Source organism: Anomaloglossus baeobatrachus, chromosome 3 (genome assembly GCF_048569485.1).
Source record: "Anomaloglossus baeobatrachus isolate aAnoBae1 chromosome 3, aAnoBae1.hap1, whole genome shotgun sequence".
NCBI classification, from domain to species: Eukaryota; Metazoa; Chordata; class Amphibia; order Anura; family Aromobatidae; genus Anomaloglossus; species Anomaloglossus baeobatrachus.
The window spans coordinates 433,648,130-433,792,308 of record NC_134355.1 but is presented as its reverse complement, the minus strand read 5'-3'; the positions used below and the strand labels follow the sequence as shown (position 1 = coordinate 433,792,308).

Here is a 144,179-nt window from a genome sequence, read left to right as displayed (position 1 = left end):
TTATGCTTGATTATAAGACATTCGTATACCATTTTATTTGCTCATTGGGATATCTCTCTGTACTCCTCTCTCTCCCCCCCCCCCCCCTAAGCATGCCCTCCACTCCTTTTTGATTCCCTAAGAGTGGGATGGAGTGGGAGCATGCATCTCAATATGAGATTTTGCTGACTCTGTTATAATCTATATGATATTATCCCTACGGGACCTGACAATTCATACTGACAGAGGTGGATAGGACTCCTTGTCAAGTGGTGGACATTGATATTCTTTTTTGAGTGCTTCATATACTCCACTCTTATCCCCACTTGCTTACAGAGACTTCCTCTCTACCTCTCTCCCCGTAATTTGTTATTTGTACATCACAACCTGCTCCTGACTATGTTGGACTGATTAGGAGCCTACATGTTTATATGGGATCTGTTTTTCCCCCCTCTCCTGGTCCGTCTTCTATCTAAATAGTGTGTACAATTCTATGTTAGTTGGGAAGGCCCTCTCCTTCTGTTAACTGCCCTAACCTATCAGCTGATACACAGTGGGTTTAGTGCATTATACACCCCTTGTATATCGGGTGAGAGACAGCTTATATGGCAACAGTCTCACACACACAGGCAAGAAATAATGTATAGTATAACCTTGAGCCTCACTGAGTCCATACTTGTCTGTACATTTCTATTTTTATAACTATCGAAATTTGTATTTATGTACATCTATATAATCCTATTTTGGTATTTTTGGATATATTTGTACTCATCTCTAACACAACCGAACTTTGTCTCTAGCCTGGTTGCAATTGATTCTATATGTCTATGGAAGTGCTAGTTGCTTGTATACGTAATATAAATCCCACTGAGGGTACATAATAATTTTCAAGGGCCATACATAACTTTATGTTAATTGAGAGTTGCTATTCCCTTCCCGTTTTTCCAAAGTCCTTTATAGGACTATGTTCATACTATTCTACCGAATCAGGAAACAAACCAATAAGAGGTTAATATACTGCGTTAGTGGCAACTCAGGGACATACTACATAATGTTTTGTATTTAAACGCATGCGCATTGCACTTTGCAGTCCGTTCCTGTAGAAAATGCACTAAGTATGAGTAGTACTCTTCTGCGCATGCGTCGCATAAGAGTGAGGGATTTTATCCGTAATAAACATCATACTATCTTAAAATACAACCGCTATGATCCTGGCTGCATATGCGCTGTGATAGGGACATTATACGCTGAATAAATCTGTACTTTGAAAAGTGTCTAGCGCTGCGCTCCCTTGCGCATGCGTTGTGCAATTAGTGGGAGAGGTCTGCCTGAATCATGTGATTCAGTCAAGATGGCGGCCGCCATCAGTATCACTGCACTTCATAACACTGTATCTCTTTGAGCTGCATACTGGTAAGCAATTACTCAATCAAACGTCTGATTGAAATAGAGCACACATTGAGCCTTGCACTGTCCGTCTTCTCCCCTGAGGAAGCCACCTTCATAATGGCGATACGCGTGGTGTAACCACGCCAGAACCCATCCTCTCCATACCATAGCTATACGTTGATTCACTCTGTCTGGTAGTGAGTATGGGCTTGACAAGCCTTCACCGTATACCCTATGGGTTATTTGGGCCTTTTATTGCCTGTTTGATCTAAGACCTGTGTAGCTACTTCTGCTTTATTACAGCAATATATGCACAGACATTAGTCCTTTTATTGGCTGTATGATTTAAGATCTGTGTAGCTACTTCTGTACTATCATAGCAATGTATGCCTGACTATGGTACTCTAGCTTATCAAGCTGTATTATAGGTGAACTTTCTAGTATATTGTGAAAACTGTGTTTACTTTTTAGCAATTCTGTGGGATACATATTATGTTTGGTCTCATGATGCATAGCAACCAGTGTAATTTAAGTAGTCATGTGTGACCTTTCTAACTGCTATGTTCAGTTCATAAAACCTATCACTATATTCCCACATGCTTTATTCTGAAAAACCTTGTCTATTCTATTCTAATTTTGTGGGCCCGCACATTGTGTTTGGTTGTTTGCCTGTCCATACAACCTACTACCACACTTTAACATACTTGATAAGGCTATAAGATTTACATATTAATAGGAGTATTTAACCCATACTGTCCACCAGACCAGCCTAAGGGGTGCTTCACACACAGCGAGCTCGCTGCCGAGATCGCTGCTGAGTCACGCTTTTTGTGACGCAACAGTGACCTCATTAGCGATCTCGCTGTGTGTGACACTGAGCAGCGATCTGGCCCCTGCTGCGAGATCGCTGCTCGTTACACACAGCCCTGGTTCGTTTTCTTCAAAGGCGCTCTCCCGCTGTGACACACAGATCGCTGTGTGTGACAGCGAGAGAGCGACAAATGAAGCGAGCAGGGAGCAGGAGCCGGCGTCTGACAGCTGCGGTAAGCTTGTAACCAAGATAAACATCGGGTAACCAAGGTGGTTACCCGATATTTACCTTAGTTACCAGCCTCTGCAGCTCTCACGCTGCCTGTGCTGCCGGCTCCGGCTCTCTGCACATGTAGCTGCTGTACACATCGGGTTAATTAACCCGATGTGTACAGCAGCTAGGAGATCAAGGAGCCAGCGCTCAGTGTGCGCGGCTCCCTGCTCCCTGCGCTGGTAACTAATGTAAACATCGGGTAACCATACCCGATGTTTACCTTAGTTACCAGTCTCTGCAGCTTCCAGACGGCGGCTCCGTGCAAGCGCAGCGTCGCTTGCACGTCGCTGCTGGCTGGGGGCTGTTCACTGGTCGCTGGTGAGATCTGCCTGTTTGACAGCTCACCAGCGACCATGTAGCGATGCAGCAGCGATCCTGACCAGGTCAGATCGCTGGTCGGATCGCTGCTGCATCGCTAAGTGTGAAGGTACCCTAAGGCTACGTTCCCACGATCAGGATCAGATGAGATTTTCACGCTACACAATTTCTCCACCATTTCCGCATTTTAGTTTACTTTCATTTTTTCATTGTGTTTTTGTGTGCATTTGGATTGTGTTTTTGACGTTGTGTTTTTTGTCTCTGTTTAGTGTGTCATCCCTTAAATAAAGCTGTTTTATTGTGAAACTTCCTTATATTGACATCATTATGGGTTGAATACACGCTTTTCTGCTTTGTAAAAGCACCAAAAACGACGTGTGTCTTTTACCGGTAGATTTTCCACACCTAATGCAAGTCTAGTGGGAAAATCAGCACAGAAAACTGAGTGTTCCCGCAAGTGTTGACATGCTGCCGATTGGAAACGCACCACAGGCAAGTTCACGCAGTGCAAAAAAGCACAGTGTACATGAGCTATGTATTAATCTCAACCACTTTGCTTGTACTGTAAAACACAGCAATATGCTACGTCCAGAACGCGAGAAACACTGATAGTAGAAACGTACCCTAATGGCACCAGGTGGAGCTGAGCTTCGACTTCTGCTGTTAATCTCTTAAATGCTGCTGTGAATCTCTGACAGAGTTATTTAATTAGTGTTAACTGAGGGGGTGAGCCATTCCATGCGCTCATCAGTTCCCCATTATGTGATTGCGGGGTGCCAAAGAGTGCCAGTGTGGGCAGTTTCTGAAGACCCCAGTACTTGTCATGATGGTACTCCTGTGAAGACTAGTCTTTAGCTGTCCCTCATAAGAGACGATGATTTTTTATTAAATACAGCGATACTGTGATATTGCAGTATATAGTATAAGCAATTGGATTATCGAAAAATGAAGACTCCTAAGGGGAGTAAAAAAAATATATATGTAGGATAGATGCATCTGTAAGGCCCCTTTCACATTGCGTTTTACCTTCCGCTTACAGGTCCCGTCGGAGCATCCGTCCGAACCGCCCCTCCCCCACTCTGCAAAGCATGCTCCGGACGCATGTGCCCGACAGGGCCATTCACTGCTATGGAGCGCACTGCGTTAGTGTGTGCTCTGTTTTGTGCCATTTTTGGCACATATACGTTTCTGCAGACGTACACCTGAACATAGTCCACCTACGTTCGGGTGTCCGTCTGCATAAACGTATATGTGCCAAAAATGGCACAAAACAGAGCACATGCTAACGCAGTGCGCTCCATAGCAATGAATGGCCCTGTCGGGCGCATGCGTCCGGAGCACGCTTTGCAGAGTGGGGGAGGGGCGGTCCAGACGGATGCCCCGACGGGACCTGTGGACGTAGACAAAAACGCAATGTGAAAGGAGCCTAATTATCCAATCTATTAAAATATTAAATTAGCATACGGAATTGGCAAACTTCATATACTTGAAGGATGAATGGACAAATGTAAAGAGACATTCTTGATAAAAATCTGCTGCCATCTACCAGGATGATGAAGATGAAACGAGGGTGGACATTTCAGCAAGACAATTGTCCCAAACACAAAGCCAAAGAAACATTCAATTGGTTTAAAAAAAAGAAAATAAACTTCCTATAATTGCTCAGCCAATCACCTGACCTGAATCCGATAGAAAATTTATGGAACTAACTAAAGCTCAGAGTTCGTAGAAGGAGCCCACGGGACTTTCAAGATTGGAAGAGTGTTTTTGTGGAAGACTGGGCCCAAACCATACCTGAGCAATACATATGACTAGTTTTTCTATACATGAGGCGTCATGAAGCTGTTATCACCCACAAAGGTTTTTGTAGAAAGTATTAATTAAATTTCAGTACCGTGTTCAATACTTTATCCCTGTGTCATTTCTCATTATGGCAAATAACTTAATTTTGGACATCTATAGTTTGATTTTTTTTTGCCTATATAGATTGGATGGGCTGTTACCGATATCTAGTGAGAAATTCATGTCAATACCACTTTTAGAAATATATTTACTTAGAAAATTGGTGACATGTTCAATACTTATTTCCCTCCCTGTATTTTTATACGTTAAAATTGTTTTAGTAAATATGTGTCATGACCTATCGCTTTTTGCCAATCTCTGTGTGTAGTGTTGTGTGTTATGGTCAAGAGACCGCAAAAGATCTTGCAAAAAAACCCATAAAAATTATGGAAAATAATGCACAAGAATAGTTGGAAACTTAGCTGGCTGCAATCCACGAACCGCACAAACATATCTATAAGTAGCAGTGGAGCGTTCCTATCCAACCTAGACGTCTCAACACTCCCGGAGAACTAACTAATCTCAAAGATGAAATGAGGAATCCTGACTTGCCTCAGAATAGCTCCAAAGGAAAGAGACAAGCCCTCAACATATAACGAAGGTGATATAAGAAAAAACAACACACAGATGGAAAGTATAGGGTTAAGCAATGTGAGGCCCTGCTAGCTAGATGCAAAATGATAGGATAGATTTGCTGGTTGCAACCAGTAAAAACCCTAAAAAACAACAACAATTGATAATCAAAAATTCCTTTAAAAGATCACACGATCTTCCTCTCACTATATCAGGAACTCTTGTGCAAATATATGAAATACAAAAAATACAAACTCTAGATCAGACAGTGATCAAACTCCCTTTCTTTCTGGAAATAAATTGTCCTCCAAACAAAGTGCAAGGAGAGCTCTTCATATGCAAGAAACAAAAAGGTGCATGAGAACTAATTAAATCTCAGAAGGAAAAAACAAAAATACGTATCAGGCATAGCTGCAGACCAGGATGACATGGAAACAAAACGAATGCAAAGGAACAAAAAAATGCTGCAGAAATCATTCCTGTAGAATCCAAAAAGGAACAGAAAAAATGCAAAAACAGAACTTACAGGCAAAGGCAAAAGCCTCAAAGCTGGAGGACAAAATTCAGGACATTTTCTCATGGAGCAGAAACAATTATCACCGGCAAAGGCTAGACAGAAACTGCCTTCCTTTATTCCCCCAGGCTGGACTCCATAGGCTTCCTGGAATAGCAATCATCTCCTGCACCTGTCTGAGCGACAGTTGCAGAATCAGACTCGCTACCAGCACTAGCCACCAGAGGGAGCCCAGAAACACTCTTGGGAACAGCACCATGTCTGATGATATTCACAACAGTACCCCCCCATGAGGAGGGGTCACTGAACCCTCACCAGAACCACCAGGCCTCTCAGGATGGGCATGCTGGAAGGCACAAATCAATCTGTCAGCATGAATATCTGAAGCGAATACTCATGAATTGTCCTCCTGACTGTAACCTTTCTACTTAACAAGGTACTGAAGCGTCTGTCTATTAAGACGGGAATCCAACATTTTCTACACTTCATACTCTAGATTCCCCTCTACTAACACAGGATCAAGATGTGCAGTAATAGGAACTGCAGGTTCAACATGTCTCTTCAACAGAGACTTGTGAAAAACGTTATGAATCCTAAAAGACTCGGGAAGAGCCAAACAAAATGATACAGGATTATCGATTTCCAAAATTTTGTAAGAACCAATAACTCTTGGCTTGAACTTAGGAGAAGAAACTTTCATAGGAATATTTTTAGAAGAAAGCCAAACCATGTCCCCCACTTTAAACCGGGGACCAATAGTCCTACGCTGCTTGGCAAACCTTTGAGCATTCTCCTGGGATAAAAACAATTTATCCATTACTGGATCCCAAATCTGTTTCATTCTGTGGATCACAGTGTCAACTACTGGACAGGATGGACTCTATAGGCTTCCTGGAACAGCAATTATCTTCTGCACCTGTCTGAGCGACAGATGCAGAATCAGACTCACTACCAGCACTAGCCACCAGAGGAAGCCCAGAGGAAGCAACACTCTTGGGAACAGTACCATCTCTGATGATATTAACAACAGTTGTGATTAACAGGAATGTATTTATTATATGCTATCTCTGTTTAATTAATAGGTGTTTCCATTTACTTATTTGTTAAGTAACCTTTCGGGTGCAGCTATAAATTCCTTCCCCCTGCTGGTATTTCCTGCTGGTGATATTTTCATTTGGATGTTCAGCCATACTGTCATTGTTTTATTCCAGACAGGGAAAGACCAGCGAGTGGCTTTTCTCTCTGCTGTTTATGCTTCTTCTGCATCTATTATCTGTTTCTTAGTAGGATGTAGGTGCCACACCCTTTTGCAGTATTTACCTTATCCTTTCTTTTAGACTTCATGGTTTATTGTTACTCACTTTGAGAACCTTTTCTATCTCAGCACTTCTTCCTTTCTGTATGCATATTGCAAACTGCTCTGCCCTCTGTTTCCTTAGGAGGTCCATGAAACTCTCAATGGCCGTTCCTGCAGCATAGTCCCGAGTTGCCACTGAATAAACTGGGGTTGGAGCCAGTGGCGTAACTAGAGTTGGATGGACCCCAGTGCAAAGTTTAGACCTGCCCCCCCCCTCCACATTCACCGACACTTGGGGTACAGGATAATGACGCTGACACTTGCTCTCACCCACAGCACCCTGAAATCCATCTATCAGCACCCAGCTTTCCTATGTTTTGATATTTATCTTGTCCTCAGCACCCAGCTTTCCCATATCAGAGCATGAGAAAGCTGGGTGCTGAGAGATGTATATCAGAACATGGGAAAGCTGGGTGCTGAGAGATGTATAGCAGAGCATGGGAAAGCTGGCTGCTGGGGGAAAGAGCCTTTTTCCCTCAGCACAAAACATTCCCATCCCCTGCTTGTATCTTTGGCCTCCTTGTATAAAGTTCTCAAAATACTATAATGGCCCCCACATAGCCTTCCAAATAGTATAAAGGGTCCCACATAACCCTTCATATTAGAATGCAGCCCTATAGTCCTCCATCTATATATATAATTGCCTTATTCTGTCTGTCTGTCTGTCTGTCTGTCTGTCTATCTGTCTGTCTGTCTGTCATGCTCCAAAATTGTGTCCTTACGGTGACACAAAGCTGATTGGCCGCTGGGCTCGCCATGGCCCCGCCCCCCCACACGGATTGGCCGCTCGCCCAGGCTGCGCCCCCACACGGATTGGCCAGCCGCTCGCCCAGGCTCCGCCCCCCCCACAGATTGGCCTCTCGCCCCGGCACCCTGCAGGCATTGGCAATTCGGCCACGCCACGCCCCGCCCCCCTCACGCAATGCACGTTAGCTCTGGCCCCACCCCCTCCCTCTTCCCGCGCATTTCTCGAACTGACACGGCTGTCACGGAGGTGAGTACGGTACTCCCTGCCCACCCCCCCCCCCTCCCCCCCCGCCCCCGCCCCCGCTCGCACAGGACTGGTGTGGATACGTTGCTAACCATGCTCGCATGGTTACAAGCGCTGTCACGGAGGTGAGTACTGTACTCCCTCCCCCTCCCCCGGCCCCCGCTCGCACGGCAGTGGTGGGAGTGGTGTGGATACGTTGGTATCAAGCCCATCAAGGTCCTGCTGCGCCAGAAGATCCACACGCACACACACAAACATACACACACATCAGATCACACTCACACTCACTCTTACACACACCTCACACACACCTCACACACACCTCACATCGCATCCACATACTCACGACATCCTGGGATATCGCTTGCTTCTCGGCGGCGAAAATGTGCTGTTGTGATCTTCCAGGACCTGACGGAGGATCACATGGCCAGAAGCATGTGATATCCCCGGATGTTGTGAGTATGAGCGCGTAAGTGCGATATCGTCAGTGTCTGTGTGTGTGAGTGGATGCGATCGGGTGTGTGTGAGTGGATGCGATCGGGTGTGTGTGAGTGGATGCGATCGGGTGTGTGTGAGTGGATGCGATCGGGTGTGTGTGAGTGTATGCGATCGGGTGTGTGTGAGTGGATGCGATCGGGTGTGTGTGAGTGGATGCGATCGGGTGTGTGTGTGAGTTGATGCGATCGGGTGTGTGTGTGAGTGGATGCGATCGGGTGTGTGTGTGAGTGGATGCGATCGGGTGTGTGAGTGTCGGCAGAGGACCAGGCCGTGCTGGAGGAGGCTGGGAGCAGAGAGGCTGATCATGGGGAAGAGGGGAATGCTGATGCTGAAGGAGGCTGGGATGGGAAGGCTGGGAAGAAGGAGGCTGGGACGAGAGAGGCTGATCCTCAGGAAGGCTGAGGAGGGGAGGCTGATGCTGAGGGAGGCTGGAAGGAGAGAGGCTGAGCAAACGTGCTCCATCCGCCATACTGCGCACTCCCCATCGTGCTGCATCCCCCATGCTGCGCACTCCCAAACGTGGTCCATCCGCCATGCTGCGCACTCCCAAACGTGGTCCATCCGCCATGCTGCGCACTCCCAAACGTGCTCCATCCGCCATGCTGCGCACTCCCAAACGTGCTCCATCCGCCATACTGCGCACTGGAGCACGTTTCGGAGTGCGCAGCATGGCGGATGGAGCACGTTTGAGAATGCGCAGCATGGCGGATGGAGCACGTTTGGGAGTGCGCAGCATGGCGGATGGAGCACGTTTGGGAGTGCGCAGCATGCCGGATGGTGCACGATCGGGAGTGCGCAGTATGGCGGATGGAGCACGTTTGGGAGTGCGCAGCATGGCGGATGGAGCACGTTTAGAAGTGCGCAGCATGGCGGATGGACCACGTTTGGGAGTGCGCAGCATGGCGGATAGAGCACGTTTAGGAGTGCGCAGCATGGCGGATGGAGCACGTTTGCAAGTGCGCAGCATGGCGGGTGGAGCACGATGGGAGGTGCACACCTCCCCCCAACACACACACACACGCGCACTGCACAACACACACACACTAGGAATCACAAACAACGCCCTACACAGACACCCACACAGACAACGCTGCACACACAAATATACGCACATACTGCACAACACACACATTGCTCAAAACATACCTCCCCCCAAAACACACCACACCCACACAAACCGCACAACACACACACACACACACAACGCTACAGACACACAGCGCTCCACAAACAACGCAACACACGCAACACACATACAACACCGCTCTCACCCCCCGCGACACTCAGAACATGTACAGCGCCCTACACAAACACTTGGTAACTACACACAACAACATCTATATATATATATAACAAAAATCATACATGAACTACACAATACGTAAATTCTAGAATACCCGATGCGTAGAATCGGGCCACCTTCTAGTATATTATAATGCAGTTCCCATAGTTCTCCATGTATTATAATTCACCCCATAGTACTCCATATATTATACTGCACCACATAGTCCTCCATATATTATACTGAACCACATAGTCCTCCATATATTATAATGCACCCCCATAATCCTCCATGTATAAAGTAGCCCTTCAATTATAATGCATTTCCCATAGTTCTCCATGTATTAAAATTCACCCCATAGTACTTCATATATTATACTGCACCACATATTCCTCCATGTTTTATAATGCACCCCCATAGTCCATGTATAAGGTAGGCTCCATAATCCTCCATATATTATAATATAGCCCCCATAGTCCTATATGTATTATAACACAACCCCATAAAACTTCAGATGGTATTATGCAGCCCCATACTCCTCCATGTATAATGCACCCCTATATTCCATGTATAAGGTGTTCTTCATTTTGTATTATACAGCCCCCCCAGACCTCCATTTATAATGCAGCCCTATAGAACTCCAGTATAATGCAGCCTCATAGACCTCTATGTATAATACACCCCTATATTCCATGTATAATGTGTCCTTCATGTTTATTATGCAGCCTCTCCAGGCCTCCATATATAATAATGCAGCCAACCTCCCCAAGCCTCCATGTATAATATACTAGCTAGCCTCCCCAGGCCTCCATGTATAATATAGCAGCCAGCCTCTCCAGACCTCCATGTATAATATAGCAGCCAGCCTCTCCAGACCTCCATGTATAATATAGTAGCCAGCCTCTCCAGGCCTCCATGAATAATATAGCAGCCAGCCTCTCCAGGCCTCCATGTATAATATAGCAGCCAGCCTCTCCAGACCTCCATGTATAATATAGCAGCCAGCATCTCCAGACCTCCATGTATAATATAGCAGCCAGCCTCTCCAGGCCTCCATGTATAATATAGCAGCCAGCCTCTCCAGGCCTCCATGTATAATATAGCAGCCAGCCTCCCCAGTCCTCCATGTATAATATAGCAGCCAGCCTCTCCAGGCCTACATGTATAATATAGCAGCCAGCCTCTCCAGGCCTCCATGTATACTAATGCAGCCAGTCTCTCCAGGCCTTCATGTATACTAATGCAGCCAGCCTCTCCAGGCCTACATGTTTAATATAGCAGCCAGCCTCTCCAGGCCTCCATGTATACTAATGCATCCAGCCTCTCCAGGCCTCCATGTATACTAATGCAGCCAGCCTCTCCAGGCCTCCATGTATACTAATGCAGCCAGCCTCTCCAGGCCTCCATGTATACTAATGCAGACAGCCTCTCCAGGCCTCCATGTATACTAATGCCGACAGCCTCTTCAGGCCTCCATGTATACTAATGCAGACAGCCTCTCCAGGCCTCCATGTATAATAATGCAGCCAGCCTCTCCAGGCCTTCATGTATAATATAGCAGCCAGCCTCTCCAGGCCTCCATGTATAATATAGCAGCCAGCCTCTCCAGGCCTTCATGTATACTAATGCAGCCAGCCTCTCCAGGCCTCCATATATAATGAGCCTCCCCAGGCCTCTGGCCACCGTGTTTTCACTAATTTATATATGTATATATATAAAAAAACAAAAAAAAAAAAACAACAAGTACTCACCCTCTCTCTTCCTGCTCTGTCTTCACATCTCCTCATTCCACTGCTGCTGTCCTCACTGCTCCCCTCATTCCCCAGCTGCTGCTCGTCCTCACTGCTCCCCTCATTCCCCAGCCACTACTCGTCCTCACTACTCCCCTCATTCCCCAGCCGCTGCTCGTCCTCACTGCTCCCCTCATTTCCCAGCCGCTGCTCATCCTCACTGCTCCCCTCATTCCCCATCCGCTGCTCGTCCTCACTGCTCTCCTCATTCCCCAGCCGCTGCTCGTCCTCACTTCTCCCCTCATTCCCCAGCCACTGCTCGTCCTCACTGCTCCCCTCATTCCCCAGCCGCTGCTCGTCCTCACCGCTCTCCTCTTCCACCGCTGCTCGCCCTCCCACCTTCTCCCGGTGCTACGGTCGGCGTCCTCCTGTCCTGCGCTCTGTGCACCCTGAGCACAGCAGTCGCACAGGAGTGACGTCACCGCGCAGGCACGGAGGGGGGGGAGAGAGGAATGATGATGCATAGAGTGCCGCCGGCAGCCCTATGCTTCAACATTACTGTGCGTGGTGATGGGGGAGGGGGCCCGCTGACGCCAGGCAGGGGGGCCCGGTGTCGGAGGCAGCAGTGGGTCATATAGCCGCCGCGTGGTTTGTGACAGATCAGCGCAGCTCCTCCCTCACTGACAGGAGCTGGCTGCTGAAATGCCGGGCGGCCGCCGGGCTCCTAAGCTCCCGGGCCCGGTCGCAATGGCGACTGCTGCGACCGCGGTAGTTACACCCCTGGTTGGAGCCATTCCAGTCGACACAGGAACCCCTAGGGACTGTAAGTACGGATCTCTAGAATGTACAGGAACTGACTTTGTTTGTTGCAGCATTTGATGTGTTTTACCAATGTAGTCCTTGTGAGTTTACTACACAATCATAACATTTACGTATTTATAGTGATGACCATTGTCAGTTACCTATGGACAAGACCAATCCCAAACATGCAAGTTTGAGATTGAAGTACGGGATCTTTGCGGGCCAGTCAAGTTACATCACAGCAAACTCACCCAACCATTGACCTTGCTTTGTGCACTGGGTCACAATTATTCTGGAAACAGAAATGGGCCTTTCCCAAACTACTACAGCTGGAAGCATACCATTCTTTAAAATACCTCTGTATGCTGTAGCATCAAGGTCTCATTATGCTGAAACTAATGAGGTTTCACCAACCCCTGCAAAACAACCCCTTAACATTAGTCTTCACATTACACTGTGTGCAAAATTATGAGGCAAATGAGTATTTTGATCACATGATAATTTTTATACATGTTGTCCTACTCCAAGCTGTATAGGCTTGAGAGTCAACTACCAATTAAGTAAATCAGGTGATGTGCATCTCTGTAATGAGGAGGGGTGTGGTGTAATGACATAAACACCCTATATAACGTATGCTTAATTATTAGGCAACTTCCTTTCCTTTGCAAAATGGGTCAGAAGAAAGATTTGACGGGCTCTGAAAAGTCCAAAATTGTGAGATGTCTTGCAGAGAGAGGCAGCAGTCTTGAAATTGCCAAACTTTTAAAGCATGATCACCGAACAATCAAGCGTTTCATGGCAAATAGCCAACAGGGTCGCAAGAAGCATGTTGGGCAAAAAAGGCGCAAAATAACTGCCCATGAATTGAGGAAAATCAAGCGTGAAGCTGCCAAGATGCCATTTGCCACCAGTTTGGCCATATTTCAGAGCTGCAACGTTAGTGGAGTGTCAAAAAGCACAAGGTGTGCCATACTCAGGGACATGGCCAAGGTAAGGAAGGCTGAAAAACAACCACCTTTGAACAAGAAACATAAGATAAAATGTCAAGACTGGGCCAAGAAATATCTTAAGACTGATTTTTCAAAGGTTTTATAGACTGATGAAATGAGAGTGACTCTTGATGGGCCAGATGGATGGGCCATAGGCTGGATCAGTAAAGGGCAGTGAGCTCCACTCCGACTCAGACGCCAGCAAGGTGGAGATGGGGTACTGCTATGGGCTGTGGGCTGGTATCATCAAAGATGAACTTGTGGGACCTTTTCGGGTTGAGGATGGAGTGAAGCTCAACTCCCAGACTTACTGCCAGTTTCTGGAAGACAACTTCTTCAAGCAGTGGTACAGGAAGAAGTCCGTATCGTTCAAGTAAAAATTGATCTTCATGCAGGACAGTGCTCCATCACATGCATCCAACTACTCCACAGCGTGGCTGGCCAGTAAAAAGGTCTAAAAGATGAAAAATTAATGACATGGCCCCCTTGTTCACCTGATCTGAACCCCATAGAGAACCTGTGGTCCCTCAAAAAATGTGAGATCTACAGGGAGGGAAAACAGTACACCTCTCAGAACAGTGTCTGGGAGGCTGTGGTGGCTGCTGCACGCAATGTTGATCGTAAACAGATCAAGCAACTGACAGAATCTATGGATGGTAGGCTGTTGAGTATCATCATTAAGAAAGGTGGCTATATTGGTCACTAATTTTTTGGGGTTTTGTTTTTGCATGTCAGAAATGTCTATTTCTAAATTTTGTGCAGTTATATTGGTTTACCTGGTGAAAATAAACAAGTGAGATGGGAATATATTTGGTTTTTATTAAGTTGCCTAGTAATTCTACACATTAATAGTTACCTGCACAAACAAATATGCTCTTAAGATCTCTCCAAATCTAAAGAAAACCCCACTTCAACTTCCAAAAATATTAGGCTTTGATATTTATGAGTCTTTTGGGTTGATTGAGAACATAGTTGTTGATCAATAATAAAAAATCCTCTAAAATACAACTTGTCTAATAATTCTGCACACGGTGTAATCTTCCATCACAAATCGTCAGACAGGCAAGTAATGTTTCTCTGCCATTCTGACAAAAGATACTTGCCAAAAAGAGAAGCATCACTAAAACAACACATTTCCTCTGCTCCAGTGTTTAGTGAGGGTATGTTAAACCCCTTAAGGACCAAGCCACATTGTACGTTAATGACTAAAGGGTGCTTTACACGCTGCAACATCACTACCGATATATCGTCGGGGTCATGTCGTTAGTGACGCACACCCGGCGCCGTTAGCGACATCGCAGCGTGTGACACCAAGGAGCGACGATCAACGATCGCAAAATCGTTCAAAAACGGTGATCGTTGACACGTTGCTCCTTTCCTTAATATCGCTGCAGCCACAGGTACGATGTTGTTCGTCGCTCCTGCGGCATCACACATCGCTATGTGTGACACCGCAGGAACGACGAACATCTCCTTACCTGCGTCCACCGGCAATGAGAAAGGAAGGAGGGGGCGGGATGTTATGCCCCGCTCATCTCCACCCCTCCGCTTCTATTGGCCGGCCGCTTAGTGACGCCACAGTGATGTCGCTATGACGCTAAACGCACCTCCCACTTGAGGGAGGGATTGTTTAGCGGTCACAGCGACATCGCTGACAAGGTATGTTCGTGTGACGCTGCTGTAGCGATAATGTTCGGCACGGCAGCGAGCACCAAATGCCACACAAACAACGGGGGCGGTTGCTATCGCACTTGACATCGCTAGCAATCGCTAGCGATGTTGCAGCGTGTAAAGCACCCTTAAGTCTCATTTCTTAAATCTGACCATGGTCACTCTATGTTAGTATCATTAAATACTTAAGTTCTTCAACATTCTAAGGTCTCTTTCACACGTCAGTGATTCTGGTACGTTTGTGCTTTTTTTTAAACGTACCAGAATCACTGACATACGCAGACCCATTATAATGAATGGGTCTGCTCACACGTCAGTGATTTTTCACTGCACGTGTCTCCATGCAGCGTACCCGCGTGTGCGTGATTGCCGCACGGAGACATGTCCATTTTTTTCTGGCATCACTGATGTCCCACAGACAACGCAGTGGTGTGGTCCGTGAAACACGTGCCAGAAAAAAACGTGCTTTTAAAATAAAAAACATTTTAACTCACCCGGCGTCCAGCGATGTCCTCTGCAGCCCGTGCAGCTTGCTGCTTCTGAGCCGGCTCATTATTGTCGCGCATATTCATGATGCGCGACACAGCCGACCCGGAAGCAGCTGCTGCGGGGGTCAGCGCCGGCCGGATGCTGCACCGCGGGAGCGATCAGCACCATGGAGAGCGGGAGTGGACGCAGGTGAGTTGATTACTAAGTGCAATCACGGGCCACGTAGAACGGAGCCCGGATTGCACTTAGACAACCCACGTGTGCCTGATTCATGGCACACGCAGGGACACGTGTGTGTTTTACACGCCAGTGAAAAACGTCTGTGTTTTTCACTGACGTGTGAAACGGGCCTAAGGCCTGTTTCACAAGTCAGTGAAAAACACAGACGATTTTTACTGACGTGTTAAAACACATATGTCCCTCCATGTGCTGTGATTCACAGCACACTTGGGTTGTTCATGTACGCTCCATGATATGTGCTCTGTTATCCGTGATTGCACATGGAGATAAACTCACCTGTCCCCCCTCCTGCTGTCCATGGTGCTGAACTCTTCGGCTCTGCTGTGTTTCCTGACGCCGCTGACCCCAGCTGCAGCTACTTCCGGGTCGGCTGTGGCTGCATACATGAATATGTATGCCAGTAATTAGCTGACTCTGAAGCAGCAGCCAGCAGAGCCAAGAGAGAGCTTCGCTGGAGAAGGTGAGTTAAAAATGCTTTTTATTTTCAATGTCCATATTTTTCTGATACGTGTTTCACGGATCACACCATAGTGACCCGCCCCAGGGCCGTGGGGTACTCGGTTCCGAGCGTTGGATAATGGGATTATGTCACAGGGGCCTGTGCCCAGTCCCGTGGTCCTGGTGGTCGCTGAAAGTCAGTACATAATAAAAAAAAAAATAAAATAAAATAAAAAAAAAAAAATTAAATAAACAAATAAATAAATAATAATAAAAAAAAATAGTAAAAAAAAAAATAAAAATTTTGTGACGCCACCTACGGTTCCAGTATGGTTACTGGGGCTGCAGGTCAGACCTCTGGGATAATGGTTAGGCAGCCAGAAGTTTACACTTCCTGTAGGTGAAGTGGGATCCCCAGGGCAGTTTTTGTAGCCTTACACAGATATGGCAGTTTGTCTTCACAGCCTTTTCAACTGTCACTTTAGTGCAGCAGCCTATGGCTCCTCAGATGAAAGAAATAAAGTATGTCACACCAATTCATTAACTCTGATCAGGTTTTACTTGCAGGTGTTAAAAAGGGGTTCAGTTTCTGATGTTACAGTTTTTGGGTGATCTGGGAACAGTTCAGGATCTCTGCACCAGGTCAGTTGTGTGGCCTCCCTGCTGCGCTATGTTTCTCCTTGGTACTAGGCTGCCTGTAGCTATACCTTGTCCCTCTCTCACTGTCTTCACCTGTATGGCAGGCGGCGGGAGCTTCTCTAAGGGGCACTGCTGTAGTCACTGCGGTCCCTAAGCTCTGTGTAGCGGCTTTGCCTTCAGGTGCTGCTGTGGCCAGGAGATCTGCAGTCTCCCTGGCCTCCGGTCTTAATTGCTGGACAGATTAGATCCCTCACAATCTCGGACGCCGGTGTCCGGTAATCAGCGCTGTTCCTCGGGGATGAACCGATCTGGCTCCACCTCCCCAGTCACTCCTCTTTTGCCTCACTTCTGGATCCCTCAGTCTGTCACACAGCTACTCGTGCGGTCTAAGCACAGTCCTCTCCATTTTGATGTTCCTCTCCTCGCTCGAGCTTAACTCCAACTGTCAACTGTCTGACTCTGCCTCCAAACCTGGATTTAAAGGGGACTTCACCTGAACTCGGCTTGTAGAGCTCCCCCTACAGGCTTGGAGTGGAAGTGTTGTTTGTGGGAATACCTGATGTGGAGATCCTTCCCTGCCCCAGGTAGAGGTATATTTGTGGCAACTGAACCCTGGGGTGCCACAATAGTGTGGTCCATGGCACATCAGTGACACCAGAAAAAAACGAACATGTCTCCATGCGGCAATCACAGACACTCGTGTATGCCGCATGGAGACATGGTCAGTGAAAAATCACTGATGTGTGCACAGACCGATTGATTATAATGGGTCTATGTATGTCAGTGATTCTGGTACGTATAAAAACTAGCACATACGTACCAGAATCACTGACGTGTGAAAGAGGCCTAAGACTGTATTTCATGACATGTTGTACATATTAGTGCTACATTTTAGTTGGTATTATTTGCATTTATTTATTAAAATATCAAAAAATTGGCTACAATTTGAAAATGTCCTAATTTTCAAACTTGTAATTGTTATGCCTTTAAACCAGATACTGTAGCTATACTAAAAAAAATAGTTAAATAATATTTACCATATGTTTCCTTTACACCAGCCCAATATATGAAACATAATTTGTTTTTATTAAGAAGCTAAAAAGGTTAAATGTTTATCAGCATTTTGTCCTTTTTAGACCAAAATTTACAAAACCATTTTTTTTCAGTGACCACATCACATTTGAAGTGACTTTGAAAGCCTTACGTGACAAAAAATGCCAAAATTAACAACATTCTAAAAATTGCACCCCTCAAATTATTCAAAATATATCCAAAAAGATTATTAATCCTTCAGGTGCTTCACAGGAACTAAGCAATAAGGAATGAAAAAATTGAAAATGTTACTTTTTCCCACAAAAATGTTACTTTACCTCAAATTTTGCATTTTCAAAAGGATAACAGGAAAAAAATGCACTATACCATTTGTTGTACAATTTTGACTGGCTTTGACGACTCTCCATTTGTGGTGGAAAAGTACTGTTGGGCGCATGGCAGGGCTCAGAAGGGAAGGAGCACCATTTGACTTATAGAATACAAAATTGTCTGGAATCGATAGCCCCTGATGTGCCTATAAAGTGGAAACGCCCCACAATTGACCCTATTTTGGAAACTAGACTCCTCAAGGAGTTTATCTAGATTTGTGTTGAGCACCCTTAAACCCACAGGTGCTTCACAGAATTTTATAATGTTGAGTAAATAAAAAAAAATCACAATTTTCTCACAAAAATGTTGTTTTAGCATTTTCACAAAGGTAACAGGGGAAAATGCACTGTATAATTTGTTGTACAATTTCTACTGAATACACCTATATCCCCTACGTCAGGGGTCTCAAACTCGGCTGGGTGAATGGGCCGCACACAGGAAAAAAATAATTTGAGGGGCCGCATTCCTTTCAGGACAAAGTGACATTGGTAGTGGTACCATTTTTTCTTTCTATACACCCTTGAACCACTGTTTTTGAACATTTTTCATTTGTCCATTAAAACAAATGTGTAGTGTATCCATACATACATACATACATACATACACACTTTTTTTTACATTTTTTCCAATTTTTGTAAGTAATACAGTTTTACAATAACCACCGCATAGTAATTTTGGCCAACATCTTGTAGTAATGTGCCCCATCTTGTTTCCCATTCTGTAAAAATGTGTGCATCCTTGTCCCCTTGTAGCAGTGTGCCCCAGCCTCAGCTAACACACACACACACACACACACCCTGTGCAGCCTCAGCACACACACACCCCCCCACCCTGTGCAGCCTCAGCTAACACACACACACACACACACACACACCCCACCCTGTGCAGCCTCAGCTAACACACACACACACCCCCACCCTGTGCAGCCTCAGCTAACACACACCCCCCCACCCTGTGCAGCCTCAGCTAAAACACACACACCCCCACCCTGTGCAGCCTCAGCTAAAACACACACACACCCCCCACCCTGTGCAGCCTCAGCTAACACACACACACCCCCACCCTGTGCAGCCTCAGCTAACACACACCCCCACCCCCCACCCTGTGCAGCCTCAGCTAAAACACACACACACACCCCCACCCTGTGCAGCCTCAGCTAAAACACACACCCCCCCCACCCTGTGCAGCCTCAGCTAACACACACACACACCCCCCACCCTGTGCAGCCTCAGCTAACACACACACACCCCCCACCCTGTGCAGCCTCAGCTAACACACACACACACACCCACCCTGTGCAGCCTCAGCTAACACACACACACACCCCCACCCTGTGCAGCCTCAGCTAACACACATCCCCCCCACCCTGTGCAGCCTCAGCTAACACACATCCCCCCCACCCTGTGCAGCCTCAGCTAATACACATCCCCCCACCCTGTGCAGCCTCAGCTAATACACATACCCCCACCCTGTGCAGCCTCAGCTAATACACATACCCCCACCCTGTGCAGCCTCAGCTAATACACATACCCCCACCCTGTGCAGCCTCAGCTAGTACACATCCCCCCACCCTGTGCAGCCTCAGCTAATACACATCCCCCCACCCTGTGCAGCCTCAGCTAATACACATCCCCCCACCCTGTGCAGCCTCAGCTAATACACATCCCCCCACCCTGTGCAGCCTCAGCTAATACACATCCCCCCACCCTGTGCAGCCTCAGCTAATACACATCCCCCCACCCTGTGCAGCCGCAGCTAATACACATCCCCCCACCCTGTGCAGCCTCAGCTAATACACATCCCCCACCCTGTGCAGCCTAAGCTAATACACATCCCCCCACCCTGTGCAGCCTCAGCTAATACACATCCCCCCACCCTGTGCAGCCTCAGCTAATACACATCCCTCCACCCTGTGCAGCCTCAGCTAATACACATCCCCCCACCCTGTGCAGCCTCAGCTAATACACATCCCCCCACCCTGTGCAGCCTCAGCTAATACAAATCCCCCCACCCCGTGCAGCCTCAGCTAATACACATCCCCCACCCTGTGCAGCCTCAGCTAATACACATCCCCCCACCCTGTGCAGCCTCAGCTAATACACATACCCCCACCCTGTGCAGCCTCAGCTAATACACATCGCTAATACACATCCCCCCACCCTGTGCAGCCTCAGCTAATACACATCCCCCCACCCTGTGCAGCCTCAGCTAATACACATCCCCCACCCTGTGCAGCCTCAGCTAATACACATCCCCCCACCCTGTGCAGCCTCAGCTAATACACATACCCCCACCCTGTGCAGCCTCAGCTAATACACATCGCTAATACACATCCCCCCACCCTGTGCAGCCTCAGCTAATACACATCCCCCCACCCTGTGCAGCCTCAGCTAATACACATCCCCCCACCCTGTGCAGCCTCAGCTAATACACATCCCCCCTCCCTGTGCAGCCTCAGCTAATACACATCCCCCCACCCTCTGCAGCGTCAGCTAACACACATCCCCCCACCCTCTGCAGCGTCAGCTAACACACACACACACACACACACACACACACACACACACACACACACGAAAACATTCTTCTCACCTGCTGTCAGCGGCATGCAGGCACGTGGACTCGGTGAAGCCTCAGCTACCACACCACACACACACACACACACACACACACACACACACACACACACACACACACACACAGTGCAGCCTCAGCCTCAGCCAGCAACAGAACCACACACACACACACACACACACACACACACAGTGCAGCCTCAGCCAGCAACAGAACCACACACACACACACGGCATGACACACACACACACACACACAGTGCAGCCTCAGCCAGCAACACAGAACCCCACACACACGAAAACATTCTTCTCACCTGCTGTCAGCGGCACGCAGGCACGTGGACCCGGTAATGATCACAGCTGCTGTCATCGCTGAACTTTCGGCCGGCACGTGCAGAGCAGTTCTCACTGCACAACAGCCACTGGCCAATCACAGGCAATCATCTGAGGTCATATGCAGCAGGTGCTTGCCTCTGATTGGCAGGCGGCTGTTATTGCATTCTGCAGCGAGAACTTCACTGTGCGCGGCAAAGACAAAACTGTAGGCTGAAATAAATAACTGGCAGCTGCGGCCCCTGCACCGGTCGCCATCTTTACCAGGTCCACGGGCCTGCGGGCTGCAAGAAGCCACCTGAAGGGCCGCATGCGGCCCGCGGGCCGCGTGTTTGAGACCCCTGCCCTACGTGGTGGAAAACTACTGTTTGGGTGCATGGCAGGGCTCAGATGAGAAGGAGCACCTTTGTTTTATGGAAAGCAAAATTGGCTGATATTGACAGCGGTGACCATGTCATGTTTGCAGAGCCCCTGATGTGCATTAAGGCTATGTGCGCACGTTGCGTACTAGCCCTGCAGATATTTCTGCAGCGATCTGAAGAGCACATGTGCGCTTTAGATCGCTGCAGAAATGTCCGTAGTGAGCGCCGATTCCATGCGCTCTGCCTGCAGCTCCTGCCATAGACAGAGCAGGAGCTGCCGGCAAAGCGCAGGAAAGAAGTGACATGTCACTTCTTTTTACGCAGCGCTTCGGCAGTAGCCGAAGCGCTGCGCTCTTAAACGCCACGTGCGCACGGCCCCTGCACAATCTCCATAGACTGTGCAGGGGACGCAGGACGCATGCAGTTACGCTGCGCTACAAAGCGCAGCGTAACTGCATGTTTTTACGCAATGTGCGCACATAGCCTAACAGTGGAAACCCCCATTTTGAAAACTATACCCCTCAAGGAATTTATCTAGATGTGTGGTGAGCACCTTAAACGCTCAGGTGCTTCACAGAATGTCATAACCTTTAGTTGAGAAAATAAAAAATTATATTTTTCCCACACAAATGTTGTTTTAGACCCAAATTCTTCCTTTTCACAAGTGTAACAGGAGAAAGTGCACCATAGAATTTGTTGTACAATTTCTCCTGAGTACGCCAATATCCAATACGTGGTGCAAAATAACTGTTTGGCCGCTCGGAAGGGAAGGAGCACCATTTGACTTATGGAATGTAAGCTTGGCTGGAATTGATAGTGAAAGCCATGTTGCTTTTGCAGAGCCCCTGGTGTACCTAATTAATGGAAACCCCCCACAAGTGATGCCATTTTAGAAACTAGACTTCTCAAGGAATGTATCTAGATATGTGGAGAGCACTTTAAACCACCAATTGCTTCATAGAATTTTAGAATGTTGAGCAAAGAAAATAAAAAAGATTTTTTCCACAAAAATATTGTTTTGCTCACAAATTTTGCAGTTTCACAAGGGTAACAAGAGAAATGCACTGTACATTTTGTTGTGCAATTTTTTCTGAGTACACCAATACCCCATGTGGTGGAAAACTACTGCTTGGGCACATGGTAGTACTCAGAAGAGAAGTAGCACCATTTGATTTATAGAACGCAAAATTGGCTACAATCGATAGAGAACGTCATGTCTCGTTTACAGAGCCCCTAATGTGCCTAAACAGTGGAAACCCCCATAAGTGACCTCATTTTGGACATTAGACCCCTCATGGAAATAATCTAAATGTGTGGTGAGTAACTGGCTTCACAGAATTTTATCATCTTGAGCCTAAAACATTAAAAAAAATCATATTTTTCCCCAAAAAATGTTGTTTTAGCCCCAAATTATTCATTTTCACAATTGTAGCAAGAGAAAATGTACCATACAATTTGTTGTACATAACCCATATGTGGTGGATCCTACTGTTTGTGTGCCTGGCAGGGCTTGGAAGAGAAGAAGCACCATTTGACTTATGGTATGCAAAATTGTGTGGAATTGACAGCAGACGCAATGTTGAATTTGCGAAGACCCTGATGTTCCTAAACATTGCAAATCCACTACAAGTGGCCCCATTTTGGAAATTACACGCCTGAAGGAATTTATCTAGGGGGGTGGTGAGCATCTTGAACACATTAATGCTTCATGAAATTTTATAACATTGGGCGTGAAAATGAAATATATTTTTTCAACGAAAATTATGCTGAAGGCTCAAATTTTTATTTTCACAAGGGTATCAGGAGAAAAGAGACCCCAAAATTTGTTACACAATTTCTCCTGAGTACAGCAATACCCCATATGTGGTTGGAAGATACTTTTCATGCAAAGTGCAAAGCTCAGAAAGAAAAAACGCCCCATCGGAGTGCATATTTGGCTGGAATGCCTTGCAGTGCCATGTCACATTGGCAGAGCTTCTGAAGTACCAGGACAGCAGAACCCCCATAAGTGACCCCATTTTACAAACTATATCTCTTAATGAAATCATCTAGCAATGTAGTGAGCATATTAACACCACATATTTCACAAAATGTTTTACCATTGGACGGAAAAGGACAAAATTGCATTTTTACCACTGAAATGTTGTTTTAGCCACAGATTTTATATTCTCACAAGGAAAATAGGTGAAAATGACCATATGATTGTTGCACAACTTCTGGTGAATGTGATAATAACCCATATGTGACTGTGCAGTACCATTTAGCGACACAGCGATACTCGGGAGGAAAGGAGTGCTATTTGACTTTTGGAGAGCAGCATTTCCTAGAATAGTTTTTAGACTCCATATCCAGAGCCCCTAAGTGCCAGGAAAACAGAAACCTACCTTAAGTGACCCCAATTTGTAAATTACAACTCTCTGGGAATTCATCTGCGGGTGTAGTGATGATTTTGACTCCATTGGTGTTTTCCAGAAACAAGCAGCAATGGATGTTGCAGCATAAAAATGGAACTCTGCTTTTACATTGTGCCCAATTTGAGCTGCTGGAGACCTGCACCCTGTGAATTAAGTGGGCTCTCTTCACCACAGTAATGCCAAATGTGTGGATGCTAGCTATGGTTTAGGAGCATTGTGGGGCTCAGAAGGGAGAGGGTATTTTGATGCGCAGCTTTTTCTGGATTTTTCTTTTGGGAAGGAGCCATAGCACTTTTCCAGAGCTTTTGTGCTACCAATAACGTGGTAGCCCCCTATATTTATGTTAAAAGATGATGAACCTGAGTCGGGACGTACTCACTGTCTCGACCACCCAGCTGTTTCTCCTGCTTCCGTACCTGCTGCTGCTCCTGGTGTCCAGGGCCTGCGCATGCCACACACGTCTCCCTGCTGTGTACTTAGGACACGCACGCTCCCCCCACTTCTTAAAGCAGCATCATGCATACTCCTGAAGGGTATGGCCATATCATTGGCCTAACAGAGTCCATGTGCCTCATTATAGGCAGTCTTCCATTTAAATTGCATATTTCAGAGAATTACATGAAAACTCTGGTGTAAGCGTAGAGTGCAGGATAAATGTGAGTTGATCCTTACTGCGATCATTGGGAGGCAGAATAAACATTTATTTGTTACTTTGTTCACCGTGCTGTATAAGTGACTAGATGACTTTATTCTTCAGGTTGGTGTGACTACAGAAATTAATATAGGTTTTTTATGTTTGGCAACTATCACACACTAATAACTCTTTTTTTTAAAAAAAAAATGTTTTTACATCACCTTATTTTGAAAGCTATAATATTTCTATATATCTGCCATCAGAATCAGGTGAGGGCTTGTTTTTTGCAGAATGAGTTGACATTTTTACTAGTTCCATTTTCGGGCAGATATTTTTTTTATAGTTTTGTATTCTGATTTTTGGAATGTAGAATGAACAAATACCAGGAATTCAGAAATAGGGTTTTTCTTGTTTTTTTCTTTTTATGCTTTTCACCATATGGTAAAGTGAAAAGACAGCTTTAATTTTCAGGTCAATACAATTACAACGATATCACATTTATATCTTTTTTATGTTTTGCCACTTTTACACAACAAAAACAATTTGCATCACTGTATTCTGAGTGCTGTAGCTTTTTTATTTTTCCCCTGACGGAGCTGTGTGGCAATTTTTTTTTGCGGGATAAAATGATGTTAAGGGGTGATGAGAAAGTGTAGTTTTTTGCCACATTGTTTTTTTTTATGGTGTTAATTGTAAGCGTTAAATAGTGTGACTATGTTGTAGATCATGTCGGTATGAGCGTGGCGATACCAAATATGTGTAATTCTGATCACTGGTGTGATGTATTGTAATACATGAGAGCTACATTGGCAGAATGCCTGTTATATCCTGCCTGTAACTGGCACATCAGGTGGTCACTGTTTCACCTCCGGGTGCCATGACAACTATTGAGTCCCCGTAATTTTGGTACAGGGGTGCCAATGGAGGTGACAGAGGGAGCTCCCTCTCACAACCTTGTAAATGCCATCATTGCTATTGTATCTGGTGGTGTGGGGACTGTCCGTCGCTGTAACCGCAGGAGCTCAGCTGTCAGCTGTGCTAAGCTCTGGCGATGATCGTGTGGGAGGTGCTGATATTTCAGATTCACTGACCTATCACCATGATATGAGCGCAGGAACTGATTAAATGGGTTCCCACACATCTTCCTGTGACAGCTGGTAGCATGTAACTGTCACAGTGTACTGTATTTTCACAGTGACAGTTTAAAGACATGATGTACATGGCATCTCAAGATGCAGGAACTGACACCCATTCATGACGTGTTATGTACCTTATTGGTCACTGAGAGGTTGACTCTATTCCAGAAAATGTTGGCATGTTGCTTGCTTACATAAGGCTGCCATGCAGCTGTTCACCCATGAAAACCCATGCCATGAAGCTAGCTGCACACAGTTTTTTTTGCTGATGTTAATCCCAGTGGAGGTTTGGAGCTCTGTGTTTCCGGTAGTAGAGCATTGACAAATTTTATCCACTATGCGTCTCAGCACTTTGCGCACCAGCTGTAACTTTACATGTTCTTTCATAGATATTTGAAAAGGCAGACTGTATAGCTAGGTGCTAGATTTTATATATCTGTGGCAATGGGGCCAAATGAAAAACCTGATTTCAATAATTACAGGGAACCGGTCACCTGATTCATACTGCTCAAACTGAGCATGCCATTAAAGGAGGTATGCGTTATACAGATCAAATGTTTGGGGCACTGGATCACTACCTGCTTTCACACTGTTAAAGGCCGCTTTACACACTGTGACATCGCTAGAATTTGCTGGCGATGTCGAGTGTGATAGCAGCCGCCCCTGTCGTACGGCCGATATGTGGTGATCGCTGCCATAGCGAACATTATCGCTACGGCAGCGTCACACGCACATACCTGCTCTGCGACGTCGCTGTGACCGGCGAACCGCCTACTTTCTAAGGGAGCGGTTCATTCAGCGTCACAGCAGCGTCACTGAACCGCCGCCCAAAAGAAAAGGAGGGGCGGAGATGAGCAGGACGTAAGATCCCGCCCACCTCCTTCCTTCCTCATTGCCGGCGGCCGCAGGTAAGGTGAGGTTCCTGCGGTGTCACACATACAGTTAGGTCCAGAAATATTTGGACAGTGACACAAGTTTTGTTATTTTAGCTGTTTACAAAAACATGTTCAGAAATACAATTATATATATAATATGGGCTGAAAGTGCACACTCCCAGCTGCAATATGAGAGTTTTCACAACCAAATCGGAGAAAGGGTTTAGGAATCATAGCTCAGTAATACATAGCCTCCTTTTTTTCAAGTGACCAAAAGTAATTGGACAAGGGACTCTAAGGGCTGCAATTAACTCTGAAGGCGTCTCCCTCGTTAACCTGTAATCAATGAAGTAGTTAAAAGGTCTGGGGTTGATAACAGGTGTGTGGTTTTGCATTTGGAAGCTGTTGCTGTGACCAGACAACATGCGGTCTAAGGAACTCTCAATTGAGGTGAAGCAGAACATCCTGAGGCTGAAAAAAAAAGAAAAAATCCATCAGAGAGATAGCAGACATGCTTGGAGTAGCAAAATCAACAGTCGGGTACATTCTGAGAAAAAAGGAATTGACTGGTGAGCTTGGGAACTCAAAAAGGCCTGGGCGTCCACGGATGACAACAGTGGTGGATGATCGCCGCATACTTTCTTTGGTGAAGAAGAACCCGTTCACAACATCAACTGAAGTCCAGAACACTCTCAGTGAAGTAGGTGTATCTGTCTCAACAGTAAAGAGAAGACTCCATGAAAGTAAATACAAAGGGTTCACATCTAGATGCAAACCATTCATCAATTCCAAAAATAGACAGGCCAGAGTTAAATTTGCTGAAAAACACCTCATGAAGCCAGCTCAGTTCTGGAAAAGTATTCTATGGACAGATGAGACAAAGATCAACCAGTACCAGAATGATGGGAAGAAAAAAGTTTGGAGAAGAAAGGGAACGGCACATGATCCAAGGCACACCACATCCTCTGTAAAACATGGTGGAGGCAACGTGATGGCATGGGCATGCATGGCTTTCAATGGCACTGGGTCACTTGTGTTTATTGATGACATAACAGCAGACAAGAGTAGCCGGATGAATTCTGAAGTGTACCGGGATATACTTTCAGCCCAGATTCAGCCAAATGCCGCAAAGTTGATCGGACGGCGCTTCATAGTACAGATGGACAATGACCCCAAGCATACAGCCAAAGCTACCCAGGAGTTCATGAGTGCAAAAAAGTGGAACATTCTGCAATGGCCAAGTCAATCACCAGATCTTAACCCAATTGAGCATGCATTTCACTTGCTCAAATCCAGACTTAAGACGGAAAGACCCACAAACAAGCAAGACCTGAAGGCTGCGGCTGTAAAGGCCTGGCAAAGCATTAAGAAGGAGGAAACCCAGCGTTTGGTGATGTCCATGGGTTCCAGACTTAAGGCAGTGATTGCCTCCAAAGGATTCGCAACAAAATATTGAAAATAACAATATTTTGTTTGGGTTTGGTTTATTTGTCCAATTACTTTTGACCTCCTAAAATGTGGAGTGTTTGGAAAGAAATGTGTACAATTCCTACAATTTCTATCAGATATTTTTGTTCAAACCTTCAAATTAAACGTTACAATCTGCACTTGAATTCTGTTGTAGAGGTTTCATTTCAAATCCAATGTGGTGGCATGCAGAGCCCAACTCGCGAAAATTGTGTCACTGTCCAAATATTTCTGGACCTAACTGTAGCAATGTGTGCTGCCGCAGGAACGACGAACAACATCATACATGCAGCAGCAACGATAATTGAGAATAGGGGGGCATGTCACCGATTAGCGATTTTGAACGTTTTTGCAACGATTCAAAACCGCTCGTAGGTGTCACACGCAACGACATCGCTAACGCGGCCGGATGTGCGTCACAAATTCCGTGACCCCAACGACATCGCTTTAGCGATGTCGTAGTGTGTAAAGTGGCCTTAACAGGTAATTAAGACAGGTTATCTCATGGAGAGCAGACATGGAGTGTGTATATAGAGTAGTTATAAGTAGCTGGCACTTGGTGGAAGGGAACCTTTGACCATGTGCATCCTCATTATTAAAGAGGTGCTAATTAATGCAAGGTGAAGATACGTGCACCTAAGGCAGATGGTACAGTTCCACATCAGAGATCTCACATGGCAATCAAAGTACAATATTTTCCATGGTATATCTAAAAAATCTGAGTTTGACAAAATCCATGATCGATGAACATCTCTAGGTAAAATCGCAAAAGTGTTCGTAGCTGGCAACTCATAGGAGCACAATTGTCACGGTCATCTCTCTATTTTTGGAGCTTAGTGTCGAATTCAGGGCTGGGATCCCTCATTTCCATCTGGGACTCAACATTTTAATGTAGTTTCATTTCATTCAATGCATTATGAGTTAATGTCAGTTTTGTTGTCCAGCAGTCCTAGCTGAGTGTTTCAGTTGTCACATCTCTTTATGTTTAAGTAGAGGTGTTACCCATAATTCCTTTCTGAAGATACAAATCCATTTGTTCTCTGACCACCTTGGATGAAGGTCGTATGAAGGCTTGTTAATATTAGTGCAGCGGTGGGGCTACCGTCTCCCACATGCCAACACACTAGCTAAGACCACTACAGGGTATTCTTAGGGTCTCAGGTTCCTGTTCTGAGACAACTGAGGAGACTGTATAGGGCCTGACTAGCAGTGTAGGGACAGATGCAGGTTGGTGCAGGACGTGTCCCTTTTACCCCCTCACTAGAGCTAGGGCCTACCATTGTTCTTGTGTCCCCGGTGTTCCGCCCCACCAGGTGCATGCATGAAAATAAACACTCAAGTCCGGACCTGTGTAAGAATGACTATGTGTGGTTGTCCTCTACAAACACCAGCTGGGAGGGTGCGTCTTGGAGTCTAGTCTTGAGGTTTATCAGTCCCTTTATAGTTTTTGACATTCTTAACCCTATGGCTGTGTGGCTGGAGCTACCCCCAGCACTTAACACCCATGATGTGGTCTACCAGTCCTTGCTCCGGAAATGTGTTGTGTCTCCAACTGGTAACTGGAAGGGCCTGTTCACATTGGAAGTGAATGATTTTACTAGTTTTGAGAGTCCTGAGGTCTCTCATTAAAGGAGGGCTACTGTCACGGTCATCTCTCTATTTTTGGAGACTAGTGACGGATTTAGGGTTGGCATCCCTCATTTTCATCTGGGACTCCGCATTTAAACGTGGTTTAATTTCCTTCAGTGCATTATGAGTTAATATCAGTTTTGTTGGCCAGCAGTCCTAGCTGAGTTTTTCAGTAGCCACGCCCCTTCAGGTTTAAGTAGAGGTGTTACCCAGCACTCCTTGCAGAAGATACAAATCCATTTGTTCTCTAGCCGACTTGGTTGAAGGTCCTGTGAAGGCTCGTTCCTAAAGTCAGACTTTTAATTTTTTTGTTGCCTTTTCCCCTGCTTGTCTTACCTTCCCCTGTGTCATATTAGTGCAGCGGTGGTGCTAGCGTCTCCCACCTGCCAACACACTAGCTAGGGCCACTACAGGGTATTCTTAGGGTCTCAGGTTTCTGTTTGGCAACAGTTGAGGAGACTGTATAGGGCCTGGCTAGGAGGGTAGGCACAGCTGCAGGTTAGTGCAGGAGGTGTCCCTTTAACCACCTCACTAGAGCTATGGCCCACTGTTGTTATTGTGTCCCTGGTATTCCCCCTACCTGTTGTATTGTATGTGTACATTTTGTCGTGCGTCAGACATCCGTAGGTCTGAACGCACGTGCCACGCTTATTACACTCAGCAGCTTGACAGCAATATCACAAAGAATTATGGTTATCTTGTATTCATGTGTGGTATGTATTGAATGCTTGAAGGATGTTCACTAACATGACTGCCATATTGTTTCTCTAGGACATTCCTGGGGAAAGTTATGACCAACAGCAGAAATATGGCCTAAAACTGGATTAGAAATTAATTGGCTCTCCCTGTTACCACAGTTGAAGCAAGGAGTATTGCAGATGTGTCCATATTTCCCAAAGCATTGTCCTCTGCCAAAAGTTCTCACAAATCCAATTTGTAAGACTTATCTGTATTTAATCCTGTTTATTTTATCATGTTTTTCCCGGTATGTATGTATTTACTATTTCATGATTTGCAATCTTTTTAAGCACTGCACTCGTTGTATGTTGAATCTAAAATATAATGTTTGTCTTTTCTGCTGGAAACATACTCCCAAATCCTGAAGAGGCGAGTATAGCTTGGTTGTGTTACCCTGTGTATGCCAAAATGTAAGAAGAATACCTATCAGGTGTTCGAGAAAGCTGGATGGTATGTGTGCTAGTATGTGACCAAGCACAATATCCTTAATATAGATTTAAAACGCCTCTAAACTTAATTGCACAGAATAACACACAGAAAAACTTAAGTATTCGGCTAAAATTATTTTTATTGAAAAAACCTGATGAAAATAGTGTTCAATGCAAAAAGCTGCTATTAAAACGCCATAGTCTGGTGAAAATTTTGGTCATTCCAAGTAAATTGCACATATATGAACTAACACCATCCATCATATATATAGTATAGTACTAGTGCAGAGAAAATAAATATTAATTTAGATTCCTAAAAGTAAGTGTATAGAAATATATAGGTATATGTAAAAGATATATATATATATATATATATATATATATATATATATATATATATATATATATATATATATATATATATCTATCTATCTATCTATCTATCTATCTATCTATCTATCTATCTATCTATCTATATATATATATATATACAGTGCCTACAAGTAGTATTCAACCCCCTGCAGATTTAGCAGGTTTACACATTCGGAATTAACTTGGCATTGTGACATCTGGACTGTAGATCAGCCTGGAAGTGTGAAATGCACTGCAGCAAAAAAGAATGTTATTTCTTTTTATTTTTTTTTTTTAAATTGTGAAAAGTTTATTCAGAGGGTCAAGTATTAAGAAGTATTTCAGGCACAAAGAACAATGAGCTTCACATGTTTGGATTAATTATCTCTTTTTCCAGCCTTTTCTGACTAATTAAGACCCTCCCCAAACTTGTGAACAGCACTCATACTTGGTCAACATGGGAAAGACAAAGGAGCATTCCAAGGCCATCAGAGACAAGATCGTGGAGGGTTACTAGGCTGGCAAGGGGTACAAAACCCTTTCCAAGGAGTTGGGCCTACCTGTCTCCACTGTTGGGACCATCATCCGGAAGTGGAAGGCTTAAAGAACTACTGTTAGCCTTCCACGACCTGGACAGCCTTTGAAAGTTTCCACCCGTGCCGAGGCCAGGCTTGTCCGAAGAGTCGAGGCTAACCCAAGGACAACAAGGAAGGAGCTCCGGGAAGATCTCATGGCAGTGGGGACATTGGTTTCAGTCAATACCATAAGTAACGTACTCCACCGCAATGGTCTCCGTTCCCGACGAGCCCGTAAGGTACCTTTACTTTCAAAGCGTCATGTCAAGGATCGTCTACAGTTTGCTCATGATCACTTGGAGGACTCTGAGACAGACTGGTTCAAGGTTCTCTGGTCTGATGAGACCAAGATCGAGATCTTTGGTGCCAACCATACACGTGACGTTTGGAGACTGGATGGCACTGCATACGACCCCAAGAATACCATCCCTACAGTCAAGCATGGTGGTGGCAGCATCATGCTGTGGGGCTGTTTTTCAGCCAAGGGGCCTGGCCATCTGGTCCATATCCATGGGAAGATGGATAGCACGGCCTACCTGGAGATTTTGGCCAAGAACCTCCGCTCCTCCATCAAGGATCTTAAGATGGGTCGTCATTTCATCTTCCAACAAGACAACGACCCAAAGCACACAGACAAGAAAACCAAGGCCTGGTTCAAGAGGGAAAAAATCAAGGTGTTGCAGTGGCCTAGTCAGTCTCCTGACCTTAACCCAATTGAAAACTTGTGGAAGGAGCTCAAGATTAAAGTCCACATGAGACACCCAAAGAACCTAGATAACTTGGAGAAGATCTGCATGGAGGAGTGGGCCAAGATAACTCCAGAGACCTGTGCCGGCCTGATCAGGTCTTATAAAAGATGATTATTAGCTGTAATTGCAAACAAGGGTTATTCCACGAAATATTAAACCTAGGGGTTGAATAATAATTGACCCACACTTTTATGTTGAAAATTTATTAAAATTTAACTGAGCAACATAACTTGTTGGTTTGTAAGATTTTTGCATCTGTTAATAAATCCTGCTCTTGTTTGAAGTTTGCAGGCTCTAACTTATTTGCATCTTATCAAACCTGCTAAATCTGCAGGGGGTTGAATACTACTTGTAGGCACTGTATATATGGTAACAATTACAGTGAAAAATCAAGATCAAAAAAGTGCAGAGTGCAAGTTAATCTTGATAAAAGAAGTAGCCAGTGCTAAATTGCTAATGGTTAAACCCAATTCAGAAAGTGCATAGTGCATATATTAAGATGAAACAAAGTAACACTTATAGAAATAGGTTAGACACCAGACCCAGCCACCCCAACATATGTTTCAAAAGCATCTTCTTCAATTTAAAGTCATTGAAGTCATTCAATTTACTTGGAATGACCTAAAGTTTCACCAGGCCATGGAGTTTTAATAGCAGCTTTTTGTATTGAAGACTATTTTTATCAATGTTTTTCAATAAAAATTATTTTAGCCGAAGTTTTTTTCTCTATGTTATTAGTATGTGACCAATCAAAACGATGAGTGGTGGATGTGAGAACTCGCTGTTGGGTGGGCTTAGCTCATTGTCAGCCTATTGCGATAGGTGAGTGAATGAGTGAGTATGGGAAGTGAAGTCCACTTTACAGCGGTATCCGAGGCACGTGTGTCGCAAGCAAGTGGTGTTAATGAAGATCTGATGGTAGCAGGAGTGGTGTTTTTCACAGAGGGCAATATGAATCGGAGCCAGGCAGCACAATTGCAGCTATGTATACATTTCACTGAAATGCTATGGTGTTTGGGAGAGCATTTACTTTAAAGATACAGATGGTGACCAAAGGCAGAGCTGGGACTAGTCTGACTCCACCCCATGGTCAGCTCTTATCAGTACTGCTAGATGTGACTGCTAGGAAAAAACAGGGGCAGAGTCGAACTAGTCTTGCCTCTGACTATGGTCCTGGGTTGAATCTTTGAAGTATTTTTTCTCTTAAATGCTCCGTTTTATAGATATCTATAATCGTGCATGTTTTGATTCATGCTGAATGTGCCTTGGACATCATGAGTCAGTTTGCAGGTTCCCATTAACAGGTATGTCCCACTACGTTTATCCCTAAGGTGTTTTATAGTAAACTTTCTTCAGGCTAGGGAAACATGGCGACGTTTCACATGACAATGAAATCACAGCGCTTCATTGCAACTCCGCATGTAATGATATCCTATGGTGTTGCATTACAATCAGCGCCCTCCTGCAACTCCGACACATGGTTGCCAATGTATCCAAGTATGTTGGATTTTCTATTGCTGGTCACAAGTCATATGCTATAGACTACAATACAAGTCACATGTGACTCACTTGTCATAAACTACAATACAAATAACGTAATTTATCTGCGATTTGATCAAGAATTTTACAGTAAAATGAAAACTCTAGAGTAGTTATGAGAGCAAGTCACAGATCAGTAGCACAATTTATCTGAGAAGCGTTTTTGAGCAACATACGTATGTGTTGTGCAGCCCCAGCCTTGCAGAGATAATCATTGAAAGGCAAATCTAAGCAGGAGAGGCAGGATCTAAACAGGATTACTCTTCGCTGACAGCAAAAGCAGATTTATTGTGCAGTAGCTAACAAAATACTTCATATTAGGCCTAGTTTACACTATGCATTACACTGTCAGTAATTTGGATGACTTTTTAGAAATTGCAAAGACTAGAATAATAAAATAGATTTTGTCTGGTCATTTGCAATTCTTGGAATATGGAAGAAAAAAGTTATCAATATACTTTGTATATTGCTTGACTCCATTAAACATATATGGGAGGCATATGAATAAATGTATCACCATCATGGTTGATATCTTTATCGAAATCCAAAAAAATAAACAGCTTGACAATTAAATAAAAAGATACTTAAATAGATAAAATGAAGCTAAAGGCTATGGTGCAGTTCAGAAACTAATGAGAAAAATGTGTAGGTTTCCAGATTAACATTCAACAAGCACAAATCCAAGTTTAGTGATATAAAAGAGGAGTCAACGTCCTATTGTGGTTCTTATACGTACTAGGAGACTAACATTTAATAAGGTATGATTGACTAAAATTGCATGAGCATCCTTTAAATCCTTCAACAACTTTAAAAGTAATTCCTTTGACTTTCACAACCTATGTCTCTGAGACCTGTCCGAATCAGAGCAGAGTGTTGGATCAAAATCGACCATGCAGATCAATCTATGAGTTTGAGAAAAAAATGGGACATCACCCATATGCCATCAGAGTACAATCAGATTATTAGATAGGAAAGGACAGAGAAACTCTGGTTTTTTTTTTTTTCCACGTACGAGAAATACTGAAGAAACGAGGACCAAAACTCTGATAAAACATGGATGAAACCGACGGAAACCAATGATGAAATTTGGTCAGTTTTGACGTGTGAATGAGTCCTAAGGGAACAAATAAAAAATGTAAAATACATTTACAATATGAACTAAAATCTAAAAAGAAATAAAAAAAGTTAAATATTTTATATTACCATATGCACAATTGTCTGAACAAATGAAGTATAAAAATATTTATCCCATATAGGGAACAGCGAAACAGGGGAAAAAAAGCAGAATCACTGTTTTCTGGTAACGACATCTCCCCAAAAAATTGAATACAAAGATTAGAAACTTGTATGAACTTTAACCCCCTTCAATCCCAAGCCTGTTTTGACCTACATGACAGGACATTTTTTTTTTCCAATTCTGACCAGTGTCACTTTATGAGGTTATATCTAGTGATGGCAAACATGATCACACTGCTCGTTATTCAATCAAGCACAGGGTTGCTTCGACATGACTCGAGTACCGAGGATAATGGAAGTCAATGGGAAACTCTTGCATTTTCAAACTCAGATGCTCGGGGCTCAATTGAGTAACGAGCTTTCGTGAGCACACTCGCCCATCACTAGTTATAACTCTGGAACGCTTTTCAATGGATCTCAGTGATACTGAGAGTTTTTTCTTGACATATTGTACTTAATGTTATTGTTAAATTTAGTATGATTTTTTTTTTTACATTTATTTGTGAAAATATTGGAAATTTGATGACATTTTTTTTAAATTTCTCAATTTTCAAACTTTACATTTTCATTGCTTTAAACCAAAGAATTTTGCCACACAAAATAGTTATTAAATAACATTTACTACATGTCTACGTTGCACAAGGAGAATTTTTTTAAACGCATTTTTTTTGTTAGAAGTTAGAAGGATTGATTAAAATTTTATCAGCAATTTCTAATTTCTCCAAGAAAATTTACAAAACCGTTTTTTTAGGGACCACATCACGTTTGAAATGACTGTGAGAGGCTTACGTGACAGAAAATACCCCAAAGTGACACTATTCTACAAACTGCACCCCTCAAACTGTTCAAAACCACATCCAAGAAGATTTTTAACCCCTTGGGTGTATCACAGGAACTAAAGCAATGTGGATGAAAAAAATGAAAATGTTACTTTTTCCCACAAAAATGTTCTTTTAGCTTCAAAATATTTTTATTTTCACAAGGGTAGCAGAAAAAAATGCACCACACAATTTGCTGTGCAATTTCTCCTGAGTATGCAGATACCTCATATGTGGTAGAAAACTACTGTATGGGTGCATGGCACAGCTCGGAAGAGAAGGAGCGCCATTTGTCTTTTCAAATGCAAAATTATCTGGAATCATTAGCAGACACCATGTCACGCTTGGAAAATCCCTGATGTGCCTAAATTGTGGAAACCCCCCCACACAGTACCCCATTTTAGAAATTAGACCTCTCAAGAAACTTATCTTGATGTTTGGTAAGCACCTTGAAACCCCAGGTGCTTCACAGAATTTTAAAAAAATGAAACCATGAAAATTAAAGACATTGGTTTGTTGTTGTGCAATTTCTTCTGACTATGCTGATACCCCATATGTGGTGGGAAACAAGTTTTTGGAAACATGGCAAATCTAGACCTATCAACTAATCTAAATTATTATTTTTATTGGACGATTATTTTACCTTTTTTGGAAACCAACAACCAGATGCCGATCAGTGATGGGAATCACCGATGTTTTCAACAGTTGCAGGAAGCATGCATTGGTGTGGTGCATAACGAGGGAAAACATGAACAGGAAAAAAAAGGCCTGGCCAAAAGGGAGCATGGACACCAATCAGTGATGTGCGTTACTAATCAACGCTCAGCAGCTGCAGGACGCACACACGTAAATGCTGCAAAAAAAATCTGCCAAAAAACAAGCGATGAAGTACTGATCAGCGATCAAGTACTGATCAGCACTCGGTGGCAGAAGGGGGTAAGGGAGACGAGGTTAGGGAGATGAGTAATGCGGAAAAAGAGGGGAGAGAGATCAGAGTTAAAGAAGTTGTCCAGTTACCAAAATTGATTTTTTTTCTCTCATAAATGTTGCTAATATGTGCCTCACCACACATTTATTATGTTATTTCAGCAATATTACCTTTTATCGTGTTCAAGCAGCACATCCTCATTTCTGGCTCCATCTCTGATGGGGTTAATCTCTCTCCTGACTTCCTGAGTTCAGTTCCTACAACTCCCATAACTCTTAGGACTGTATCTAACACACCCACTCAGCTCTCCACCCAAAGACTCCTCCCTGCCGTCTTCCCAGTGTGGAATCACTGATAGAAATTACAATGGAGACAGCAGAAGCTCCCAGCTCTGCACAACCAGGGGAAGAAAGCGCCTATCTTCTGCTTGTTCTCATATAGTTCATAGTGTGTGTGTGTGTGTGTGTGTGTGTGTGTGTGTGTGTGTGTGTGTGTGTGTGTGTGTGTGTGTGTGTGTGTGTGTGTGTGTGTGTGTGTACAGAAATTATGATCAAGAGGCTGCTTTCACACATCAGTTTTTTGGCATCAAGCACAATCCGGTGTAAAAACTGATGCAATGGATCAGGCGAAAAAACGGATCAGTTGCATCAGTTTTTTCCATTAGATCCTTCAGTTTTTGGACGGATCTGTTGTGCTACTGAGCATGCTCAGTAGAAAAAAAAACGGAATCAGTCACTGTAATGCAGTGTATGGCGCATTACGACGGATCCGACATCCATAGGCTTTCATTGTACGTGACGCCGGATCGGTTGCGGTCCGTTTTGTTGCCACTGCCAAAAAACATTTTTTCGGCAGCTGGACACATAAATTTCGCCGGATCCGTGCACGACGGATGCAACACAACAAGGGCATCAGGCACAATCCGGTGCTAATACAATTCATTGAGGAAAAAACTGATCCGGCTTTATCCGTTTTTCGATGGATTGTGCCTGATGGTAAAAAACTGATGTATGAAAGCAGCCTTAGTCGGCACAACATGTGAAAAAAATAAATAATTGGGGGGAAAAAAAATGATGGGGTCATGAGAATGCTTTTTCCTCTCTTGCCTAGTCTCTGTGTGTCATCCATATCATCCGTGTGGCATGCATTTTGCATGCTACTTTCACATAAGCGTTTTTTTTGCCTGTAGGCAAAAAACCGCAAACCGCATATGACCGGATCCTGTGGATTAAATATGCAACGCATGCAACCGCAATTGTTATTTTACCGCATCCTTCTGCAGCGTGACACAGAATTTATCGTCCGGCACTGGAGTCAGCTGAATTCCTGATCTCACAGCCCGCACACGCTGCGATGGATGCAGGTTAACAGCAGTCACTGCCTGCTGCCGATCACGTGTGACCATGTGCAGGCTGTGTGGTAAGGAGTTCAGCCGAGTTCAGATCAGCTGACTCCAGTGTCGGGCGATTACTTGTTCTGTGTCCTGCTGCATCCATCGCAGCGTGTGCGGGCTGTGAGGTCAGCTGAGTTTGTCCGGCACCGGAGTGAGCTGATCTGAACTCCTGACATCATAGCCAACAGAACAAGTAATCAGAACAGCTGACTCCAGTGTCGGATGATTACTTGTTCTGTGTCCCGCTGCATCCATCGCAGCGTGTGCGGGCTGGAGTTCAGCTGAGTTCAGATAAGCTGACTCCAGTTCTGGAATGAACTCAGTTGATCTCACAGCCCGCACATGCTGCGATGGATGCAGGGGGATACAGAACAAGTAGTCGTCTGACACTGGAGTCATCTGATTACTTGTTCTGCTGGCTGTGTGGTCAGGAGTAGGGATGAGTGAGCAGTAAAATGCTTTGGTGCTCGATGGGAGAAGCCCATGTCAATTTTTTTTTTTTTTTTTTTTAAAAATTCATAAAAAAAAAAAGCAACAAAAAAACCCAAACACACAACTCTAGGGTTAGGGGTAAAAAAATGCAATGGAGAATCCAGGGAAGCCTTTTTTTGCCTAAAAACAAAACAAAAAAAATAAAAAATGACGTGGGCTTCGCCATATTTTAGCTATGCTACTAGCCAGGTACAGCAGGCAAGTACGGGCTGCCCCCAACCCCAGTTGCCTATTTGTACCCGGCTGGGAACAAAAAATATAGGGAAGCCTTTTTTTTAAATTATTTCATGAATTTCATGAAATAATTAAAAAAAAAAAAAAAAAAATGATGTGGGCTTCGCCCATTTTTTGTATCCAGCCGGGTACCACTAGGCAGCTGGTGATTGGAATCCGCAGCGCAGGGTGGCCCAAGCTTTCTGGGCCCCCCTGCTGAGAATTGCAGTCCACCGCCACCCCAGAAAATGGCGCTTTCATAGAAGTGCCTTCTTCAGGCGCTGTAACAAACTCTTACAGTGGCCCTGGTGCCAGGTGGCACGCTGGGAAATAAGGGGTTAATACCAGCTTTGTTTTACCAGCTGGTATAAAGCCCGAGATTCTTAATGTCAGGCCAAGTTTGACCCATCCATTAAGAATCTCCAATAAAGGGTTAAAAAAGACACCACAGAGAGAAAAAACAATTAGAAATAAATACACAGACACACTTAGGTACTCCATGTTTATTACTCCTTCACACCCCTCCACGATAGAGAGATTTCTGTACTGACCATGCCAGGAGAGAGAGAGGGAAGATAGAGAGAGAGGGAAAAGAGAGGGAAGAGAGAAGAGAGAGAGAGGGAAGAGAAAGGAAAGAGAGAGAGAGGGAAGAGAGACAGAGGGAAAAGAGAGAGGAAAGAGAGAAGAGAGGGAAGAGAGAGGGAAGAGAGACAGGGAAAAGAGAGAGTGAAAAGAGAGAGAGGGAAGAGAGAGAGGGAAGAGAGAGAGGGAAGAGAGAGGGAAAAGAGAGCAGGAACAGGAGGGAAGAGAGAAGAGAGAGTGAAGAGAGAAGGAAGAGAGAAGGAAGAGAGGGAAGAGAGAGGGAAAAGAGAGAGGGAAAAGAGAGGGAAGAGAGAGGGAAGAGAGGGAAAAGAGAGAGGGAAGAGGGAAAAGAGAGAGGGAAGAGAGAGGGAAGAGAGAGAGAGAGGGAAGAGAGAGAAAGGGAAAAGAGAGCGAGGGAAGAGAGAGCGAGAGAGGGGGAAGAGAGAGGGAAAAGAGAGAAAAGAGAGAGGGAAGAGAGGTCCTCTGTCACATAGTGTGCTACATGTCACTAACTTGCTCCACTCTGTGACTTGTTGTGCAGGTAACAGAGTGGAGACAGTTGGTTCCATACAGCACAAGTCACAGTGTGGAGTAACTTGGTGACATGCATCAGGACAGGTGACAAAGTAGAGCAAGTTGGTGACATGCTCTGCTCTGACACATAGTGTGCTACATGTCACTAACTTGCTCCACACTGTGACTTGTTCTGCATGTCACCAAGTTATTGCACACTGTGATTTGTGCTGCATGGGACCAACTGTCTCCACTCTGTCACCTGCACAACAAGTCACAGAGTGGAACAAGTTGGTCCCATGCAGCGTCCGGTCACCTTTTCTGCTGGTGGGAGTACATGATCACACTGCCTGACACTGCCCGCTCTCCTGACAGCTGAGCAGAGAGGGCTGCTGGATAGTGCGATCACATACTTGCGTGACAGGGGTGTTTCAGCTGAAGAAACCCCCCTGTACTCCACACTGGCACCCTATACCTCACAAATCTGCAAAGCGCTCTTCACTGCTCCACACTGGCGCCTTCCGGATCCTCCCCTCGATGCTGGGCTGTGACGTGCGGTAGTCACCGCCCACAGCCCAGTCAATCAGTGTGAGTGGCGCCAGCATTCCCTGATGTAACGTCAAGTCTGAGAGCCCGGAACTTGACGTGATGTTAGAGGCTACTAGCGGCCACAGCACCAAGCGGTCATGTGACTGGCACTTAGCGTGCCGCTCAGTGCCAGAACTGGAAATAGAGGCCAATGAAGAAAACACCTAAAATTGTAGGTTGCACAGATATAGAAAATAAAAAAAAAAATGGTTGAACCACCCCTTTAAAAAAAAGGAAAAGGACAGGAACAGGTCAGCAATAAGAAAAAAAAGTTCTTTTTTTGCTTTCTTCAGTCAGCAACAGTAAGGGCAAAGTGACCAAAAGTAGAGATGGGACTAGTCTGACTCCATCCTTAGTCAGCTCTTATCAGTGCTGCTAGATGTGACTGCTACGAAAAAATGTAGGCAGAGTCAAACTAGTCTCGCCTTTATATATCTATAGTCCTGGAAGGAATCTTTAAATGAATAAGAAAAAAAGTTATTTTTTTTCTTGTTTCTTCAGTTAGCAACAGCAGCAGGAACAGCAGCAGTGATGACACAAGCTTCAGAAAGCTCGTGGCTCCACAAAGCCCAGTAGATCAGGAGCAGAATGACACAGTGATCATTCTGCACAAGTCTGTAATTGGAATTAGAGCAGAATGGCCACTGGGAGGTCAGACCGCAAAGTTGCTCACTGATTGGAGCAATCGCACGTCATCGCATGATCACTCCAATTATTGCTGGGGCCGGGGACACTGTTCTCTCCTACCTCCAGCCTTTGATTTTTGTTGTTATTGCACTGATCATAGCTGGATCTCAATGTTTCAGGCAATTTCATTGCCTGAAGCATTGAAATTGCTGTGATTGGCTGTTGACATTTGAACAGCCAATCACAGCGATCGCCATTGCTGGATAGGAGGGGGGTAGAGTGGTTAAGCCCCCCCCACCCCGTGGTGATGAGAGCAAATGCCCTCCTGACAGATTCAGCAGGCACCTTCATGCGATTTCCGTCACCGAACACGGTGCTGGTTGGGAATGCACTGGCCATCAGGATGCACAGGGTATATCCTATGTCAAGAAGGGCTTCAGGCGATGTGCACACGTTGAGTATTTGGGGAGTTTTTTCCCTCAGCATTTTTAAGCCAAGAACAGGAGTGGAACAATCAGAGGAAAAGTATAATAGAAACACGGGCACCACTTCTGTATTTATCACCCACTCCTGGTTTTGGATTACAAATACTGAAGTAAAAATCTCACCAAATAATATGTGTACATGGCCTAAAACTACAGCTCACACCAGAAAAAAAATTGTTATTGCTCCCAGAATATGGCGACTGGAGATTCATTTTATATCTTCAAGGTCTTTTTTTAACTTTTTGTTAAGAAGTAAAACAAAAATAAGTTCTATAAATTTGCATCACCATAACGATATTGACTTGTAGAACAAGGTATTAGTCATTTTTACTGCAAAGCAAAAGTCGGAAAAAGAAAATCCAAAAAAACAAGAGTGGAATTGCCTCTTTTCCCCCAAGTACACTATATGGTACAATGATCGCTTACATTCAAATATACTTAGCTAATTAAGAAGAGCATTCTCGGAGGACCTGTAACGTGCGCACAGACCCTGGGAAGGAAAAGCAGGAAGAAGCCACGTCACGTCGGGCAGCATGGAGAGAGCTGGCCGCGGCAGTAAGTGAGAGCGCGTCCCTGCAGAGGGGAGACTGAGGAGTGCTGTGACACCAGCGTTATAAATAATCCCAGTGATTGCGAGACTTTTTTTGTGACAAATTGTACTTCATGAGCGTGGGAAATTTAGGATATTTTTTGCGTTTATTTGTGAAAAAATCAATAGTGACTTTCAGAGGAACTATGTGACAGAAAATACCCAAAAGTGACACCATTCTAAAAACTGTACCCCACAACAAACTCCAAGAAACCAAGAAGTTTATTTATTAACCCTTCAGGTGCTTCACAGGAATTAATGCAAAGTAGAATGAAAAAAAAATGTAAAAAAAAATTACATTTAACCTTAAAATATTGTTTTAGCCCCAATTTATTCACTTTTTACAAAAACATAGCATGACAAAATGGACCCCAAAAATTGTTACCCAGTTTCTTCTGAGTGCTCCCATACCCTACATGTGGTCAGAAGCCCCTGTTTAGACCAGTGGTTCCCAAACTCCAGTCCTCACGACCCCCAACAGGTCATGTTTTCAGGATTTCCTTCATATAGCACAGGTGATGCACTGATAATGATTCCCTAACCTGTTCAATAGTAAGGAAATCCTTAAAACATGATTTGTTGGGGGCCATGAGGACTGGAGTTTTGGGAAATACTGGTTTAGACAAATAGCCGGGCTTGTAACGGAAGAAGCACAATTTGAAACACAAATTTGGCTGAAATAGATTGTGGGCACTATGTCGTATTTGCAGGGCCCATATGGTACCTAAAACAGTAGACCCCATTTTGGAAACTAGAAGCATCAAGGAATTTATAAAGGGGTTTAGTGAGCATTTTGAACCCACAGGTATTTCACAAAATTTGATAACATAAGGTCTTCATTTTGAAAATGTTCATTTTTTTTTCACAAAAATGTTGCTTTAACACCGAATTTCTAACTTTTACAAGAGGTACCACCAAAAATTGGACCCCACAATTTTTTACCCACTTTCTTATGAGCGTGGCCATACCCCACATGTAGTCAAAAAGTTCTGTTTGGATTAACAGAAGGGGTCGGAACGGAAGGAGCAATATTTGAATTTTTAAAACAAATTTGGCTGAAATAGAATGTGCGTTTGCAGAGCGCCTACGGTACCTAAAAAACAGAAACCCAAAACAAGTGACCCCATTTTGGAAACTAGAACATTGAATTAAGTTATGTACGGGTGTGTTGAGCATTTTAAACCCATAGGCGTTTCACAGAGCTTTTTAAAATATGGATATGAAAATGATGGTTATGTTTTTTTCCGCTAAAATTTTATTTTATCCCAAAATTTGTCATTTTGCCGATGGATAATAGGAGAAAAAAAGACCTCACAATTTATATACTTTTTATGTTTTGCTTCTATCATACAGTAAAAATTCTTTTTTTATAATAAATAGTTTTTCTGTCACAATATTCTGAGAGCTGTAACCTTTTTATTTTTTGTCGAAAAGGGCTGTATAAGGGGTTATTTTTTTGTGCCGTGAGTTGGAGATTTTTTTTGTACCATTTTGGGGAACATAACATTTTTTGATTGCTTTTTATTCAATTTTTCAGAAGGGGAATGAATAAAAACCAGCAATTCACATTGTGTTTTTTTTTTTTGTGTACAGCTTACTGTGTAAATGTGATAAGACCGTTTCATTCTTTGGGTCAGTATGATTTCAGCAATACCAGACATATAGCTTTGCTACTTTCACAGTACACTGCTAGAGAGGAGCTAACTTTTTTTATGTCTACTTAGTGTCAGCCTCCTAGTCACAGCAGCATACACCCCATGGTCCTGTGTCCCCCAATGAAAGCGATAGAGAGATTTTACGGTGAGTACACAATAATCCTTTTTTTTGCATTGCCATATTCTGAGAGCTATAACTTTTTTCATTTTCTCCCGAAGGAGTCATATTAGGACTTGTGTTTTGAGGGAGAGTTTTGTGTTTCATTTTTACCTTTTTTGTTTTTTTTACATATGACTTTTTGATCGCCTTTTATTTACCATACAGAATGAGTAAAGTGTCATTTTATAGATCGGGTCATTCCGGACGAAGAGATACAAATTATGTGTTACTTTGTGTATTTTTGTTTGAACATAAAAGCTGCGTTTTTAGTGGCGAAATCAGTTATTGTAATTTTTGTTGCCTTTTAGTGGGTTTTTGTTTTACCTTTTTACACATTTGTTAACTTTTTTTATTTTTCACTCAGTCCCACTAAACTGGATTTTAAAGACCACCGTAGCCCGGGGCCATCAGATCATATTATGGTACCATGGCAACAACCAGCACTCGCGATTATAATCGCTTGGGTCCGATCCTGCCATAGGGAGTAATTTAACCCCATTTAAACACTTAGATGCCACTGTCCCAATTGACAGCAGCATTTAAGGGGCTAATCGGCCCTGATCGATTCCAAAACTGGTCGGGGCCGATGCTCATGGGTATCAGCTGTTACCCAAATGATTCAAGTGCAGAGCGGTGCTGTTTACTTTTTAACGGCGCTGAGGAATAAGGCCCAGGAATGACTGCGGTTAAAAGGCCTATCACCGGTCGTTAAGGGGTTAATTTGCACGCATAACAGGCACAGATCGACCACATCCTCTTGCCTGAGATCCACCACAGAGCACCCAATTTTAAGAAAGGACAATAAACAGCTTTTCTCCTCGGTTGACCCTCACGGACAGGATTGCCCCAGAACTACCACGGAGCACCTTATTTTTAAAAAGACTCCTAAACAGCCTCTTTTTCATGTTGACCCTCAAAGCCAAGACTGCCCGAGATTCACAGTCTCTCCAGCATATGCAAGGTGGAGTACAGTGTTGGTACATTGCATATAAGACGGTGAGGAGGAAGGACAAAGTTACTCGGTAGCACAGGTAGGTGATCAGCGGCGGGGTGAGAATGCTGAAAGTGTGCAGAGACTGCCCACACTTTTAGCAGCAGCTCTGACGTGTGTGTAATCTCACCACCAAATTCATCACATGCGCCAGGCAAGAGATGTGCGTTAAACTGCCTAGGCCCAGAGTTGCGACATGATTTTGCCCATTTTTGCACACCACAAGGCCAGGCTTCAGGTTCACCGTCAACAACCACTCATCAGTCTGTTCTTTGATCCTGTCCACAGCTCCCGCACGGTGTAATTTATCCCCCAGACTGAGGAGTTTCGCAACAGCCTGCTGACGTTTCCCCTTGGCTGTGCTGAAGTTGGGGATGCAGGTCTTACTCTGACCAGAGGAGTAGTCTGTGAAGGAATTGGCGTAGGATGCAACACTTACAACAGCGTCCAGCGATCCTATGTGGTGGCAGGACATGCTCTCAAACGCATCTCCTCCCCCTCGACTCTCCGCCACTACATACATTTACCCAATGTGTAGTTAATGAGATATAACATACCTGCCCATGGTTATGTGGATCTTTCTACTGATGGCATTGCACACTGCACAACGGATTTGTTCAGAAACATGTGTTTGAAGGGCAGGGATGGAACGCCTGGATTATTACACTTGCCTGTATGCTGACTGCCCTCACAGACTTTTTCGAAGACTACCTACACAGACCCTTTACTCGGAGTACCCAAACAGAGCCTGGTGCAGTGGAGTTACAAGCTTTGTTTGGAGATTAAGCTCACAGAAACGTGCACAGTGACCAAACAGAGCTTGCTATAGATTAGCCTGGTGTAGTGCACGAAAAGATTTTTCAGAGATTGAGCCCACAAAGTCTGGTGAACGGTTGCCACACAGAGCCTTTTGTAACAGTACGCCTCACTGGAACTTATCACTGTTCCTTACTCCAATAGTATCATATCCCTGCGCTATTCACAGCAAAATAGCTGCACAACCCATGATCCAGCCTTTATACAGGCCGGGTCACGTGGTGCACAGGCCAATCATAGCCATGCCGAAACTAGGCATGGCTGCGATGGCTCCGTAAGTTCCCACAGCCTAAAAGCTTTGTGATTGGCTGCACTGCAGCCTTTTAACAAGCTTTATTCAGATGGGAAACCCCAAACAGGAAGACCGCCTTATAGTTAAAAATCTGTGTTTGAATCCAAGACCAGCACTCCCGGTGTTTGGGAAGAACCTCCAACTTTACAGTTCAGGTTTCCTCATCCTTTATCCTGAATAACACACTACTACATCAGGTATGGAGATTGCTAACTTGTTTAATTCAAATCTACAATTGATCCTGCAAAAAATAAGCCTCGGTATGGTTAAGTTAACAGAGAAAAAAAAGTTTCTTTAAAGATTAGGAAAAAATGAAAGCTGAAAAATTGCTTTTTAAGAGATAATTGTGCCAGCCTTATCAGGTCTGAAACATTTATTTCACACTGTATGCAGTTTTTGTTTGAATGGAAAAATCTGGTGACACAGCCTCTTTAATGATAAATTTCAGAACAAATTTCTTGTGCGTTTGTGGTATTTTATAATTTTGTGTTAGTGCAACGTAGATGTTTCGAACCGAAGTCAACAACCTCTTGAATTTTCTATAGTTCTTTGCTTTATAGAACCACTCATGAAAAAATTGTATTTGTTCAATTTTGAGTTGTTGTCTTAGGATGGGTTTATACTGCGTTTTATTATCATATTTGTGACTACGATTGAAGCCCTGGAAAACAGGATCATGAACAATACAAAACACAGACTGGTACAGGAGAGAGGAGCCTGCCCGTGAGGCCTCACAGTCTACAGGGGATGGTTGAGGATACAGTAGGTGAGGGAGGGTAGAGCTGCTCTTGCAGCGATATAGTGGAATGAGGGTCATTGCAGGATGTAGGCGTGTTGGAAGAAGTAGGTCTCCAGGTTCCTTTACTGCAGTAGGAACAAAGTAGATGAAATTTAAAGAAATGTCATCCATACATAGTAGAAAAAAAAAATCTCTAACATATCAAGTCATGCTGCAAATTTCACGAAGGAAAGATATGCACACACTTGACATTATGCCACCAATTTTAAAAGCTGCTTTGTTGTGGATCTGTGGAGAAGTCTGCAGTCGATTTTCAGGAGTATATTTAGCAGACTTTGTAGATTGCTTTACATCTACATATTTATAGCACTTCTATACCACCATCATAAAACTCTGGAAACTACAGTTAAATGTTACCTGCAACCAGCGCCATTTTACAGACTAATAAGATGTCCATACCATATTGTAGATGACCATTGTAAGATGGCAACCGGACAGGTCATGGAAGGGAGATGTGTCACAGAGGTGGTTAAGCTATGTGATGTAAGCTTGTAAGCTAGCTCCTGTACGTGTAGTACTGTGAGGGTTAATTGGGATGACAAGGACCATGTGTACGAGCAGACATAGATGGGTGGCACTGGCTGCTCACATATCCCGACCCCAGGGTGTGGTATGCTGGACATAAAGTCCAGGTGGATTCATTAGGTGTCTGTGTGGAGGTGTGCAGATCTCAAGTGTTGTTTTTCCTTGCTAAGGAATGGGAGCTAGACATGTAACCTGTAGCAGGTGAACCCGCATTGTTGTATGGAGTACTTGGATTGTATTTTCCCTTTGTTCTGGAAAAGGCAGTTTTGTTTTGCTTTGTCATCCTGAATGGTTAATTAAGTCTAAATAAAACCAATCCGGACGTTTTACTGAAACTGCTACGTGTGCCTACCTCAAAATGCAACCAAGAGAGCAGTAGCTCTATAATTGATGCAGAAATCCGAGCACAAATACTGAGGGGGCATGTGCGACTGCTGCCGGGAAACCACATATCCTGGATAAAAGCGGCTGCGGGGATGATAAAAAACATGGAGGAGGTTGTCAAGCAACTGGCCCTGCAGCAGCAAACTGAGCAGGAGGCAAACAGACTCCTCATACAGCAGATACAGTAGCAACAGCAGATTAATCTCCTGACTGAGGTAGTCATCAGGGAAGCCGCACCCCCTTCAAACCGAGACGATGATACACATGTGAAGAAAAAACTGTAAGAAGAGCCTGGCAAGAGAGGACACCGGTTGATGATGTTGACGAGTTCCTGACTGTTCTCAAAAGAGTAGTGGAAGGGGAGAAGTTGTCTCCAAAGCAGTGGGTGGAGGTGCTGGCGCCATATCCAACAGGGAAACTGTAGAAGCCCTATTGTGACCTGGCTCTACAAGAAGCAAGATGGTACGACAAGTTGAAAACAAATCTTGGCACGCCTAGGAGTAACTGTCAGGGTGCAACAGGTGTACCATTGGGGCTATTGCAGTGGCAAACCTACCCAGTTCCAAATGTTTGATTTATTACATCTCGTTCAGAAGTGGTTGCCCCGGAATCCTCATCCCCAGCACACATGGTGGAACGGGTTGTCATGAACAGGTTCATATACTCTCTTCCAAAGCCGATGCAGTCTTGGATTACCTACAGCAGAGGTTCCCAACTCCAGTCCTCAAGGCACACCAACAGTGCATGTTTTCAGGATTTCCTTAGTATTGCACAGGTGATAATTTAATCACCTGCAAAGGTGCTGAATCCAACACCCATGCAATGCTAAAGACATCCTGAAAACATGCACTGTTGGTGTGCCTTGAGGACTGGAGTTGGGAACCTCTGACCTACAGAGATCCCTGTAATGCTGATGATCTGGTGGAATGTTAACAGGTGGTCGAGAATTCCTTGGTGAAACATCTGCATACTGGGGTTCCCAAAGGAAGGCTGAGACCCAATGAAGGGAACTAGAGTCACAAATGGGAGGCATCAAAGGACCCAAGGGGCATCTGAGTTATTGCCAAAGGCCCCAGCTAATAATGTGATTTGTTGGAGGGGGTCACACCCCAGTTGATACAGTCACCTGTTGACCCCTGACTACCGAGCCGATAGACTACAATATGGGTCAGCACTGCTGATATTATGCATATCTGGTGTGCAGTACTGACTCGCAACTCAGCGAGGGGCCGCAAGCGTGTCTCGTGTCCGTGAATGGGTTTTATTGACTGGTCTGTTCGTCTCAGGGAGTTTGGTGACCTTAGTAGTGGTCACACTTTCACACCGACTGATTCCCGCAAAGGTGGTGGGCGGTCACTGTATCTACAGGAACCCTAAGAAATACCCAGTTATCTGGGTAGACATAAAGACAAACTTTGGCACTAAGTCCCATGAGGTTGGCATAGTCAAGGTCTGATTACACCCTATTATAATAGGGCGGGATTTTTGCCTTGTTTTGGGATTTGTGGCGGGGGGAAAGGAATTGCTGGGTTACTTGGACAAAATCCACGGCACCTCTAAAGAAACCTCTTCTGATGGGTTTCCCCTTTGTGTGCTGGTTGGCGATGAAGATGAGGCCAACCGCCCTCAGCTGTCTGTATGTGGGAACCCCCCAACTCAGGGATCTGAGTCTTAAAGGGGAGTTTCAGAATGTAATTGTTTTAAATGGGGTTGCTCAAGAGTCAGGGGCCCAACACCCATTACCCATATTTTGATGTATATGGGAAATTATTGTATTGGGTCAATGAGCAGAGGGGTGGGATCTTAGAGCAGTTGTTGGTACTAGGGCCCTACAGCTGCAGGCTATTAGACATGGCCCATACTCATGGCTTAGGTGGTCATCTGGGGTAGACCAAACAGGAATAAATCCTCCAGAGGTTTTACTGGTTGTCATAGAGATTTTGAATTATTGTAGGTCTTGTACCACCTGCCAGCTAAATTCTCACTTGCTCACTTCAGTAGCCCCTTTAGTGCAGTTACCCACCATTCAGGTCCCGTTTGATCGCATAGTGATGGAATTAGTGGGGCCACTGGTCAAGTGCTCCAGGGGACATCAATATAGCTTAGTGGTTATGGATTATGCTACACGGTACCCAGTGGTAATACCATTGAGAAACTCCTCTGCTAAAAGCATAGCTAAAGAACTGGTCCAGATCTTTTCCCAAACCAGACAGCAGAAAAAGATCCTGATGGACCTGGAGAACCAATTCATAGCAAAGGTCAAGAGGGAATTATGCAAAGCCCTGAAAAACACACAAGTCAGAACCTCGGTATGCCAGCCACAAATGGACTCATGGAACGGTTTCATTAAATGTTGAACGCCATCGTTAAAGGAGATTGTGGAAAAGGACGGACAAGAGTGGGATTCTCTACTACCATACATGTTACTCTCCATCATAGCAAAAGAGACCTGAGAAGCAGAGGCTACATCCTACAAGAGCATAATCGAGCAAGTGGCCCAAATACAAGACAGAATTGCTGAAGTGATGCCCATTATGAGAGAGCATCTCCTGCAGACGCAAGAGGCCCGATCAATGGTGTACGATTAGTTAGCAAGGGAGACAGTGTACTGGTGCTTGCAACCACGGTAGAAAGCAAAATTCTGGCCAATTAGCAAGGCCCCTATAAAGTGGTTGAAAAGTTGGGCAAAGTTAATAAAATCTTCCAACCAGGGAGAAGGGGGTCCTAACAGGTGTAACCACATCAATCTCATCAAACCATGGCGAGATTGTCACCAAACATGGTGCTTCCACAGGTTCCCCAAGTCCGAAGCCAACGTGAAATTTGTCATGGTGGCAGAGACTCTGTCACCTGTAAAAAAGCAGCAGTGCCTAGAATTGCTTCAGCAGAACAGAGACTTGTTCTCAGAACTGCCAGGTTGTACTCAGATCACAGAACATGAAATCATCACAGAACCTCATGTCCAAATGTGTTTGAATGTGTACCGGATTTCCAAGGCCCACCTAGAGGTAATCTTGAAGGAGGTGAAGGAGATGTTGGACCTAGGAGTGATTAAGGAATCCAAGAATGAGTGGTTCAGTCCCATTGTCAAAATGGGAAGGAGAATGGCGGTTCTCCAATGACTAAAGGAAGCTGAATGAGGTTTCCAAGTTCCTCATATATCCAATGTCCCGGGTCGACAAGATCATTGGAAGGCTAGGACCAGCCCGCTTCATCACCACCCTGAATGTCAAGAAAGGACATTGGCAGATTCACCTTTCCAGAAATGCCAAGCAGAAGAAAGCCTTTTCAGATGGGTGCTTCAATTAGGTCTGGATGCCATTTGGGCTGCAAGGAGCAGCAGCAGCCACCTTCCAGAGAGCCATGGACAAAATCCTAGCTCCCCACAAGAAGTACACAGCGACCTACCTGGATGATATCATTATTTTCAGACAGGATTGGGGAAGCCATTTGGGCAAGGTCCAGGTGATATTTGATGCCTTAAGGAGGACAGAGTTTTTCATCAACCCGAAGAAATGTGCCATCGGGATAAAAGAATCCAGATACTTAGGCAATGTCATGGGCAGGGGCAAGATCAAGCCCCATGTGAATAAGGTGAATGCTATCCAAAACTGGCCCCAACCATTCTTGAAAAAACAAGTTATGGCATTTCTGGGCATCGTAGGCTACAACCGTCACTTCATGCCGAACTTCACCATGGTAGACCGACCTCCTGAAGGGCACAAAGTCAGCTACGGCCAAATGGTCTCCAGATGCAAAGACAGCTTTCCAAGAACTGAAAATAGCCTTGTGTAAACCAACCTGTGTTTGTGGCACCAGACGGTAATAAGGAATTTGTGGTCCAGATGGTCATCGTCCGAGGTTGGTTAGGTGCTATCTTGTCCCAAGAAGTGAACGGCGATTAATATCTAATAATCTAACAGAGTAAGAAACTGTCTTCCTGTGAGAAGAATTACTCCATTGTGGAGAAGGAGTGTTTAACCATCAAGTGGGTATTAGACACTCTAAAATACTACCTATTAGGCAGGAAATTTAGGTTAGTGTCAGACCATGCCCTGCTGTGCTGGATGTTAAAAAAAAAAAAAAGAACGGGAATAATATCCTGGTAACCAAATGGTTCCAAACACTCTAGAACTTCCATGTTCAGCATAGGCCCAGGAAACTACATGGCAATGCTGACGCTCTGTCGACTGTTCAACGTCTGATGGTGGAAGTTTCCAAGACCCCGGCTTTGGGCGGGGAGGAATGTAAGAAGTCAGGCGGACACGTCATGGAGGGGAGATATGTATCAAAGGTGTGGGTACCCTACATGATGCAAGCCTGGAAGCTAGCTCTAGTACGTGTAGTACTGAGAGGGCTAATAGGGCTGAATAGGGCCAGATTTATGAGAAATCAGAGAGACAAGTGGGACTGGCTGCTGACATATCCCCACTCTGGGGCGTTGTACGCTGTACGTAAAGTCCAGGTGAATTCTTTAGGTGTTGGTATGTAGAGGTGTGCAAATCTCGTGTGTTTATTTCTTGCTATGGAATGAGAGCTGGACATTAACCTCTAGTAAGCAAACCAGCACTCTCGGATGGACTTTTTGGTTTGTATTTTTCCTTTGTGCCGGGAAAGGCTTTTTTGTTTTTGTTATCCTGAATGGGTTATGAAGTCTAAATAGACCAGCATAGATGTTTTACTGAAACTGCTCCCTGTGCTTACCTCAAACTGCAACTAAGTGAGCAGTAGCTCTACACCATCCACAAAAACTAATACAGATATGTTACGCAGATTTGTAATTTTTTAATAATTATTTGGAGATTTAGAAGCACAGCAAGAAAACAGTGTATCATCAATAAACTGGCTCCACAACCCCTGAACTGAAAGGCATGTACGGGAGATGTGGTTCCTCAAAGTGAAACACATGAATGGGATCCCCAAATAACACTTTAAAGAAAAAGGAGTTGTGTATATTATGATGTAGGGAGACTTAGGCTACGTTCCCACTATGAGTATTTGGTGAGTTTTTATTTGTATAGATTTTCTGCAGCATTTCTGCACTTAGTTTATTTGTATTTATTTTTCATGTTTTTTTATCATGTTATTGGAGGCTGCAGTTTGTGTGTCATGTATTTAATAAAGCTGCTTTTTTATACTTCCTGATATTTGGATTTCACAAAAACGTATTGATACAGTAACGTGAAGTATACATTCATTTTTAGCGCGTTTCCACATTTGAAATACACTAAAAACGCATATGCATTTTTTTTTACGTGCAGATTTTCCACAGCATATAAAACGTGTGCCCGCAACAGAATATGACAATGTGCACCGCAGGACGGTTTATGCAGCGTTAAAAAAAAAAGCACTGATGGTGCAATTTCTAAAAAAAATCACATCTACTTTCCTGGAATTGTAAGACACTGCGTTTTTTGCAGAGATTAAAGATGCAGCGTAAAAACCTCACCAGATATTCATTGTGGGAACTTAACCTTGTATGTGTTTTCATCATTATTTGTATTCTCTGGCAGTTTCTGTGATCTGTCTTCAGAAAGCACCACATACATATGCGCTAGTTTTACATCTTAATGTCTTCCACAAGCCATACAGATATAATTGGATACAGGAAATTGTACCTCACATATGAAGTAGTTTTTCTTTTCCTGCCAGACGACCATTAAAAATGATTTTTTTCTGCATTTCAAAAACTGCCCTCAAATACATGGTATGACAAGATCAGGCAAAATGTCTCATTACAAGAAGAAAGAAAATACAATCTCCTGGAAAAATAACGCTATAACAGGGTGCATTTAAGAAAATAGGAAAACTTACTGTACAGATCTGTCCCTACTGCACATTTTAAATCTCCAGAGAAGAGATGACAGGACCAAAGTCACCTGGGATTTTATAACCACACAGCAATAAGCAGCCATTTCTATAATCCTCTCTCTGACAGAGAAGGCTACTGTGTACTGCAGAGACTTCCACAGCAGACCTCTCCAGCAGGGAGATGGATCCACAAACTTATAGGCAAGTGTCCTGATCTGCATGGACAACAATCTGCAAACCAAGCTGGATCTCAGCTCTGCTAGCGCTAATGGGTTCACTGTCCCTCTTAGCAGGCAGGGTCTCCAAGGGTTTCGGATGGAAAGAGGCCGATACAATGATGGCGTGTGGTTAAGTCTGTAAACAATCCAGGAGCAGTTTTATGCCACCTGGAGCCTCCTCCATGTTTTCAGCTTCATTAGTGGCGACTGGAGACCAGACCTTTAACCTTTGACATCTTCTTAGTAGGCTGTCGCTGCTCAGTAAGCGGGGGTCCTTCCCGCTCTGCAAGGTGCTGGTCAGTGTCCTGAGCAGTAGAGGAAGCTGTGGCTTTCAGAGTTTTTTTAATATTTGTCACCTGGAAAACCAAACAAAGAACAGAGTTTTGAAACTTAATGAAAAGAAGGGAATTTTGTTTACTTACCGTAAATTCCTTTTCTTCTAGCTCCTATTGGGAGACCCAGACAATTGGGTGTATAGCTACTGCCTCCGGAGGCCACACAAAGTATTACACTTTAAAAAGTGTAACCCCTCCCCTCTGCCTATACACCCTCCCGTGCATCACGGGCCCATCAGTTTTGGTGCCAAAGCAGGAAGGAGGAAACTTATAAATTGGTCTAAGGTAAATTCAATCCGAAGGATGTTCGGAGAACTGAAACCATGAACCAAAAGAACAATTCAACATGAACAACATGTGTACACAAAAGAACAAACAGCCCGAAGGGAACAGGGGCGGGTGCTGGGTCTCCCAATAGGAGCTAGAAGAAAAGGAATTTACGGTAAGTAAACAAAATTCCCTTCTTCTTTGTCGCTCCATTGGGAGACCCAGACAATTGGGACGTCCAAAAGCAGTCCCTGGGTGGGTAAAAGAATACCTCGATAAAAAGAGCCGAAACAACGGCCCCCTCTTACAGGTGGGCAACCGCCGCCTGAAGGACTCGCCTACCTAGGCTGGCATCTGCCGAAGCATAGGCATGCACCTGATAGTGTTTCGTGAAAGTGTGCAGACTCGACCAGGTAGCCGCCTGACACCTGCTGAGCCGTAGCCTGGTGCCGCAATGCCCAGGACGCACCCACGGCTCTGGTAGAATGGGCTTTCAGCCCTGAAGGAATCGGAAGCCCAGAAGAACGGTAGGCTTCAAAAATCGGTTCCTTGATCCACCGAGCCAAGGTTGACTTGGAAGCCTGTGACCCCTTACGCTGGCCAGCGACAAGGACAAAGAGCGCATCAGAGCGGCGCAGTGGCGCCGTGCGAGACACGTAGATCCGGAGTGCTCTCACTAGATCTAACAAATGCAAATCCTTTTCACATTGGTGAATTGGATGAGGGCAAAATGAAGGTAAGGAGATATCCTGATTGAGATGAAAAGTGGACACCACCTTAGGGAGAAAGTCCGGGACCGGACGCAGAACCACCTTATCCTGGTGAAATACCAGGAAAGGGCCTTTGCAAGACAGCGCTGCAAGCTCTGACACTCTACGGAGTGAAGTAACCGCCACTAGAAATGCCGCCTTCTGCGAAAGACGCGATAGAGCCATCCCGCAGCGGCTCAAAAGGTGGTTTTTGAAGAGCCCGTAGAACCATGTTGAGATCCCAGGGTTCCAGCGGACGCTTGTAAGGTGGGACTATGTGGCAAACTCCCTGCAGGAACGTGCGGACCTGCGGAAGCCTGGCTAGACGCTTTTGAAAAAACACGGAAAGCGCCGAGACTTGACCTTTGAGAGAGCCGAGAGACAAACCCTTGTCCAATCCCGATTGAAGGAAGGAAAGAAACCTGGGTAAGGCAAACGGCCAGGGGATGAACCCCCTCTCAGAGCACCAGGCTAAGAAGATCCTCCAAGTTCTGTGATAGATCTTGGCTGACGTTGGTTTCCTGGCCTGTCTCATAGTGGCAATGACATCTTGAGACAACCCTGAGGACGCTAAGAGCCAGGACTCAATGGCCACACAGTCAGGTTGAGGGCCGCATAATTCAGATGGAAAAATGGCCCTTGAGATAGCAAGTCTGGTCGGTCTGGGAGCGCCCACGGTTTCCCCACCGTGAGATGCCACAGATCCGGGTACCACGACCGCCTCGGCCAATCTGGAGCGACGAGGATGGCGCGGCGGCAGTCGGACCTGATCTTGCGCAACACTCTGGGCAGCATTGCCAGAGGAGGGAATACATAAGGCAGTTGAAACTGCGACCAATCCTGAACTAAGGCGTCCGCCGCCAGAGCTCTGTGGTCCTGAGACCGTGCCATGAATGCCAGGACCTTGTTGTTGTGCCGAGACGCCATGAGATCGACGTCCGGCGTTCCCCAGCGGCAACAGATCTCTTGAAACACGTCCGGGTGGAGAGACCATTCCCCCGCGTCCATGCCCTGGCGACTGAGGAAGTCTGCTTCCCAGTTTTCTACGCCCGGAATGTGAACCGCGGAGATGGTGGAGGCTGTGGCCTCCGCCCACAGCAGAATCCGCCGGACTTCTTGGAAGGCTTGACGACTGCGAGTGCCGCCCTGGTGGTTGATGTACGCAACCGCCGTGGCGTTGTCCGACTGTATGCGGATCTGCCTGCCCTCCAGCCACCGATGGAACGCCTTGAGTGCTAGATACACTGCCCTTATCTCCAGAACATTGATCTGAAGGGAGGACTCTGTCGGAGTCCAGGTTCCCTGAGCCTTGTGGTGGAGAAAAACCGCTCCCCATCCTGACAGGCTCGCGTCCGTCGTGACCACAGCCCAGGATGGGGGCAGAAAGGATTTTCCTTTCGACAGAGAAGTGGGGAGAAGCCACCACTGAAGCGAGGTCTTGGCTTCCAGAGACAGAGAGACGTTCCTGTCTAAGGACGTCGGCCTCTTGTCCCATTTGCGGAGAATGTCCCATTGGAGAGGACGCAGATGAAATTGCGCAAATGGAACTGCCTCCATTGCTGCCACCATCTTCCCCAGGAAGTGCATGAGGCGCCTCAAGGGGTGCAACTGGGCCCGAAGAAGGGATTGCACCCCTGTCTGCAGCGACCGCTGTTTGTCCAGCGGCAGCTTGACCATCGCTGAGAGAGTATGAAACTCCATCCCGAGGTACGTCAGTGACTGGGTCGGAGACAATTTTGACTTTGGAAAATTGATGATCCACCCGAACCTCTGGAGAGTCTCCAGAGCAACGGTCAGACTGTGTTGACAAGCCACCCGTGAGGGTGCCTTGACTAGGAGATCGTCTAGGTAAGGGATCACCGAGTGGCCCTTGGAGACGGTGCCTCCGGTGGTCTTTGGAGGACGTGACTTAGACCGCCATGCAGAAGAGTTCCTCTGGCTCTTCTGTGGCCTGTTGGACGAGGAGGGTTGGGATCTGGCTGAGGGCCGAAAGGACCGAAACCTCGCTTGAACTTTCCGTTGCTGAGGTCTGTTTGGTTTGGGTTGGGGTAAGGACGAGTCCTTTCCCTTGGATTGCTTAATAATTTCATCCAATCGCTCGCCAAACAGTCGGTCGCCAGAAAAAGGCAAACCGGTCAAGAACTTTTTGGAAGCAGAGTCTGCCTTCCATTCGCGTAGCCACATGGCTCTGCGTACTGCCACAGAATTGGCGGATGCTACCCCTGTACGGCTAGCCGAGTCCAGGACAGCATTCATGGCGTAGGATGCAAATACTGACGCCTGAGAAGTCAAAGATGTTACTTGTGGCGCAGCGGTACGGGTGACCGCATTAATCTCGGACAGACAAGCTGAGATGGCCTGGAGTGCCCACACAGCTGCAAAGGCTGGGGCAAAAGACGCGCCTATGGCTTCATAGATGGATTTCAGTAGGAGCTCTGCCTGTCCGTGGCATCCTTGAGCGATGCACAGTCAGCCACTGCTACTACGGATCTAGCCGCCAGTCTAGAGACTGGAGGATCCACCTTGGGACACTGAGCCCAACCCTTAACCACGTCAGCGGGGAAGGGGTAACGTGTGTCATTAAGGCGTTTAGTAAATCGCTTGTCCGGGAAAGCCCTGTGCTTCTGGACAGCATCTCTAAAGTTAGAGTGATCGAAGAAAGCACTCCGGGTACGTTTAGGAAACCTAAACTGGTGTTTCTCCTGTTGTGAAGCCGAATCCTCTGTAGGCGGAGTTGGGGGAGACAGATCTAGTACCTGGTTGATGGACGCTATAAGGTCATTTACTATGGCGTCCCCTTCAGGTGTATCCAGATTGAGAGCAACATCAGGGTCAGAGTCCTGAGCTGCGACCTCCGCCTCCTCCTCTAGAGAATCCTCAAGCTGAGACCCCAAACTGCGTGATGAAGTCGGGGAAGATTCTAAGCGAGCCCGCTTAGCTGGTCTGGGACTGCGGTCCGTGCCGGAGTCCTGCACGTAATAACTAGAGGCCACAGCAGGAACACGCTTAGTCGCAGACCGAGAGGTGCCTGGGGGTGATCCCGCAGTGCCCGGGGCCTGTGTAAGGACCGGTCTGGACTGCAAAACCTCTAGAAACTTAGCAGACCATTTATCCATAGACTGAGTCATGGAATGAGAAAGCGACTCAGAGAGTTTGTCGGCTAAAACAGCAAACTCTGTCCCTGCCATCTGGACAGGGGGGGCCGGCAGTTCTACCTGGGCCGAGGGACCCCCTAGTGCCTCAGGCTCCGGCTGAGCGAGTGCCACAGGGGCCGAGCATTGCTCACAGTGAGGGTAGGTGGAACCTGCAGGTAACATAGCCGCACAAGAGGTACAGGTAGCAAAATAACCCTGTGCCTTGGCCCCCTTGCTCCTTGTGAACGACATGCTGTTGTCTCCCAGGAGCGTGATCACTGAGGGTATATAGCCACAAGTGAACAGTATAGCTGAACCGGAAAAAGTATACCAATATAATGTATCTATATACAGTTCAGCACCCTAGGGGTACCAGCACCGGTAACCGGTGTGGCTTACCAACCGCTCCAGCGGTGTGTGGCCACCAGATTCCCTGCCTCGGGTCTCCCAGAGCTGCAGCCAGAAGTCCTCCACCGGCAGGATGTGTTAAAACATGGCTGTCGGCGTTCACAGGGGAGGAGGGAGCCGTGGGCGTAACTTACAAAAGTGCGGGAACTGGTGCCCCATAGGGATTAGTGAGGGGGGAGGAGGACAGCAATGTGTGCTCCAGCCCTCACTGTCGGCGTCAGACCGACCGTCCCGCCCCTGCCCCTGACTGGCAGGCCCGGGGGCGAGCGTTTAATGTACTAGGCCGCAAAAGCCGGGGACTAAAGTAGAAACCGCGGCCGGCCAGCAGGCACGGTCGGCGCGGTAGTCCCGGACAAAAAAACAACACTGCAGGCGCTGCAGCGTCTGAGGCCCAGGTGCTCCATGCACCGTCCCAAAGGGGACACAGAGTACCTGTAGTTGCAGGGCCTTGTCCCTGAGGATACTCAGTCTCCTGTCCGGCAGATACCACCAGGGGCTGCGGAGGGAGCCCGGTCCCAGTGCCTGGATGACCGGTTAGGATCCCACTTCACCCAGAGCCCCTAAGGGATGGGGAAGGAAAACGGCATGTGGCTCCTGCCTTTGTACCCGCAATGGGTACCTCAACCTTAACAACACCGCCGACTCAGTGGGGTGAGAAGGGAGCATGCCGGGGGCCCTCTTTTCTTCCATCCGAAATAGTCAGCAGCTGCTGCTGACTAAAATGTGGAGCATTGTGTGCATGTGTGCCTCCTTCAACACAAAGCAAAAAACTGATGGGCCCGTGATGCACGGGAGGGTGTATAGGCAGAGGGGAGGGGTTACACTTTTTAAAGTGTAATACTTTGTGTGGCCTCCGGAGGCAGTAGCTATACACCCAATTGTCTGGGTCTCCCAATGGAGCGACAAAGAAATATTGATACAGGTAAAAAATATCTTTGTACCGTGTTAGCCATTAGAGATAAAAAAAAAAGTTTGTTTGAAAGAACTGAAGTCCTCAGTGGTTGATACCTTTTAATGGCTAACTGAAAAGATAGTAATATTACCATCTTTTCAGTTAGCCATTAAAAAGGTATCAACCACTGAGGACTCTCAGTTTTTTTTTTTTTAAAATATTGATCTCTGTTGAGAAAACATGTAGTTGTAACAACTCTGTTCTCTGATAAAGAAGACATTGCTCCCGGCGCTGAATGTGGAATTATCATGTAGCTGGCACTACACATTTGAGAATAATATACTGATTTCCCTCTGAATATTACAAAGGATAGGCATCTGCAAGGTGAAATGCGCAGATCCTGGAATATTACATGTGGATGGCTTCCGCCCTCTGCTGACTGTATACAGTAATACACATGAGTACTGTGCTCTCCCCGACATACTTGTGTAAACTCTCCTGTATTTAGTGAATATGTGCAGTCACAACTATATAACACAATGTTAAGCTCACTTCAGTTTTGTTGATAAAACTGTTGCAAAAAAGTAGAGCCGTCTGCAGCGTTATATATTCTGAGTCCCACAACGCTAATTGTTTTGCTGTGAAAAGCAATGAAATGTGGGTAAAGCCCTCAAATACAGAGGAGCATCTCACCTAGGAATCATCTGCAATAAACAAAGCCTGTATGTAAATAGTGCACCCTGTATTTTTCATTGAGGTGTGTACTGGTAGTTTAAAATGATAAGAAGATCACCATTATCCCAATATATTGTACTGCTGGGACTGCCCTGATGAGAAACATACTAAACTGCAGAGCAGCCATATTCCCCATCGAGATCTTACAAATATCAGATATCACTTACTTCTGTTTCTATTTGCTGCTGTGTACGGATGTGGTTCTCCTTGTATTGGTTTGCCCTCAGCACTTGCTGTTCAATCCCCATTAAGACGGCTTCACAACCATCACACCTGGACCAAGAGATATTCAGATGTCAGATTCATGCAATTAAGTGAGAGAAGTGCAAAAATACTGCGAAAAATATTTTTTGTTTCCAACCAGATGGTAGCTGAAAGAATGGAGTTGTACCTTGTAAGCATGTATGTACTAGGATTTACTATCCTTCAGAGACGAAGTATTCAGGTTGGTGATGCATTCTCCACTATTGGCATTGTATATATCATGTCATATATCACCTGCCATTAAACTCTATGAGAACATCAGAAACACAAAGCGCTCAACTATTCCAATCACCGCTATAATGATTAAATGCCGTGACCGTGGACATGCTTGCCCACTGCATCACTTCAACTCCTCCCTGCTGTATTTGTGCTCCTGGGGGACCTGGGTCCTCCAAGATTGAAGTGATAAAGAGGATATTCCAGAAAAACAATTGCAGGCACCTTGGAGTTGTAGTGGACACACATTTTCAGTATAGAATCATCTTTTCTGGAGCGAAGTGATCTATCAAAGGACTAGAAAAAAAGCATATGTGGATGCACACACCTCAGTGCCCTTATAATGTGATTAGCCACAGATTTTTTTGCTGCTTCTGTTTGTCAACGTGCACCTAATCTATCAGGGGACATTGATTGTGTTGTGGTCAACACTCACAAGAGTCACCACATCCCCTCAACCCACTGGCTCTTCACATCGAAATGGGCATGACACTTCATTAGGATGTGAACAGCCACTGTATCTTCACCTTGGGATTGATCTCAGGGCCAAAGCTGCCCACAGCATTCATCCCCCCTCCCCCAGCAAGATATAGAAGGAATAGAGAGATGTCAGGGATTGCAGAGGCTCAGTCAACTGCTTAGGCTGCTTTCACACTACGTTTTTTTAACATACGTCATGAATGTTTTTTTGCTGTAAAAGCGGATCCTGTTTTTACAAAGAAAAACGCATGCAAACGCATGTGTTATTTTGCAGGATCCTGTCACTTGAAGTTTATGGGCGGGCATTGAAGTCATGTGATCGGGAGTGAGGGGAACTGAACGTGACAGACCGGGAGCTAGCATCTGACAGCTGCGAAGGCTCGTAACCAAGGTAAACATCGGGTAACTTGCTTGGATACTCGATATTTACCTTGGTTACGAGCGTCTGCATCTGCTAGGAGCCGGGCTCCCTGCACACGTAACCAAGGTAACCAGCGGGTATCCAAGCAAGTTACCTGATGTTTACCTTGGTTACGAGCCTCCGCAGCTCTCAGGCGGGGGAGAGAGAGAGGGACTGATCACACCAGGCTGGTTTCTGGGCATGCTCAGTAGATCAAGCAGGTTCCTGTCTATCAGCATGCCAGCGTTCACATACGTTTGCGTGCAGTATAGTCAGGATCCAGCAATTTGCAGTATTTGGACGCAGCTCAAAAACGCTACAAGTAGCGTTTTTGAAAAAAGTTAAAAAACTTCAAGTCGCTGGATCCTCACTATAACGCACGCAAACGCAGGTGAACGCATGTTGACGCGAGTCCATTGCAAATGCATTGAAATAAAAACTCATTTGCACTGGATCCGTTTTTGAGTTAAAAAAACGTTCAGGACGCATGTTAAAAAAACGTAGTGTGAAAGCAGACTTACATGCCAAGTTCAATAGCGACTGCTGCAAGTCGTGTGACAGAGGAAGATCACTCCCACTATCACTTATTGACTTCCTGCAGCGTGAGCAAGGTATGCCCAAATTTCTATGGCAATATCGTCAGGGTCTGCCATAGATCAATGCCTAACAAAACTTGCCAATAAACAGTTTATTAGGCTGCCTATTTGTATAACACCGACAGACTTGATAATTGTGTAGTACAGGGTATCATCTGTAAGATATGATAGTCTTCAACTTCCCTTGTGTGACTGATTTGAAATATTTTATACACACACTTTTACGGGGAGGTGAGGTGGGGGGGTGTATTTCACTGTAGTCGAGTCAATCAATACTTTAAAGCTATAATTGTTTATCACGGGAACGCAAAAAAACAACATCAAACTTGCAGTTCATTGTTCACACCTCCACAACCACAAAAAAAAAAAAAAGATCAAAATCAAATATACTCAAGCATGGTACTAGCGAGAGCTCATTTCTCCAGCAGAAGGTAAGCCCTAGAACATCTTTTTCTATGGAAAAATTAAAAAAATTATGGCTCTCAAAGATGGCGAGTAAAATTACTATAAATTCTTTTTTAATGCAACAAGAGAGGAACTCCAGAGATAAAAAGGAAGCCAGTGGTGAGACGTAAAAGATTCCAGCTTTAATATCCATTGCAAAAAGCCAGTCACACAGCCCCCAGTGCATATACTGTAGCTATGCTAACGCAGTTTTTAGAATGGTGTCACTTTTGGGTATTTTCTGTCACCTAGGCCTCTCAAAATCACTTGTGATGCTGTCCTTAAAAAATAGTTTTGTAAAATTTGTTGGAAAAATTGCTGATGAATTTTGAACCCTTTAACTTCCTAACCAAAAAAAAAAAAGATCTCAAATTTCGCTGATGTAACGTAGACAAGTGGGAAATGTTATTAGTAACTATTTTGTGTGACATAACTCTCTGAATTAAGGGTATAAAAATAGTTTAAAAAAACTTTTCAACATTTTCGCCAAATTTCCAATATTTTCACAAATAAACGCAATAGATATGGTCTTAATTTTACCCTTATCATGAAGTACAATATGTCACAAAAAACAGTCTCAGAATCACTGGGATCTGTTGAAGAGTTCCAGAGTTATAACCTCATAAAGGGACACTGGTCAGAAATGAAAAAATTGGCCTGGTCAAGAAGGCAAAAACAGGCTCTGGTGTGAAAACGTTAAGGCCATGTGCACACATTAAGTATTTGGTGAGTTTTTTCCCTCAGTATTTTTTAGCCAAAACCAGGAGTGGGTGATAAATGCAATGGTGCTGTGTTTCTATTACACTTTTCCTCTCATTGTTCCAGTCATGATTTTGGATACAAATACTGAGGTAAATAAAACTCACAAAATACACAACGTGTGAACGTGACCTAAGGATAAAAAAAAAGAAATTTCACAACATAACAAAAGCTAGTAAACAGTGATCAAATAGCTGTATATTTCTGTAAATAAGACAAATAAAAACTACATCGTCATAAAAAATAAGCCCTCATAAAAGCTCCATTGATTGCAAATATTAAACTTTTTATAGTGACAAAAAAACCCACCATTTTTTATCCTTATTGTATGATACTACCATGTTTTTCCAAAAATAAGAAGACCTCCCCCAAAAATAAGCCCTAGCAGGGATTTTCAGCATTTTCGGAGAAAGGCTTAAATATAAGCCCTCCCCCAAAAATAAACCCTAGTCGCGGCTCAATAATGAAGTGTCCATGCAGCTAAAACAGTTACAGATACTGCAGGACACTTCATTATACACAGCGGCACCCGGCAATTACACTCACCCGACACTGAGCGGCAGGACCTGCAGTGATCACACACACACACACACACACACACACACACACACACACACACACACACACACACTCAGATCACACACACCAGATCTCACACACACACACACCAGATCTCACACACAAACATCGGATCGCACACAGTCAGATCGCACACATAATCAGATCTCACACACAAACATCGGATCACACGCAAACATCAAATCACACACATACACACATCGGATCGCATACACATCGGATTGCATACACACTCACCTCATCCAGCGACACCGATCTCTTCTCGCCGGGAGAATCCTGAGAGGCAGTGCATTGCAGCGTGACGAACAGGACCTGCGGCCGGACACGTGACTTGCTTCATTCCCTGCTGCCGTAAGTGCTGGATGTGATGTGATGTGATTGTGTGTGTGTGTCTGCGATCGGCTGTGTGTGTGTCTGCGATCGGCTGTGTGTGCCTGCGATCTGCTGTGTGTGTGTGCGTGTGTGTGTGATCTGCTGTGTGTGCCTGCGATCTGCTGTGTGTCAGCTAGCAGCAGGGGAGAAGGGCGTGCAGCACTGACCGGAGATCACAGGAGGACCTGGGAACCACGCAGACGTCCTGGTCTGGTGAGTATGAGTCTCCTGGGAAGTGAGGGGGGGGGGGGGGTCTGCTTTTTGGGGTGAAAACTGACCCCCAACTGCGTTTCTCCAAGAATAAGACCTCCTCCAAAAATAAGCCCTATTGCTTTTTGGGGGGGGGGGGGGGGGCAAAAAAAATATAAGACAGTGTCTTATTTTTGGAAAAACACGGTAGTAAAACATGAATAAAACTGTTATTTTCACCATAATCCTACGGTCACTCAGAATAAAGCTAACACTATTTGACCAGCAAATGAAAAGCTTAAAATACTAAATGCACAAAAACCCAGCAGAATTGGAGTTTGTATTCCTATTTCTTCCCTTGGAGAATTTATTTAAAAAAAAAAAAAAAAAAAAAAAAAAAAAGAAGAGGTGCAAAACTGGCAAAAGAGGATATAGGTTCAAGGTAAAAAGAACATTTTACAGATGGTGGAGATGTAAAGCAAATATGAGGTAAATGCTAATAATTAACTATTTTTGCTGGTGTGATTATCTGTATTAAAAAGGGATCATTTTAGATTGTGAGCCCCAATGGGGACAGTGATGATCGCGTCTGTAAAGCGCTGTGGAATTAATAGCGCTATTTAAGTGAGTAAAATAAATACCGTATTTTTCGGATTATAAGATGCACTTTTTTTCCCAAAAATTTGGGAGGAAAATGAGGGGTGAGTCTAAAAATCCAAATGTAGCTTACCAGGCAGTGGAGAATGGGCGCTGTGCTGGTTGCGATGAGTGCTGTGTGGAGCAGGGCAGTGCGACGGGTGAGATGCTCTGTCGGCGGTGCGGGGCTGTGTTGGCTGCGGCGGGTGGGATGCTCTGTTGGCAGTGCGGGGCTATGTTGGCTGCGGCTGGTGAGATGCTCTGTCGGCGGTGCGGGGCTGTGCTGGCTGCGGCGGGTGAGATGCTCTGTTGGCAGTGCGGGGCTCTGCTGGCTGCGGCGGGTGAGATGCTCTGTTGGCGGTACAGGGCTGTGCTGGCTGCGGTGGGTGCTGTGGGGAGCAAGGCAGTGCTGGGGTGAGATGCTCTGTCGCTGTTGTGATCTTCAAATAATGCCGAGAGGAGTCAGCGCGTGCGCAGATGGAGCTTTCGGATTGTCATTGAGCCAAGAGCTCAATCTGCACAGGCGCCAATTTCGGCGGCATTATTTGACCATCTCACCCCCTCACTGCCCTGCTCCACACAGCCAGCACGGCCCCCGCCGCAGCCAGCACGGCCGGCCACACAGCAGCCTGCAATGCCCTACTCCAGCACCGCTCACCTCTTTTGACCCCGCTACACCACTGCTGTCACCTTCCTACAGTAAGACACCACCAGAGTATAAGATGGTCCCCATTTTTTTTTTTTTACCTTTTTTTTCCATCTCTATATTTGGGGTGCGTCTTATAAAACGAAAAATTCAGTAATCAAAAGTTTGAAACTTGTCAAATTTCTGATTTTTTTTTTTTTTTAAGAAATAAGCACAAAATATATTGAACTAAGTTTACCATTATCATTAAAATATATGTAATAAAAAAGAAAAAAAACAAACAAACAAACAAACTCAACATCACTGGGATATGTTCAAAAATTGTGTTATTGCCCCATAAAGTGACATGTTAGATTTCAAAAAATTGTCCTGGTCACTAAAGGGTTTAATGCATGTATTGTTGCCTAAGAATCATTTTTGTAATTGGATTTGATGAAAAATTTGCAACCATTCTTTTTTCTATAATCTCTGGGTTGCTCAAGTCTATTGCAGTCTGCAAAATTAAAAAGTGCAATTCTACTATTAATTTTTGGGTTTTCATTTTACAAATTTCCTTATACAGTAATAATGACCTAGAAAAATGATTCTCCAGGTCCGTACAGTGATACCAAATTAACATTGGTGTTTTTATTTAAGTGATGAAAAAAAAAACAAAACCAAAAACAGTTTTGCTTGTGACACCACTTAGAAACCGGTAAGGTTTTCAATTTTCAATTGACGGATCAATGTGAGGGCTTTGATTCTGCACCATAAGCTGATTTTTTTATTGATTCTTTTTGGGTAGATAAAATTAGATACAATGTTTTAACTGCCTCATTACATTATTTTCTTGCGGTATTGTGGTGGCTGAAAAGAAGGGAATTTTGTTTACTTACCGTAAATTCCTTTTCTTCTAGCTCCTATTGGGAGACCCAGACAATTGGGTGTATAGCTACTGCCTCCGGAGGCCACACAAAGTATTACACTTTAAAAGTGTAACCCCTCCCCTCTGCCTATACACCCTCCCGTGCATCACGGGCTCCTCCGTTTTGGTGCAAAAGCAGGAAGGAGGAAAACCTATAAATTGGTCTAAGGTAAATTCAATCCGAAGGATGTTCGGAGAACTGAAAACCATGAACCAAACGAACAATTCAACATGAACAACATGTGTACACAAAAGAACAACCAGCCCGAAGGGCACAGGGGCGGGTGCTGGGTCTCCCAATAGGAGCTAGAAGAAAAGGAATTTACGGTAAGTAAACAAAATTCCCTTCTTCTTTGTCGCTCCATTGGGAGACCCAGACAATTGGGATGTCCAAAAGCAGTCCCTGGGTGGGTAAAAGAATACCTCGATAAAACGAGCCGAAAAAACGGCCCTCTCTTACAGGTGAGCAACCGCCTCCTGAAGGACTCGCCTACCTAGGCTGGCATCTGCCACAGCATAGGCATGAACCTGATAGTGTTTCGTGAAAGTGTGCAGACTCGACCAGGTAGTGCTGACACACCTGCTGAGCCGTAGCCTGGTGACGCAATGCCCAGGATGCCCCTGCAGCTCTGGTAGAATGGGCTTTCAGCTCTAAAGGAATCGGAAGCCCAGAAGAACAGTAGGCTTCAAGGATCAGTTCCTTGATCCACCAAGCCAAGGTTGACTTGGAAGCCTGCGACCCCTTACGCTGGCCAGTGACAAGGACAAAGAGCGCATCAGAACGGCGCGGGGGCGCAGTGTGCGAAAAGAAGAGCCGGAGTGCTCTCCCGAGATCTAACAAGTGCAATCCTTTTCACAATTGTGAACTGGATGAGAGCCAAAAGAAGGTAAGGAGATATCCTGATTGAGAGGAAAAGGGGGATACCACCTTAAGTAGACCTTCCGGGACCGGACGCAGAACCACCTCATCCTGGCGAAACACCAGGAAGGGGGCTTTGCATGACAGCGCTGCTAGCTCAGACACTCTCCGAAGTGATGTGCCTGCCACTAGGAAGACCACCTTCTGCGAAACGCGTGATAGAGATAACTCTGAGAACGCTAAGAGCCAGGACTCAATGGCCACCCAGTCAGGTTGAAGACCGCAGAATTCAGATGGAAAATGGCCCTTGGGACAGCAAGTCTGGTCGGTCCGGGAGTGCCCACGGTCGACCCACCGTGAGGTGCCACAGATCCAGGTATCACGACCTCCTCGGCCAGTCTGGAGCGACGAGGATGGCGCGGCGGCAGACGGACCGATCTTGAGTAACACTCTGGGCAGCATCGCCAGAGGAGGAATTACATAAGGCAGTCGAAATTGCGACCAGTCCTGAACTGATGCGTCCACCGCCAGCGCTCTGTGATGGTGGTTGATGTACGCGACCGCCGTGGCGTCGTCCGACTGTATCCGGATCTGCCTGCCGTCCAGCCACCGCTGGAACGACTTTAGGGCTAGCTACACTGCCCTTACCTCCAGAACATTGATCTGAAGGGAGGACTCTGTCAGAGTCCAGGTTCCCTGAGCCCTGTGGTGGAGGAAGACCGCTGTCCACCCTGACAGACTCTCGTCCGTCGTGACCATAGCCCAGGATGGGAGCAGGAAGGATTTTTCTTTTTACCAAGAAGTGGGAAGAAGCCACTCCTGAAGAGAGGCTTTGTCTGCCAGTGAAAGAGAGACGTTCCTGTCTAGGGACGTCGACCTCCTGTCCCATTTGCGGAGAATGTGCCCTTGGAGTGGACGCAGATGAACTGCGCAAAGGGAACTGCCTCCATTGCTGCCACCATCTTCCCTAGGAAGCGCGTGAGGCGCCTCAAGGGGTGAGACTGGGCCCCAAGGAGAAAGTGCACCCCTGTCTGCAGCGAACGCTGTTTGCCCAGCGGTAGCTTCACTATCTCTGAGGGGGAATGCAACTCCATCCCGAGGTAAGTCAGTGATTGGGTCGGTGTCAATTTTTACTTTGGGAAATTGATGATCCACCCGAACCTCTGGAGAGTCTCCAGAGCAATGTTCAGGCTGTGTTGACATGCCACCCGGGAGGGTGCCTTGACTTAGGAGATCGTCTAAGTAAGGGATCACCGAGTGTCCCTGAGAGTGTAGGCCCATCGCCACTGATGCCATGACCTTGGTGAAGACCGGTGGGACTGTCGCCAGGCCGAAAGGCAGAGTCACGAGCTGAAAGTGTTCGACCCGGAGGCGAAGCACCGGAAGCGTTGATGCTCTGGAGTAATCGGCACATGGAGATAAGCATCCTGATGTCGATTGATGCTAGGCAGACTCCCTGGGACATCGAAGCGATGACTGAGCGGAGAGATTCCATCCGAGACCGTCTGGTTCTCATGTGTCTGTTGAGTAGAATGAGGCCCGGAAAGGACCGGAATGATCCGTCCTTTTTTTGGTACCCCGAACAAGTTGGAGTAAAGACCGCGACCACGTTCTTGAAGCGGAACGGGGATCACAACTCCATCTGCAGAAACGAGTCGGAGGACAAGAGCTGAGCTCTATCCTGTAACCGTGAGACGGAATGTCTCTCACCCATTGGTTTTTCATCCAATTGCTCGCCAAACAGACGGTCGCCAGAAAATGGCAAACCGGCTAAGAACTTCTTGGAAGCAGAGTCTGGCTTCCATTAGCGTAGCCACATGGTCCTGCGGACTGCCACCGAATTGGCGGATGCTACCGCTGTACGGCTCGCAGAGTCCAGGACGACGTTCATGGCGTAGGACGAAAAAGCCGACGCCTGAGAAGTCAAAGACACAACCTGCGGATCTAGCCGCCAGTCTGGAGACTGGAGGATCCACCTTGGGACACTGAGCCCAACCCTTAACTACGTCAGGGGGGAAAGGGTAACGTGTGTCATTAAGGCGCTTAGTAAAGCGCTTGTCCGGAAATGCTCTGTGCTTCTGGACAGCATCTCTGAAGTTAGAGTGATCGAAAAACGCACTCCGGGTACGTTTGGGAAACCTAAACTGGTGTTTCTCCTACTGTGAAGCCGACTCCTCTATAGGTGGAGTTGGGGGAGAAGGACTAGCACCTGGTAGAAGGACGTTATAAGGTCATTTACTATGGCGTCCCCTTCAGGTGTATCCAGATTGAGAGCAACGTCAGGATCAGAGTCCTGAGCTGCGACCTCCGCTTCATCCTCCAGAGACTCCTCATGCTGAGATCCCGAACCGCGTGATGAAGTCGGGGGAAGGTTCCCAGCAAGCCCGCTTAGCCTGTCTGAGGCTGCGGTCCGTGTCGGAGTTCTCACCGTGGGATCTGGGTGCCACCCCAGGAGCCCTTTGCTGTACCGACCGAGAGGGGCCTGGGGGCGATGAACTCACAGTGCCCTGGCCCTGTGTTACCGGTCTGGACTGCTAAGCTTCTAGTATCTTAGCAGACCATCTGTCCATAGACTGAGCCATGGAATGTGAAGCGACTCAGAGTTTCTCAGTCAAAATTGTAAACTCTGTCCCTTCCATCTGTGCAGTGGAAACCGGCGGTACCACCTGAGCCGAGGGTCCCACCAGTGCCGGAGGCTCCGGCTGAGTGAGTGCCACAGGGGCCGAGCATTGTCACAATGCGGGTAGGTGGAACCTGCAGGTAACATAGCCGCATAAGAGGTGCAGGTTGCAAAACAAGCCTGTGCCTTGGCCCCCTTGCTTTCTGCGGACGACATGCTGTTGTCGCCTCTTAGAGATATAGCCAACCGCAAATAATGCTGCCGAATAGAGAAAATGTATACAATATATATATATATATATATATATATATATATATATATATATATATATATATATATATATATATATATATATATATATATATATATATATATATATATATATATACACACATATATATATATATATATATACACATATATATATACATACATATATACACATATATACACATATATATACACATATATACACACACTTCGGCACCCAAGGGGGGCCAGCACCTGACAACTGGTGTGGCTTACCAACCGCTCAAAGCGGTGGTGCGTCCACCAGATTCCCTGCCTGGGACTCCCAGAGCTGCAGAGCCATTCTGAAATCTCCACCGGCAGAAGAGATTATAACAATGGCTGCCAGCGTTCTGAGGGAAGGGAGGAAGCCGTGGAAGCGCCTAATAAAGTGCGGGCACCTGGTGCCCCACAGTGCTCAGTGAGGGGGGAGGAGGATACCAAGTATGCTCCAGCCCTCACTGCCGACGTCCAGTCGGCCGTCCCGCCCTCACCCCTGACTGGCAGGCCCGGGGGCGGGAGTACATGGTCCTAGGCCGCAAAAGCCGGGGACTAAAGTTAAAAGCGCGGCCGGCCAACAGGCGCGGTCGGCGCGGTAGTCCCGGTTCACAAACCACACAGCAGCCACTGCGGCGTCTGTAACACAGGCGCTGCATGCACCGTCCCTAAGGGGACACAGAGTACCGCATGGATGCAGGGCCCTGTCCCTGATGATATCCAGCCTCCTGTCCGTCAGATTCCCCCAGGGGCTGCGGAGGGAGCCCGGTCCCAGTGAACGGCGACCGGTTAGGATCCCACTTCTCCCAGAACTGCGGAGCTCGTTCTGAAATCCCCCACCGGCAGAAGTGATTCTAACAATGGCTGCCAGCGTTCTGAGGGGAAGATGGAGCCGTGGGCGTGCCTAATAAAGTGCGGGAAACTGATGCCCCACAGTGCTCAGTGAGGGGGGAGGAGGATACCAAAGTATGCTCCAGCCCTCACTGCCGACGTCCAGTCAGCCGTCCCGCCCTTACCCCTGACTGGCAGGCCCGGGGGCGGGAGTATATGGTACTAGGCCGCAAAAGCCGGGGACTAAAGTTAAAAACGCGGCTGGCAAACAGGCGCGGTCGGCGCGGTAGTCCCGGTCTCACCAACCACACAGGAGCCGCTGCGGCGTCTGTAACACAGGCGCTGCATGCACCGTCCCTAAGGGGACACAGAGTACCTTATGGATGCAGGGCCCTGTCCCTGATGATATCCAGGCTCCTGTCCGTCAGATTCCCCCAGGGGCTGCGGATGGAGCTCGGTCCCAGTGAATGGTGACCGGTTAGGATCCCACTTCTCCCAGAGCCTCTAAGGGATGGGGAAGGAAAACGGCATGTGGGCTCCAGCCTCTGTACCCGCAATGGGTACCTCAACCTTAACAACACCGCCGACTTAGTGGGGTGAGAAGGGAGCATGCCGGGGGCCCTGTGGGGGGCCCTCTTTTCTTCCATCCGATATAATCAGCAGCTGCTGCTGACTAAAATGTGGAGCTTGTGTGCATGTGTGCCTCCTTCAACACAAAGCTAAAAACTGATGGGCCCGTGATGCACGGGAGGGTGTATAGGCAGAGGGGAGGGGTTACACTTTTTAAAGTGTAATACTTTGTGTGGCCTCCGGAGGCAGTAGCTATACACCCAATTGTCTGGGTCTCCCAATGGAGCGACAAAGAAATTGCGTTTGGAGACCCCCTGAGGTGCCTAAACAATGGTGCTAACCCCACAAGTGACCCCATTTTGGAAACTAGATCCCTCATGAAATTTATGTAGATGTTTATTGAGCACTTTGAACCTCTCGGGGTTATAAAACTTTGAGCCGTGAAAATAAAAAAAAATAAAAATTACCACGAAATTGTTACTTCAACCAGGTAGCTTTTTTTTCACAAGGGTATCAGGAAAAATTGCAACATAAAATGTATTGTGCATTTTCTCGTGAGTACACAGATACATCATATGTGGTAGATATCAAATGTTTGGGCGCACAGCAGGGCTCGGAAGGCAAAAAGCATCATTTGACTTTTCAAACGCAAAATTGTCTGGAATCGTTAGTGGATGCCATGTTGTGTTTGGAGAGCCCCTGAGGTGCCTAAACAATGGAGCTCCCCACAACTGACCCCATTTTGGAAACTAGACCCCTCATGGAATTTATCTAGATGTTTACTGAACACTTTGAACCCCTGGAGGCTTCACAAAAATTTAGAATGTTCAGCCGTGAAAATTGATATTTTTTTTTTTTACCATGAAATTATTATTTCAACCAGGTAGTTTTTTTTTTTTCTACAAGGGTATCAGGAAAAAATGCACCATAAAATGTATTGTGCAATTTCTCCTGAGTACACAGATACCTCATATGTGGTGGAAAGTTAGTTGTTTGGGCACATGGCGGGGCTCAGAAGAGAAGGAGCGCCATTTCACAGCAAAATTAGTTGGAATTATTAGTGTACGCCATGTTGCGTTTGGAGACCCCCTGAGGTGCCTAAATAATGGAGCTCCCCCACAAGTGACCTCATTTTGGAAACTAGACCCCCCCATGGCATAAATCTAGATGGGTAATGAGCACTTTGAACCCTCACGTGCTTCATACATTGAGGCATAAAAACAAAAAAGTACTTTTTTTTTTTCCTCAAAAATGTTATTTTAGGCTAATTTTTTTAATTTTTACAGGGGTAACAGGATAAAATGGACCGCAAAATGTGTTGGGCAATTTGTTCTGAGTACGCCGATACCTCATATGTGGCAGAAAACCACTGTTTGGGCGCACGGCAGAGCTCCAGAGGGAAGGAGCGTGATTTGACTTTTTAAATGGAAAATTAGCTGGAATCGTTAGCCGCACCATGTTGCGTTTGGAGATCCCCCTGATGTGCTTAAACAGTGGAGCTCCCCCACATGTGACCCCATGTTGGAAACTAGACACCCCCATACAAAGAAATATTAGTTTGGCGAAATAAAAAATACAGGCGTCAGTAAAAAAAAAAAAAAAAAAAAAAAAAAATAGGAGCGCTTGCAACTGACACTAAGGCAAGTGCCACATGTGAGAACGATGCACAAATCTCGCATCTCATCACCCGACACAGCCGCACACTCCTGTCTGGAAGAGAGCGACCGTGCCGGATGATGTGGTGTGAGACTTGTGCATCGCTCTCATGTGTGGCACTGGGCTGACCCTTACAATATTCAGTAAAAAATACTGTAGTTGACGATTACTACAGTATAATTTTACTGGCCCTAAACTAAGTTTATTTGTATTTCTTAGTTTACAAAAAAAAAAAAATCAGGACGCACGCACGGATGTGCTGCAAAAAGGGGGGGGGGGGGGAACTAGGTGGGATGGAAAAAAAGATGGATGGAGGATGGAAGAGGGCGCGGCAGAGGATGGGAGAGGGCGCGGCGGGTGAGGGCACAACAGATGCAGGAGATGCGGAGGATGGGGGGGGAGGGTGGAAGGGGAGTGGGAGGTGAAATTGGGGATAGCTACCTTACAGAATGGATCTAGGCAGCAGGATTGCAGCAGATCCGGGAGGGGGAGAGGTGGGAGAAGGGGCAGAGGATTAAGGGGATGGGAAAGAGCAGGCAGCAGATCAGGGAGGGGGCAGAGGCTGATGGGGGAGTGAGGTGGCAGCAGATGGGGAGAGTGCGGCGGCTGAAGGGGAGAGTGCGGCGGCTGAAGGGGAGAGTGCGGCGGCTGAAGGGGAGAGTGCGGCGGCTGAAGGGGAGAGTGCGGCGGCTGAAGGGGAGAGTGCGGCGGCTGAAGGGGAGAGTGCGGCGACTGAAGGGGAGAGTGCAGTGGCTGATGGGGGAGTGGAGCGGCAGATGCAGGGGTGGCGCATACAAGGAGGCAGCAGAAAGAAAGCAGCGGCGTCAGATGCAGGAGGGGGTGCAGCGGGAGGAGAGCAGCGGCGTCAGATGCGACCCCTGCATGTGACGCCGCTGCTCTCCTCCCGCTGCGCCACCCCCTGCATCTGACGCCGCAGCTCTCTTTCTGCTGAGCAGCGGCATCACCTGCAGGGGCGCAGCGGGAAAATAGCGGCGTCACATGCAGGGGCGTAGCGGGAGAGTAGCGGCGTCACATGCAGGGGCGCAGCGGGAGAGTAGCGGCGTCACATGCAGGGGCGAAGCAGATGGAGGAGGGCAGCGGTGGATCGGGGGCTGTGACTCACAGTTGGGTACCCGCAGTGATCGCTCTCCTCAGATTCCACGGAGGGAGAAGCTGAGGAGAGCGATCTCCTACAGCTCACCCGGTCCCAGATGCACGTGCTTAGAGAGAACGGTCACAAGGCCGATCTCTCCAATCAGAGCTGGGGGCGGGTGCAGCAAAGCTCACCCAGCTCCAGCCAATGGCCAGTGCTGCAGCTGCACTGACATAGCTGGATTTCAATGCTTCAGCCATTTTCAATGGCAGAAACATTACACTGGCTGAGATTGGCTGACGAACGCCGCTCAGCCAATCACAGCCTCCGTAGGTCCGGGAAGGAGACACCACCCCTCCTGAGGTCAGGTACAAGTCCTCTCCTTCCCGAATCTACAGTTTTTGAAAACCGATCGCGGTCACCGGGGCCGCGATTTCGCCATGACAGATGTATCCGTCATGGGTCTTTAAGTACCAGGACACCATGACAGATACATCCGTCAAAGGTCGTCAATGGGTTAAAAAAAGCAGATCACAGACATGGCACAAAACTAAAGTCATTTCATATGGCAAGTTTCTGGCTTTAAGAAACACTAAAAAAAATCATGAAAACATAATGTGCTAGCCAGTAACTGTTATTTTTCAAGACCAAACGGGGAAAAAAAATATGGAATCACTCAATTATGAGGAGAAAATTATGGAATCCTGAAAACAAAAAAAAAAAAAAAAAGAAAGAACACTCCTATACATCACTAGTGTTTTGTTGCACCACCTCTGGGTTTTATAACAGCTTGCAGTCTCTGAGGCATGGACTTAATGAGTGATAAACAGTACTCTTCATCAATCTGGCTCTAACTTTCTGATTGCTGTTGCCAGATCACCTTTGCAGGTTGGAGCCTTGTCATGGATTATTTTCTTCAACTTCCACCCAAGATTTTCAATTGGATTGAGATCCGGACTATTTGCGGTCTATGTCATTAACCTTATGTGTCATTTTTCAAGGAATTTATTCAGTTTTTGCTCTATGGCAGGATGATTTATCATCTTGTTAAATGAGTTCATCATCGCCAAACATCCTTTCAATTGATGAGATAAGAAAAGTGTCTAAAACTTCAATATAAACTTGAGCATTTATTTAAGATGTAATGACAGCCATCTCTCAGTGCCTTTACCTGACATGCAGCCCCATATCATCAATGACTGTGGAAATTTACATGTTCTCTTCAGGCAGTCATTTTTTAATTGTTTAACTTTTCTGTATGTAAATCCCATTTCCTTTAGGCAGTATCTGACCGTTCGGTCACAGACATTGACTCCAGTTTCCTCCCATTCGTTTTGCATTTGTTTTGTTGTGCATTTCCTGTTTTGGAGACATATTGCTTTAAGTTTCCTGTCTTGACACTTTGAGGTCTTCCATGGTCTGCCAGTATGTTTGCCATTAACAACGTTTCCATGTTGCTTGTATTTGGTCCAGATTTTAGACACAGCTGACTGTGAACAACTCAACATCCCTCTTTTAAGAATTTGATAATCCTCTCCTTTGTTTCAATTGACATCTCTCGTGTTGGAGCCATGATTCATGTCAGTCCACGAGTTGCAACAACTCTCCAAGGTGTGATCACTCCTTTTTAGATGCAGACTAACGAGCAGATCTTATTTGATGCAGGTGTTAGTTTTGGGAATGAAAATTTACAGAGTGATTCCATAGTTTTTTCCCCCTGATTGGTCTTGAAAAGTAACAGTTACTGGCTAGCACATTATGTTTTCATGATTTTTTTTAGTGTTTCTTAAAAGCCAGAAAGTTGCCATATGAAACGACTTTAGTTTTGTGCCATGTCTGTGATCTGCTTCTTTTAAACAAAAGTAAACAACTGAATGAACATCCTCCTCAGAGCTAGGTGATTCCATAATTTTTTGCCTGGGGTTGTATAAGTTTTCTGTTTTCTCACGATACAAAATCTATTATAACCTATGGTGTTATTCGCACGTCCAATTTCTTCTGGTATCAGGAATAAAAAGGGCCAGGTATAAGTCTATGGGTCCCTGAAAAACGCAAACAGCACACAGTGGCCATGTCTGTGCTGTTTGTACTTCACATTGCAAGGGATAGGAAAAGCTTTATGAAAAAACACTTAATGGATCCACCCAAGAAAAGCACTGAAGACACACTGATAGTAATACAGACACACGGACCATACACTGATGACACACTAATGGTAATACAGACACACGGAATGTGCACTTATGAAACACTAATTGTAAAACAGACCCATGAACAATACACTGAGGACACATTGATGGTAAAACAGACACATGGACAATACACTGATCCAAAACCCTGGTGACACCAGAACCATTTTCTGAAGTATGTATTTAAACATGTGTGAATGAGGACTTACAAAGAGTCCACAACATCATGATACGGTTTTGGGCCACGCTGTACATGCTACATGTGGGCTAACCCTTTGAGTCTGTAGAAATGAAAAATACCGCAGTTAAGAAATGCTCCAGGTAAAAACTGAGTACTCCATCCAATTAAATTGTTCTTCTTAAAGCTGTGCAAAAGGAGAAGGCTCGTTAATTTAGCCTACCTTTGAGCCGTGGGGAAAATTACCTTGTTGGGAAACAATTATATTAGATCTGGAGAGCAGAGCCTAATCTGCCAATACCACTGGACAATCATCTGCCCATAATATTTCCTTACAGCAGGTTGCCAGAATAAAAACAAAGCATTCATTTTGCTGTACAGAGTAGCTCCTCACCACTCCTGAAGGGTTTTCACAATGCTACTTATGTCCTTCTTGGGAATGTCCCGTCCAATGCAGAAATCGACTTCTAGCACATGATTGCGTTGATCCAATTTTCCCTGAATGATGTCTGTGTAAACTGCTTCTATGATCAGATCCTCCAACTCTCGGAGGTTCCTCATCTCTAAGTCTTTCAGCAGCACAGAATATGGAATGCACTAACAAGTAAAAAAAAAATTTAAAAAAAATGAGTGCAAATATATCAAAACATAACAATGCAAACCCATCTGCTAATATCCCCAATGTAATAATGATAGACAACAGTACTGTCACACCAAAACAAGCAATGTCATTGACAACATCACTTACAAATACAAATGACATACAAATATAGTAAAAACAAAAATGTATTCAGGTGAATGCAGCAATAGGCTGGCAGAGGAAGGAAAACACAAAAGAGTATGACCATGTGGATCTGCACATGCCACACATTACCTTCATCCTGGATGCAAGGCTCACAATAGTCAGGTGTTTCAGCTTGTTTTTCTGTACAGCCGAAAGTTCTGGCAAACTATCCTTTAATGCTGGGGATAAAACATTTATACAACATTAAAATATATATTTTAGGAAAAACAGGAGGTTTCTATGTGCAGCTTAAAGGGACTCTGCGAGGATGTTTTTGCTATGTAATCTGAAGCCAGCATGCTATAAGATTTAACAAACAGTTTACAGCGCTGTATCTCTTATCTCAAAGTGTATTTTTGTTTACCTGCAATGTTAGTTTAAAGCTGGTGTCACACATAACGACGACGACAACGACGTCGCTGCTACGTCACCATTTTCTGTGACGTTGCAGCGACGTCCCGTCGCTGTCGCTGTGTGTGACATCCAGCAACGACCTGGCCCCTGCTGTGAGGTCGCCGGTCGTTGCTGAATGTCCAGCTTCATTTTTTGGTCGTCACTCTCCCGCTGTGACACACACATCGCTGTGTGTGACAGCGAGAGAGCGACGAAATGAAGCGATCAGGAGCCGGCACTGGCAGCTGCAGTAAGCTGTATCCAGCGTAAACATCGGGTAACCAAGGGAAGACCTTTCCCTAGTTACCCGATATTTACGCTGGTTACCGGCCTCCGCTCTTGCTGCCAGCGCCGGTTCCTGCACTGTGACATGTGGCTGCAGTATGCATCGGGTAATTAACCCGATGTATACTGTAGCAAGGAGAGCAAGGAGCCAGCGCTAAGCAGTGCGCGCGGCTCCTTGCTCTCTGCACTGTGACATGTAGCTGCAGCACACATCGGGTTAATTAACCCGATGTGTACTGTACCTAGGAGAGCAAGGAGCCAGCGCTAAGCGCGGCTCCCTGCACATGTAGCACAGCGACGTTATGATCGCTGCTTCTGCTGTTTGACAGCTAAGCAGCGATCATAACAGCGACTTACAAGGTCGCTGTTACGTCACCGAAAATGGTGACGTAACAGCGACGTCGTTGTCGCTGTCGCTTAGTGTGACACCAGCTTTAGCCTCTTAGCTTTAGGGTACCTTCACACTTTAGTGAAGCAGCAGCGATCCGACCAGCAATCTGACCTGGTCAGGATCGCTGCTGCGTCGCTACATGGTCGCTGGTGAGCTGTCAAACAGGCAGATCTCACCAGCGACCAGTGACCAGCCCCCAGCCAGCAGCGACGTGCAAGCGACGCTGCGCTTGCATGGAGCCGGCGTCTGGAAACTGCGGACACTGGTAACTAAGGTAAACATCGGGTATGGTTACCCGATGTTTACCTTAGTTACCAGCGCACACCGCTTAGCTTAGTGTGTGCAGGGAGCAGGAACCGGCACTTGCAGCATGAGAGCTGCGGAGGCTGGTAACGAAGGTAAATATCGGGTAACCACCTTGGTTACCCGATGTTTACCTTGGTTACAGCTTACCACAGGCTGTCAGACGCCGGCTCCTGCTCCCTTCACATTCAGGATTGTTGCTCTCTCGCTGTCACACACAGCGATGTGTGCTTATCAGCGGGAGAGCAACAATAAAAAAACGAACCAGCACTGTGTGTAACGAGCAGCGATCTCACAGCAGGGGCCAGATCGCTGCTCAGTGTCACACACAGCGAGATAGCTAATGAGGTCACAAAAACCGTGACTCAGCAGCGATCTCAGTAGCGATCTCGCTGTGTGTGAAGTACCCCTTAAGGGTACCGTCTCACTAAACGACGTACCAGCGATTCCGACCATGATATTGACCTGGTCAGGATCGCTGGTGAGCTGTCAATCAGGTAGATCTCACCAGCGACCGGTGACCAGCCCAGCCACCAGCGACTCGTGGAAACGATGCTGCGCTTGGTAACCAAGGTAAATATCGGGTAACTATGCAAAATGCTTTGCTTGGTTACCTGATATTTACCCTAATTACCAACGCACACCGCTTAGCGCTGGCTCCCTGCACTCATAGCCAGGTTACACATCGGGTTACTAAGCAAAGCGCTTCGCTTAGTTACCAGATGTGTACTCTAGCTACTTGTGCAGGGAGTCGGCACTGGGAGCCTGAGAGCGGCGTACGCTAGTAACCAAGGTAAACATCGGGTAACCAAGCAAAGCGCTTCGCTTAGTTACCCAATGTGTACCTTGGTTACCAGCGTCCGCAGCTTCCAGACACCGGCTCCCTGCACATTCAAATCGTTGCTCTCTCGCTGTCAAACACAGTGATGTGTGCTTCACAGCGGGAGAGCAACGAGCAAAAAATGAACCAGCACTGTGTGTAACGATCAGCGATTTCACAGCAGGGGCCAGGTCGCTGCTTAGTGTCACACACAGCGAGATCGCTAATGAGGTCACTGATACGTCACAAAACCTGTGACTCAGCAGCGATCTCGCTATGTGAGAAGTACCCCTAAGTCTCAGTCACACACAACGACTTACCAGCGATCCCAACAACGATACAATCTGATTAGGATCGCTGGTAAGTAGTTGGGAGGACGCTGGTGAGATGTCACACAGTCAGACCTTACCTACGACGCAGTAACGATGAGCAACATGTATAACGATCTCGGCGGATCGTTATATATGTATAACGACCCTGTTAGGAGATCATTGGTAGGCGTCAAATACAGCATCGCCTTTGAAGAAAATGGTCCGGACCATTCGGCAACGACTACCGATCTCACAGCAGGGGCCTGATCGCTGGCAAGATCGTTGCTGCGTCACAGAAACTGACTCCACAACGATCTCGTTAGCGATCTCGTTTTGTGTGATGGGGCCTTTAGGCCTAAGCCACACGACATGAAAATCGGTGCGAGTGGAGTGCAATAAAATCGCATTCCACTCGGACCAACCAACTATAATGCGATCCTCTTTTCTCTCGCACCCATTCAAGTCTATGGGACGAGAGAAAAATCGCATTGCACTCGCGGAACATCAGTGTACCGCGAGTGTAGGGCGAGAATGGCAATAGCCGGCTACGGAGGAGAGAGGGAGAGAAATTCCTCCCTCCCCCTTCTCCGTGCCAGCCCGCCCCTCCTCAGTGCCGGCCCGCCCCCCCCACAGCTGAGGTCCACTCGCAGGATCGGACCTCAGTCACAGGGACACTTGCATGACACTCGCCTGTGTTGCCAGCGTGAGCTGAGTGTCATGTGAGGGGATTGCAGTAATCCCCGTGTGGCCCCAGCCTTATCATTAGTGGATCTGAGCAGTGTGTGAGCTGTAGTCAGGGATTCCCGTTCCCCTTTGTGATTAGCAGCTTCTGTCCATGGAAATGGGCAACTCTCAGAGCTCTGCTACATGTTAAAGATAATATCTTTCCCTGTGTCAGAACAGTTACACCCAGTAATATAAGAGTTATAGTTAAATTCAGAATCCCTTTGCTTACATCATGCTGCTCTCAGATGAGGTAGCACAAATCTGCTGACAGTTTCCCTTTAATGTGAATCTTTCATGACAATGAAACTTATCACACCCTTACCACCCAATCCGCTTATATTTCCATGTAGCTTCTTGATACATCAATCTATACCTCTATCAATAAAATCTGGCACGCAATGACTGAAAAATACACATTTGAATCCATATATAAATTAAACTGGAGTGGTCTGGATGTGATTGGAGCACTTCCTGAGCCTCTGCCTCGCCAGCTCTATTCTCTGATTAGCGCCACTTCTCTACTAATAGCTCAACAGTTGTGCAGTCAAGCCAATGAGATGTCCATCAAGTAGAAAAAGGGAAGGGGAGGCAAAGTATAGAACTGGAAACACAGATGCTTGGCAAGTGTTTCAATCATGACCAAGGTACATCAGCCTCATTGCATATAGCTTACAACATAGATTTTTAAGTTACTGAGCTTTTTATAATGTCATCAACGTTATCAGTTAACAAATCAACAGGACTACACTGTAAAGCAAAATACATCTTACCGAGATAATCTGGATATGTTCCATAGGCAAACAAATTCAGGAGCTTGAAGTAACCAGAGTTTGGGCTGTCTGCAAGCTAAATGGACAAGGTTAGATATCAAGTCTGGGTACACTGGCAGGTTATCAATCACTGGCATTACGTAATGGCACCTAGGTACCTGGCTGATTCTGAAAATAAGGCGGAACACTGCATCCCATTCACAATTTTAAACTTTAGGTCGATATCCTGGTGATATGCAACTGTAGTCATCACCGAAAGTGTTGGCAGCCTTGAAACTGTTCCAAATAATGAAGTACTTCTCCCAGAAAATTAATGCAATTACAAGTTTTCTTACACATGTTGTAAGATGGCAACCACACTTATTGTATATGGGCGGCATGTACCACAAAAGTGGTAAAGACCTGAAGGATCGTTCTGCACTTGTAGTGCCACATTTTGTACAAGTGTTCCCTGGGTCAGTCTTTCAGGTGGCTGGAGAGATGGGTGGGTCTGGTCACCTACATACCCTGCCCATGGGTGTGTCTGACATGTGGCAGACAGGTCATATGTCATGTATAATGGAGTCTATTGTTTGGCACATGTCAGAGTGTGTGGAGTCTGAGGAGGAAGCTGTCAGGCTTCCATGAGGAAGCCTCCTAGAGATGACTGTGAATGCTGACCTGGGTCAGTGAGTGGAGAGAGACAGCTCCACTGGGATGCTTCGGCTGAGTGGTATCCGAACCTGAGCAGGTGTACCACAAGAGGAAGACTGTCTTGAAGACCGCGTTTGTTTGTATTTTCTTTTAAGCTGGAAGAGGCTCTGGTTTATGTTGCTGCACTGTAGTTTATGCTGTGGAAATACCATTTGGACTTTTAAAGTGTCGATGTTTCTCGTCTACCTTGCTGAAGCAAGCAAAGTTAGTAAACCCCCATCACATTAAGTGTCTGAACTATGTGATATAAAACGTTTATTTACTTTGTGTAATTGCAACAACACAAAGAAAAACCAGAGGAAAAGTAAATTGGACATAATTTCACACAAAACTCCAAAAATGGCACCTTCAACTTGATATTTGATTGCACCCACTTTGGAATAAATAACTGCAATCGCTTCCTATAACCAGCAACAAGCTTCTTACACCTCTCACCTGGAATTTTGGACCACTCTTATTTTACAAACTGCTCCAGGTCCCTCATATTTGAAGGATGTCTTCTTCCCTAAAGCAATTTTAACACCTACTGCCGAAGACTGTTTTCACTTTCCTGACCGGGCCAATTTTTTTCAATTCTGACCAGTGTCACTTTATGAGGTAGTAACTCAAGAAAACTTCAATGGATTCCAGTGATTTTTAGTGACATATTGTACTTCAATATAGTTGTATCTTTAGTTAGAACTTTTTTACGCTTATTTGTGAAAATATTGGAAATTTGGTGAAAATTTTATTCTTTGATTTTTTTTTATGCTTTTAAACCAGAGTTATATCACACAAAATAGTTAATAAATAACACTTCCCACATGTCTACTTTACATCAGCGCAATTTTTGAAACATGATTTTTTTTTTTCGTTAGGAAGTTAGAAGAGTTAAAGGATTATCAGCAATTTTTCGAACAAAATTTATAAAAACAGTATTTAAAGACCAAGAAATATATCAAGAAAAAACTGTCCCTTTATGAGAAGGTCGTCCAGATATGGGATGACAAATACCTCGGACGAAGCAGGGTCATGACAGCCACCATGACCTTGGTAAAGACTCGAGGAGCCGTGGCTAGGCCAAAGGGGAAAGCCATAAACTGGAAGTGTTCCTCCCCAATTGCGAAACGAAGGAACTTGTGGTGATCTTTGCAGATTGGAATGTGTAAGTAGGTGTCCTGTCTATCGAGGGAGGCCAGGAATTCTCACGGTTCCAAGGACGCAACCACAGAGCTTAGTGATTCAATGCGAAAGGGGCGAGTCTGCACTGCCTTGTTTATATCTTGTAATATAGGATGGGCCGAGCCATCCTTTTTGGGAACCACGAAAAGGTTCGAGTAAAACCCTGTGTAACATTTGAACTCTATTTTGTAATCGGTGGGTACCAGTTCTCGCACCCAGGCGTCGTCTATGTAGCAAAGCCATATGTCCTGGAAGAGGAGCAGTCGACCTCCTACGGTGGTCGGGGGATGCCTGGCATCATGCTGAGGAGGAATAGTGAGAACGGGAACCACCGGATCTGGGCTGACTAGGATGGGAGCGCCAGGTCGTGTTTGTCTTAGAGGGTCCAGGGAGGATCGGTTAGACTTTGCGGGTGGCTTAGAGGTAAAGTTTCAAAAGGATCGAAAATGCCAGGGAAATCTCTTGCAAGGTGCGCGCTTTGGGCGCTGTTGTGGTAGAGAGGTGCTCTTATCCCCTGCTGTACCAACAATGATTCTGTCAAGTGTTTTGCTGAAAAGGCAAAACCACTGAAAGGGGAACCCTGTTAGGGATTTCTTAGATGCACTGTCTGCACTCCAGGCTTTAAGCCAGAGAATTCGACAGATTCCCACCGAATTGCTGGTCGCCATGGCGGCATAAATTGCAGAGTCTAGAGAAGCGTATATAAGATATTTTGCAGCCATGGATATTTGGTTAGTTAGCTCAACTAACTGAGAAGGCAAACCTTCTGCACGGAGGCCTCTACGTAAACACTTACTCCAGACGGCAAGAGCCGTGGCAACCCACGCTGCGGCAAATGAGGGGCAGAGGGAGGAACCCGCCGCCTCAAAAATAGATCAAGCCAGAGCCTCAACGGTGAGAAAGGCACTGTATGGAATGGAGAGTACTAAGTGCTGAGTGCTTGGGCAGTCGAGACACAGGATGGTTGACAGCAGGGGACTCTGCCCAATCCTTCACTAGTTCTGGAGAGAACGGATAGAGAAGGGCGAGACGTCGCTTGCCAGAAAATTGTTTTTCTGGGTGAGCTCTCTGCTTGACCAGAATGGCGTCAGGATTATTAGACAAATGTTTTGGGGTTCGCTTAGGTTTTTTTAAGGAAACCATCTTTGAAACCGCCGCAGGCATATCTTCATCTACCGATAGAGTCTGGTGAACAGCCGAGACTAAACTGTTGACCATCTCCTGGATATTGAATGCCTGCTCCGCATCCAGTTCCAGGTCGCAGTCCAACACTGGAGACATCAATAGGGAAGAGAAAAGGCTACACAAATTCATAGGCGCACATCCGGATTATATGAAAAAAATATATAAAAAATTTATTGAATCCATGAAAACACCAACAATTAAAAACATTTAAAACCACACATAAATACACAAACATGACCTCCATACAGTATAATCATGGCTTAGTTGACCAGGGACCAATATATAAAGGTAAATATGGTTGGAGTAAATATACAATAATCACAGGTAGTTGATAATAACCAAATATACAGTGATTAGCAAGATATAACCCAAAAACACCGTAAATGCGAATTGTTTTATATTGACATCCAAAATCAAGTATCCATACATATATAGATGTACCTGGTTAAATAATAGAATTCCAATTCAAAATAGAGAATCATCAACCTCAATGAATTAATACTGTAATTTTTCATGAAAACCCTAATCCCATAATGATATAATCAAGCCCAATAGGGCATAATACACAATACACATAACCCTGATCCGGGTGTCCTAGCAATCAGCTTATCAGTGAGAAAATATAGGAAAGGGTTAAGAGGCTAAGAAATACTCAGCAAAGGTATAGTATAGTTCCCCTATCCACCAAGTGCACACATATTTACCAACCGGGCCCGGTTTCTCAGTGGTGGACAGCTGTAAGGCAAGTATGTGGACAGGGAGGCAAAATATGCCTCAATAAAGGAGTTCGTAGGAAGCCCCACGCGTTACACTGTCTAGCAGCTTCATCCAGTTCCAGGTCGCAGTCCAACTCTGGAGACATATCATCGTAGGCAGACTCTGACGCAGAATCAGACTGAGTCATCATGGGATGTGGATGGGCTGCATATATAGACCCGTTTAGGTTTATAGACCCGGAAAGGATTTCCTCTGGATCCCAGTAGGGACCCTATCCTGAACCTGGGGTGCAGGGTCGTTCTGGTCCTCCGAGGTAGCCTGGTGGAGCAAGGTCGTCCTGGATCCCCAAGGGAGGTTGGAGATCTGATAAGTGCTGTACCGAAACCAGAGACTGCGAGATTTTAGTTAGGTTAGCTATCGATTGTGAGAGGAAGGCAACCCACTTGGGGTGGGGGGGTTCGCGAGAGTCCTCATCTGCAGCGGCGGGGGGATCCTGGAATGCCACATCGCAGTCCTGACACGGAGAGGGGGGGGTGACTGGCCTGAGTAGAAATTCAGATTGCAGGACTTTACGCATTATAAAGGGAGCCTGTGTCTTCCGCACTTTTGAATTAGACATAATGCAAAGCGATGCAGTAATCTGCTAGATTCCCTTAACTTCTATGGAAGTTTAGGGTCTCCTAGTGCGGAGAAGGGCTACACTTCTGTGTTATTGCAGTAAATAGCTGGAGCCCGCAGCACCAACCCTCCTGAGCAAGGAGAGCTTACCACGTCCAGACCGTGGAGCAGAAAGCTGCTGGCTGTGTCCCCTTGTGTGAAATTATGTCCAATTTGCCTATTTTCTCAAATTTATTTGTGTTGTTCCATTACACTCAAAGAAAATAAATGCGTATAACAAAATGTGTAATTGCAATAATTTTCTAGGAAAAATATTTCATTTTGTGGAATAATTTTAAGGATGCCAACACTTTTGGCCATGACTCTTGCCCATGGATATGAAACATGTACATAATTCTTTGCAGATGCACTTATATCTGCAGATAAATTACCATAGCATGCCCGATCACTAAAAAGAAACATGGCAGAACTTATTACAAGATGACATTAGCAGTTTTTCATCAATAGCAGTGGAGAGTATATGCACAGTATGCGGGAACACAAATCGGTCACGGGGTGTACATCTCATAAAGGGGGCTCCTTACCTCTTGTACTGTGGGTAAATCTAGAAGTTCTCCAAATACATAGACCCCTGGGGCTTCTAATACTTGATTGATAAGGGCTGGAAGAGCTGAGCCTTTAGTTCCTTTGGCTAGTAAGATGAATTGCTCCAGGAGACTACTGGATGGCTTCTGTTCTCCTGCCATACTACAGCTAGGAGGTCTAAGAGCTGTAAAAAGAGAAGTAACATTATAAGACTGGGAATAAATGTCACAAGAACAACATTGAGACTACAAGGATCTTTTAGAGAACACACATCACTGGACAGAGTCTAGATGCATTAACAATTGCGGGCATGTAACATGTGGACACGTGAGCTCTCAAAAAGAAAAAAAATATATATATAAATAATAATAATAATAATAATAATAATAATAATAATAATAAAATAAACCTGTGCTACACTCACCCTCCCTGGGTTAAGTGCAAAGTCTCTGCCGCTGTCCTTGGTGTCAGTTAAAAAGAACCCGTCACCTAGAATATGCGTTCTGACCTATCAGCAGACGCATGTGTGCCCTAATTACACCTCCCTACCCATCCCTGTGCTGTAAAATTGTATAATATGAAAGTAATTTAAAAATGTTTTATTACCTTCATATTTCGTATGTAAATAGCAGGGAATGTGGTCACAGGGGCGGCGCCTTGCCCTATGGACCTCTGCATATTTCTGTATCACGCCACTGTGGGCGTGATACCATGGAGCGAAGTCCCCGTCGCTCATTCTATCCTGCGCACGTTTATACTTACCATTGCGGCAGGCTTCTCTTCCAGGTTCTCCTTGTCAGTTTCAGATCCGCGCACTGCGCATGCGCTTCTGAAGCCGGCGATTGAACACCCGGAAGAGAAGCCTGCCGCAATGGTAAGTATAAACGTGCGCAGGATAGAATGAGCGACGGGGACTTCGCTCCATGGTATCACGCCCACAGTGGCGTGATACAGAAATATGCAGAGGTCCATAGGGCAAGGCGCCGCCCCTGTGACCACATTCCCTGCTATTTACATACGAAATATGAAGGTAATAAAACGTTTTTTATTACTTTCAAATTATACAATTTTACAACACAGGGATGGGTAGGGAGGTGTAATTAGGGCACACATGCGTCTGCTGATAGGTCAGAACGGATATTCTAGGTGACAGGTTCCCTTTTATGTCTGCAGCCCTGATCTCATGTCAACAGCACTGCAACCAATCACTGAGCTCAGTGGCTCATGTCATCTACTCAGGTACAGACACTGAGATCACTTACCGTATTGCCTGCATTGCAGTCAATGGAAAAACCCTTTAAAAGGTGCCAAAGCACTGAAAATACCTGATAACAGCTGCCCTACAAACAAAAGCATGGATCAGCCATATGTGCAGAGCTGTATTTTGCCTTCATGCTGCCCTAGGCACTTTAAGTGGTCGCGCCCGTTAGTGACAACGTAAAACTGAGTTTTCGCACACGACATCTGTTTAAGGCAGATCTACTCTGTAAAACACTTTAAAAAGTATCAATGAGAAACGAAGGGCACTAACCCCCCCCCCAATGGGAATCACCACAGGCACATCAAAACATAGCATGAGTATAAAATATTCCCACCACACCGTCCCCACTTATATAGTGTGACTGTCACACTGCCCCTAATAAACTACACACTGCCCCTAATAAACTAAAACACCACTCTGTCCTCCCTTATAAATTATACCCACCACACCTTGCTCGATTATGAAATATGATCTGTACATTGTGAGGAGGGAGCAGCATGATGTGAGGACAATGTCCCATGCATGCTGCCCCCTCCTCACAGTGCCCCATGCATGCTGCCCCCTCCTCACAATGTCCCATGCGTGCTGCCCCCTCCTCACAATGTCCCATGCGTGCTGCCCCCTCCTCACAATGTCCCATGCGTGCTGCCCCCTCCTCACAATGTCCCATGCGTGCTGCCCCCTCCTCACAATGTCCCATGCGTGCTGCCCCCTCCTCACAATGTCCCATGCGTGCTGCCCCCTCCTCACAATGTCCCATGCGTGCTGCCCCCTCCTCACAATGTCCCATGCGTGCTGCCCCCTCCTCACAATGTCCCATGCGTGCTGCCCCCTCCTCACAATGTCCCATGCGTGCTGCCCCCTCCTCACAATGTCCCATGCGTGCTGCCCCCTCCTCACAATGTCCCATGCATGCTGCCCCCTCCTCACAATGTCCCATGCATGCTGCCCCCTCCTCACAATGTCCCATGCATGCTGCCCCCTCCTCACAATGTCCCATGCATGCTGCCCCCTCCTCACAATGTCCCATACATGCTTCCCAGTCCTCACAATGTCCCATGCATGCTGCCGCCTCCTCACAATGTCCCATGCATGCTGCCGCCTCCTCACAGTTTTCCCATGCATGCTGCCCCCTCCTCACAGTGTCCCATCCATGCTGCCCCCTCCTCACAGTGTCCCATCCATGCTGCCCCCTCCTCACAGTGTCCCATCCATGCTGCCCCCTCCTCACAGTGTCCCATCCATGCTGCCCCCTCCTCACAGTGTCCCATCCATGCTGCCCCCTCCTCACAGTGTCCCATCCATGCTGCCCCCTCCTCACAGTGTCCCATCCATGCTGCCCCCTCCTCACAATGTCCCATGCATGCTGCCCCCTCCTCACAATGTCCCATGCATGCTGCCCCCTCCTCACAGTGTCCCATGCATGCTACCCCCTCCTCACAGTGTCCCATGCATGCTGCCCCCTTCTCACAATGTCCCATGCATGCTGCCCCTCTCCATGAGCTCCTAATGCTGCCTACCTCATTTCCATAATGACACCTACATGTTGCCCCACTCATGCTAAGACCACCACACTAACGTTTATGCTGAGACACCCCCCCACACACACACTACTCCACTCTTGATATTGACTCCCCTACATTGCTCCACTCCATACTGATCCCACACATGTTGCCCCTTGTCCATAATGAGCTCCCAATGCTGCCCCCCTCTTACTCTGAGTCCTTACACTCCCCCCACCCAATTGATTTTGTCATTGCACTATGCCTCAACCCTTGTACTCTGTCTCTAGCATTAGCCCCTCACTCCCCCAGCATCAGTCTCTCTCCCCCAGCATCAGTCTCTCTCTTCCCTCAGCATCAGCCTCTCTCTTCCCTCAGCATCAGCCTCTCTCTTCCCTCAGCATCAGCCTCTCTCTTCCCTCAGCATCAGCCTCTCTCTTCCCTCAGATTCACCCTCTCTCCCCAGCCTCCCCAAGCATCAGCCTCTATCATCCCTCAGCATCAGCCTCTCCCCCAGTCTCAGCATCAGCCTCTCCCCCAGTCTCAGCTTCTGCCTCCCCCCAGCCTCAGCCTGCCTCAGCCTCCCCCCCAGTCTCAGCCTCCCCCCCAGTCTCAGCCTCCCCCCCAGTCTCAGCCTCCCCCCCAGTCTCAGCCTCCCCCCCAGTCTCAGCCTCCCCCCCAGTCTCAGCCTCCCCCCCAGTCTCAGCCTCCCCCCCAGTCTCAGCCTCCCCCCAGCCTCCCTCCAGCCTCCCCCCAGTCTCAGCCTCCCTTCAGCCACAGCCTCCCCCCAGTCTCAGCCTCAGCCTCCCTCCAGCCTCCCCCCAGTATCAGCCTCAGCCTCCCTCCAGCCTCCCCCCAGTATCAGCCTCAGCCTCCCTCCAGCCTCCCCGCCCAGTATCAGCCTCAGCCTCCCTCCAGCCTCCCCCCAGTGTCAGCCTCTGCCTCCCTCCAGCCTCCCCCCCAGTATCAGCCTCTGCCTCCCTCCCAGTATCAGCCTCTGCCTCCCTCCCAGTATCAGCCTCTGCCTCCCTCCCCCCAGTATCAGCCTCTGCCTCCCTCCCCCCAGTATCAGCCTCTGCCTCCCTCCAGCCTCCCCCCCAGTATCAGCCTCTGCCTCCCCCAGTATCAGCTTCTGCCTCCCTCCTGCCTCCCCCAGTATCAGCTTCTGCCTCCCTCCAACCTCTGCCTCCCTCCAGCCCCCCCCAGTATCAGCCTCTGCCTCCCTCCAGCCTCCCCCCAGTATCAGCCTCTGCCTCCCTCCAGCCTCCCCCCAGTATCAGCCTCTGCCTCCCTCCAACCTCCCCCCAGTATCAGCCTCTGCCTCCCTCCAACCTCCCCCCAGTATCAGCCTCTGCCTCCCTCCAACCTCCCCCCAGTATCAGCCTCTGCCTCCCTCCAACCTCCCCCCAGTATCAGCCTCTGCCTCCCTCCAACCTCCCCCCAGTATCAGCCTCTGCCTCCCTCCAACCTCCCCCCAGTATCAGCCTCTGCCTCCCTCCAACCTCCCCCCAGTATCAGCCTCCGCCTCCCTCCAGCCTCCCCCCCAGTATCAGCCTCTGCCTCCCTCCCAGTATCAGCCTCTGCCTCCCTCCCAGTATCAGCCTCTGCCTCCCTCCCCCCAGTATCAGCCTCTGCCTCCCTCCCCCCAGTATCAGCCTCTGCCTCCCTCCAGCCTCCCCCCCAATATCAGCCTCTGCCTCCCCCAGTATCAGCTTCTGCCTCCCTCCTGCCTCCCCCAGTATCAGCTTCTGCCTCCCTCCAACCTCTGCCTCCCTCCAGCCCCCCCCAGTATCAGCCTCTGCCTCCCTCCAGCCTCCCCCCAGTATCAGCCTCTGCCTCCCTCCAGCCTCCCCCCAGTATCAGCCTCTGCCTCCCTCCAGCCTCCCCCCAGTATCAGCCTCTGCCTCCCTCCAACCTCCCCCCAGTATCAGGCTCTGCCTCCCTCCAACCTCCCCCCAGTATCAGCCTCTGCCTCCCTCCAACCTCCCCCCAGTATCAGCCTCTGCCTCCCTCCAACCTCCCCCCAGTATCAGCCTCTGCCTCCCTCCAACCTCCCCCCAGTATCAGCCTCTGCCTCCCTCCAACCTCCCCCCAGTATCAGCCTCTGCCTCCCTCCAACCTCCCCCCAGTATCAGCCTCTGCCTCCCTCCAACCTCCCCCCAGTATCAGCCTCTGCCTCCCTCCAACCTCCCCCCAGTATCAGCCTCTGCCTCCCTCCAACCTCCCCCCAGTATCAGCCTCTGCCTCCCTCCAACCTCCCCCCAGTATCAGCCTCTGCCTCCCTCCAGCCTCCCCCCAGTATCAGCCTCTGCTTCCCTCCAGCCTCCCCCCAGTATCAGCCTCTGCTTCCCTCCAGCCTCCCCCCAGTATAAGCCTCTGCCTGCCCCCCCCGCATGCGCAGATCTCCGGTCTGCATTAGAGACACCCCCACGCTCCTTATGAATCTTCAGCTCTGCGAGCACTTACCTGATCCAGTGCCCGCCGCCATCTTCCTGGCTCACGTGAGTATCCTCTTCTGACACCGACTTCCATTGCGGCGTCCTGCTGTGAGCTCTGCACATGATGTCCACACAGCAGTGGACGCGGAACAGAGGAAGGAGCTGATTGGCGCGCGAATGTGACCCCGGAAGTGCAGGCGCCGGCAGTTCCGGGGTCAATCAGCTCCCTGTGCTCGGCGGCTGCAGTTTGTTTGCATTCGCGTCTTAATTGACACGGACACAAATAAATGGAAATGCGCCTCTTCCCCCCCTCCGAAAACACAGCGGATTTAATCGACTGACTAACGGAGGGGGAGTGGATCTGTAAAAAAAAAAAAAAAAAAATATTTTTTTTTTGCTGCCGCCCCCCGCAACCTGCCGCCCCAGGCACCGGACCACGGGTGCCTAATGGTAAATACGGCACTGCATATGTGCCTACATTTTCAATATGGAATGTGGAGTAAGATGCTGCCACACTAAACTATCCTGAAAACAAAAGGTTTTGACACAAACATTACCAACCCTTTCTAAACCGAACAGATATGTTGTGGGAAAACTAGACTGGAAGACATCATATATGGATGGTCATCCATTGTCACTGAAATTGGTGAGCTTAGTTGACATTTCCCTAAAGTGTATGGGACCCTTAGGGGCACATATGAAAGCCTCATGGGCATGTTAGAACTGTGTACAGGAGACAGTATTGCAGAAAATATATTACTTTGTGTGCCAAATAAAGCTGTTTCATATGGCACTGTATCTTAGGCCCCTTTCAGACGTCCATGTTTAAGGTACGTATCACATCTGTTTTTAACACGGATGCCACACGTACCCATGTTATTCTCTGGTGTTATTCACATGGTCGTGTTTTCACATGGACCGTGTGACCCCTCGTGGCCCCGCATGCATACACGCAGACATGTCCATTTTTTCTCTCCGGTAGCACGGGTGTCACGCGGATCGCACAATGATGTACGTGTCACACTGATGTCACACGGATCACCGGAGAAAACACAGGTCTTTTAAATAAAAAGATATTCTATATTTACCTGTATCCAGCGCTGTCTTCTTCGGCTTTGCTGCCTCCCGCTGCTGACATTCATTCATTATTCACAGCACTGAGGACCTGGAAGCCGGAGCATTGTGGTGAGAGCATCGCGGGGACAGGTGAGTATTCAGTGTGTGTGCAGTGACATCCAGGAGGTCACTGGAGTTCCCAATGAACTGATTAACTTGTGAAGTCACCGTGGTGACACCCGGTGTAATCAGGATGTCATCAGAGTTCATTGGGAACTCATAGACGTCACTGCACACACACTGCTTGCTGAATACTAATATATTGTAATATATATATATATATATATACACACATACATACATACATACATACATCTATATATATAATTGCCTTTGTCTGTCTGTCTGTCTTGCTCCAAAATTGTGTCCTTACGGTGACAAACAGCGGATTGGCCGCTCGCCTCGCCTCCCCCGCACGGATTGGCCGTTCGCCTTGCCTCCGCCCCCCCCGCACGGATTGGCCGCTCGCCCGGGCTCCGCCCCCCACACGGATTGGCCTCTCGCCCCGGGACCCTGCACGCATTAGCAACTCGGCTACGCCCCGCCCCCCTCACGCATTGCACGCTCGCTCTGGCCCGCACCCTGCACGCATTCCCCGAAACGACACGGAAACACGACTCCCAGGTGAGTGCTGTACACCCGGGAGCCCACATCAGCGTACGCCGCCAACCCAGCAGACACATACTCTCGCATTGCTGGGGTTGATGGCGTACGCTGGTGTGGGCTCCCGTGCGAGCGGGGGGCGGGGTACGCTGGTAACCATGTAATATTGTCTAGCATGGTTACCAGCGTACACCGGCTCCCAGGTGAGCGCATCAAAGTCCTGCAGCGGCGCAACACACACACACACACACACATCAGATCACACTCACTCTCACACACCTCACACACACATCAGATCACATCCACACACTCAACATCCCGTGATATCGCTTGCTTCTCTGCGGCGATCCTGTGCGTGCAGTGATCTTCCAGGACCTGCCGGAGGATCACATGGTCAGAAGCATGTGGTATCTCCGGATGTTGTGAGTGTGTGAGCGCGTATGTGCGATATCGTCAGTGTAAGTGTGCGTGTAGGCGATCGGGTGTGTGCGTGTATGCGATCGCGTGTATGCGATCGGGTGTGTGCGTGTATGCGATCGGGTGTGTGCGTGTCGGTAGAAAGCAGAGGAGCACGGCGTGCAGCACAGCTGCTGGGACCTCCCACCGGAGGGCACAGGCAGAAGTGGGGTGTCAGTGTATGCGATCAGATGTGTGCGTGTATACTGTCTGATGTGTGACTGTGGAGCACGATGGGGGGTGCGCAGCATGGGGGATGGAGCACGATGGGGGGTGCGCAGCATGGGGGATGGAGCACGATGGGGAGTGCGCAGCATGGGGGATGGAGCACGATGGGGAGTGCGCAGCATGGGGGATGGAGCACGATGGGGAGTGCGCAGCATGGGGGATGGAGCACGATGGGGAGTGCGCAGCATGGGGGATGGAGCACGATGGGGAGTGCGCAGCATGGGGGATGGAGCACGATGGGGAGTGCGCAGCATGGGGGATGGAGCACGATGGGGAGTGCGCAGCATGGGGGATGGAGCACGATGGGGAGTGCGCAGCATGGGGGATGGAGCACGATGGGGAGTGCGCAGCATGGGGGATGGAGCACGATGGGGAGTGCGCAGCATGGGGGATGGAGCACGATGGGGAGTGCGCAGCATGGGGGATGGAGCACGATGGGGGATGCACACCTCCCCCCAAAACACACACACACACACACACACACAACACACAACACACAACACACAACACTGGGAACCACAAACACTGCCCTACACAGACAAAGCCGCACACACACACACACACACACAACACCCAACACACAAACACCGCGGCACACACAAATATACGCACATGCCGCACAACACACACATTGCACAAAACATACCTCCCACCCAAACACACACACACCCCACACAAACTGCTCAACACACACAACGCTCCACACACAACGCAACACACACAACGCAACACACAAACAACACCGCTCTCACCCCCCCGCCACACACAGACAACACCCACAACATGTACAGCGCCCTACACAAAAACTTGGTAACTACACACAACATATATATTATATATATATATATATATATATATATATATATATCAAAAATCATACATTAACTACACAATACGTAAATTCTAGAATACCCGATGCGTAGAATCGGGCCACCTTCTAGTACATACATATATATTGTGAGATGCCGAGGGGAGAAGTACTAGAGAACAAAGGTATATTTCCTCGCGGTTCATTTCATATGCCTCCATGTACTGACTGTGGAGCGGTCGGCCCATGGGCTGGGAAAAGCTGGGAAAGTTATATCTGGCTCAGAAATAAGTTAGTCACTGAAGCCTATTTATTTCATTGTAATTTTGGGCTCGTTTTTTTTCTGGAGCAATCAGTAGGAATGGCAGTGGGACTGGTTTCTCCCTTCTCCACATTCAATCCAGGTTTTGATTCCTCACTGGATCAGCTGAAATAATCAGGAGGCATTCAGTACAAGGAGACTGCTGAGGAGAGCAGGACAGGCTCATGGCTGCTGGTGCTGAGACTCAATACCTCCGCTTGTTGTGATGAGACCGACACAGTAAGAGAATACTGTTTTGTTTGCTACATGGGTTTATTTTGTAGTTAGCATTCTGTTGTTAGTTAGTGGCCAGATGGCCTTAGACATTTATTTTCCAGTTTTTTGAATGTGTAACACTGAGAGATAAGTGTACACAAACACGGCAGTGGCCATATCTGTGTGGAAAATGCCAGTCTGCCGCTGTCATCTGTGAATCCATAGCCACTCGCTTGGACCAAAGCATAGATCCCAACTGAGCTATATCCCCTGTCTCACAATATACACACACACACACACACACACACACACACACACACACACACACACACACACACACATATACATTATTATATACACACACATAGTATGTCACAAAAGTGATTAAACGTCTCACATTGTGTACATTTTTTATTATATCTTTTCATGGAGCAGCACTGAAGATATGACATTTTGATTTAGTAAAGTAGTCAATGTACAGCTTGTATAACAGTGTAAATCTGGTGTCCTCTAAATAAACACACAGCCATGTCTAAATCGCTGGCAAAAAAAATGTGAGTACACGCCAAAGTGAAAATAGCCAAATTGTGCCCAAAGTGTCTATTTTATGTGGCCATTATTTTCAAGCAATGTCTTAACTCTCTTTAACATGAAGTTCATTAGAGCTTCACAGGAGCCATTGGATACTTCCACTCCTCAATGATCTGGTGGATGTTAGAGAGATTGCCGTTGAGGATGCCTCACAGATGCTCAATAGCGTTTAGATCTGGAAACGTTTGGCTAGTCCAGCACCTTTACCCTCAGTTTCTAGGCAGTGGTTGGCTTGGAGGCGTGTTTGGGGTCGTTATGTTGGAATACTGTCCTACAGCCCAGTTTTCAAGGGGAGGGGATCATGCTCTACTTCAGTATGTCATTTTACATGTTGGCCTTCATGGTTCCCTCCTTGAACTGTAGCTCTCCACAGCTGACAGCACTCATGCAGCCAGAAACCATTACATTATGGCTCCACTCCGAGGTTCGAACCAATCATATCTGGTTTTGGTTTCCCCCTTGGTTGGACCACAGCCTGTTTTGCGTTGGTCCAGCTGCTGAAGGATCTAGTCTTTCTTTATTATGCTGTGCCTTCCTGTATCATTTCTGTTAGGTGTGCACTTTCTCGCTTGGTTTGCCCTATCACATTTTGACATGGGCTACTTATGCTTACCACTCTTTTGCCTCATTGCTGGCTATATTTCTATCCTTTTACTCATCACCTGGTTGCCGCAACAGATACTTGACACAATCTGAGCTAAATAAGCTTATCTTGGTCTCATCAGACAACACGACAAGGTTACAGTAATCCATGTCCTTATTATGCTTGTCTTCAGCAAATTGTTTGCTAGCTTCTTGTGCACCATCTTTAGAAGAAACTTGCTTCTGGTACAACAGCCATACAGACCAATTAGATGCAGTGTGCGGATCGTGTTTGAGCACTGACAGGCTAACCCCTTACTCCTTTAACTTCTGCAGCAATGCTAGCAGCGCCTACTCGTCTATTTTGAAAAGACTACCTCCTTGATAGGACGCTGAACATGTGCGCTCAACTCCTTTAATTGACCATGGCAAGGCCAACTCTGAGCGGAACCTGTCTTGTTAAACCGCTGTATGGTCTTTACCACCCAGCTGCAGCTCCGTTTCAGAGTGTTGTAGCCTAGGCCATCTTTATGTAGGGTAACAATTCTTTTTTTCAGCTCCTCGGAGAATTCTTTGCCATGAGGGGCCATGTATGACCAGTATGAGAGCGCGTGTGAGCGATAACACCAAATTTAACACACATGATCCCCATTCACACCAGAGACCTTGTAACACTAATGAGTCACATGACACAAGGCAAAGGATATGGCTAATTGGGCACAACTCGGCCATTTTTTTTTTTAGAGGTGTACCCTAAATTTGTTGCCAGTGGTTTAGACATTAATGGCTGCGTGTTGATTTATGTACGGGGCACCCCAAATTTACACTGTTCTACAAGCTGTACACCGACTACTTTACATTGTATCAGTGTCATATGTTCAATGTTGTCCCATGAAAAGATATAATAAAAAAATGAACAAAAATTGGAAGAGTGTACTCTTGTGATATACTGTGTAGATAGATAGGCTACTGAAAATCCTCTCTAAGAAAATATACATGGTAAATGTGGGTTTTCGACTCAGAATCATATGAAAACCGGGGTCACAGAATGACTGGAGTGGTGGTCATACATTCCCACCCTACCACTCAGCTTACTGTCTATGGAACTCACAGAAGTAGCAGCGTACAGCACTCATTACACCTACACACAGTTTTATGCACTGAACAAAAATATAACTGCAAGACTTGTTTTTGTTCCCAACATAGTAGTAGAAAAAGACATCCAAAAATCTTAGTTGATCTAAAGACGCTGGCTAAAATTTAAACATGAGGTTCTTGTTTTAATATTCTGATCAGACGGTATGAAGAAGACTGCAACGTTATAGCGAACCTCTGAGTGGTTCCCTAATCTATGCCTTAAAAGGTGCGTCGCCGTGCGCCAACCACTGCCGCAGAAACAATGCACCAGCAGGGCAGGTGAACTGATGCCTCACAGCGCCCATACTGCAAGGCTGAGGCCCCACTACTCCAGGCCACATCACCCCAAAGACCCAAAATCACCACAACAATGACTGCCACACAGCACAAACACCTTGTGAAATTTTGCCTATCGGCTTTAGATAAACTCATGATTTTTGGATGTGCAGCCATGTCTTTTTCTACTACTATGTTGTTATTGCTCCCATTTTCAGGAGCTGAACTCAAAGATCTAAGACTTTTTCTATGTACATAAAAGGCCTTTTTCTCAAATATTTTTCCTTAAATTTGTTTAATGCCTTGGTTCCACTTGTGTATTTTTTCCCCTGAGAATCAGATGCAATATTCTAAAGACCCTAAGTTGAGGCTCTGCTGCGAGCATGAGCTGAGTGACATGCAATTGTGATCTGATCTTGTACTGAGAAGAGGGAGACTAATCTCTCCATCCCCTCCGCTGCTTGTCTGTGTGTATCGCATATATCGTATCTCGTACTGCACTCGGATGACATCCGTGTGGAGTGCTATGTTTCACATGCAGACATAGACTTGTATGGGTGCATAAGGAAGTAATTCTTTTCTCATGGCAATATGGCATGACAAAAAAAAAAAAAAAAAAAGTAGACTGACAACTGCATCATAGTTTTACACTGGTGCAAGTGCAATCCGATGTTTTATCAGATTGTACTTGTCCGTGTAAACCGCTAGTTGAACCAAGGCCTTCAGCTGTGTTAGGCCCTCTTCACACATCAGTGATTCTGGTACGTATGTGCTTTTTTTTTTTATACGTACCAGAATCACTGACATACGCAGACCCATTATAATCAATGGGTCTGCTTACACATCAGTGATTTTTCACTGAACGTGTCTCCGTGCAGCGTTCATGCGTGTCCGTGATTCTGCACGGAGACAAGTCCGTTTTTTTCTGGCATCACTGATGACCCACGGACCACACTATGGTGTGATGCGTGTGTGATCCGTGAAACACGTACCAGAAAAAAACACTGACATAAAGTAATAAACATTTTCAACTAACCTTTCCAGCGACGCGCTGTGCAGCCTCCACTCTCTGCAGCTCCTGCCCGGCTCATGAATATTCATGAAAGCAGGAACAGCCGACCCGGAAGTAGCTGCAGAGAGCGGTGGGCGGACGCTGCAGAGCCAAGGAGTTCAGCACCATGGACAGCAGGAGCGAAGGCAGGTGAGTAATGAACATTTGCAATCACGGATTGCACATGGACAACCCACGCGTGCCGTGAATCACGGAACACGGAGGGACATGTGCGTGTTTTACACGTCAGTGTTTTTCACTGACGTGTGAAGGGGGCCTTAGTGAGCACTTCTCCTTCCCAGATATAATAATTTCACCTCACAGGTATGACATATCAACCTGATTAGACAGCATGATTATTGCACAGGTGTGCCTTAGGCTGGCAACAATAAAATATTCAAGTTTTGAGGGCGTGTGCAACTGGTATGCTGACTGCAGGAATGTCCACCAGAGCTGTTGGAATTAAATGTTCATTTCTCTACCATAAGCTATCTCCAAAAAGGCATTTCAGAAAATTTGGCAGTACATCCAACCGGCCTCACAACCACACCAGCCCAGGACCTCAACATCCATCATCTTCACCTTCAAGATCGTCTGAGACTAGCCACCAGGACGGCTGCTGCAACATTTGGTTTGCAGAACCAAAGAATTTCTACACAAACTGTCAGAAACCATCTCAGGGAAGCTCATCTGCTGCTCGTTGAACTCATTGGAGTCTGCATTTTACTGTAGTTCCCAGTAACCAATTTGAGTGGGCAAATGCTCACATTGGATGGCGCCTGGCATGTTGGAGAGGTGTTCTTTTTATTGAAAAATACCGATGTTCACTGTACAGGCCAGATGGAAGACTGCATGTATGGTGTCCTGAGGGTGAGTGGTTTGCTTATGTAAGCCTTTTTAAATGAGTGGCCCATGGTGGCGGTAGGTGCATTTTATTGATGCCATATTGAATACATAGGATATCATGATGAGATCCTGAGACCCATTGTTGTGCCATTCATCCATGACCATTATCTCATGTTGCAGCATGATACACGGCCCCATGTTGCAAGGATCTGTACACAATTCCTGGAAACTGAAAACATCCCAGTTCTTGCATGGCCAGCATACTCACCAGACATGTTACATTTGAGCATGTTTGGGATGCTCTGGTTCGGTGTATAGGACAGTGTATTCAAATATCTGACAATATCTAGCAACTTCACACAGCCATTGAAGATGAGTGGATGAACACTCCACAGACCACAATCAACAACCTGATCAACTATGTGGAGGAGATGTGTTGTAGTGAGTGAGGCAAATGGTGATCACAGCAGATACTGCCTGATTTTCTGACCTCCCAAACCGTAGAACTGCACATTTTACAGTGGACTCTTATTTTGGCCAGCCTAAGGGTCCCGTTACACATAGCGACGTACCAGCGATCCGACCTGGCAGGGATCGCTGGAATGTCGCTACATGGTCGCTGTTGGGCTGTCAATCAGGCAGATCTCCACAGCGACGAGCAACCAGCGACCCGTGTAACGACTGCTCCCTGCACACTCAGAACCGGCACTCGTTGGTCTCCTGCCGTCAAACACGCCGATGCGTGCTGCACAGTGGGAGACCGACGAGCAAAAATGGTCCTGAACGTTTTGTCACGATCAGCGACCTCGCAGCAGGGGCCCGCTCGCTGCTGCTTGTCACACACAGCAATATTGCTGGCGAGGTTGCTGATGCGTCACAAAACCTGTGACGTTTCAGCGATCTCGCTATGTGTGACGGGGTCTTAAGTCACACCTGTGCAATCATGCTAATCAGCATCTCGATATGTACACCTCTGAGGTGGATGGATTATCTTGGCAAATGAGAAGTGCTCTCTAACGCAGATTTTTACAAATTTGCAGACAATAGCTCATAGAGAAACCTCTTAGATTTGAGTTCAGCTCATTACAAATGGGAATAAAAACAAGTGTTGCCTTTATTTTTGTTCAGTGCATATGTAGGGAGTGCTGAACTGAGTTTCATAGACTGTGTCTCTGTATGTGTGCGGTTCTACAGATGTAGAGTCTCGCCAATGTTCTGTGAACTAAGCAGTCAGGACGATCATAGTATGTGATGAGAGGTTTATGCTGCGTCTGGTCTATTTTTGCTGATGGAGGTTTTTATAGACAGATTTCTGCCTTAACATGTCTAAACCATCAGGATCTAATGAATGTTCCCATACCCTGTCAGCAAGCACACATCTAATGAGGAAAGGTAATACAAAATAAGTTAGAAATATGAAACATTTTGATTTACATTCAATTATGATTCACATTAAAATTGCAGAAAAAAAAAACAAAACTAAACACTCTAAAGGGAACCTGTGAAGAAAAGTTTATTTCTGAATCCTGTGGCATGGCTGATTAGTTTCTAGTACAACGGAAGGTAAAACGCCTTGTAGTAGTCCGATGTGCCAGTGCTGAGGAATCAAGCTTTGAAGCCATATACAAATTTGCCAATTAGTTGATGTACTCTAGGGGCATCAGGAGTAAAATCAGCCGGACAGGTTTCCTTTAGGCCAAATGCACACACGGAGTGTTTGGGGAGTTTTTTTCCACAGTATTTGTAAGATAAAACCAGTAGTGGGACAATCAGAGGAAAAGTAGAATAGAAACACGAGCCCCACTTCTGGATTTGTCTTACAAATACTGAGGTAAAAAACTCAAATACCGTACTGCAAGTGTGTATGTGGCCTTAATGTCCGGATGCCGCAGGGCACACACGTCAGGGAACAATGGCTCACACCCCCATGGGGACAGCAATCTGCATGATGGCCAACATGATGCATGCCACTATTATCCTGTATATAGCCTCCATAACAGGATTGTCACGGTGTCCGGGCTGTGACAGTGAGGAGGGATCACTGCTGTATGAGGCAGCAGGGTCATTCAGGAGACTGGGAGAGCTGGGTGGGATCATGGAGGAGTCACAGGACTCCAGTCCCGGGTCTGTAGTGAGCAGGATCCCTATGTGAGGCTCAGAGCACACTGCCCGTATGTCCCGGCCTGACACACACCACTGAGGGGGCCAAAGTGTGCCGGGCCCCTACAGCTTCCTGCAAGCCCCCCGGAGGCCTGCTGTCCGCACTCAGGCCCGGCACTTCTCATCCAGCCACCCTGGCCCGGCCCCTCACCCAGGCCGCGGAGTGACCCTGTCCCGGGCCTCGCCCTCTCTACACACCATATCTCGGTAACCGGACCTCCGGCACCTCCTACCTTATGACTTCGCTGCTCTGGTCAGGACACACTCTATCCGGCTCTACCGTGTGGTTGTCAGGCAGCCATGACAGCGCCGGCTCCGCTAGAATCGCCTTCCGCCGGAAACAAAGTGCCGGCACTTTAGTGCCACACGGAATCTGTGACTGTGCACCGTCAGACTATGTCCCCTCAGACTGTGCACTCCTCAGACTGCGTCCCCAGCCCGCGTATGGTTGTGCTTGCTGTGTAGCCTCTGGGGAGACATTTCATTATTTTTTTCGTTTTCACACTAGTAAACTGCTTTGTTGTCCTCAGTGACTGCGTCTCCTCAGACTGTGACCCCCTAGACTGACTCCCCTTAGCTTGTGTGTGCGCACCATCATACTGTGCCTCTTCAGATTGCGTCCTCTCAGACTGCCCCCCCTAGACTGCGTCCTCTCAGACTGCCCACCCTAGACTGCGTCCTCTCAGACTGCCCACCCTAGACTGCGTCCTCTCAGACTGCCCCCCCTAGACTGCGTCCCCTCAGACTGCCCCCCCTAGACTGCGTCCTCTCAGACTGCCCCCCTAGACTGCGTCCTCTCAGACTGCCCCCCCTAGACTGCGTCCTCTCAGACTGCCCCCCTAGACTGCGTTCTCTCAGACTGCCCCCCCTAGACTGCGTCCTCTCAGACTGCCCCCCCCAGACTGCGTCCCCTCAGACTGCCCCCCCCCTTGACTGCGTCCCCCCAGACTGCGTCTCTTCAGACGGTGTCCCCTCAGATTCCACACCCTCAAACTGCATCCTCAGCTCTCATGTGGTCGTCCGTGCTGTGTACTCTGTGGAGATGTCGCCCAGGGCTATGGGGTACTAGTCCCGGGCCGTATATGTACGGGGATGCTGTGTCTCGGTTGTGTAACGGCCGATGTCCGGTTCCGTGAAACTGGGGATGCATTTTAAAAGGGGATATATACAGGGGAGATGAAAGAGTTTATATCGTGACGCCACTTGCGGGTTGCGGTTATGGTGATGGAACCGCCGCTGCACAGTCAGTTACCACTGGGGCTGACGGTGATGGCAGCCTGGATGGTAGGCCCTCCGCAAGCAGGGCCAGGCCCCAGGCAGTGAATGGTGGGATCCGGCGCAGAAAGAAGGGATACCACACGATAGGGATGCAGTGCAACTTCTGTTTTACTCACAGTGGTGTTGATCTGTGGCTCTGAGAACGGCTAGTGCAGACCTCTGGTCCCTTTTTGTCCCAGTGCCGGTGTGGTGACCCAGTACTTTCTTTCCCCGGCACCTCTTTCTGGTTGGTGGGACCCCGTAGCTTGGAGCGTTTGTGGGTCCCTTACTGTCTGTCGGCAGTCTCTCGTCCGTACGGCGGGCAGTGCGAACCCTGTAGGGTCTGTGTTCTGTTCAAGTCCCTGGCCCAATCTTTACTACTGGTGCCCTCGGATTCTTTGGGTCAGTGAGGTCCATGAAGGTCCCCTCACTGTGTAGGTGTTTGTCAGGTTGCCTGAAGCTGTCGCCTGACCTAGGGCCCTGTGCCCCGTCGGTGCTCTGGTTCCAGGGGTACCGGGCTGTACCCTCCCTGACCACTCTCCAACTGCTACACGACCGCGTTTGGAGACATGTCCGTCCCCTTCAACTGTCACTACCGGACTCCTCTGTCGTTCTGTCTGTCCCCTCCCACTGTGTTGTCGGCTAGTGGGCTGGACTAGCTCCACCTCTGGGTGGCCATTCATTGGGTCCCGGACTAGTCAGTCACCCCTAATTGGGAGTGAGAACTGAGGATATTATGTGTTTTTGGTGGTACCGGCACTGGTCTTCCAGGTCCCTGGGGGTAGGCCCTGCATCTTTGTCAGGATGCAGTACCTAGTAGTGCCCCGATGGGTTCAGGGGCGCTACAGAGACATTTCATTATTTTCTCGTTTTCACATTAGTAAACTGCATCGCCTTAGACTGTGAACCCCTCAGACCATGCCCTCGCAGACAGCGTCCCCTTAGACTGTGCACCTTCAGACTGCGTCCCCAGCCCACGTTCCCAGCCCGCATGTGGTCAGCCCTGCTGTGTATTCTCTGTGGAGACATTTCAATCATTTCTCGTTTTCACATCAGTAAACTGCTTTGTTGTCCTCAGTGACACTAAAGTCATTCTCCACAGGCAATGTATTGCGTTTTTTTTAAAGTCACTTTTCGTTTTTCTATCGTGGTTTTCGTTGTCAATTTTTGCTCCCAATTCTTAAAAATGATGCTAATGGTTCATGAACTTTGAGCAAAAAATCCCTGTATTTATACCTGTAACTTTATTTTATTTTTTTTTTTTTTAGACTTTTTAGCTCAAAGAGGTGCACAATACACATAATGGTGTAAAAATGTGACAAAAAACCTGGCATATATTAAATTACTCCGGGGGAAGTACAATTCTGTCTTTTTTGAAAAGTTGTTTATTATAAGCCAAGCAAAAACATCCGGAAACCATAAACTCTGCCCATAATAGTGAACATGAAAAAACAGGCAAACGCATAAAATGCACTTGAGAAAAAAGCGCAAATGCAAAGTTTAAATATGGAGCAAGCTAAAGAAGTGAGCACTAGGACAAAAACAATGGACTGGGGGTGACGTTTTTCAGGAGGTAAAACGATGAGCTTTCTAATGGAAATTGATTCAGGCAATGGTCATTCTTTGAGGCACTTTTGGTTTTTGAAGAATTTTTCAAGTGTTTTTTGGGAGGTTTTTTTTTCCTAAAGTGTTTGTTTTTTTTCCAGCCTTTTAATTGGACAGTGCCTAGCTTGGTGCAGGAGATACTTTAAAAAGTGACATGCACTTTCCTTGCATTAAAATGAAGACTAGATAGTTTTTCTTGGGCTGGACTTACACGAGCGTATGGCATCCGATGCAAGAGCAACGGATTCGATATGCTAATGACCCCCGGCTCAGGCTCGGCTGCGAGCGTGAGCCGAGTGTCATGCGACTGTGACCCAATCTTGCAATCGGGTCACAACTGTGAAACTGAGGTCGGGCGCTGTGGAGGAGAGGGAGGGGTTAATCTCCCCATCTCCTCCATTGTGAGCCTGTGCGTATATTGCACTGCATTGGGATAACATCCGAGTGCAGGGCGATATTTCTCTCACACCCACTCACTTGAATGGGTGCGAGTGATAAGGCTCTCGCAGAAAATCGCAGCATGTTGCGAATTTCCTAGCATCCAGAATCTGGACGCGAGAAAAGCTGACCAACTGCTGTCCCTCATTGACTAACATTGGTCAGAGTGCAATGCGAGATTTTCTTGCATTGCACTCGTCCGTTTTTCTCGCTCGTGTGAGTGTGCCCTAATAGAAATTAATAACAGCAAAAGTTATGAAATTTCAGAAATCTCATGCACATGTCTGTTTTTATGTTTTCCTGAATGAATTTGAGAACAGCAGTGTTTTTGAAATCTGCAGCATGTCAAATCTTTCACCATTTTTGCAGTGATTTTTTTTTTCCCCTCATAGAAAGCAATGAGAGGGCAAAATGCTGAAATAAAACCCAGCAAACTGGTTTTGCTGCATTTTTGCAGCATTTTTGGTACATAAACCTATTTTTATTAAATATGTACTGTAGACAAATCACACGTGTTCCACAACAAAAAAATGTATTGCAAATACAGAAAACCCTGTTTTGAACACAGCTGTTTTATTGCCAAGGAATAACACCGCAAAAAAGTGAATAAACATAGCCTGAGAGCATGTGAATTGAGCCTAAGCGGTACTTTGCACACTACGACATTGCAAGCCGATGCTTGCGATGCCGAGTGCGATAGTCCAAGCCCTCGTCGCAGCAGCGATATCTTGTGATTGCTGCCGTAGCGAACATTATCGCTACGGCAGCTTCACATGCACTCACCTGCCCTGCGACGTCGCTCTGGCTGGCGAACCACCTCCTTACTAAGGGGGCGGGTCGTGCGGCGTCACAGCGACGTCACACGGCAGCCGGCCAATAGAAGCAGAGGGGTGGAGATGAGCGGGACGTAAACATCCCGCCCAATTCCGTCCTTCCGTATAGCCGGCGTGAGCCGCAGGACGCAGGTAGGAGATGTTCCTCGCTCCTGCGGCTTCTCACACAGCGATGTGTGCTGCCGCAGGAACGAGGAACGACATCGTACCGTCGCTGCAGCTACATTATAGAAATGTCAGACACTACATCGATGATACGATTACGACGCTTTTGCGCTCGTTAATCGTATCATAAAGGATTTACACACTACGATATCGACAGCGACGCCGGATGTGCGTCACTTTCGATTTGACCCCACCGACATCGCACATGCGATATCGTAGTGTGCAAAGTACCCCTTAGGCTGAGGCCACACGTGGATTAGTGCGGGTGCTTGCATGACACTCTGTTCATACTCACAGCACAGCGGGAGCCGAGTGTCATGCGACTGTGGACTGATCCTGCAACCAGACCACAGCTGCGAAGGGGAGGGCCGGCGCTGCGGAGGAGAGGGAGGGATTTATCTCCCTATCTCCTCCGTTGCAGACTGATGCAAGAATCGCATTGCACTCTGCTGTAATGCAAGTGCAATGCAATGTTTCTTTCACCCCCATAGACTTGAATGGGTGCGAGTGAAACAGGATCACATAGCACCCGCAGCATGCTGCGATTGTTTTCTCGGTCCGATTAGGGCTGAGAAAAAAAATCGCTCATGGGAGCTGCCCCATAGGGTAATATTGGTCCGAGTGGAATACTTTTTTTTTATTATTATGGGTGGGTACGATCATATGGCGCTGGTGAGGGCAGCGCTGTGCACACGTGCGAGATTAGAAAATGCGACGATAAGGATGACGGTGGCGTCATCCCGTCAATCAAGTAAGGAGGACAGCGATCAGCGGCAGGAGGGGGATAAAGCAGCAGAAAATGAGCCCACCCATCTGGCCAACCAAGGTTAGCATACCTAAGGGCCAAGTTTTATAAAGTTATTTTTGGGGTCTGGAAGGAGAGTCAGGGCCAAGGTGCACCTTCATAGAATGCAGCCTAGGAACTACAGAAGGTGATTCTTTTAGTTTAATATGGCACATTTTAAATAAATTATTTTAGAGTAGGACTGCCCCATGAGATTTGCCGTGACGTGGCGGCAGGGCCGGATTAAGGTTGGTGGGGGCCCCGGGCAGAAAATCTGGTGGGGGCCCCATAAACGTTAACATTTTTAGCCGTAATAGTAGAGCACGAACTGTAGCATTTAGATATAAATCCAATGAACATGTATCTTACCCTGTTCTGCCACATTCAGATTTACAGTACTACAATACAGATACAGTCCAGGATAACTCACAGCTGTCACTTATACACACAGTATAATACAGATACAGTCCAGGATCACTCACAGCCGTCACTTATACACACAGTACAATACAGACACAGTTCAGGATAAATCACAGCAGTCACTTATACACACAGTACAATACAGATACAGTCCAGGATAACTCACAGCAGTCACTTATACACACAGTATAATACAGATACAGTCCAGGATCACTCACAGCCGTCACTTATACACACAGTACAATACAGACACAGTTCAGGATAAATCACAGCAGTCACTTATACACACAGTACAATACAGATACAGTCCATGATCACTCACAGCCGTCACTTATACACACAGTATAATACAGATACAGTCCAGGATCACTCACAGCCGTCACTTATACACACAGTACAATACAGACACAGTTCAGGATAAATCACAGCAGTCACTTATACACACAGTACAATACAGATACAGTCCATGATCACTCACAGCCGTCACTTATACACACAGTACAATACAGACACAGTTCAGGATAAATCACAGCAGTCACTTATACACACAGTACAATACAGATACAGTCCAGGATAACTCACAGCAGTCACTTATACACACAGTACAATACAGATACAGTCCATGATCACTCACAGCCGTCACTTATACATACACACAGTACAATACAGATACAGTCAGGATCACTCACAGCAGTCACTTATACACACAGCACAATACAGATACAGTCCAGGATAACTCACAGCAGTCACTTATACACACAGTACAATACAGACACAGTCCAGGATAACTCACAGCCGTCACTTATACACTCAGTACAATACAGATACAGCCCAGGATAACTCACAGCAGTCACTTATACACACAGTACAATACAGATACAGTCCAGGATCACTCACAGCCGTCACTTATACATACACACAGTACAATACAGATACAGTCCAGGATCACTCAGCCGTCACTTATACACACAGTACAATACAGATACAGCCCAGGATCACTCACAGCCGTCACTTATACACAGAAAGTAGAGTTAGGCGGGCTTTGCACGTTGCAACATCGGTAACAATGTGTTACCGATGCTGCAGCGATAGTCCCGCCCCCGTCGCACGTTCGATATATAGTGAAAGCTGCCGTAGCGATTATTATCGCTACGGCAGCTTTACACGCACATACCTGCCGTGCGACGTCCATCTGGCCGGCGTCCCACCTCCTTCCTTAGGGGGCGGGTCGTGCGGCGTCACAGTGACGTCACACGGCAGGCGGCCAATTGAAGTGGAGGGGCGGAGATGAGCAGGATGTAAACATCCCGCCCACCTCCGTCCTTCTCATTGCAGCCGGGAGGCAGGTAAGGTGAAGTTCCTCGCTCCTGCGGCTTCACACACAGCGATGTGTGCGGCCGCAGGAACGAGGAACAACATCGTACCTGTCGCTCCCCCGGCATTATGGAAATGTCGGAGGCTGCAGCGATGATACGATGACGACGATTTTGCGCTCGTTCATCGTATCATCTAGGATTTACACACTACGACATCGCAAGTGACGCCGGATGTGCGTCACTTTCGATTTGACCCCACCGACATCGCACCTGCGATGTCGTAGTGTGCAAAGCCCGCCTTACTCACATATTTTTAATTGATCCCAATGTTAAGGCAGCCAGGGTCGGCTCCAGGTTTTTGTGGTCCCCGGTTGATTCTCAGTGGGCCCCATCCACACGCAGACACACACATACACATACAGGCATACGTACATATACATATTTGAAGACAAATTCACAAAAATACATTTAAACAGACAAATATATGCACAGTCATATACACTGACACACATGCAGACACAGACGCATTACAGGTGTTAATATGGAGAAGTCACAAGCAGCATCACTCACCTCCCCCGCTTGTTTCCAGCTCCTCCAGGACATGTGGCTGTGTTGCATGATGGCCATCACTGACATGACTGCACACCATGGACACTGACACAGCACTGCTGTATATACATCACAGGAGGGGCTGGGGCCTACAATATATACATTACAGGAGGGGCAGGGGGCATAGACGTTACTGGGGGGGGCATAGACGTTACTGGAGTGGCAAACAGCTCTGGTGGCGTACACATTACTGGGATGGGTGGCTTAGCGCTCTGGGGGACCCATATAGTTCTGGGGTGCCGCACAGACTGCTTTGATTCATATATACACACACACACAGCTCTGCTTCACACACACACACACACACAGCTCTGCTTCACTTACACACACAGCTCTGCTTCACACCACACATCTTTCTTCAGCTCTGCTTCACACACATAGCTCTGATTCACACACACACAGCTCTGCTTCACACACACACACACAGCTCTGCTTCACACACACACAGCTCTGCTTCACACACACACACACACACACATACAGCTCTGCTTCACACCACACATCTTTCTTCAACTCTGCTTCACACACACACACACACACACACAGCTCTGCTTCTCACACACAGCTCTGCTTCACACATACACACACACACAGCTCTGCTTCACACCACACATTTTTCTTCAGCTCTGCTTCACACACACACACACAGCTCTGCTTCACACACACACGCAGCTCTGCTTCACACACACACACACACACACACAGCTTTGCTTCACACCACACATCTTTCTTCAGCTCTGCTTCACACACACACACACAGCTCTGCTTCACACACACACACAGCTCTGCTTCACACACACACACACACAGCTCTGCTTCACACCACACATCTTTCTTCAGCTCCGCTTCACACACACACCCACACATACAGCTCTGCTTCACACACACACACACAGCTCTGCTTCACACACACACACAGCTCTGCTTCACACACACACACACACACACACACAGCTCTGCTTCACACACACACACACACACACACACACACATACAGCTCTGCTTCACACCACACATCTTTCTTCAACTCTGCTTCACACACACACACACACACAGCTCTGCTTCTCACACACAGCTCTGCTTCACACATATACACACACACAGCTCTGCTTCACACCACACATTTTTCTTCAGCTCTGCTTCACACACACACACACACACACACAGCTCTGCTTCACACACACACACAGCTATGTTTCACACACACACACACACACACACACACACACACAGCTTTGCTTCACACCACACATCCTTCTTCAGCTCTGCTTCACACACACACAGCTCTGCTTCACACACACAGCTCTGCTTCACACACACACACACAGCTCTGCTTCACACCACACATCTTTCTTCAGCTCTGCTTCACACACACACACATACAGCTCTGCTTCACACACACACACACACACACACACAGCTCTGCTTCACACACACACACAGCTCTGCTTCACACACACACACAGCTCTGCTTCACACCACACATCTTTCTTCAGCTCTGCTTCTCACACACTCACACACACAGCTCTGCATCACACCACACATCTTTCTTCAGCTCTGCCCTTACCTGCTCTGATGCCATCCTCCTGCTGCTCCGGTATAGGCCGCTGTCCTCCTGCTGCTGTTCCGGTGCCGCGGCCATCCTCCTGCTCCGGTGAGTCTCCTCTCCTGGCCGCGGCGTCGGTCTTCTCCTCCGCGGCCACGGTGTCGGTCTTCTTCAAATATATGCACAGTCATATACACTGACACACATGCAGACACAGACGCATTACAGGTGTTAATATGGAGAAGTCACAAGCAGCATCACTCACCTCCCCCGCTTGTTTCCAGCTCCTCCAGGACATGTGGCTATGTTGCATGATGGCCATCACTGACATGACTGCACACCATGGACACTGACACAGCACTGCTGTATATACATCACAGGAGGGGCTGGGGCCTACAATATATACATTACAGGAGGGGCAGGGGGCATAGACGTTACTGGGGGGGGCATAGACGTTATTGGAGTGGCAAACAGCTCTGGTGGCGTACACATTACTGGGATGGGTGGCTTAGCGCTCTGGGGGACCCATATAGTTCTGGGGTGCCGCACAGACTGCTTTGATTCATATATACACACACACACAGCTCTGCTTCACACACACACACACACAGCTCTGCTTCACTTACACACACAGCTCTGCTTCACACCACACATCTTTCTTCAGCTCTGCTTCACACACATAGCTCTGATTCACACACACACACAGCTCTGCTTCACACACACACACACACAGCTCTCCTTCACACACACACAGCTCTGCTTCACACACACACACACACACACACATACAGCTCTGCTTCACACCACACATCTTTCTTCAACTCTGCTTCACACACACACACACACACACACACAGCTCTGCTTCTCACACACAGCTCTGCTTCACACATACACACACACACAGCTCTGCTTCACACCACACATTTTTCTTCAGCTCTGCTTCACACACACACACACAGCTCTGCTTCACACACACACGCAGCTCTGCTTCACACACACACACACACACACACACACACAGCTTTGCTTCACACCACACATCTTTCTTCAGCTCTGCTTCACACACACACAGCTCTGCTTCACACACACACACAGCTCTGCTTCACACACACACACACAGCTCTGCTTCACACCACACATCTTTCTTCAGCTCCGCTTCACACACACACAAACACACATACAGCTCTGCTTCACACACACACAGCTCTGCTTCACACACACACACACACAGCTCTGCTTCACACACACACACACACACACAGCTCTGCTTCACACACACACACACACACACACACACACACACACACACATACAGCTCTGCTTCACACCACACATCTTTCTTCAACTCTGCTTCACACACACACACACACACACACACACACAGCTCTGCTTCTCACACACAGCTCTGCTTCACACATATACACACACACACAGCTCTGCTTCACACCACACATTTTTCTTCAGCTCTGCTTCACACACACACACACACACAGCTCTGCTTCACACACACACACAGCTATGTTTCACACACACACACACACACACACACACACACAGCTTTGCTTCACACCACACATCTTTCTTCAGCTCTGCTTCACACACACACAGCTCTGCTTCACACACACAGCTCTGCTTCACACACACACACACACACAGCTCTGCTTCACACCACACATCTTTCTTCAGCTCTGCTTCACACACACACACACATACAGCTCTGCTTCACACACACACACACACACACACACACACACACACACAGCTCTGCTTCACACACACACACAGCTCTGCTTCACACACACACACAGCTCTGCTTCACACCACACATCTTTCTTCAGCTCTGCTTCTCACACACTCACACACACAGCTCTGCATCACACCACACATCTTTCTTCAGCTCTGCCCTTACCTGCTCTGATGCCATCCTCCTGCTGCTCCGGTATAGGCCGCTGTCCTCCTGCTGCTGTTCCGGTGCCGCGGCCATCCTCCTGCTCCGGTGAGTCTCCTCTCCTGACCGCGGCGTCGGTCTTCTCCTCCGCGGCCACGGTGTCGGTCTTCTTCAAATATATGCACAGTCATATACACTGACACACATGCAGACACAGACGCATTACAGGTGTTAATATGGAGAAGTCACAAGCAGCATCACTCACCTCCTCCGCTTGTTTCCAGCTCCTCCAGGACATGTGGCTATGTTGCATGATGGCCATCACTGACATGACTGCACACCATGGACACTGACACAGCACTGCTGTATATACATCACAGGAGGGGCTGGGGCCTACAATATATACATTACAGGAGGGGCAAGGGGCATAGACGTTACTGGGGGGGGCATAGACGTTATTGGAGTGGCAAACAGCTCTGGTGGCGTACACATTACTGGGATGGGTGGCTTAGCGCTCTGGGGGACCCATATAGTTCTGGGGTGCTGCACAGACTGCTTTGATTCATATATACACACACACACAGCTCTGCTTCACACACACACACACACAGCTCTGCTTCACTTACACACACAGCTCTGCTTCACACCACACATCTTTCTTCAGCTCTGCTTCACACACATAGCTCTGATTCACACACACACACAGCTCTGCTTCACACACACACACACACAGCTCTGCTTCACACACACACAGCTCTGCTTCACACACACACACACACACACACACACACACACATACAGCTCTGCTTCACACCACACATCTTTCTTCAACTCTGCTTCACACACACACACACACACACACACAGCTCTGCTTCTCACACACAGCTCTGCTTCACACATACACACACATACAGCTCTGCTTCACACCACACATTTTTCTTCAGCTCTGCTTCACACACACACAGCTCTGCTTCACACACACACGCAGCTCTGCTTCACACACACACACACACACACACACACACACACAGCTTTGCTTCACACCACACATCTTTCTTCAGCTCTGCTTCACACACACACACAGCTCTGCTTCACACACACACACAGCTCTGCTTCACACACACACACACACACACACACAGCTCTGCTTCACACACACACACACACATACAGCTCTGCTTCACACCACACATCTTTCTTCAACTCTGCTTCACACACACACACACACACACACAGCTCTGCTTCTCACACACAGCTCTGCTTCACACATATACACACACACAGCTCTGCTTCACACCACACATTTTTCTTCAGCTCTGCTTCACACACACACACACACACACACAGCTCTGCTTCACACACACACACAGCTCTGTTTCACACACACACACACACACACACACACACAGCTTTGCTTCACACCACACATCTTTCTTCAGCTCTGCTTCACACACAGCTCTGCTTCACACACACAGCTCTGCTTCACACACACACACACACACAGCTCTGCTTCACACCACACATCTTTCTTCAGCTCTGCTTCACACACACACACATACAGCTCTGCTTCACACACACACACACAGCTCTGCTTCACACACACAGCTCTGCTTCACACACACACACAGCTCTGCTTCACACCACACATCTTTCTTCAGCTCTGCTTCTCACACACTCACACACACAGCTCTGCATCACACCACACATCTTTCTTCAGCTCTGCCCTTACCTGCTCTGATGCCATCCTCCTGCTGCTCCGGTATAGGCCGCTGTCCTCCTGCTGCTGTTCCGGTGCCGCGGCCATCCTCCTGCTCCGGTGAGTCTCCTCTCCTGGCCGCGGCGTCGGTCTTCTCCTCCGCGGCCACGGTGTCGGTCTTCTTCTCCGCGGCCGTGGCGTGGGTCTTCTCCTCCGGGGCTGCGGCGTCCTGCTGTGATGTCCGCGGCGTCCTGCTGTGACGTCCGCGGCGTCCTGCTGTGACGTCCGCAGCATTGGACGCCGCAGCAGAGCAGGCACACCTCTGACCCCGGAAGTACAGGCGCTGGTACTTCTGGGGTCAATCAGCGTCCTGCGCCCGCAGTTTGTTTTTGCGTCTTAGAGACGCAGATACAAAAAAATGTAGGTGCTCCCCCCCCCCCCGAAAACACAGCTGATTTAGACTGTCTTTACGGAGGGGGAGAGGATGTGAAGAAAAAAAAAAATTGCTGACGGGTGGCAAGTATAAGTATGGCCCTGGTGGTGGGGGCCCCCTTCAAGGCTCTTTTGGTGGGGGCCCCGGGGCTGAAGCCCCGCCTATAATCCGGCCTTGCGTGGCGGCATAGCTCAAAAGATTGCAATTTTTTTCCAAAAATCTCTAGTTTTATTAAAAGGTACAGTTTGGAATTTTAATGCAGTGCACATTATGTGCTGACTCTCCTGTTTTAGACAGTAAAATTAAACCTGGTAAAAAATAAAGACCATCTAGCCTGCTTAGGATTGAGACATTTGGTAGACTGTAGATATGATAGGTTTTGATTGCCTGTTATTACAGTAATAGGAGGCACTGCCACCTCCAGCCAATGACGCCATTCCTCGAAAGCCAACTTAATCGCCAAAAGTACTTTATTGCCAACATCATAGTTTCTCTTGGCTGAAGACAATTTCTTGGAAAAGAAAGCACATGGACACCATTTACCAGGAGATGAACCTTGTGACCATCTCAACCCTTCCCTCCAAGGCATAAACCTCTACAATAACATGCTGTGAAATGTCAGGCTGAATGAGTATTGGTGCTATGGAAAAACAGTGAGAGGCTTTACAATTAAATAATTTTGAATACATTTCCGGTAGAAATTGGTAAACCCTAGTAATCGCTGTAACGCCTTCAGGTTCTCTGGACAATGCTAGTCAAGTACTGCAGACCTTCTCTGGATTCGTCCAAAAACCCAAAGCTGACAACAGGTACCCAAAAAATTGCACCGCTTGGACAGCAAAAACACACTTCTCCAGTTTATAGAAAATAAAGGAGCGGGCAGCACTCTGCAGGTAGCTTCAGACAGCTTTATTTTTCGATGCTGACAGGTGTAACAGACATGAGGGAGTGGAGGGAGGGGAGCACGAGGACGACGGTACCGTTTCGCACCTCTAGGGGCGCTTTCACGGGTCCATACGGACCCGTGAAAGCGCCCCTAGAGGTGCGAAACGGTACCGTCGTCCTCGTGCTCCCCTCCCTCCACTCCCTCATGTCTGTTACACATGTCAGCATCGAAAAATAAAGCTGTCTGAAGCTACCTGCAGAGTGCTGCCCGCTCCTTTATTTTCTATGAATTGATGGCTTCGTCTGGGCAATAGCACCACGGTTGAGACAGCAGCTTCCATCATACCAGGAATTTTTTCAGGATTGTGCCCGATGTCACAAAGCAACAACCACACTGCTTAGTGGTGAAACGAGATCATCTCACTACCTCTTGAAAGGGTAAGCAGTGCTGTGCACTTTTCCTTCTATGTTATTTCAAATACACTTCTCCAGTTTGGCATACAGTTTATCTCTTATGATCTGTAATACCTGTTTAATATGTACCTGATGTGTCTCCATATTGAGTGAGTAGATCAAAATATTGCCACAAACCTTGCCATCAAATGGTGAGCAATATCATTCGCAAAATACTAGAAAATGACTTAGGCATTAGTGGGTCCAAAGGGCATGACTAGACTCATGAAGTGCCCTCAGATGTATTGAAAGCCGTTTTCCATTCACTCTTCTTTGATTCTAAACAGTTTGTAAGCCCCCTTTAAGTCCAACTCGGAGAACAATTTAGCTCCTACAATCTGGCTAAATAGATCCGGAATCAGAGGAAGCGGTTATGGGTCTCAGACAGTATTCTGATTCAATTCCCAAAAATCCAAACAAGGGCAGAGACCCACATTCATCTTCTTAACGAAGAAGAAGCCTGCTGCCATAGCTGAAAAGGAGGGTCTGAGATATCCCTTCTCCAGACTCTCATGAATGTAATCTTTCATGGCTTGTCTCTCTGGGCCAGAAAGATTATATAGTCTGGACTTGGGTAGTTTTGCTCCAGGAAACAGATTAATGGGACAGTCATATAAACAATGGAGAGGCAAATTCTGATATCCTCTCTCTGAAAATACATCCTCAAAACCAGACAAAAATGCAGGTAAGGTCTCTGTAGAGACAGCAGAGAGAGAAGTGTTCAGGCAATTATCAAGACAGTAATTTCACCACTCCACAATTTCCCTGGATTGCCAATCCACTCCTGGGTTATGTTTAACCAACAGGTTAGACCTAGTGCAATAGGAGTGGGAAGGCCCCTGATGATAATGTGTTGTCACATGTGATATGAGATAACACTTCATCACTAGAGGCTGGGAATATGTGGTCAGGTATGGAGAAGGTTAGTGTTGCCATGAAAGCAGTATTAAATGCAGGGTTCTTTTAAACAAAATGAGAAATAGAGGCTACAGGAGGGCAAAATAAAGGTTCCTCTGTTACATCTGGATGATTTTCTCAGTACACACAACATTCTTGGTTATAAGTGACTTAGTGACAAAATGTATAATTGGTGGAGGAAGGTTGAACTAGATGGGCCTAGGTCTTTTTTCAACCTACACTGTGTGCAGAATTATTAGGCAAGTTTTATTTTAGAGGATCTTTTTTTTATTATTGATCAACAACCATGTTCTCAATCAACCCAAAAGACTACTGTACCGCCCCGCGGGCTCGGCTGCGACCGCCGAGCCGCTCGGATCCGTGCTCGTACGGTGGGTGGTGGCTCGAGCTCCTCACGGACCCGGGGGTCACGTCGCTCTGCAAGGGGGTTGGCGCTACACGCAGGGACTTCGGTGGGGGAAGTTCCACGGCCGGGGCCGCGGTGGCTTGGTAGGGGTGTAAGTTCGTGACGCCATCCACGGGTTGTGGTGAATAGATGGACACCACTGCTGCCGTTAACTAGGCCTCCCGGTGTTGCGCAGCTTGGTGTTGACCCCTCCGTGGGTAGGGGAGTGATGGTCCCGGGGGCCCGAGGGAGGCGCTGAGGTGAGGAAGCGGGTGCGGGCGTAAGCTGGTGCGGTGTGCGGCCCGAAGGCACTGGTGTACTCACTATGATACAACACACTGGAGTCTCTGGTAAACCAAACGGGGTGATGAACGGGGCCTGCAGCCGGCTGCAGCTTCTCCCTTAACAGGTTGGTGGTTTCCGCCTTTCTCCTGCACCTCTTTATCTGAATGTTTTGACTCCTATGCCTAAGCAACGGTAGTCCGCTCCCCGGTTTGCTGGGTGTCGGGAGAGCCCTGTTTGCCTGTAGACGCTGGCCCCTTGGGTCTCTATGCCTTGGCGGTGGCTTTACCCTAATGGTTGGGCTGTTGTCTTCAGTCGGGTCTTGTGTGGGAAAGGTCCTTAAGTCCAGTCCTCAATCAGTTGATTTGACTCAGCCCTGTGGTTTCTGGGCTTCGTGCTGGGTCTGAGTACCCCTCCTGGTGCTCCGGTTTCCAATCGGTTCCCCGGTTCGGTAACGGCGAGCCACTGCCCGACCCCGGTCCCTACAGTTCCACCGGCTGTAATCCCAGCTCCTGCAGGCGGCCACCACCGTCTGCCTCCTTGCTAGAGGTGACTGGGCTCCAACCCAGCCACCTGAGTAGACTATTGGCAGGCCTGGTCACAGGTCTGCCCTTGAACTTGACTTTTCTCCTCCACTGTCAAACTACTCTCTCCAACTACTGCTTTTTCCCACCTCCAGGCCTGTGAACTCCTCGGTGGGCGGAGCCAACTGCCTGGCTCCGCCCCCTGATATGGACATCAAAACTGGAGGGCGGTGACAAGATTTTGAAGTTTGGCTGCTGTCACCTTTTTAGGGAGGGGGGTGGGTGTGCATGGGACTACCTGGGACGACCTGACTAGTCCAGGGCGTCACATACTGTTTTCCCTCCCTGTAGATCTTACATTTTATGAGGGACCACAGGTTCTCTATGGGGTTCAGATCAAGTGAACAAGGGGGCCATGTCATTATTTTTTCATCTTTTGAACCTTTACTGGCTAGCCACGCTGTGGAGTAGTTGAATGCATGTGATGGAGCATTGTCCTGCAAGAAAATCATGTTTTTCTTGAACAATACCGACTTTTTCCTGTACCACTGCATGAAGAAGTTGTCTTCCAGAAACTGGCAGTAGTTCTGGGAGTTGAGCTTTACTCCATCCTCAACCCGAAAAGGTCCCACAAGTTCATCACTGATGATACCAGCCCATACCAGTAACCCACCTCCACCTTGCTGGCGTCTGAGTCGGAGTGGAGATTTCTGCCCTTTACTGATCCAGCCTCTGTCCCATCCATATGGCCCATCAAGAGTCACTCTCATTTCATCAGTCCATAAAACCTTTGAAAAATCAGTCTTAAGATATTTCTTGGCCCAGTCTTGACGTTTTATCTTACCGTATGTTTCTTGTTCAAAGGTGGTCGTTTTTCAGCCTTTCTTACCTTGGCCATGTCCCTGAGTATGGCACACCTTGTACTTTTTGATACTCCAGTAATGTTGCAGCTCTGAAATATGGCCAAACTGGTGGCAAATGGCATCTTGGCAGCTTCACGCTTGATTTTCCTCAAGTCATGGGCAGTTATTTTGCGCCTTTTTTGCCCAACACGCTTCTTGCGACCCTGTTGGCTATTTGCCATGAAACGCTTGATTGTTCGGTGATCACACTTCAAAAGTTTGGCAATTTCAAAACTGTTGCATCCCTCTGCAAGACATCTCACAATTTTGGACTTTTCAGAGTCCGTCAAATCTCTCTCCTGACCCATTTTGTCAAAGGAAAGGAAGTTGCCTAATTAAGCACACCTTATATAGGGTGTTGATGTCATTACACCTTACCCCTTCTCATTACAGAGATGCACATCACTTGACTTACTTAATTGGTAGTTGGCTCTCAAGCCTATACAGCTTGGAGAAGGACAACATGTATAAAAATGATGATGTTATCAAAATACTCATTTTCCTAATAATTCTGCACACGCTGTAGTGATTATGAAATCAAGCATTTTTAATACAAAATTAAACTCCCTGTTTATTTAGTTTTTATTTAATTCTAGTTTTACTGAAGCACTGGGGGCTGCCATCTTTGATTTGCTGTGAGTAACGACAGTTACTCACCTCCTTTATGGCAGCCCCCAGGACAAAGAGGACAGTGGTCAGACTCCAACCCTATACGTAATACAGGACAGCTCCTTGCTGTCATCTGGACGCACCTCCTGGGCTGTCCAGATCACAGCAGAGGGAGGAGATCGGTGCCATCTTTGTGCAGCTCACTGCGTATGCGGTGTGCTGTGTGACGCCCTGGACTAGCCAGGTAGTCACAAACATACCAACATACACACCCTCACCCTAGGCAGTTACAGCAGCCAAACACAAAACCCTTGTTGCCTCCCTCCAGAGTCTGATGTCCACACTAGGCGGGGCGGAGCCATGCGGTTGGCCCCACCCACCGAGGAGTTCACAGGCCTGGAGGCGGGAAGAGTGCAGATCAGTTTAGGAGGTGAAAGTGAGAGGAGTGAACACTTGGGTGTCTGGGTAGGAGCCCAGACACTTAACAGCAAGGTTGGCAGATGGTGGTGGCCGTCTGCAGGAGTTAGTGGAACTCCGCAGAGCCGTAAGGACCGGGGTCGGGCGTCGGCCCGCCGGTACCGGACCGGGGAACGGAGTGAAGCTAAGCACACAGGCAGGGCCATCGGACCCCGACCAGGCTTGGAGCCGCCGTCAATAGTCAAATCCGAATGTGACAGGAACCCCAGGGGTTTCCCAACTACCAAGTCCCGATAGAAGGCAACCGTCCACCCAGAGAGGATATACAGCCACCGCGCCGCGCAGTCCCTGCACCCCAGCCATCCGGCCTCCCCGTTACACCATCGGGCCCCGGGATCACCAACCCCTGCCCACGGAGGGGACAACATCTCAGCTGCACCCTACCATCTCTCCCGGGATCCCCGTTACCAGCAGCATTGGTGCCATTATCACCACGACCCATGGGTGGCGTCACGAACAATCTCCCTAACCAAACCACCCCCCTTTCACTGACGGATGAGGAGCGCTGCTCGAGTCCCCGGGTCCGGTCCACCGCTCGAGCAGCAGCAGCAGAAGCCCCGGACCCGAGCGTGGCGAGCGCGTCCCCTCCGCCCGCGACATGCTGCACTTTCCCCCTGTCACCCGTACGGCTTGTGTGAGTACCGGCGCCCCTTCCCCCCCGCCGCTGCTGCTACCGTATCCAATGACATCCCCCCGCACCGCCGCTGCTACCCTCCTCCCCTGCGTCGCCACTGCTACCATCTCAAATGACACCCCCCACTCTCCTTGCCGCTGCGGGCGTGCATGCATTGCTTGAGTACCGGCGCCCCTCCCCCTGTCGCCACTGCTACCATCTCCAATGACAACCCCTGCTCCACCCCCCCGCACCGCCGCTGCTACCCTCCCCCCCGCTGTCCTTGCCCCAGCCACTGCGGGGGCGTGCATGCAGAACATTGTGTGCGGGCATGCATGCAGAACATTGCGTGCGAGCATGCAGAACATTGAGTGCGTGCATGCAGAGCATTGCGGGCATGCATGTAGAACATTGCGTGCATGCAGAACATGGCGTGCATGTAGAGCATTGCGTGCGGGCCGGCGTTCATGAATGGGGAACATTGCGTGCATGCAGAGCATTGAGCGCGGGCGTGCATGCATGCAGAACATTGCGGGCGTGCATGCAGAGCATTGCATGCGGGCATGCATGCATGCAGAACATTGCTTGAAGGTGTCTGTGCATGCAGAACATGGCATGCGTTCATGCAGAGCATGGCGTGCATGCATGAAGAACATTGCGTGCATGCAGAGCATTGCGTGCGTGCATGCAGAACATTGCAGGCATGCATGCGGCAGAGCATTGCTGGACCAGGGTGTGCAGAGCGCTATGTGGGGAGCACTATTCAGCTGTCCTTGGTGACGCTTTAGACATTTGTGGTCACCAGCACAATAGCTCTGCACTGTGATCCTAAACTGTGTGATACTGCCTGCTGAGCTACAGTGCCTACAAGTAGTATTCAACCCCCTGCAGATTTAGCAGATTTACACATTCGGAATTAACTTGGCATTGTGACATTTGGACTGTAGATCAGCCTGGAAGTGTGAAATGCACTGCAGCAAAAAAGAATGTTATTTCTTTTTTTTTTTTTTTTTTTTTAAATTGTGAAAAGTTTATTCAGAGGGTCATTTATTATTCAACCCCTCAAACCACCAGAATTCTGTTTGGTTCCCCTCAAGTATTAAGAAGTATTTCAGGGACAAAGAACAGTGAGCTTCACATGTTTGGATTAATTATCTCTTTTTCCAGCCTTTTCTGACTAATTAAGACCCTCCCCAAACTTGTGAACAGCACTCATACTTGGTCAACATGGGAAAGACTAAGGAGCATTCCAAGGCCATCAGAGACAAGATCGTGGAGGGTCACAAGGCTGGCAAGGGTACAAAACCCTTTCCAAGGAGTTGGGCCTACCTGTCTCCACTGTTGGGAGCATCATCCGGAAGTGGAAGGCTTATGGAACTACTGTTAGCCTTCCACGGCCTGGACAGCCTTTGAAAGTTTCCACCCGTGCCGAGGCCAGGCTTGTCCGAAGAGTCAAGGCTAACCCAAGGACAACAAGGAAGGAGCTCCGGGAAGATCTCATGGCAGTGGGGACATTGGTTTCAGTCAATACCATAAGTAACGTACTCCACCGCAATGGTCTCCGTTCCAGACGAGCCCGTAAGCTACCTTTACTTTCAAAGCGTCATGTCAAGGCTCGTCTACAGTTTGCTCATGATCACTTGGAGGACTCTGAGACAGACTGGTTCAAGGTTCTCTGGTCTGATGAGACCAAGATCGAGATTTTTGATGCCAACCACACACGTGACGTTTGGAGACTGGATGGCACTGCATACGACCCCAAGAATACCATCCCTACAGTCAAGCATGGTGGTGGCAGTATCATACTGTGGGGCTGTTTCTCAGCCAAGGGGCCTGACTATCTGGCCGCCTGACCATCCATGGGAAGATGGATAGCACGGCCTACCTGGAGATTTTGGCCAAGAACCTCCGCTCATCCATCAAGGATCTTAAGATGGGTCATCATTTCATCTTCCAACAAGACAACGACCCAAAGCACACAGCCAAGAAAACCAAGGCCTGGTTCAAGAGGGAAAAAATCAAGGTGTTGCAGTGGCCTAGTCAGTCTCCTGACCTTAACCCAATTGAAAACTTGTGGAAGGAGCTCAAGATTAAAGTCCACATGAGACACCCAAAGAACCTAGATAACTTGGAGAAGATCTGCATGGAGGAGTGGGCCAAGATAACTCCAGAGACCTGTGCCGGCCTGATCAGGTCTTATAAAAGACGATTATTAGCTGTAATTGCAAACAAGGGTTATTCCACAAAATATTAAACCTAGGGGTTGAATAACAATTGACCCACACTTTTATGTTGAAAATTTATTAAAATTTAACTGAGCAACATAACTTGTCGGTTTGTAAGATTTATGCATCTGTTAATAAATCCTGCTCTTGTTTGAAGTTTGCAGGCTCTAACTTATTTGCATCTTATCAAACCTGCTAAATCTGCAGGGGGTTGAATACTACTTGTAGGCACTGTATGTATCTAATCTTTTCCTGTGTGATACTGACTGCTGGGTTGCTGTATCTAATCCTATCCTGTGTGATACTGTCTTCTGAGCCTTGTCTCTAATCCTGTCCTATGTGATACTGTCTGCTGAGCTGTGTATCTAATCCTATCCTACATGATACAGTCTGTTGAGCCGTGTATCTAATACTCTCCTATGTGATACTGTCTGCTGAGCCGTGTATGTAAAACTCTCCTATGTGATACTGTTTGCTGAGCTGTGTATTAATCCTATCCTGTGTGATACTGTCTCCTGAGCTCGGTATCTAAACCTATCCTGTGTGATACTGTAAGGGGTGGGCAGACCCCTTACAAAGAAGCACAGTCTACCCGGAACGTTGTTATTAATAAAAATGTTTTTATTGTTATTACATTGTTTTAGTGGGTCCCCCTAGTGGCCGGGTGGGACGGCTGTCTCACAGAAACAGGTGGTAGGAGGAGCCGGCAGCAGAAAGGGGAGGGAGGAGTAGTGTTGTGGAGGAAAGTGTGAGATCGAGAAGGCAGTTGTGTCCGGGACGGGAGAGAAGAAGCAGAGCAGGGGCAGAGTGTGGGAGCTGGAAGAATAGGGAAGCCGGAGAGGAAAGGAGCGGGCGGAACTTCAAAGTGCGAAGCAGTACCGGTGTGGGTCCGGTCTGTGGGTAGCCGTAGTGGGAGCCAGGTGAAGCAGATTAGCCGGGCACATCCCCACTGGAGGAGACGTCAGGACAGGCTTTCCCCCCCAGCTAAAGAAAGCGTGAAGTCATCTGTAACTGCCGGTTGTGTGAAGAGCTGTGTAATAAAGAATGTCTTTTATTTGCACTGAATCATGCCTGGAGAGTGTTTATACGTCGGACGGCATCTGCACCACCACACTCTGCCCCACCAAGACATCTCCTATCCCGATAGTGACGGCGGAGCCAGGGGTAAGCCTGAGAGAAAATGGGGCCATGACTACAATCCCCGAGGCACCCCTGGCACCCCGTTACAATACTGTCTGCTGTCCTTGGTGACACTTTAGACATTTGTGGTCACCAACAAAATGGCGCCGCACTGTGTCCCTAAACTTTATTCTCTCTTATTCTTTTGGAAACACCCAGATTGGGAGGGGAAGCTGTGACATCACACACAGGAGAGCAAATTCTGCCCACTTTTACTGCAGCTGTAATGTGAGCTAGTTCTACAGTAGCTCTGCAGCAGGATTTCAGCAGCTGCTCCCCCTAGTGTTTAACAATGGAAAATATCAAACTTTTTTTTTTATATTTTGCTCAATTAAAAACAAATCATATTTAAACAAAACATTAGAACATTAATACTTTACGTTTTTTCAGTTATTGAATTTTTTTTTTTTTGGACGACATCTTCCCTTTAAAGAAAACAATAAGTAATGCAAAAACCTTCATGGCCTGTATGCATACTCATCACGTGACTCCATTGCTGAAGAAAAAGCATGTTCAATCATGTTTAAAGTTTGCCCCACAACATTTTATAAAAGCTTGTGAAATACTGGGAGAATATAGTTTGGTGAGATGAGACCAAACTTGAACTCTTTTGATGCCATAATACACACTGTTTGGGTTATGCACCTGACACACACACGGATAGTGGAAAAGGAAGAAAGAGTGACCGCACTCCACAGGTTACTGTACAGACTAAAAGACCTTAGCTGCACAACAACATGCACCACGTTGGACCTTACTCCTTAAAAGGCCATCAAATGGCCGCCACACACTACCAACGAGGGGAGAGGTAGGTGTGCAGGAACAAACACAAAGTCAGAGTGAGATAAAGTGAAATAAGGTACAAGGAAGAGGATCTGGGAAGGAAAACAATACCAACACACAGCAGGCACGCAACTATTATTTTTTTCAAAGGTAAACCCCAGCTGAAGGGTTGAACTTCCAGAGATAAATCCGCAAAGATATATAGCCATCAAGGAAGTGAGGTGAGAGGCAAACCTATATAACACAATCCAGAATGTGATAGGGCAAACAACGTGGAAATAAGAGACACCTGGTGAGGAGTAAACCAAGAAGGGGGAAATAAAGACAATGAAAACCACCAGCACTTGGACAAGGAAAAAAGACAATGGCCCAGCAGACAGAGGAACTGACCATAAAACAGGAAGTCACCCGATCGAATCCCCAAACCAAGCCATGACAGTACCCACCTTCTACAAGGGGCCAGTGGACCCTCAGAAACTCCTGACATTGTTGACTAAACTCTCTCACAAGGCGATCCATATGAAGACCCTCCGAATGAACCTTGGAATCATCTTCAGCGCTATAACCCTTTCATTTAATGAGATACTGTAGACGGCGCCTGACTCGCCTGGAACCAAGAAGTCGCTTTACCGCATACTCCTGGTCCCCTTCCAAATCCACCTCAATTATGTTTTGAGGACTAGATATCCCCTCAAATTTTTTTTTAATGAAAGTGGACATAAAGGGTTGACTAGTCTGGGAAACTTACGCCCTAGGGATTAGTCATTGCCCTAATTAGCATATGGAAAGCGAGGTTTATAAGTTGTTGGTTTTTTTTGCTTGTTTTCTTTTTAAACATGCATATTAATGAATAGCATTATACAGGGTTGGTTAGGCAGGAAATGTAGGCATACAGGTATGAATGCTACTGGGTTGGAGCGCATAAGGGACCTGATAGGTTATCTTTAAGTAGTGAGCAACTTCTTTAAATACAATTTAATAAGTGTGTTCAATACTTTTCCTGTGTGTCATGTCTCATTATTACACGTCACTAAATTTATGGACATCTATGGTTTGATTTACAGTGAAACCTCGCTTAACGAGTAACCCACTTAACGAGAATTTCGCTTAACAAGCAAAGATTTATGTAAATTTGTAACCCGCTTTACGAGAAAGCTTTGCTGGATGAGCAAAATCCTCACCGCACACACGTCCGGTTTCGTACATCCACCGCGCTCTAACCCACACTTGCAGTCCACACAAACACACACATGTACGCACAAACACACACAAACACACACGCATGCACACACATACAGTATTATGCTCACCTTACCTTCCGTTCCACCGCCGGCCTCATGGTTCTTGTAGTTCCCGGGTACATCGCGACGTCCTCGCGGCGAACTACAAGTACCATGAGGCCGGCGGTGGAACGGAAGGTAAGGTGAGCATATAATATGTGTACCTTCCATTTCATCGCTGGTCTCCTGGGTCCTGTAGTGCTCCGCTCCACTCCAGGCATCCAGGCATCGGCATCCATAGCGACGAAGCAGGAACTTTCTGATTCCTGTCATCGCTACTCAAAGGCAGCGCGCTGGCCAATCAGAGGCAAGCGGCTCTGCCTTTGACGTCAGCGCTCTGACAGAGGAAGTTCTGCCCTCGTCGTTATGGTTACCCGATACACAGCCTGCACCGGAGAACAGCAAGTCCCAGGAGACCGGCGATGAAACGGAAGGTAAGGTGAGCATATAATATGTGCGTGCGTGCTTGTGTGTTTGTGTGCGTTTGTGCATGTGTGGAATGATAGAATAGGGGACCAGGATGGGGCATTTAACAAGTTGTGGAACGAATTGTCTGCATTGCAATGATTTCCTATGGGAAATCTTGCTCTGCTGAACGAGTAACTTGATTAACAAGCACACTCCCAGAACGGATTGTTCTCGTCAAGCAAGGTTCCACTGTATTTGCCTATGTTACATAGTTACTTAGGTTGAAAAAACACCTAGGTCCATCTAGTTCAACCTTCCTCCACCAGTTCTACATTTGGTCACTAAGTCATTTAAAACCAACAATGTTGTGTGTACTGAAGAAATCATCCAACCCTTTTTTAAAAGCTGTTATAGTATCGGCCATTACTACCTCTTGTGGTAGGGCATTCCACAGTCTGCTCTAACTGTAAAGAACCCTTTCCTAGTTAGCTGCCGGAATCGCTTTTCTTCCACTCGCAGTGAGTGCCTGGTCCTTAGTATTGTCTTTGGAAGAAATAAGTCATGTGCCAGTCCTTTATATTGACCACACATGTATTTATACATATAAATGAAATCTCCTCTGAGACGTCTTTTTTCTAAGCTAAACATAGCTTTTTCAACCTGTCATCATATGGGAGGCCTTCCATTCCTTGTAATAGTCTAGTTGCCCGCCTTTGAACTGCCTCTAACTTCTGAATGTCCTTTTTAAAATGTGGAGCCCAAAACTGGTTCCCATATTCCAGATGTGGCCTTACAAGTGATTTATAGAGGGGTAACAATACGTTGGGATCACGGGATCTAATCTCTCTTTTTATACACCCTAAAATCTTGTTTGCTTTAGCAGGTGCTGCTTGACATTGAGTGCTGCTGCTCAGCTTATTTGTAATAAGAATACCCAAGTCCTTCTCCTGTTCTGTAGTCCCGAGTTTACTTCCATTTAATGTATAGGCAGCTATAGGATTACTCCGTCCTAGGTGCATTACTTTACATTTATCAACATTAAATCTCATTTGCCAAGTATCTGCCCATTCTGACACCTTATCCAGATCTTTTTGTAATATTGTACTATCAAGGACAGTTTTTAATATCCTACATAGTTTGGTGTCATCAGCAAAGACTGAAACTTTACTATCAATCCCATCCACAAGGTCATTAATAAAGAGATTAAAAGAATCGGTCCTAGCACAGATCCCTGCGGCACCCCACTGCTGACTGCAGCCCATTTAGAGAATGTACCATTTATGACTACTCTTTGTTTCTTATCTTTTAGCCAATTTCTTACCCAATTGCATATAGTTTCCCCTAGTCCTTGCTTCTGGAGCTTTAATATAAGGCTATTGTGTGGTACAGTATCAAATGCCTTTGCAAAGTCCAAATAGATCACATTAGCTGCATTACCAATATCCAGATTTGCACTTACCCCCTCATAGAACCCCAACAGGTTGGTTAGACACGACTTATCTTTCATGAATCCATGCTGTTTGTCAGTTATTATATTATTTTCTGCAATATATTTTTGCATGTCATCCCTTAAAATGCTCTAAAAAACTTTGATGTCAGACTTACCGGATGGTAGTTGCCTGGATCTACCCTCTTACCTTTCTTAAATATCGGTACTACATCAGCAATCCTCCAATCCTGAGGCACCAACCCCATTACAAGCGCGTCTACAAGGATGAGATACAGCGGTCTGTCGATAATGGAGCTCAATTCCCTCAATATTCGTGGATGAATGCCATCTGGCCCTGGGGATTTGTCAATGTTTAGTTTACTTAGACGTAGGCGTACTTCTTCTTGTGTTAAATTAATTATATCGTGTGGTGAACTTTGATTTTTCTCTTGTTGAATGATCCCTGGTACAGTCAGTTCCTTGGTGAACACAGATGAGAAATGCCTATTTAATATCTCAGTCTTTTGTTTGTCCTCTATAACTAACTTGTTATTATAATTTAAGGGGCCAATACTATCCTTTGTTTTCCTTTTGGCATTAATGTATTTATAAAAGATTTTGGGATTTATTTTAATGTCCTTGGCGATTTTTGTTTCAGTAGCTAGTTTTCCTTGCTTGATTTCTTTTTTACATTTCCTATTGATATCTTTATACTTCTGAAATGCTTTTTCTGTATTCTCAGCCTTTAAGATTTTAAATGCCCTTTGTTTTTGTTTTATTATACTTTGTACAATCTTTTTTATCCATAGTACTTTCTTTTTATTCCTGGACATTTTATTACTAGAGGGTATAAGCTTTTTACAGGACTCTAGCAGTATATCCTTAAACTTACCCCATTTATGTTCGGTATCCCCAGTTACCATGACTTTGTCCCAATCTACACATTTAAGCTCTTCCCTTAATTTGTTAAAATCAGCTTTCCTAAAATTCCAGGTTTTTGCATTTCCCCTTTGAAATGTTCTATTGAATATTACTTTGAAGCTTACCATATTATGATCGCTGGTGCCCAAGTGCTCCCGGATTTGTAGGTCTGAAATGGTATCCGGTCTATTTGACAGGACCAAATCTAGCAAATTATCTCCCCTGGTCGGTTCATCTACCATCTGAGAGAGGAAATTGTCTTGAATGGTAGATAAGAATTTACAGCTTTTAGCAGAACCAGAAGATTCTATGTCCCACTGAATGTCTGGATAGTTGAAAAAGAACCCAATTATTATTATTAGCTGCCTTTTCAATTTGTTCCAGCATTTCACCCTCTATTTGTTCAGGTATGTTAGGAGGCTTATAGCAAACTCCAATTAGCATTTTTCCATTATTCCCATCCTCATGTACATTTACCCATACTGACTCCACATTGTTACAGTTCCCCCCAATGTCATCATTCAACACAGGTTTTAGGTTAGATTTGATAAATATACACACCCCACCACCTTTTCTGTCTTTCCTGTCCTTCCTAAATGTAGTATAACCCTGTATGTTTGTCACCCAGTCATGGCTTTCATCCAGCCAGGTTTCCGTAATGCCCACCACATCATAATCCATGGTTGACATAAGAGTCTCTAATTCATTCATTTTGTTTGCAAGACTTCTTGCATTTGCCAGAAGACATTTAATACTATTAACACCTTTATTACTCCTAGCCTCCCTACGTTCCTTGCATGTCCCATCCCCCCCAATCCTTCATTGACCCTTACCATCTCACTGTCTCTATCTGCTCTATCTATCCCCTTATTTGCTCCACTACCCTCCCTCCCCCCAGATCCTAGTTTAAAAGCTCCTCCATCTGTCTGACCATTTTCTCCCCCAGCACAGCTGCACCTTCCCCATTGAGGTGCAGCCCGTCCCTACCGTAGAGCCTGTAGCTAACTCAGAAGTCAGCCTAGTTCTCCATGAACCCGAACCCTTCCTTCCTGCACCAATTTCTAAGCCACGAATTTATCTCCCTAAGCTCCCGCTGTCTTTCTAGTGACACTCGTGGCACCGGTAGTATTTCTGAAAACACCACGTTGGAGGTCCTGGACTTCAGCTTCTCTCCTAGTTCCCTGTAATCATTTTTAAGGACCTTCCACCTGCCTCTAACTTTGTCATTAGTACCAATATGCACCATGACCGCTGGGTTTTCCCCAACCCCACCCAGCAATCTGTCTATCCGATCCGCAATATGCCGAACCCGAGCACCCGGTAGACAACACACTGTTCGGCATTCACAGTCTCGGCGACAGATGACCCTGTCTGTCCACCTAATTATAGAGTCCCCTACCACCAACATCTGTCTGGGCTTTGCTGCACTCCTATTTCCCTCCTTCCTACAGCAGTCGTTCTCCTGGTTGCTAGGAGCAACATCCTGCTGTAGTGACCCTAGTCCTGGCCCTTCATTCCTAATATCAGCCAAACAGGCATATTTACTAGGTTGTGCCAGGTCAGGACTAGGCTCCCTGACACTTTTCCCCCTACGTCTTCTTCTAACTGTTACCCAGCTACCTACCTCTGGGTCCTGATCTTCCCCACCTCCATCCTCCTCCATATCACTGGCCCCAGCCAGAGAAAGCTCATTGAGCTCTAAACTCCTCTCCAGGTTTGCAATGCCCCTGAGTGTTGCAAGCTGCTTATTTAGATCAGTTACCTTGGCTTCCAAATACGCAACATGCTTGCATCGAGTGCAGACATAGTCACCCTCGAACGGCTGCTCAAGGCATGCATACATCTGACAAGATACACACCTGGTAGCATTGTCCATGGAGCTGCTATTAAATGGGGATAGACAGTAAAGTTGAAAAACAATGAAAAGAAAATAATGAGAAACGTATAAGGATAAATTCAAACTATGTTCTTGTGTCAAACTATGCTATTGTGTTTAAACTATGAAGCACTTATTTGTAAACCCGCACTTTGCTGTAGACCTCGCACGCTCAGCACCTCGCTTGCTCTGGCTGGTTTATATAGTTCTACAAGGACTTCCAGAAGCTGCTAGAAGCTTCTAGAAATAGGTGTGGCTAATACTACTAATTAAATCACAAGACAAACGTTGTTTTTTTTTGCTTTTTCACCCATGTGAATTGGATGGGTTGTTACTGACATCTGGTGAGAAATTAATGTCAATAGCAGCTTTAGAAATATATGGTGACGTGATCAATACTTATTTCACCCGCTGTAGGCAGAAAGCTGCCAATCAGTAAATGGGTTAACATTAGACAGAGTTTTGGAATATGGAGTACTAATTGGAAGCATTTTTCCATTATTCCCATCCTCATGTACATTTACCCATACTGACTCCACATTGTTGCAGTTCCCCCCAATGTCATCATTCAACACAGGTTTTAGGTTAGATTTGATAAATATACACACCCCACCACCTTTTTTGTCTTTCCTGTCCTTCCTAAATGTAGTATAACCCTGTATGTTTGTCACCCAGTCATGGCTTTCATCCAGCCAGGTTTCCGTAATGCCCACCACATCATAATCCATGGTTGACATAAGAGTCTCTAATTCATTCATTTTGTTTGCAAGACTTCTTGCATTTGCCAGTAGACATTTAATACTATTAACACCTTTATTACTCCTAGCCTCCCTACATTCCTTGCATGTCCCATCCCCCCCTAATCCTTCATTGACCCTTACCATCTCACTGTCTCTATCTGCTTTATCTATCTCCTTATTTGCTCCACTACCCTCCCTCCCCCCAGATCCTAGTTTAAAAGCTCCTCCATCTGTCTGACCATTTTCTCCCCCAGTACAGCTGCACCTTCCCCATTGAGGTGCAGCCCGTCCCTACCGTAGAGCCTATACTTTTTCACCCATGTGAATCGGATGGGTTGTTACTGACATCTGGTGAGAAATTAATGTCAATAGCAGCTTTAGAAATATATGGTGACGTGATCAATACTTATTTCACCCGCTGTAGGCAGAAAGCTGCCAATCAGTAAATGGGTTAACATTAGACAGAGTTTTGGAATATGGAGTACTAATTGGAAGCAGGTTTGCTAGCCTAGTGATAATCTGATAATCTCCTGCTGATAAAACTAAGATTTTATTAAAACTGCAGAAAGAAGCCCAGTATGATGCATTGCTATAATTAGGGTCTTCTGTTTCTACATTATCCTGCTATCAGATTAAGTGTCAAAAACCTGATGACAGATTCCATTTAAATCTTTGAGTAATGGTAAAGATTAAAAGATATATCATCGCCATAAAATTGCATGTATTGCCAACGTTGGTGTCAAATGAACTCTAGGATCTGTTTTTCATCAAATTACAAATGTCAAGAATATTCCTTCCTATAATAGTTTCCTAGCATTAGTAGGGTGTGCAGCTTTTTTAATTTCTTTACAATCAGGTTTTTATAGAAATAATCTAAAAATAAAAAGTCAAATCTAAAATTCAGTTTAAAGTAAATTTACAGACAGTGCTACTGTAGGAATCTAACATTTTCTAAATCTTTAGGAAATATGTTATTTCAAACTTTTAATTTGTCCTTAGGGGGATTAATAATCTTTTCCATTCGGAAGGTCCACCATATTTGCCAGTATCTAGCCACTTGCAGGAGGATTTTCAAAACATTGAAAGCATCTGGTTGTAGCATGGTTGTATAATTGTTTAAAAAAAGCTTATAAGAAATATTCATAAGCAGAACAAATAATATATATTTTTTTTATTATTTTGATGAAATTTGACTTTATTTTTGTTTTTACTTTGTTTTGACACATTGCAGTTTTGAAGTCAGATCCAGCCACAGGCTGAGAGGCATTTCTGGGAAATAGTGCGCCGGCTCTTAAAGAGGAAGGCAAGTGTGCGTATGCATATGTGACACCCCAGGGCTGTGGGATACTCTGTCCAGGGCGGGGGAGTCGTGGTCACGGCCGATGCCCGGTTCCGTGACCCTGGGGGTCGGTCCGATAAAAAGGGGTGAAAAATAAAAAGGAAATAAAAATAAAAGTGTTCTCGACTACGCCACTTGCCAGGTTAATGAGGCAGCCGCTGCAGGATCCTGCTGGGGCTGATGGAGTAGGGCAGCTTAGGTGTTTTGGGCTCTCCGCAAGCAGGGACAGGCCACAGCAGTGGATGGTGAAGGGGCAATGATAGGGGACAGTCAGTATATGTGCAGAGGCGAAAAGGAAACACTCCACACCGGTATTGCAGTTTCAACTTGCCTTTACTGGCCTAGTACCTTGCCCCGCTGGTGCCTGTTACAGGTGTCACCGCTCCCATTATCCGTGCCAGCTGTGACCTGAGTTGGCTGTCCTCCGTGCACACTTGTTAATGGGCTCCCGTCGCCTACAGCTGCTTGGGAGTCCCTTCTCTTCAGTCTTGGTCCTATTGCAGGCAGCCTGGACTATTTAAGGGGTTCAGTCCCCGGTACCCTCTTCGCTGATGATGCTTCAGACTCTTTGGGTTGGCGATAGACCCTGGAGATCTTCTGGTCTGGCAGATTTAACAGTTGACTATAAAGTGTCCCGCTGTCCTAGGGTCTGCACCCCGCCTTGTGCTGAGTCCTGTGAGCCTTGGTTCCAGACTTCCACAGGCGTCCCGCGGTTCCTGGAGTTTTAGGCCCTGTGCGCACTTACCGTCTTTTCTTGTGGATTTCCTGCGGTTTTGCTACATGTTTCGCTGCAGAAAATGTTCATAACATCTCTGCAGTGAATCACCAGCAAAACCTATGAAAAAAAAAAATGCTGTGTGCACTATGCGGAATTTGACAGCTGCATGTTTTGCTGTGGGATTCCCGCAGCAAAAACAATTGCATGTCACTTCTTTTCCGCACGTCGCTGCGGGATTTCACTCCATTGACTGCAATGTTATCGTGAAATCCCGCAGGGAATAACGCAGGCAGCAAATTCTGTGCGGTTCATTGCGTTTTCCTGCGTTATCCCCTCCGGTATTGCGCGGTTTACCTGCGGTAATGTACATCGCTGCCTGCGGTTTGCAGGGAAGTGATGTCATTATGACAGGAAGAGGAAGCGGAGCAGAGAGTAAACACACACACAGATCAGACACACACATACATCACAGACATAGGACATAGAACACAGACATATAGAATACACATAGAAAGCAAACGGAAATATAGAAAACAAAACACGTTTTGTCTCCGCTGTATTTTTACCTTCCAGCCGAGGTAAGCACACAGCGGCGGCCCGGTATTCTCAGGCTGGGGAGGGCGAGGGGCAGGGTTAATGTCCCCCGCCTCCCTCCCACCTCCCGCAGCCGAGAATATCAGCCGCAGCTGCCCCGGGACTGTCGCATCCATTATGCGGCAGTACCGTAGTGTCCCCAGCTCTTCTAGATGCCGTGATGCGGTGGCGATCCAGGTAATAAAGAGTTAATGGTGGGGGATCGCTGCCATTTAAGTCCAGGCTTGATCATGGCAGCGTCTATGAGACAGCTTGCATGATCAACCCGTAAGTAAAGTGAAAAAACACACACACCGAAAAATCCTTTATTTTAAATAAAACACAAAAAAGCTCCTGGTTCACCCGTTTATTAACCCCCCTGAAACACACCGCTCCGGCGTAATCCACGTCCTGCGATGCTTGCATCCAGCCGCGACTGACACAGACACAGCACTGAATGCAGCCTCGCAGCGAGACAGCAGAGGTAACCACAGGGCATTTCCCACGGCCGGTAATGTGAACTCACTACCGACCGTGAGAAATGCAGCGTGTGCTCACAGGGACTCTATCTATCTATCCCTCTATCTAACTATCTAGCTATCTCTCTATCTATTCTTCTATCTATCTATTTACCTATCTGCTATCTAAGGAATTTTTTTTTTTTCAATGTGCTTTATTGCATTGAATGCATTAAAGCACATGTACCAACCCGCACGCGGCAAAACCGCGAACAATACCGCGGTAAAGCCGCAGCAATCGCGGCAAACCTCATGCGGTTTCCGGGTGCGGTTTGCTGCGTTTTTTACCGCGGGTGCTGTAATCTTTCAGTGCTTGCGGAATTTTCTTGAGAAAATTCCATTTTCCAGTGCGCACAAAGCCTTAAGCGGGCTTTACACGCTGCGATCTCGCTAATGAGATTGCAAGCGATCGTACCCACCCCCGTCGGTTGTGCGACACGGGCATATCGCTGCCCGTCGCGCACAACCTCGCTTACCCCCGTCACACGGACTTACCTGTCCTGCAACGTCGCTCTGGCCGGCAAACCGCCTCCTTTCTAAGGAGGCGGGTCGTGCGGCGTCACAGCGACATCACACGGCAGGCGTCCAATAGAAGCGGAGGGGCGGAGATGAGCAGGACGTAAACATCCCGCCCACCTCCTTCCTTTTGCATAGGCGGTGGAGGCAGGTAAGGAAATGTTCCTCGCTCCTGCGGTGTCACACATAGCGATGTGTGCTGCCGCAGGAACGAGGAACACCATTGCTAATTAGAAAGAACAATTTTTTGTTTTAGGACGACCTCTCCGCGGCAAATGATTTTTGCCGCTTTTGCGATCGTTTTAGGTCGCACATGACTGTTACACGCTACGACTTCGGTAAGGACGCAGGATGTGTGTCACAAACAACAAGACCCCGACGATAAATCATTAACGATATCGTAGCGTGTAAAGCCCGCTTAACACTTCCACAGGTAACCAACGGTTCCTGGAGTCCTGGTTCCGTACTCCAGTCCCTCACTCCTATTACAGCACTCCGGTGTTACTTCAGGCCTTTCTGTACTTTTGCTCTCGCTCCTTTTCTCTCCTCTCCACTCCTCTACTCCTTCCTTCACACTCCTCAACTTCACTTAACTGACTACTTCCTCCCGCCAACTTCCCAACCGACCACTGGCCCCTCCCCCTCGCTGGGTCTCTCCCTACAGATTGAGTGGCGACTATCCAATCAGTGTCTGTCCCTTTTACCTGTTGCTAGGCAGTCTCCCAGTCTCGTGTTGGGGTTGTGTATGTGGCCTGAAGGTGTTGGTGTACTGACTGGCACGGATATTTCGGGGTTTGGGTTTCCACATTCACATTTTGTGGCACCTGTTACCGCAGGGGTGCTACACATGCTCTAACCTTACTCCCGGAGAAACTGTACTGCGTGCACAGGCCCTGGGAGGAGGAGAAAGCAGGAGCACATGTGGAAGGCCGCATGACAGCGGGGGAAGACACAACCCAGCCGGGGCGCTGAGTAAGGCCCTGTGTTCACAATGCGTTTTTTGCTGCGTTTTTCGGGTGCAGTTTTGGTCTCAAAACTGCATGAATTTCCTTCCCCAGCAAAGTCTGAGATTTTATTTTTACTGTACGCACATTGCAGGATTTTTTGGCTGCATCTTTGTGGTGACCACAAAGATGCATCCAGTCAATTCTTTATGCAATTTTTGCCAGCGTTTTTGAGACCTTCCAGTCAATAGATTTGACTTAAAAAAAAAAGAAATGGGCAAAAAGGCAGTAAAAAACACATCAAAACACATGCGTTTTTTGGATGTGTTTTTGCAAAAATGCTGCATTTTTGTGGTGACCACAAACCTGCAGCATGCGCACATAGCCTAAGTCGGCTACAGTACCCCCCCTTTACGACGCCTCTGCATCAGACCTGATGGAGGTGTCTTCTCCAGCAACTTGTCTTCAGAAATGTTGGGTGAAGACATGGCCGGTAGAAGGGGTAGACTGGATGCCTACTGCTTGAGGGGCTTTGTCCTGGACTAAAAGGAAGACGGCACCGTCCATCAGCGTAGTCATCACTGGGACTTCAGGAATCCCACATCCCACATCTCACATCCCACATTTCACATGGTGTGAACCAACTAATTATGAATTCTCTCAGTATGTTATGAATACCTTTTTGTTTACTGTTCCTTTTGGCAACCTTATCTTTGTTAACACATTGTGGTATACGTACAGTTAGGTCCAGAAATATTTGGAAAGTGACACAAGTTTTGTTATTTTAGCTGTTTACAAAAACATGTTCAGAAATACAATTATATATATAATATGGGCTGAAAGTGCACACTCCCAGCTGCAATATGAGAGTTTTCACATCCAAATCGGAGAAAGGGTTTAGGAATCATAGCTCTGTAATGCATAGCCTCCTCTTTTTCAAGGGACCAAAAGTAATTGGACAAGGGACTCTAAGGGCTGCAATTAACTCTGAAGGCGTCTCCCTCGTTAACCTGTAATCAATGAAGTAGTTAAAAGGTCTGGGGTTGATTACAGGTGTGTGGTTTTGCATTTGGAAGCTGTTGCTGTGACCAGACAACATGCGGTCTAAGGAACTCTCAATTGAGGTGAAGCAGAACATCCTGAGGCTGAAAAAAAAGAAAAAATCCATCAGAGAGATAGCAGCCATGCTTGGAGTAGCAAAATCAACAGTCGGGTACATTCTGAGAAAAAAGGAATTGACTGGTGAGCTTGGGAACTCAAAAGGGCCTGGGCGTCCACGGATGACAACAGTGGTGGATGATCGCCGCATACTTTCTTTGGTGAAGAAGAACCCGTTCACAACATCAACTGAAGTCCAGAACACTCTCAGTGAAGTAGGTGTATCTGTCTCTAAGTCAACAGTAAAGAGAAGACTCCATGAAAGTAAATACAAAGGGTTCACATCTAGATGCAAATCATTCATCAATTCCAAAAATAGACAGGCCAGAGTTAAATTTGCTGAAAAACACCTCATGAAGCCAGCTCAGTTCTGGAAAAGTATTCTATGGACAGATGAGACAAAGATCAACCTGTACCAGAATGATGGGAAGAAAAAAGTTTGGAGAAGAAAGGGAACGGCACATGATCCAAGGCACACCACATCCTCTGTAAAACATGGTGGAAGCAACGTGATGGCATGGGCATGCATGACTTTCAATGGCACTGGGTCACTTGTGTTTATTGATGACATAACAGCAGACAAAAGTAGCCGGATGAATTCTGAAGTGTACCAGGATATACTTTCAGCCCAGATTCAGCCAAATGCCGCAAAGTTGATCGGACGGCACTTCATAGTACAGATGGACAATGACCCCAAGCATACAGCCAAAGCTACCCAGGAGTTCATGAGTGCAAAAAAGTGGAACATTCTGCAATGGCCAAGTTAATCACCAGATCTTAACCCAATTGAGCATGCATTTCACTTGCTCAAATCCAGACTTAAGACAGAAAGACCCACAAACAAGCAAGACCTGAATGCTGCGGCCGTAAAGGCCTGGCAAAGCATTAAGAAGGAGGAAACCCAGCGTTTGGTGATGTCCATGGGTTCCAGACTTAAGGCAGTGATTGCCTCCAAAGGATTCGCAACAAAATATTGAAAATAAAAATATTTTGTTTGGGTTTGGTTTATTTGTCCAATTACTTTTGACCTCCTAAAATGTGGAGTGTTTGTAAAGAAATGTGTACAATTCCTACAATTTCTATCAGATATTTTTGTTCAAACCTTCAAATTAAACGTTACAATCTGCACTTGAATTCTGTTGTAGAGGTTTCATTTCAAATCCAATGTGGTGGCATGCAGAGCCCAACTCGCGAAAATTGTGTCACTGTGCAAATATTTCTGGACCTAACTGTATCTTAGAATCATGTTATGAAGCTTCTATGCGATTGTCATAGACACACAGATATTTATGCAACGACTTCTATACTTTGATTATTTACATATACAGATCATCTTATTACATCTGGACAAACAGTCTATAGCCCAGGCCTACCCTCACACAACTTGAAGTTCCACTTACTGGGAAATAAAGCGTATAGGTTCCGACCACAGTGCTCCATCCATCCAAGACACTCTCAAGGGACTCTGAAGGCTAACGCCTGTTAAATAAGGTCCCCAGCAGATCCAGGTGGGCCATCTCTGAGAACCGAATACCCTTATGCAATATGGACACAGGGAAGGTCAACCAAGATTTGTTCTTGCCAAAGATCACCCCTCCAACTGACTTTAGGCAGGAGGGTCCCGGCCTCACGGGACACACATGGATGAAGTGTTCCACACCTTTGCAGTAGAAAGACAGGCCCATGGTTTAATAGTGGTCTCAACGTTGTTTAGACATCTTGACATGGTCGACCTGCTTGGGTTCAGGAGCTGGAGCGCAACTGGAAATTGGGACACCTGCGGCCTCTGGAAAGATGGAGCCTGATGTATCAGTCCTTTAACATGTTTCACCTCCATGGATCGCTCCTGGAACTGGAGGTCGACCCAGGTAGCCAAAGAAATCAGGTCACCCAGAATAACAGGAATATCATGGCCAGACAGTTCATCCTTTGTCCGCAAAAACTTTCCGGAAGGCTTCCATAAAGTCTAGGAGGTGACCGGACAGGGGATTGATTCAGGCAAGAGAAGGATGGATATCGATGAAACAGCCGCACCCAGGTCGTTCAGACAGGTGTTAACACTCACAGAAAGGACATTATCTGTTCTTGCTGTTCCCGCATCTGCTACATCTCCTGGTACAATGCTGGCAGCAAAAGGGTGTTGGAGTCAGAGAAGTACATGGCCTGTGCAAACTGCTGAGGCGGGGAGCTGGAGTGGACTTCCTGGACCACAGTAGGGACCAGGGCTTAACTGATGGGCTTAACTGAGCACCTGCTCAGGCAGACTCCAGGTACCATTTCCAGGGCAGTGACTGGGAGTGTGGCAGCTGACTCCCAGGACAGGAGACGTACACAAGGACGGGCACAGGTGCAGGCAGGTACAAGTGGAATGGCTGAGGCAGACAGGAAGATGGGTATGGACAAGTATTGTGGGCACGGCAGGATAGACAGTTATGGGAATGCAGGTACAGGTGATGGACACAGAAATAACGGGACCTGACAACTATCTAGCACACTTGTAGACACTAACTAACTAGGAATGTTGCGCAGGTACCTCCCCTAATGGGAGGGTGCCTTAAACACATGGTGCCTCTCAAACATAGGATGAGAGGCATATCCACGAAATGGTATGCCAGTCCTTTAAGAGGAGGGCAGCTGTGAGCATGCGTGCCCTAAAAAGCAGGAGCATGTGTGGACGATCGCAGTGCAGCGGGGGAGGATACAACTCAGCTGGGGCAGTGCAGAGATGCCAATGCTACAACAGAAACCTGAAGAACCTATTTGGTTAAGAACAAAAAGATGAGAGAATGGCCTTTATAAAACCTGTGAGATGATGATTAAATGGTGCAAGTAGGGATTCAGTACATCACACCAGTAGAGGAACCAGCAAAAGAGGAAAGGTGGTAATAGGAACACTGAAAGCAATCAATATTTGAAAAGGTGCTCTATGGCATAAATCCCTAAGGACAGACGTTACCAAGGAGGAGTCTATTTGCTGTCACAGCGGGGAATAGACACTATGGCTGTGTAGCAGAGCTGAAAGCTTTGTGGGACCTTGCGTGGATTACGTCGGACCTGGAGGTGTTTTTGAGGGGTTAATAAAGTGGTGAAAGAGGGTGTTTTTTTTTCTTTTTCATTATAAATAAAGGATTTTTTGGATGTATGGGTTTATTTTCTTTAACTTACAGGTTAATCATGGAAGGTATCTTGGGGAGATGCCTGCCATAATTAACCTAGGACTTAGTGGCAGCTATGGGCTGCTGCCATTAACTCCTTATTTTCCCGTTTGCCACCGCACCAGGGCAATTCGGGATGAGCCGGGTAGAGTCCCGGGACTGTCGTATCTAATGGATGCGGCTATTCCTGGGCGGCTGCTGGCTGATATTGTTAGGCTGGGGGGCTCCCAATAACTTGGAGCTCCTCATCCTGAGAATACCAGCCTTCAGCCGTGTGGCTTTACCCTGGCTGGTATCCAGATTGGGGGGGGGACCGCACGTCGTTTTTTTTTAAATTTATTTATTTATTTATTTTTTTAACTGCTCGATATAGACATGCCCACCGGCGGCTGTGATTGGTTGCAGTGAGACAGCTGTGACTCAGCGTGGGGGCGTGTCTGACTGCAACCAATCATAGGCGCCGGTGGGCGGGGGAAGCAGGGAATACGAGATTGAATAATGAGCGGCCGGCATTTTCAAAAGAGGAGAAGCCGCCACAGTGTGAACGCCGTGCAACGCCGCGCCGGTGATTGTGGATTGGGGAGTATGAGACAGGGGGTGGGAGGGAGAGACCGACAGGGACAGAGCGAGAGAGAGACCAAAAGAACTGCGTTTGTTATGTTAAAAAAAACATGCGGATCGCAACAAAAATGCAGTGCAAACGCCCTGCTTAGCATTTTGGCAGCGTTTTTCTACAACTCATTGATTTCAATGGGTGTAGAATGCTGCCAAAACGGACAAAAGAAGTGACATGCTGCTTTTCTAAACACAGAGATTTTGACAAATTTTTGACAATCAAAACGCTGCGTTTAAAAAAGCATTGTGCGCACGGATTTTGCATGATTCTCATAGACTTTGCTGGGGAAGCAGAACGCATGCATTTTGACAACGTGACGCTGCAGCTTAAAACGCTGCAGAAACGCAAAAAAAAATGCAACGTGCGCATGAGCCCTAAGTCTGCCCACAGACTGTGATCACTACAGGGCAATTATGTAAAACATGGCATTGTCAAAGAGCAGACGTTGCCTCCACCCTTGTATTTTTAGGCACACTTTCTTATCAAAAGCTGCATAAATAAACCAAGCCTTACCAGAAAACATATTGTCCACACAATTATTCTGTTCAGTGTCCGTTTAAAGCCATTTTGTTATCCATACAATATCGCCACGCAGTTTGTAAATAATACTCCTATGTAGTGTGTGCTGTATATTGCCATATAGATCAATGCAAAAAAGTACAAAGACAATATTGGACACACTTTTTCACTATAAATGAATGGTTGACAGGCTGCTGAAATTTACAGTGTAAACCAGAGTATTTCTGCTCTCAGATTACTCCGGAGGAAGGATTGGCACCACGCTGTACTCCAGATGCCAGCCTATTTATTGACATTGGGGATTTGTGACCCATTAAAAATGTTAAATCTCCCATAATTTAAAACATATCCACAGCAGTTCTATAACTTTATAGTTGTCAATGTAAATTGTAATCTGAGTCTGAAGTTAGACACAGACTTTTTGAAATAAGATTTTTTTTTTTCACAAAGTAATCAACATTAAATAGATTTTCTTTCCAGAAAATGAGAAAGGAGTAAAATATAATAAATGTCAATATAAATACATTTCTAAATATTGTTAAGCAATTGAAATCACCACTAAATTCATCTTTTTTTGTGTCCTTCAGAGAAACGTCAAGCACAGTGATCAGCAGCCATTTAGGGAATAAATGGCTCAGTGAAGAAGGTGAACATGATTTTCCAGTCTAACGAGGATAAAACTTCCACATTTTACCTACTGGTGCTGGTTCCAGAAGTCAGACCTCCCACCAGTCAATTAGTTATCACTTATCTTGTGGCTATGTGATTACTTGTTGTCAATAGAAAACCCCTGTAAGTTTGTAAGTTTATCTCTTCCTGTCACCATGTGACTGCAGGTGTCACTATAGGTATGAGAAGACTCCCAGTGAGCGACGCAACACAGAGGGAACACTAGGGTAGCAATGCATCTGAAGGTCCTGGCACTAAGGAGAGGGGAGCGGGGTCACCTCCTAACCCTCACCTGAGGCTGATCTCTACACTCCTTAATGTCCTTAGATGGGTCCTTCCCCCGTGCGCCATCACATGCCTAGGCCCTCGCTGGCCCTGGACTCACTGTGACTAGTGAAGTCCAGTGAAACGCTATTCTCGCCCCTACCATAAGACAACACGAGGAACATAAAACAAACTTGTGGAGTAAGGCAGAACAAAAAGCACTTCTTGATTTTTTTATTTTCAGCAGGAGACTCCGTAGCTGCATCAGAAATTACACCACAGCTATGCAGAGCCCACAGGCTAGAGTCTGCCATCTGTGGTTTATAGTGTAAAAGTACAGGTAATACAGTGAACATCAGTAACATTATAAACAGGAGCTCTGTATATAGTATATAGTGTATAGCTAACACATTGAGCTCTGTATATAGTGTATAGTATAAGTGTACACAGTCAATGCAATGATCACCACTAACATTATTTACAGGAGCTCTCTAGATAGTATACAAGTAACACAGTGATCACCGGTGAAATTATATGGAGCTATGTA

The 144,179-nt window shown here is 46.6% G+C and overlaps 1 protein-coding gene across 1 annotated transcript; it reads right to left on the bottom strand.

Annotated features, from left to right (window-relative positions):
• Positions 1 to 52,898: 52,898 nt before the first annotated feature.
• COPS7B (COP9 signalosome subunit 7B) lies at positions 52,899 to 103,313 on the bottom strand. The gene is made up of 7 exons (XM_075340406.1): positions 102,998 to 103,313; positions 87,192 to 87,376; positions 82,234 to 82,309; positions 78,325 to 78,413; positions 77,845 to 78,047; positions 60,852 to 60,957; positions 52,899 to 54,520 (listed from the first exon to the last, which is right to left on the bottom strand). The coding sequence occupies exons 2-7, from the start codon at positions 87,351 to 87,353 to the stop codon at positions 54,362 to 54,364; spliced, it is 795 nt and encodes a 264-aa protein (XP_075196521.1). The 5' UTR covers positions 87,354 to 87,376; positions 102,998 to 103,313; the 3' UTR covers positions 52,899 to 54,361.
• Between the last annotated feature and the right edge of the window lie 40,866 nt (positions 103,314 to 144,179).

What these genes read in the sequence shown, in the direction of transcription:
- COPS7B (XM_075340406.1), bottom strand. Translation starts at nt 87,353, where the DNA reads ATGGCAGGAGAACAGAAGCCATCCAGTAGTCTCCTGGAGCAATTCATC. An exon ending in AACATATCCAGATTATCTCG is followed by an intron (nt 78,414 to 82,233) that starts GTAAGATGTATT and finishes TTTTATCCCCAG; the next exon opens with CATTAAAGGATAGTTTGCCA. An exon ending in GTGAAAACCCTTCAGGAGTG is followed by an intron (nt 60,958 to 77,844) that starts GTGAGGAGCTAC and finishes CTCTTGGTCCAG; the next exon opens with GTGTGATGGTTGTGAAGCCG.